This window comes from Oncorhynchus mykiss, chromosome 10, assembly GCF_013265735.2.
Source record: "Oncorhynchus mykiss isolate Arlee chromosome 10, USDA_OmykA_1.1, whole genome shotgun sequence".
Taxonomy (NCBI): Eukaryota; Metazoa; Chordata; class Actinopteri; order Salmoniformes; family Salmonidae; genus Oncorhynchus; species Oncorhynchus mykiss.
Genome location: NC_048574.1, coordinates 53,752,550 through 53,865,172, shown reverse-complemented (window position 1 = coordinate 53,865,172; position 112,623 = coordinate 53,752,550). Strand labels below are relative to the sequence as shown.

Sequence of the window (112,623 nt, the reverse complement as noted above, 5' to 3'; positions counted from 1 at the left end):
TCCAAATAGTTGATTTGTGGTTGAAATCTGGTTGAAATTAGACAAACTGTGTATGTTGCCCACTTTCTGTGAATTCAACCAAAAAATCTGTTGATGTTCAATGTCAGTTTGATGGAAAACTTACTCAACATATTTTTTACCTAGCAGACTGCGGGCTAGTCTCACATTACCATACATCCCAAATATCGTTCATTACGCGAGGAAGCCTGGAAATTAAGGTTACTTAACCAATCTGTATATTTCAGCATTCCGTCCAAATGCTGTGTGACCATTTAATTTTACAGCAAACTACCCCAGGGCTGGAACTACAACAAACCTGCGCTGCAAGAAAGTGATGCCATTACTGCATCACATGAAAGTATATTTTACAAAACATTAACATTTTTTTTTGCAGTGAAAGTCTCCCACAGTCCTTGGTTTGATTCTGCCCCAAGTTTCCAAGTAACATCTTAGATGAATAGCCACGCAGAGGTCTTAAAAATGGTATATTGTTGCAAACTCCTAAAATCAAGTGCTGGTAATTTCTGCAATTGAGGGGAACTGATTTTGAATTTGACTAGTCAACTTTGTAGGGGCTGATATTTGAATAGATATTTATATATGACTGTGTACCACAGACACAGCACCTAGATGTTGACACTGTCTTGCTCTGCTGTCAGAGAGGTGGTGGAGGTAGCTAGGTAAGTGCATGTGTGTGTATGAGTCTGGTGCATTGGGAGTTAACGAAAATAAAGAGAAAAATACAAAAAGATTGTGAACATCCTTACAGTCTACGCTCATGATTGTGTACAAGAGCCACTCGTCTAATAAAATGCACAGGAGACCATATAGCACCTGGATATGTGAAATGCGGCAACTCCCAAATTAATTTAAATCATTTTCTTTGTGTGAAAAAAGTACACTTTTTTTTTTTTTTCATTGACCTTTCCCTTCAAAATGATGACCAAAGAATCCTACAACTTGCTCCGGCTAGGAAGTGAACACCTTTAAGCAAATATGGTGCCAGTTGATATTCAGTACAATCACTAAACTTACTGTGGCTAGTTGTCCGTGAAACTGAGACAGTCAGAATATGTTATGTGACTTGTTAAAGCATAGTGCACCCACATTACATATTAGTTTCCTTACGCTGTCAGCAGTCTATGGACAAGGTATGACAGCAACCCATGCTTTGGTTTTATTTACCTGGCCACTGTTTCCAAATGTAAACATTTTAATTAGGCCAAGATTCAAACAGATCAAGCGCAAGCGTTAACCGACGATAGCCGACACCCGCACAGCTGATGTTTTGGCGGTGTCAGAAGTGTTGGAGCTGTCAAATCGTTGAGCAGCTGCTCTTGTGATCATTATAACAAAGCCACACCCGCCCCACTCGCATTAGAAGTTCAGAACGAGAAAGTGTAGGCAATATAGAAATAAAGAAGCTCAAATTGAAAATAATTTTTCAAAATAATGATTTCTATAAGCCTAATCGAGGTGTAGATTACAAGAAACATCAATAGGCCTTCTAGGAAAGTACATCGTTGGACCTAAATGCAACATTAACATTAATAGGTTAAACATGTTCACTTCATATCTGTACTATTCTAGGACTTACCTCTATTTTTTGTAACATATTCTATGAATGGGAATTCTTAACATACACTATATATATAAAAGTATGTGGACACCCCTTCAAATTAGTGGATTCGGCTATTTCAGCCACACCCGTTGCTAACAAGTGTATAAAATCGAGCACACAGCCATTCAATCTCCATAGTCAAACATTGTCAGTAAACGCCTTACTGAAGAGCTCATCGACTTTCAACGTGGCACCGTCAATGGATGCCACCTTTCCAACAAGTCAGTTCGTCAAATTTCTGCCCTGCTAGAGCTGCCCCGGTCAACTGTAAGTGCTGTCATTGTGAAGTGGAAAGATTTAGGAGCAACAATGGCTCAGCCGCGAGGTGGTAGGCCACACAAGTTCACAGAACGGGACCGCGAGTGCTGAAGCGGTAGTGAGTTGCAACACTCACTACCGAGTTCCAAACTACCTCTGGAAGCAAAGTCAATAACTGTTCGTCGGGAGCTTCATAAAATGGGTTTTCATGGCTGAGTAGCCGCATACAAGCCTATGATCACCATGTGCAATGCCAAGCATCAGCTGGAGTGGTGTAAAGCTCGCCGCCATTGGATTCTGGAGCAGTCTCTGTAGTGATTAATCACGCCTCCCCATCTGGCTGTCAGACGGACTAATCTGGGTTTGGTGGATGCCAGGAGAACGCTACCTGCCCCAATGTATAGTGCCAACTGTAAAGTTTGGTGGATGAGGAATAATGGTCTGGTGCTTTTTTTCATGGTTAGTAGTGTATGGGCTGTAAAAAAAAAATTTGTGCAATTCGTATATGTTACGAATTCCAATTCATGCAATATGTTATGAATTTGTAAGTGCTTAAGATCCTGTAAAATGTATTTAAGCACTTAAAAATTGATAATAAAAACATGTTGTTGCAGGATTTAACATATCATACAAAGTGGATAACATTGTACATAATTGTGCCCACCTTTCGTGCACCCGCTTACGCTCGTCAACGTTACTTTCAAAACTGCATACTGAAATTACACAAAACATTTATAACGCATCTTTAAGATCCTGTTCAATCTCTTTAACTAGCTGCTGCTAACCAAAAACTATGGAAGTCAATGACAGGGACAAGATCTTCAAGTTAAAAATTAATTAATCAATTACTCACCCCATCCCTGGTCATAACAACACAAATACCATGTCATCCCAACAAAGCTGTGTCAACCATCAGGATTGCCACTTCATGAGTTGTTTTTTATATAAATTGCATAGGTTTCAGAGCATTTCATATTTAGAATGACATGTTATGTTTTGTATGGTATATTTGTGGATGTCCATCATCCATTCCGTATGATATGTTACGAATAACAATTTGTATGATATGTTACGAATTGCAATTCGGACAATATGTTATGAATTCCAATTTGTTGTGGCTAATGTTAGCCACCTATTTAACGTTAGCTACCTAGCTAACGTTAGCTAGGCTAGGGGTTAGGTTAAAGGGTTAAGGTTCCCTAACCTTAACCGTTTAATCTAAGTAGTTGGAAAGTAGTTGCAAAATTGCTAATTAGCTAAAATTGTCAATGATGAGATTCGATCACTCAACCTTTGGGTTGTTAGACATTCGCACCCCAGCCAACCACACTCCTTTCATTTTTGCCTTAAGTACCCTTCTGTCTTATGTAACCCTACCAAATGTAACATACTGTTTCATACGAGTGTCTCGGATTTACCGTTTACTATGTAACGTCTAGTCTATGAGAGCAGGCTGCACCAACACACTTTTCAAGCATTATCCAATCATTGGACACAGGACCCCACCTGTTCTTTATTGTAATTCGAGCAGCAATAGCTGCACAGTTGACACAGTGGGGAATATGCCCCTAAAATGCATTCAAAGCACTGAATGCAAGCATAACTTTAGATTGGAGAATGAATAATCCATACGCGGTAGTGGGAGGTTTTATTGAAATGTATTTTACAAAGTTCGATATTGATGTCGTTATATAGGGTCACTCGATACAAGTCCATTACTTTGTACTGAAACATTGGCGAGGAGATTAAAACCTGTACCTTGTGTGTCCTCATAAACAAATAAACAAACATCACAGTAGAAGTGCAGTAGATGATGACCCGCACTGCAATGTCTGAAAGCAGAATTCCTCTTTGTCCCATTATAATCATCATCATCATCACACTAGCCAATATGCACATTTAGATACATACTGCCATGTCTTCTGCAGTTGTATAATGTTTGTGCCAATTATTCACAAGGGTGTTTTTATTAAGGCAGCTTACTTCAATGCAAGGGGAAAAACAACACAAAAAATGTAGTCAGTTGTATGATGTTTAGTCTGTACAGTAAAATAAGTAGTTGACGTTAACAATATCATTTCCATATAATGTTTTCATTGGAGGAAGTGTTGCATTCCTATTTTGTCTACTACAACATTATAGTTTAGTGACAGTGCACAAAAGTCCAGGTCTACAAATGGAGACGGTAAAGCAGAGGAGCACTAAACTTGTTTATTTATCACTGATGAAGGATTAGGTCACACTGCAGAAGAATGTTTGACCATAATAATGTAGTAGCTACATTATAGCTGGATTAACAAATGGTCCACTAACTATGAAAAAATTACTGTTGTAAGTGGTTTCAGTGTAATTAAATGCATTTGATTTCCCAATTTACTCATGTAAATGAGCTCTCGTGTAACAAGCCTACCATGTAGCCTAACTCCTTTGTCCCTCTTTCTACCTTCAACTCTACTGTTGAGTAAGTAAAGGTTCATTACAATTCACTTTTTATATGAATACAACGGCGCCGTCAGTGAGTTGTTGTCGGTCAATATTATACATTTTCCAGGAGGGTTGCCTTTAAATGTGCTTTAAAGTGCTATGTGGTTTAAATTTAACTTAAGCCTCTTCTTACAACATTAAAATAATGTGGGAATCTGGATCCAGTCATCCTCTTTCTCCCATGACTTTCCTTTAGCAGATACTTTATAAGCTTTGCTTGCCAGACATACAGTATACAGTTGTAGCCAAAAGTTGAGAATGACACAAATATTAATTTTCACAAAGTCTGCTGCCTCAGTTTGTATAATGGCAATTTGCATATACTCCAGAATGTTATGAAGAGTGATCAGATTAATTGCAATTAATTGCAAAGTCCCTCTTTGCCATGCAAATGAACTGAATCCCAAAAAGCATTTCCACTGTATTTCAGCCCTGCCACAAAAGGACCAGCTGACATGTCAGTGATTCTCTTGTTAAACAGGTGTGAGTGTTGACGAGGACAAGGCTGGAGATCAATCTGTCATGCTGATTGAGTTAGAATAACAGACTGGAAACTTCAAAAGGAGGGTGGTGCTTGGAATCATTGTTCTTCCTCTCTCAATCATGGTTACCTGCAAGGAAACACGTGCCGTCATCATTGCTTTGCACAAAAAGGGCTTCACAGGCAAGGATATTGCTGATAGAGAGATTGCACCTAAATCAACCATTTATCGGATCATCAAGAACTTCAAGGAGAGCGGTTCAATTGTTGTGAAGAAGGCTTCAGGGCGCCAAAGAAAGTCCAGCAAGCACCAGGACCGTCTCCTAAAGTTGATTCAGCTGTGGGATCGGGGCACCTCCAGTACAGAGCTTGCTCAGGAATGGCAGCAGGCAGGTGTGAGTGCATCTGCACACACAGTGAGGCGAAGGACTTTTGGAGGATGGCCCGGTGTCAAGAAGGGCAGCAAAGAAGCTACTTCTCTCCAGGAAAAACATCAGGGACACACTGATATTCTGCAAAAGGTACAGGGATTGGTAGGACTGGGGTAAAGTCATTTTCTCTGATGAATCCCCTTTTCGATTGTTTGGGGCATCTGGAACAAAGCTTGTCCGGAGAAGACAAGGTGAGCGCTACCATCAGTCCTGTGTCATGCCAACAGTAAAGCATCCTGAGACCATTCATGTGTGGGGTTGCTTCTCAGCCAAGGGAGTGGGCTCACTCATAATTTTGCCTAAGAACACAGCCATGAATAAAGAATGGTACCAACACATTCTCCGAGAGCAACTTCCCCCAACCATCCAGGAACAGTTTGGTGACAAACAATGCCTTTCTAGTATGATGGAATAGGGCAAAAGTGCCAACTAAGTGGCTCGGGGAACAAAACATATATAGAACAAAACATATATTTTGGGTCCATGGCCAGGAAACTCCCCTGACCTTAATCTCATTGAGAATTTGTGGTCAATCCTCAAGGAGGCGGGTGGACAAACAAAAACCCACAAATTCTGACAAATTCCAAGCATTGATTATGCAAGAATGGGCTGCCATCAGCCATGTGGCCCAGAAGTTAATTGACAGCATGCCAGGGCGGATTGCAGAGGTCTTGAAAAATAAGTGTCAACACTGCAAATATTGACTCTTTGCATCAACTTCATGTAATTGTCAATAAAAGCCTTTGACACTTATGAAATGCTAGTAATTATACTTCAGCATTCCATAGTAACACCTGACAAAGATATCTAAAGACACTGAAGCAGCAAACTTTGTGGAAATTAATATTTGTGTCATTCTCAAAACTTTTGGCCATGACTGTAGCTCTCTAATATTCCTTGGCCAAAAACATAGTTTACCCCAAAATGGAGTATAGTAACATTTCCCGGAACCTTTGTCAATTGACTATAGTCAAATCACTCGAGGCACACATTCACTGAAAGAAATAACCCAATAATCATGAGGTCCAGGTTCTTCAAACCTAGGTTTAAAATCATTTCAAATACCTTAGTTGTGCTTGATTGAGTTTGCCTGTTGCAAAAGTCCCAAAAGTGCAAACGGCACCCTCCTGGTACACCAGGCAGGCTAACACAAAACCTCAAAGTATTTGAGAGATTTCAAATGGTATTTGAACTCAGATCTGGTTCTTACTGACTTCAAAGATTTTCAACAATCCAAAAGTATCACTTGTAGATGTTCTCTAGTATAGGCTATTGTAAATGTATTTTCATTGCTAAAATGTCTAACTTTGAACGTGGCATTGCATTCCCTTCTTTAAAAATAATTTAAATAAAAAGACATACAGTATATTTCATGGACTTTGGCTAGTATAGCTTATTAGCCATGAAATAAATATCTTTAAACACGTTACCAGCAGTTACACCTTAATGTTTTAATTAGATAAGATGCCCACTAGACCTTCAGGGCTAATCATCCTAAACTATGTCGGTAACGTTTAAACACTGTGGATTTTCTGATGATTGTTGCTCCCCTCACAACATTTATCTGTAAGCAGTTAGAAACAACTTTTACAAACAACCCTCATTATCTATAACTTTCTAAATGTTGCATCCGGCCTTTGGTGAGCAAGACTATCAATAAATGAGTATAGACTAAGGAAGACTCCTGCCAATCAAATAGGCTACCAAAAGGCCAGAAATTATTCCAGCACCATCTCTGATAGCAGACATCATGCTAAAGACACGTTAGGAAAACAAAACGAACTAACTACGGCCTCAGCAACTGGCTTGAATAGCAAGCTAGTTTTGTATGGAGGCTGCAAACAAAATCTATGCTTATATTGATTAATCTACATTATCCATTTTTTAATATTTCCCTTTGTCTCCACTCCGTCTCACTGTTACTAACTTGATAATAATCTAGGATTTCACAGAATATTTTATCAAGTGTGATCATGATCATCCATTGGCCTATAGTTACCAGACATTGATTAAGTGATTGACATAGCCTTTGTGATATATGACATTCACGAGCATGTTGATATGTCACTTGTTTTATAATGAACACCACTGTTTTGTGTCATGACAAAAATGGAATCTTCTTGCCTTACAATCATCCCAGCGGGCAAAACCGGTTGTAGTGCCGTCAGGTTCACATTTTGTGATGTCATGGTCATATTTTGTTAGGTCATTAGCTAATGACTGTAAAATAATGTTTTTATATTTTTTTAACTACCATAAAAAGACACCTTTACCTCGTTGTATTCAGGTTATGCAGTCTTTCCCAGGCATCTTGATGTTGTTATGAAAAAGGTATCTTTAACTGGTTGTAGTCAGGTTATATGACATAACTTTAATCACATTTCAACCAACATTTTTGCCCACTGGGAGGAGACTGTTGATAACTTTTTTTTAAAGAGTTTCAAAGTAGAAGTGAATACAATTGTACAATTGGATGTGTAGTTCATTAATTGATCACTATCATGCAAGATTGATAAACTTACTGTGTTTTATGGGCATCATAAATATATCAATTCCTTCCATAATGCACATTGCAATTCTGCATGTGGGAGGTCATTAACTTAACCCCTAATGTAGCTTTGATGTATGGACTTGTTTCTGGACAATTTACAATAAAGTAAAGTCCTTTCAAAACATTGCCTTTAATTGTCAGTCACGCTATAAAGCAGATCTTCAGCGTTACGGATTGAATAGAGCGTTTCATTATAGAAATCTTAGCACCTGTACAAGATAAACAAATTTCCAATACACGATACTTACAGTATTGTGATACAAACAATATTGTGAATAAAGAGGCAAGACTGCAATAACTCTTCACTATTCTCTTGCAAGGTAGCCATCACTAGTCCGCATGCTCTAATATTTGGAGAGATTTTGCAATTTGCAAAACAATTTAGGAGCTGAACAATTTCATAAAACACTTCATTTCAGATAAACACCGCAGACATAAGTTGTATAAATGCCTTGATGGCTCTGGCAATGATAGTGATAAACATGTTAAGGGAAACAAGGTGTTTGTCTGTCCTATACCCCTGGGATATATAGTTACAATTTGCACCCGCTGCAACCATTTATTTTATGGTCTATCTATGCATACTCTGGCAAACATGTTGTGAAAAGGCAAACACATCTGAAACAAACATAAAAGTAAAGTCCTGTCAAACCAATTACAACACTCAGCAAGCCACTAATTAGCGAGGCCAACTCCTCACACACCTCCAACAAGATTACAGACAGAGTGTGTGTGCGTGTGTTCAAGAAAATATTCTTATGACCTGAGATTATATGTTGGATAAAGATATATTTTTTTTAATTTAGTCATAAATACCACAGAAAAGGCACATTAGTGCTTCAGGATGGAAACTTAATAATTCAACTAACAATGTAAAACAACTGTTTTCCCTTACTAAATTGTCAATATTCGTTTTAACGATTTCATTTTGGTCATTTAAATATAAAAAAAAGATTTGAGTATACATTATTGTACTTATGAATAAATTATACTGTATGGATAGAACTACAATAGCCTATTTTGCTTTGCGCTACACAAATCGGAACCTCTGACATTTTGCCTTTCCACCTTCTCATCTCTTCTTTCATTATTTTTAATACTGTGCATCAACATACAAATATGATAATTCTCCTGATAAATTATTTCTAATTCTTGATAGAAAACATTTCATTGGACATGGATTGGAAATAACATGTAAAAGTATAGATTTTCCCAAATGTGACTCCAATCCTAAATGTATCAACATTTCTCTAATACCAACACTGAGGAATCTGGAAATCCCCCCCAAAAAATCAAAGTTGATATAATCCAAATCAAGATAATTCCTGATCAGCTCTCTTGCAATGGGAGACAAAATTAATCTGGTCAGGATAGTTTTTGTTATTTCATGGTTGTCATTTTGTTTGTTTGTTTGTTTTTTTGCAGTGAAGTTTTTGAAGCTGTGGGAACAGTCTCTGGAAGCCATGCCTGTGAGGTTAACAGTCCCAGTAGTAGTTGGATTTTCTGGGGGTTGGGTGAGGGAGGGTGGACATGTGTGTGTGGATGGGTGAGGAGAAGGTGGGGGCACAATGTGACCCAACTTCTGCCTTCTCCACCCCCCTGCCCATTACCCCCAACGGTCCCTACCATAACCTTAATAATCCACCTCCTCCATCTCAGGCCTTAATGTCTGTCTGTCTGTATATCAGGTCAGACGCTGGTGATGGACGCCAGGCAGGTTGAAGACTTCTGCAGTTTCTCAGGCTGTGCGGTACGGGGGGGTTCAGGAATGGCGCGAAAGCTGAACGGCGGACCGTTGCTGGTGGTGCCCATGTGGCCCGGACTCAATGCTGGATTCTGTCGTCTATTGCTCTCCATGATGCTCGACGTGTTGGAAGCCAGACTTTCACGTGTCCTGCCACGACAGTAATAGGGAGACACGTCCGTGTAGTAAAGAGAAGGAGAGGAGAGAAAGAAAATTAGAGGATGGGGACAACGGAGATTTGCAATAAGTGGGAAGCAAACTAGCCACTGCCACCAACAGCTTCATTTTCTAACCAAAAATGGGATTGTGTAGCTCTATGACTTAGTTGAAAGTTACTTTGGGAGGATTTGGGCATGCAATTTACACCATACTAACTTGGGGACATTGTGTTTTGGTTAGAATAATATTAGCGGTTGGGTGCAAAGGCTAGTTTAAATAAACCAACGCATGGATTGCAGTCTCTCCTTGTCCAAAGACTTCTTTCAAGGTAATGTGTAAAATTGTAATTTGGCTATCCCAAACCCCATGTGTCAAACACAAGGACCGCGGGCCGGATCCGGCCTGTGACACATTTCTATCTGGCCTGGGCAATGATTTGGGTTGTCAAATCATTTTGCCGTGAAGCATGCACAGTCAACATGCTGTGCTCCAAGGGCAGTGCATTGCCACACATTTCTCTTCCTAGACACACACACACAGCTCCTCCCAGACCCACAGACACCCACGAGCCAGCCAGTGCACTGTATCATATCATTACTAAACATTTGCAGCATCCCCAATTGTTCTCCTTAATGGCACTGATTGTGTTGTTGAAACTACATTATTGCTGTACTACAGAAAGTGTTGTCAAAAAGTTGCATACATGAGTATAAATCAGGACACACGCAAGTATGATGACTCAACCGTTTATGTCAACAGAAATTACAACCTGATACGCTCCCAAATTGTGCTGGTTACAGTTGAAATCTGAAGTTTACATACACTTAGGTTGGATTCATTAAAACTAATTTTTCAACCACTCCACAAATTTCTTGTCAACAAACTATCATTTTGGCAAGTTGGTTAGGACATCTACTTTGTGCATGACAAATCATTTTTCCAACAATAAACAAAATATTATTTCACTTATCACAATTCCAGTCTGAAGTTTACATACACTAGGTTCACTGTGCCTTTAAAAAGCTTGGAAAATTCCAGAAAATGATGTCATGAATGTAGAAGCTTCTGATGGGATAATTGACATAATTTGAGCCAATTGGAGGTGTACCTGTGGATGTATTTCAAGGCCTACCTTCAAACTCAGTGCTTCTTTGCTTGACATCATAGGAAAATCAAAAGAAATCAGACAAAAACTTGTAGACCTCCACAAGTCTGGTTCATCCTTGGGAGCAATTCCCAAACGTCTGAAGGTACCACGATCATCTGTACAATCAATAGTACGCACGTACAAATAACCATGGGACCACGCAGCCGTCATACTGCTCAGGAAGGAGACACGTTCTGTCTCCTAGAGATGAACATACTTGTGCGAAAAGTGCAAATCAATTCCAGAACAATAGCAAAGGACCTTGTGAAGATGCTGGAGGAAACAGGTACAAAAATATCTATATCCACAGTAAAATGAGTACTATATCGACATAACCTGACAGGCCGCTCAGCAAGGAAGAAGCCACTGCTCCAAAACCGCCATAAAAAAAGCCAGACTACAGTTTGCAACTGCACATGGGGACAAAGATCGTAATTTTTTAGGAAATGTTCTCTGGTCCGATGAAACAAAAATAGAACTGTTTAGTAATGATATGATACAGTGCACTGGCTGGCTCGTGGGTGTCTGTGGGTCTGGGAGGAGCTGTGTGTGTGTGTCTAGGAAGAGAAATGTGTGGCAATGCACTGCCCTTGGAGCACAGCATGTTGGCTGTGTATGCTTCACGGCAAAATGATTTGACAACCCAAATCATTGCCCAGGCCAGATAGAAATGTGTCACATGCCGGATCCGGCCCGCGGTCCTTGTGTTTGACACATGGGGTTTGGGATAGCCAAATTACAATTTTACACATTACCTTGAAAGAAGTCTTTGGACAAGGAGAGACTGCAATCCATCGTTATGTTTGGAGGAAAAAGGGGGAGGCTTGCAAGCCAAAGAACACCATCCCAACCGTGCTTCACGGTTGGGATGGTGAAGCACGGGACTGGTGCACTTCACAAAATGAAGGAGGAAAATTATTAGGACATCAGTCAGGAAGTTAAAGCTTGATCACAAATGGGTCTTCCAAATGGACAATGACCCCAAGAATACTTCCAAAGTTGTGGCAAAATGGCTTAACTTCTCTTGGGATAGGGGGCGGTATTTTTACATCCAGATGAAGAGCGTTCCCAAAGTAAACTGCCTGCTACTCAGGCCCAGAAGCTAGGATATGCATATAATTGGTAGATGTGGATAGAAAACACTCTAAAGTTTCTAAAACTGTTAAAATAATGTCTGTGAGTATAACAGAACTGAAATGGCAGGCAAAACCCAGAGGACAAACCATCCCCTCCCAAAAAAATGTCATCCTACCACTGATTTCAATGGCTGGCACTTTTATAATAGGGCAAAATCGTGCACGATTGCAGTTCCTAGGGCTTCCATTAGATGTCAACAGTCTTTAGAAAGAGTGTCAGACTGGTTTTTGTAAAATGGCCCAGAAATTGTAGTTTTTCTAGGTGGCTCCCATTTTGGCTGTAGTGGGTCCAAGCGCATGAATGAGAGCGCGTTCTTTGGTATTTTTCTCCAGTAAAGACAACAACGATTCTCCGTCTTAAATTTGATTGTTTATTTGCGTATTAGGGTACCTAAAGTTTGATTATAAACGTTGATTGACTTGTTTGGAATTTATTGGTAACGTTTGGGATTCATTTTGTATGCATGATGAAGGAGGGAAAACGAGTGGATTATTGACTGAAGTGCGCCAGCTAAACTTTTATGGATATAAAGGAGTTTATCAAACAAAAGGACCATTTGTAATGTAACTGGGACCTTTTGGAGTGCCAACAGAAGAAAATCTTCAAAAGGTAAGGCATATATTATATCGCTATTTCTGACTTTTGTGTCGCAACTCCCTGGTTGAAAATGATTTGTTATGCATTTGTGTACTGGGCGCTGTCCTCAGATAATCGTATGGTTTGCTTTCACCGTGAAGGCTTTTTGAAATCTGACACGGTGGCTGGATTAACAACAAGTTAAGCTTTATTTTGATGTATTGCACTTGTGATTTCATAAACGTTTAATAATTATCATAATTTAATTTGAATTGGCGCTCTGCAATTTCACCGGATGTTGTCAAGGTGGGACGGTAAACTGATCCGCAAGAAGTTAAGGACAACAAAGTCTAGGTATTGGAGTGGCCATCACAAATCCCTGACCTCAATCCCATAGAACATTTGTGGGCAGAACTGAAAAAGCGTGTGCGAGCAAGGAGGCATACAAACCTGACTCAGTTACACCAGCTCTGTTAGGAGGAATGGGCCAAAATTCACCCAATTTATGGTGGGAAGCTTGTGGAAGGCTACCTGAAACATTTGACCCAAGTTAAACAATTTAAAGGCAATGCTACCAAATACTATTTGAGTGTATGTAAACTTCTGCCCGACTGGGAATGTTATGAAAGAAATAAAAAAGTTTAAATTAATCCTTCACTCTATTATTGTTCTGACATTTCACATTCTTAAAATAAAGTGGTGATCTTAACTGACCTAAAACAGGGACATTTTACTAGGATTAAATGTCAGGAATTGTGAAAACTTAATTGAAATGTATTTGGCTAAGCTGTATGTAAATTTCCGACTTCAACTGTAAGTGTTTCCCATTTATAGAGTGCAGCGGAGGAAACGTGCACAGACACATGCCACATCCTAGTCTACTAAAATGTTGCAGTCTGGCTTCGGTTTTTAAAGCTTGACAATGAATAACCAAAAAACTAAACCTGAAACAAAACACCATACAAAGGGGTAAATGTAGGCCTATTAAGGCAACATTTGAGCAGTAGCCTAGGCTGGCTACTCAACTACAATACATTTCCAGGGCACCATACAGCAGTGTGAAGTACTTAAGTAAAAATCCTTTAAAGTCCTACTTAAGTATTTTTGGGGGGGTATCTGCACATTACTTTACTATTTACATTTATGGCAACTTTTACTTTTACTTCACTACATTCCTAAAAAAAATAATGTAATTTTTAGTCCATAGATTTTCCCTGACACCCAAAAGTACTCGTTACATTTAGACAGAATTTTATTCCTTTGCTTCTATTGGTATGTAATTGACATTTAGTGGTAGTTGCAGGTGGAAATGCAATAACCAAGAGTAAAACGTACTTTTTAAAATGCTGCTCAAGACTGCTAGTTAGCATTTGTACCGCTAATTAGCATGGTCACCGCAACTAAAAGGTTCGGCTTAATTACGATTAGTTTGTGTTCACAAGGTTGACAACAATAGCAAAAAAAAAATCTAAACATCCTTGCAACTGATGTTTTTGGGTTTATGACAAAGTAAGAAACACTACTAAGCCAATTATGCGTCTTTCAAAAAAACATTACTAAATCGAATATAGCTCAAAGTGACATATACAGTGGGGCAAAAAAAGTATTTAGTCAGCCACCAATTGTGCAAGTTCTCCCACTTAAAAAGATGAGAGGCCTGTAATTTTCATCATAGGTACACTTCAACTATGACAGACAAAATTAGAAGGAAAAAAATCCAGAAAATCACATTGTAGGATTTTTTATGAATTTATTTGCAAATAAGTATTTGGTCACCTACAAACAAGCAATATTTCTGGCTCTCACAGACCTGTAACTTCTTCTTTAAGAGGCTCCTCTGTCCTCCACTCGTTACCTGTATTAATGGCATCTGTTTGAACTTGTTATCAGTATAAAAGACACCTGTCCACAACCTCAAACAGTCACACTCCAAACTCCACTATGGCCAAGACCAAAGAGATGTCAAAGGACACCATAAACAAAATTGTAGACCTGCACCAGGCTGGGAAGACTGAATCTGCAATAGGTAAGCAGCTTGGTTTGAAGAAATCAACAATTATTAGGAAATGGAAGATATACAAGACCACTGATAATCTCCCTCGATCTGGGGCTCCACGCAAGAGCTCACCCCGTGGGGTCAAAATGATCACAAGAACGGTGAGCAAAAATCCCAGAACCACACGAGGGGACCTAGTGAATGACCTGCAGAGAGCTGGGACCATCAGTAACACACTACGCCGCCAGGGACTCAAATCCTGCGGTGCCAGACGTGTACCCCTGCTTAAGCCAGTACATGTCCAGGCCCGTCTGAAGTTTGCTAGAGAGCATTTGGGAGAATTGGGAGAATGTCATATGTACAGATGAAACCAAAATATAACTTTTTGGTAAAAACTCAACTCGTCATTTTTGGAGGACAAAGAATGCTGAGTTGCATCCAAAGAACACCATACCTACTGTGAAGCATGGGGGTGGAAACATCATGCTTTGGGGCTGTTTTTCTGCAAAGGGACCAGGACGACTGATCCGTCCGTGTAAAGGAAAGAATGAATGGGGACATGTATCGTGAGATTTTGAATGAAAACCTCCTTCCATCAGCAAGGGCATGGAAGATGAAACGTGGCTGGGTCTTTCAGCATGACAATGATCCCAAACACACCGCCCGGGCAACGAAGGAGTGGCTTCGTAAGAAGCATTTCAAGGTTCTGGAGTGGCCTAGCCAGTCTCCAGATCTCAACCCCATAGAAAAATCTTTGGAGGGAGTTGAAAGTCCGTGTTGCCCAGCAAGTCTTACAGAAAACGTTTGACTTCTGTCATTGCCAACAAAGCGTATATAACAAAGTATTGAGATTGACTTGTTATTGACCAAATACTTATTTTCCACCATAATTTGCTAATAAATTCATTAAAAATCCTACAATGTGATTTTCTGGATTTTTTTTCTCATTTTGTCTGTCATAGTTGAAGTGTACCTATGATGAAAATTACAGGCCTCTCTCATATTTTTACGTGGGAGAACTTGCACAATTGGTGGCTGACTAAATACTTTTTTGCCCCACTGTACAGTGCTATCATAAAGTATTAACACCCCTTGACTTTGTCCACATTTTGTTGTGTTACAAAGTGGGATTAAAATGGATTTAATTGTCATTTTTTGTCAACGATCTATACCAAATACTCTAATGTCAAAGTGAAAGAAAAATTCTGACATTTGTAAAAGATTCATTAAAGATACAACAGTAACATACATGTTAGAATCACCTTTGGCAGCAATTACAGTTGTGAGTCATTCTGGGTTAGTCTCTACAAACTTTGAATACCTGGATTAAGCAAGCATTTGGCCACTATTACTTTCAAAATTCTTCAAACTCTGTCAAATTGATCAGTACTATTCAACCATTTTTAGGTCTTGCCATAGATTCTCAAGCAGATCTAAGTCAAAACTGTAACTCGGCCACTCAGGAACATTCACTGTCTTCTTGGTAAGAAACTCCAGTGGAAATTTGGCCCTGTATTTTAGGTTATTGTCCTGCTGAAAGGTGAATTAATCTCCCAGTGTCTGGTGGAAAGCAGACTGAGCTAGGTTTTTCTCTAGGATTTTGAATGTGATTAGTGGCATTCCGTTTCTTTTTTATCCTGAAAAACTCCCCAGTCCTTAACAATTACAAGCATACCCATAACATGATGCCACCACTATGCTTGAAAATATGGAGAGTGGAACTCAGTAATGTGTTGTATTGGATTTCCCCCAAACATAACACTTTGTATTCAGGACAAAAATGTAATTGCTTTGCCACATTGTTTGCAATATAACTTTAGTGACTTATTGCAAACAGTGGATGCATATATTGGAATGTTTTTTTATTCTGTACAGGCTTCCTTCTTTTGACTCTGTCAATTAGGTTAGTATTGTGGAGTAACTACAATATTGTTGTTCCATCTTCAGTTTCTCTTATCACAGCCATTAAACTTTAACTGTTTTAAAGTCACCATTGGCCTCATGATGAAATATCTGAGCGGTTTCCTTCCTTCCTCTCAAAGATACAGGTCACCTGTATCTTTGTAGTGACTGGGTGTATTGATAAACCATCCAAAATGTAAGGGATATTCAATGTCTTATTTTATTTACCCATCTACCAGGTGCCCTTTTTTGCGAGGCATTGGCAGACCTCCCTGGTCTTTCTGGTTCAATCCGTGTTTGAAATTCAGGGATCTTACAGATAATTGTATGTGTGGGGTACATACTGTAGATGAGGTAGTCATTCAAAAATCACAACTTATTTTGTGACTTAAGTTAATTTTTACTCCTGAACCTCCAGTCATTATGCTAACGCTAGTTAGCTTACTTCATACTGGACTTACAGACATAAACATGGTATCCACGAGTTCATCTGACTCCAGGGAAGTAGATAAAGGACCTCATTGGAAAAATCTTGAAGTATCACTTTAATACCATTCTAAACACAGCTGCTCTGAGCAAGTGTGTGTGGTAACATGATGCATGGATAGGATGGCCAAGCCACTGGCATGCTACTACTGTGTACATTGCTTAGAATGGGTCTGTTCTACTAATGCTAATACGCTTGGAAAGCGGACACATCACAAACATCAAAATAAAACCTTAGTGGAACCACCTTATCCCTTTGGGAGGCAACATTACGTTTGCTAGAAAATAGAGGTACACTACCTGGCTAACTAAGTAAGTGAAATGTTTTCCCCCACAGTTAGCGAGTTCTTTACAGTTAGTTAGCAACTGATCCTACACTGTTTTGCTAGATAGGCAAAAGGCCATCATTGTAAATATTAATTTATTCTTAACTGACTTGCCTTAAAGGTTAAATAAAAAAAAATTGTAAGATATCGTAACAATGTTGTGCCAAAAACATACGTATTTATTTGGACAGTGATGCTAAAACTTTTAATTTGTCTCTATCCTCCAGCATTTTGGATTTGAGATCAACAAACTGCAAATGCATCCAATACGTTTGTAGAGTTGCAAGCTTAATGTAGTCATTGCATGCTAGGAATATGGGACCAAATACTAAACTTTTGACTAAATTGAATATAAATGAATGACACCTTCAAATGGAGGGACTAGTTACATAAATTGCATTCATTATCTAAACAGTAAAACAGCATGAAAATACCCTCAGATAAAAGGTGACATTTTGTACTGTCGCCACATATAAAATATTTGATCTCAAATCCAAAATGCTGGTGTAAAGAGCCAAATTCAAATATTTAGTGTCACTGTGCAAATAAATACGTAGTGGAGTGTACAAAACATACCTCCAAAAGTTGTCTCCAGTTGTGTTTACATTTTACAGATTTTGATTGATATCCACTTTCTATATGTATTCTTTGGTCATAAACCTCTGGTTGCTGTAGTGGACAGACTAGGTTCAGCTTACCTTGGGGAGTTGAATCCACTGTCCACAGTCACGCTGCTGCTGTCCATACTATCCAGACGTGCTGAATGCGCTGACTTCTGGCTGCTACTGTTTTCTGTCTCCTTGGGGCTGAGCAGCGTGAGGTTAGTCTCAAACTTGCGCTGCAGATCATGCTCTTTCTCCCGCTCCAGAAGCCACTGCATGGTTCCAACTCCACCCCCACCCTCCCCATGCCCTTTGCCCTCTGCCACCACTAACTCTTTCCGCGCGGTGTCCTCCGCCATCACCTCCTCGTCATCATCCGACACATTGTAGTAGTCAAAGGCAGCCTCGGAGGCTGACGGGACCACTGGCTCGGAGCCCTGGGAGACCAGGGCGGAAGCGGGGGAAGCTGCTGAATTCGAAGGCTGCTGGGCCTCTAGATTGTCAAGGACCTCGGCTGATTTGATGTGTGGGGTCTTTCGCAGGGTGCCCGACTTGGTGTAGGTGCCCTCCACGTAGCCTGCAGTCAATGTGTTGTGTGGAGGCTTGAACAAAGTGTCCTTGCTGAAGATCTCCTTCCTCTTGTCTGCCACGCCACCACCGCCTCCCCCTCCAGGGTCTACGTTGTGTTGGTGTTGTGTCAAACGTCCGTTAGTCATGGGCTCTGGGGTCTGGCTTGGTGTTGATCGGTTTGAGCCATTTTGCCCCTTTGCCAAAGAGTCCTCTTTGTATTCCATCGTGAGGGGAGAGGTAAGGTGAGGGGTGTGGCGATCGGCTGGAGTGCCCTTCCGGATTCCCTCAGACGAGGTTAACGTGTCGTGGTCTGCTTTTGACAGAGGTGAAGGGGCGGTAAGGATTGTTTCGTTTGACGTATTGCACTGGAAGTAGTCGTCCGCCGAGGACTTGGGCGAGAGTCCCTTCAGATCACTGTAGGCCGGCAAGCTGTCTCTGCTCTTATTCCTTTCCAGTGGGCTTCGGATCCTAGACTCGTCCAAGCTCCCCTTCCCTAGGCTCCCCTTCCCTAGGCTCCCCTTCCCTAGGCTCCCCTTCCCCACATCAGGCACACACATTTCAGAATTGAACTTAGCAGCCGAGAACATGATCCTTGAGTAGTGGGGAGACTTCTGGGAGGCCCGCAAAGTCCCATCGTCTGTGTAGTAACGACTTCGTTCATCGGGACTACGCTCATAGTCCTCTGACATCCCCAAAGAGGAGGGGCCCATTCCGTCCAGAGGGCTCAAAGCGTTATCCATGGAGCGGGACCTTTCCTTAGCCTGGTCGGTCAGCTCGTCACGTGACTTCCTTCCTTCTTGAGTGTGACTGTGGCTTCGGTGCACTCTCCCGCTAGACGTCCCGCGCGAGGGCTCGGGGAAAGGCATCTCTGTCCTCCTTTTCGCCAACTCCCCGGACACGTCCCACTCCGGGGTGATGGGGAAGTGGGACTCTGTGATGTTGGGGTTGCTGTGGACTACATAAGTCCCACCACTTCTTTTGCGCTCCAAGGTGTACATGGCCTCACGCGGGGAGCGCACCAGCGAGTGGCTGAAGAAGCGGCTGTAATCCCTGTCTACCATGGCCATGTCCAGGTTGGAACTATCGGAAGGGTTGCCCCGGGAGGCGCGCGTCTTGCTGTGTGAACGGGACTTGCCGTGCGGCACCCGACGGTGACCACGACTCCTCCGGCTGCGTGCACTGTGCTCAGCCGAGCTGCCTGCTTTTCTCCTCTGGGCACGCTCCTCCTCCAGTCTCTTCATCACGGCCGTGTGGCGCGCCACATTCTCCACCGTCAGGTCCGGGTTGATCCGCCGGATGATCTCCATCTCCACAGTGCGGGGGATGGTGATGGCAGGCGCATCTTCATCGCGGAGGGGCCATTCCTCGGGAGGGAACTGGGCCGAGAACGTGGCCAGCTGCCTCAGCTTGTCCTTCTTGAAGCTCAACCTGAACAGCTTCAGCCCAAACTTCTTTGACTGCTTCTCGGCACTGCTGCCGCCACCACCCTCCTTTTTTTTGGTCAGTGTGTCGGTCTTGTAGGGGAAGGGGGCATTACTCTTGCTCTTGTCCGTCAAAGGATCTTGCAACTGTGACGTCGGCATCTGAATGGGAGCCGGAGGGGGCTGAGGGTAGGAGGGGGGGTCTCCCCGAGGCTCCTTGGGAGACTTCCTCTGGTAAGTGGGGGCTTGAGGGATGGGCGTATCATCGCGGTACGTGTTGTATGAGTCCCCATGGTTCTTCTGGTTGGGCCTCTCCCTCACGCAGCCCGGGGTGGAGGGCGTGATGGTGCCCGACTGTGGGGAGGTACACTGCTGCTGCTGTTGCTGCTGCCAGTCGTCCAGGTGGTACCACTTGCTGTTGGATCGGATGAGGTTGGGGGTGATAAAGTAGGTCTGGGGAGTAACAATGAAGTATCCCTCAGGTGTTGGGTAGATTTTCCTCTCTCGCACCAGCATGTTTAGGGTGTGTCGCAGAATCTCCGAGCTCGGTGTTGGAACACCTGAGAGAAACACAGACGGGGGAAAGACAAGTTTTACATTTACATATTTCACCCGATCACTTCTTATTGCAGTTTTCAAACACAACAATTGTAGTTTAGACACTGATCACAACCATACAACTATTGACCACAACCACACAACTATTGCCCACAGCTACTGACCACTACTGACCACAACTACTGACCACAACCAACTACTACCCACAACCACAACATACCACTACACACCACACAACACAGCTACAGACCACGACTAATGCCCACAACCACTGATCTCAACTACTGACCACACAACTACTTAACCACACAACTACTGACCACACAACTACTGAACCAAACAATGACTGACCACAACCACAAAACGACGGACCACAACCACAAAACTACTGACCACAACCACTGACCACAACCACGGACAATAACTACTGATCACAACCACACAACTAATTAACACAAACTAATTACCACAACTAATGCCCACAACTACTGACCACAACACAACTACAGACCATAACTCCTGACCACAACCACTGAACCAAATAACTACTGACCAGAACCGCACAACTACTGACCCCAACACAGCTACAGACCATAACTCAGGAGTTATGACCACAACTACTGACCACACAACTATTGACCACAACTAGAAAACTACTGACCAAAACTGCTGACCAAAACTACTGACCACAACCACACAACTACTTACCACAACTACAGACTATAACTCCTGACCACACAACTACTGAACCACACAACTACTGACCACAACCAAAAAACTACTGACCACACCACAAAACTTCTTACCAAACCACAACTACTGACCACAACCACTGACCTAAATTAATGACCACAACCACACAATTACTGAACCACAACCACTGACCACAACTACTGGCACAACCACACAACTACTGAATAAACAACTACTTACTAAACAACTACTTACTAAACCACTGACCAAAACTACTGACCACAACCCCACAACTACTGACCTAAACTAATGACCAAAACCACACAACTACTGACCTAAACTACTGACCACAACCACACGACTACTGAATATACAGCTACTTACCAAACTACTGATCAAAACTACTGACCACAACCACTGATCACAAAACAACTGAACCACACAACTGCTGACCACAACCACACAACTGCTGACCACAACCACACAACTGCTGACCACATATAGACCACAAGTACTGACCACATCTATACTGTAGGGCCCAATGATCCTGCAACACAACTACTGACCACAACTACAGACCTACTGACCACAACTACCAGTCTGGTCTGCACTTCCTCTGACCCCAGCTCTGGTCCTGGGCATAGCTAGCTAGCTCTGGTTCTCACTAACTCTGGTCTAGCAATGGGCTCCACTATAAATTATAACTACTTGAAGGAGAATACATTAGCATATAATACAATTATTGTTGTTGGGTAACTCTTGAACCGTTCAAGCTAGAGACACAAACCCAATGTTCAGTGCTAGAGGCATCACTACAGACCCTGGTTAAATTTCAGGCTGTATCACAACCGGCCCTGATTGGGAGTGCCATAGGCCGGCGCACAATTGGCCCAGAGTCGTCTGGGTTAGGGTTTGGCCGGTGTAGGCCGTCATTGTAAATAAGTATTTGTTCTTAATATCTGACTTTCCTAGTTAAATAAAATGTACAAATATTAAAAAAACACCATTACTATTGCAGATACTACCACCATCTTTCACATGTTCAGGCTATCCAAATTTCAAATTATTTGAAAGATTTATCAACTATAACTATATACATTTGCATTTATTTCAATAAAATTATTCTTGAACCGTTCGAGCTAGATAAACCAAACCAACATTCATATATTCAGGCTATTCTATCTTTTCATCTACCTACTTTTTCCAACTATAATCAGTCACCATCATTACTACTGCAGACACTACCACTACTATAACATATTTCAAAACCATACATACTTTAAACTTCTTATGGCTGCAATCCCGTTAGCGGGATCGATATGACAACAGCCAGTGAAAGTGCAGGGCACCAAATTCAAAACAACAGAAATCTCATAATTAAAATTCCTCAAACACACATGCATCTTATACCGTTTTAAGGTAATCTTGTTGTTAATCCCACCACAGTGTCCGATTTCAAATAGGCTTTACAGCGAAAGCACCACAAACGATTATGTTAGGTCACCACCAAGCCACAGAAAAACACAGCCATTTTTCCAGCTAAAGAGAGGAGTCACAAAAGCACAAATATAGATAAAATTAATCACTAACCTTTGATGATCTTCATCAGATGACACTCATAGGACTTCATGTTACACAATACATGTATGTTTGATAAAGTTCATATTTATATGAAAAAATCAGAGTTTACATTGGCGCGTTACGTTCACTAGTTCCAAAAACATCCAGTGATTTTGCATAGCCACATCGATTCAACAGAAATACTCATCATAAATGTAGATGATAATACAAGTTATACACATGGAATTATAGATATACCTCTCCTTAATACAACCGCTGTGTCAGATTTTTTTTAAACTTTAAGGAAAAAGCAAACCATGCAATAATTTGAGAAGGTGCTCAGAAAATAAATAAAACAATCCGCCATGTTGGAGTCAACAGAAACCAGAAATCACATTATAAATATTCCCTTACCTTTGATGATCTTCATCAGAATGCACTCCCAGGAATCCTAGTTCCACAATAAATGCTTGATTTGTTCGATAATGTCCATTATTTATATCCAAGTAGCTACTTTTGTTAGGGCGTTAGGTACACATATCCAAACGCTCATGCAGGTCCAGCATAACTTTGGACAACAACTTCAAAACGTTGTATTACAGGTCGAAGAAACATTTCAAACTAAGTATATAATCAATCTTTAGGGTGTTGTTATCATAAATGTTCAATAAAGTTCCAACCGGAGAATTCCTTTGTGTCCAGAGAAGTCATGGAACACAGGTAGATATCATGTGAAATGTCCGTGACCAGGAAATGGCTCTCTGCCAGGAACCTGACTCATTCAGGTCTTATTCAGCCCCACAACACAGTAGAAGCCTCATTCAAGTTTCCAAAGATGGTTGACATCTAGTGGAAGCCATAGGAACTGCATCCATATCCCACTGTGAATTCAATAGGGCCTGGGTTGAAAATCGACCAACCTCAGATTTCTCACTTCCTGTTTGGATTTCTCAGGTGCCTGTTATACTCACAGAAATCATTCAAACAGTTTTAAAAACTTCGGAGTGTTTTCTATCCAATACTAATAATAAATATGCCTGTTTACTCTGGGCACCTCTCATCCAAGCTACTCAATACTGCCCCTGCAACCATAAGAAGTTAAAACAAACATTTTCTTCAGGAAATGTACTTTTAGCCTAAAGCTAGCTATCAGTAGGTCTACATACAGTTAATTCAGAAAGTTTTCAAACCCCTAGACTTTTTCCACATTCTTTTACTTTATAGCCTTATTCTAAAATTTATTAAATATTTTATCATCAATCGACATATATCCCATAATTAAAGCAAAAACAGGTTGACATTTTTGCAAATGTACAATGTAGAAAACATACCTAATTTACATAAGTATTCAGACTCTTTGCTATGAGACTTGAAATTGAGCTCATGTGCACCCTGTTTCCATTGATCATCCTTGAGATGTTTCTAGAACTTGATTGGAGTCCATCTGTGGTAAATGCAATTGATTGGACATGATTTGGAAAGGCACACACCTCATGTGTGTAGGTCCCACAGTTGACAGAGCACAAACCAAGCCATGAGGTTGAAGGAATCATCCGTAGAGCCCCACGAAACCGGATTGTGCCGAGGAACAGATCTGAGAAAGTGTCCCAAAAAATGTCTGCATCATTGAAGGTCCCCAAGAAGACAGTGGCCTCCATCATTCCTAAATGGAAGAAGTTTGGAACCACCAAGACTCGTCCTAGAGCTGGCTGCCCCAAAAAAAACTGAGCAATCGGGGAGAAGGGCCTTGGTCAGGGAGGTGACCAAGAACCCGATGGTCACTCTGACAGCGCTCCAGTGTTCCTCTGTGGAGATGGGAGAACCTTCCAGAAGGACAACCATCTCTGCAGCACTCCACCAAATCAGGCCTTTGTGGTAGAGTGGCCAGACGGAAGCCACTCCCCAGTAAAAGGCACATGACAGCCTGCTTGGAGTTTTCCAAAAGGCACCTAAAGGACTCGCAGACTATGAGAATCAAGATTCTCTGGTCTCATGAAACTCCTTGGCCTGAATGCAAAGCATCACACCTGGAGGAAACCTGGCATCAGACGGTGGCAGCATCATGCTGTTGGGATGATTTTCAGCGGCAGGGACGGGATCGGGGGAAAGATGAACAGAGCAAAGTAGAGAGAGAACCTTGATGAAAACCTGCTCGAGAGCGTTCAGGACCTCAGACTGGGGACAACGATCCGAAGCACACAGTCAAGACAATGCAGGAGTGGCTTTGGGACAAGTCTCAATGTCCTTGAGTGGCCCATCCAGCGCCTGGACATGAACCCGATCAAACATCTCTGGAGAGACCTGAAAATAGCTGTGCAGCGACCCTCCCCATCCAACCTGACAGAGCTTGAGAGGATCTGCAAAGAAGAATTGTAGAAACTCCCCGAATACAGGTGTTCCAAGCTTGTAGCATCATACCTGCAATCACTGCCAAAGGTGCTTCAACAAAGTACTGAGTAAAAGGTCTGAATACTTATCTAAATGTGACATTTCAGTTTTTTTACAATGGCAAACATTTCTGAAAACCTGTTTTTGCTTTTTCAATATGGGTTATTGTGTGTAGATTGAAGAGGTGAAATAACAATCGAATCCATTTTAGAATAAGTCAAGAGGTCTGAAAACTTTCCAAATGCACTGTATTCTACATAATTCCTAAAATATTTTAAAAGAGCTATCATCACTAGAGCTGTCATTTTTCTCTACCCAAATAATAGCCAACAACCTTCTAATCATTACATCATCATTCAACTCAAATCAAACTCAAATCATTCACACTGAAAGTTTTACTAATGTAAATCGTGTATCTAATTTACCTGAAACCTACAGCATGATCGAGTCAGAGTTGCTTTGCTTTTCTAAGATGATCCTGCTTTTTATTCCCATCTTCTGACAGAAGATTGTCCTATGTCTTTCTTATTTTACCATACTGGTCATCTATGAACATTTGAACATCTTGAAGAACAATCTGGCCTTAATGGCCATGTACTCTTATAATCTCCATCCGGCACAGCCAGAAGAGCACTGGCCACCCCTCAGAGCCTGGTTCCTCACTAGGTTTCTTCATAGGTTCCTGCCTTTCTTCTACATCTGAATTGCTTGTTTAGGGTTTTAGGCTGGGTTTCTGTATAAGCACTGTGAAATCTGCTGACATAAAAAGGGCAATATAAATAAATGTGATTGACTTATTCTTTTAGTTTTCACATGCAACAACTGTAGTTTTGACATTTTGCGGCGGCAGCGTAGCCTAGTGATTAGAGCGTTGGACTAGTAACCCGAAAGGTTGCAAGATCGATTCCCCAAGCTGACAAGGTACAAATCTGTTGTTCTTGCCCCTGAACAAGGCAGTTAACCCACTGTTCCTAAGCCGTCATTGAAAATAAGAATTTGTTCTTAACTGACTTGCCTAGTAAAATAAAATAAAACATTGTGATCTAAATGCCCCACAAATTAATATGGTTGATATAAACTCAGCAAAAAAAGTCCCCTTTTCAGGACCCTGTCTTTCAAAGATAATTTGTAAAAATCCAAATAACTTCACAGATCTTCATTGTAAAGGGTTTAAACACTGTTTCCCATGCTTGTTCAATGAACCATAAACAATTAATGAACATGCACCACACTAACATCTTACAGACGGTAGGCAATTAAGGTCTTAAAAACTTAGGACAACTTAGGACACTAAAGAGGCCTTTCTACTGACTCTGGAAAACATCAAAAGAAAGATGTCCAGGGTCCCTGCTTATCTGCGTGAAAGTGCCTTAGGCATGCTGCAAGGAGGCATGAGGACTGCAGATGTGGCCAGGGCAATAAATTGCCATGTCCGTACTGTGAGACACCTAAGTCAGCACTACAGGGAGACAGGACGGACAGCTGATCATCCTCGCAGTGGCAGACCACGTATAACAACACGGTACATCCGAACCTCACACCTGCGGGAACGGTACAGAATGGCAAAAACAACTGCACGAGTTACACCAGGAAGGCACAATCCCTCCATCAGTGCTCAGACTGTCCGCAATAGGCGTGCAATAGGCTGTGCAACAGGCTGTGCCTGTTAGTGAGCATTTCTCCTCTGCCAAGATAATCCATCCACCTGACAGCATGATCATTACACAGATGCACCTTGTGCTGGGGACAATGAAAGGCCACTCTAAAATGTGCAGTTTTGTCACACAACACAACGCCACAGCTGTCTCAAGCTTTGAGACTTCCTGCCTCAAGCTTCTCTTCTTCCATGCCGTCCCTAGGAGGGGTGCGTCACTTGAGTGGGTTGAGTCGCTGACGTGGTCTTCCTGTCTGGGTTGGCGCCCCCTTTTGGGTTGTGCCGTGGTGGAGATCTTTGTGGGCTATACTCGGCCTCGTCTCAAGATGGTAAGATTGAAGATATCCCTCTAGTGGTGTGGGGGCTGTGCTTTGGCAAAGTGGGTGGGATTATATCCTGCATGTTTGGCCCTGTCCATGGGTATCATTGGATGGGGCCACAGTGTCTCCTGACCCCTCCTGTCTCAGCCTCCAGTATCTATGCTGCAGTAGTTTATGTGTCGGGGGGCTAGGGTCAGTTTGTTATATCTGGAGTATTTCACCTGTCTTATCCGGTGTCCTGTGTGAATTTAAGTATGCTCTCTCTAACGCTTTCTCTCTTTCTTTATTCCTCTCTCTCGGAGGACCTGAGCCCTAGGACCATGCCTCAGGACTGCGGCTATGGAATCCTGACCTGTTCACCGGACGTGCTACCTTGTCCCAGACCTGCTGTTTTCAACTCTCTAGAGACAGCAGGAGCGGTAGAGATACTCTCAATGATCGGCTATGAAAAGCCAATAAACATTTCTCATAAGAAACTAGCTCCCTGGTATACAGAAAATACCCGAGCACTGAAGCAAGCTTCCAGAAAATTGGAATGGAAATGGCGCCACACCAAACTGGAAGTCTTCCGACTAGCTTGGAAAGACAGTACCGTGCAGTATCGAAGAGCCCTTACTGCTGCTCGATCATCCTATTTTTTCAACTTAATTGAGGAAAATAAGAACAATCCGAAATTCATTTTTTAAATTTTTTTTGTTCAACATATAAAACATGCTGCTGCAGTGTGGTATTATGGTCTGTTTTCAGAACCCTGGAATGAGTGAAAGGGGACAGGGATTTTGAATGCGTTAAACAAACTGCCTCTATACAACCATCAATTGGTCATGAATGCATACATTACCATAAGGACATTGTGTGTGTGTGTGTGTTTGGGGGGTAACAGGGGTTGTGTTAATTAGGGCACGCAACAGGAAGTGTTTAAAAATGTTTCACAATGGAAAATGAAAAAGAATGTTTCTTATTGGAGAAGGCAAGGTAGTTCCTCCTTATTTCAGTCTGTTTCTTTAATTTTTAGTGCCTAATGAACACAGTCTTGAGGTGTATTATAGGCCAACTGTATAGGGTGAAGAAGTTGCCCTTAGACATTGTTCTTGGGTTAGTTTTGCATTTCTTCCACTGACTGCAGATACTAGCAGATACCCACAGTCATTGAGCTAATGCTAGAAATTTCACCCTGTAGCTACTGTACCTGGGAAGCATGTGGCGAGGTGTTCCATCAGGGCCTCCTGGTTGACGGGCTTGCGAGCAGAGTTCATGGCTGAGATAGCCAGACACAGGATCTCCCCCAGTGGGATGAACTGGGACTGGCTGATAGGAGACATGCTGATGGGAGACACATCACCTACAGCAGGGAGAAATAGACAACAGTCAGCGAATGAACTGTAGGAGAGAAGAGTAGAACCTGGGCCCATATCTATCAAGAGTCTCAGCGTAGGAGTGCTGATCTAGAAATCAGGTCCCTCCTGCCGATAATAATCTTATAATTACTATGATCTAAAAGGCTAAACTGATCCTAGATCAGCACTCCTACATAATACAGCCCCGGGACTCAGTAACTGATCAAATCTGAATGGTAGCAAAGCTCAGCTGATGCTGTGGGTGGTCTGTCCCGTTCCACCAGTTGGCTGTCACCTGATGACTGAGTCTCCTCCCAGAACTAATACTGCTCCATATGGTCATTTTCAAGTCATGTCAATTAAGTGTTTTATTTCTATTTTGGGGGGGCTCATCAACCTCCATAAACATTGCTTAAAAATATTTGTATGTACATGTACATTCTACATACATGACACTTTTTTTTACAGAAGCAACAATACAGTAATTGGATATTTTGACATATAATAGTTATGACTAGATGTAATGTATAAAATTAGCTTTTAAATCCACCCCACTCTCAGTCCCATCCCACCCATCTCTGTAAACCGCCCTTTAATGATTTCCATGTGCCATTTCACATCAATTCTGAACCTGTCTAATCACATAGTATTTACAGATTGTAAGTTAAAGATGAATATTCTAAAAAAAATATTATTATATTGTTGATTGACTATGGTTTTCCAAATCTCCCAACAGTGCTATTTGTATGGTTCATTTAAGGTAAATGTTGTGATTTTTCAGCCATTCCTGTACCTGTGACCGGAAACAAGCTACATAGGGGCAATAACAGATGAATCAAATTATTAAATGATTCTGTCTCTTAGTAGCAAAATCTGCAGAGCTGAGATGGTTGTATGACCCATTTACATAACATTCTGTTTGTGGCAAGAATTTTCAATAATATTTTAAATAGAAAAACAACATTTTTTGAACCAATCGTTGTATTGCGTATCAGTTCATAAACCATGTGCCACATAAACAGCACATCAAAGAAGAAAAAAAACTATTTTGCAACCTCTATGGCGCCATGTTCAACATTTTGGTCCTCAAGTAAAACTTATATTTTTTCTTATTTATTACATTTTTTGATGTTGCCATTTTTGGTCTTTAATAAAGGGTAAACAAACAAGTTCCCTACCTTCTTCCCCTTCCACTTGCCACCTACATTTTTGTGGTAATGCTGCAATCAGTTTGTGGTAATTTTGGATAGAGCAAACATTTCCATATATGTTTGTAACTGCACTTGTGGGGCAAAAAAGTATTTAGTCAGCCACCAATTGTGCAAGTTCTCCCACCTAAAAAGATGAGAGAGGCCTGTCATTTTCATCATAGCTACACTTCAACTATGACAGAAAGATTTTTAATTAATGTATTTACAAATTATGGTGGACAATAAGTATTTGGTCACCTACAAACAAGCAAGATTTCTGGCTCTCACAGACCTGTAACTTCTTCTTTAAGAGGCTCCTCTGTCCTCCACTCGTTACCTGTATTAATGGCAGCTGTTTGAACTTGTTATCAGTATAAAAGACACCTGTCCACAACCTCAAACAGTCACACTCCAAACTCCACTATGGCCAAGACCAAAGAGCTGTCAAAGGATACCAGAAACACAATTGTAGACCTGCACCAGGCTGGGAAGACTGAATCTGCAATAGGTAAGCAGCTTGGTTTGAAGAAATCAACTGTGGGAGCAATTATTAGGAAATGGAAGACATACAAGACCACTGATAATCTCCCTCGATCTGGGGCTCCACGTAAGATCTCACCCCGTGGGGTCAAAATTATCACAAGAACGGTGAGCAAAAATCCCAGAACCACACGGGGGGACCTAGTGAATGACCTGCAGAGAGCTGGGACCAAAGTAACAAAGCCTACCATCAGTAAAACACTACGCCGCCAGGGACTCAAATCCTGCAGTGCCAGATGTGTCCCCCTGCTTAAGCCAGTACATGTCCAGGCCCGTCTGATGTTTGCTAGAGAGAATTTGGATGATCCAGAAGAAGATTGGGAGAATGTCATATGGTCAGATGAAACCAAAATATAACTTTTTGGTAAAAACTCAACTCGTTGTGTTTGGAGGACAAAGAATGCTGAGTTGCATCCAAAGAACACCATACTTACTGTGAAGCATGGGGGTGGAGACATCATGCTTTGGGGCTGTTTTTCTGCAAAGGGACCAGGACAACTGATCCGTGTAAAGGAAAGAATGAAATGGGGCCATGTATCGTGAGATTTTGAGTAAAAACCTCCTTGCATCAGCAAGGGCAATGAAGATGAAACGTGGCTGGGTCTTTCAGCATGACAATGATCCCAAACACACCGCCCGGGCAAGGAAGTGAAGGAGTGGCTTCGTAAGAAGCATTTCAAGGTTCTGGAGTGGCCTAGCCAGTCTCCAGATCTCAACCCCATAGAAAAATCTTTGGAGGGAGTTGAAAGTCTGTGTTGCCCAGCAACAGACCCAAAACATCACTGCTCTAGAGGATATCTGCATGGAGGAATGGGCCAAAATACCAGCAACAGTGTGTGAAAACCTTGTGAAGACTTACAGAAAACGTTTGACCTCTGTCATTGCCAACAAAGGGTATATAACAAAGTATTGAGATAAACTTTTGTTATTGACCAAATACTTATTTTCCATCATAATTTGCAAATAAATTCATTAAAAATCCTACAATGTGATTTTCTGGATTTTTTTTTCTCATTTTGTCTGTCATAGTTGAAATGTACCTACAGTGCCTTGCGAAAGTATTCGGCCCCCTTGAACTTTGCAACCTTTTGCCACATTTCAAGCTTCAAACATAAAGATATAAAACTGTATTTTTTTGTGAAGAATCAACAACAAGTGGGACACAATCATGAAGTGGAACGACATTTATTGGATATTTCAAACTTTTTTAACAAATCAAAAACTGGAAATTTTGGCGTGCAAAATTATTCAGCCCCTTTACTTTCAGTGCAGCAAACTCTCTCCAGAAGTTCAGTGAGGATCTCTGAATGATCCAATGTTGACCTAAATGACTAATGATGATAAATACAATCCACCTGTGTGTAATCAAGTCTCCGTATAAATGCACCTGCACTGTGATAGTCTCAGAGGTCCGTTAAAAGCGCAGAGAGCATCATGAAGAACAAGGAACACACCAGGCAGGTCCGAGATACTGTTGTGAAGAAGTTTAAAGCCGGATTTGGATACAAAAAGATTTCCCAAGCTTTAAACATCCCAAGGAGCACTGTGCAAGCGATAATATTGAAATGGAAGGAGTATCAGACCACTGCAAATCTACCAAGACCTGGCCGTCCCTCTAAACTTTCAGCTCATACAAGGAGAAGACTGATCAGAGATGCAGCCAAGAGGCCCATGATCACTCTGGATGAACTGCAGAGATCTACAGCTGAGGTGGGAGACTCTGTCCATAGGGCAACAATCAGTCGTATATTGCACAAATCTGGCCTTTATGGAAGAGTGGCAAGAAGAAAGCCATTTCTTAAAGATATCCATAAAAAGTGTCGTTTAAAGTTTGCCACAAGCCACCTGGGAGACACACCAAACATGTGGAAGAAGGTGCTCTGGTCATATGAAACCAAAATTGAACTTTTTGGCAACAATGCAAAACGTTATGTTTGGCGTAAAAGCAACACAGCTGAACACACCATCCCCACTGTCAAACATGGTGGTGGCAGCATCATGGTTTGGGCCTGCTTTTCTTCAGCAGGGACAGGGAAGATGGTTAAAATTGATGGGAAGATGGATGGAGCCAAATACAGGACCATTCTGGAAGACCTGATGGACCTGATGGAGTCTGCAAAAGATCTGAGACTGGGACGGAGATTTGTCTTCCAACAAGACAATGATCCAAAACATAAAGCAAAATCTACAATGGAATGGTTCAAAAATAAACATATCCAGGTGTTAGAATGGCCAAATCAAAGTCCAGACCTGAATCCAATCGAGAATCTGTGGAAATAACTTTTTAATATATAAATATAGCATTATTTAAATTAGCATTATTTGAATTTAGAAAGATTATTTGTTGTAATATTTGTTCAGTCTTTTTTGGAGGATGAAACTGGAATTAGAACCGGCTGTGCATGGCTTGTTTTTAGAAAGGGCAGTATTTTGAAAAAGGTTCCATTTTCAAATAATCTGTAATCTGGATAAAGGTAAAAAGGGGTGAGTCATTCTTACTAACCTACTGGATAACTAGTTAAGGTTTAAGTATAACTTTTGTATGACTGATGATTATAGTGGGAGGTTTAATTAATGCTTTAATATACAGTCCCCGTTAAAAGTTTGGACACACCTTCTCATTCAAGGGTTTTTCTTCATTTTTACTATTTTCTACATTGTAGAATAATAGTGAAGACATTAAAACTATGAAATAAAACATATGGAATCATATAGTAACCAAAAAAAGTGTAGAAAAATCTAAATATATTTTAGATTTCAGATTCTTCAAAGTAACCACCCACCCACGCCTTGATGACAGCTTTGCACACTCTTGGCATTCTCTCAACCAGCTTCTTGAGGAATGCTTTTCAAATGTCTTGAAGGAGTTCACACATGTGCTGAGCACTTGTTGGCTGCTTTTCCTTCACTCTGCTGTCCAACTCATCCCAAACCATCTCAATTGGATTGAGGTCGGTTGATTGTGGAGGCCAGGTCATCTGATGCAGCACTCCATCACTCTCCTTCTTGGTCAAATAGCCCTTACACAGAAAGGAGGTGTGTTGGATCACTGTCCTGTTGAAAAACAAATTATATTCCCACTAAGTGCAAACCAGATGGGATGGCGTATCGCTGCAGAATGCTGTGGTAGCCACGCTGGTAAAGTGTGCCTTGAATTCTAAATGAATCACTGACAGTGTCACCAGCAAAGCACCCCCACACCACCTCCTCCATGCTTCACAGTGGGAACCAGACATGCAGAGGTCATCCATTCACCTACTCTGCGTCTCGTGTTTATTGGCCCAAGCAAGTCTCTTCTTCTTACTGGTGTCCTTTAGTAGTGGTTTATTTGCAGCAATTCGACCATGAAAGCCTGATTCACGCAGTCTCCTCTGAACAGTTGATGTTGAGATGTGTCTGTTACTTGAACTCTGTGAAGCATTTATTTGAGCTGCAATTTCTGAGGCTGGTAACTCTAATGAACTTATCCTCTGCAGCAGAGGTAACTCTGGGTCTTCTTTTTCTATGGCGGTCCTCATGAGAGCCAGTTTCGTCATAGCGCTTTTTCTTTTTTGACTGCACTTGAAGAAACTTTCCGGATTGAGTGACCTTTATGACTTAAAGTAATGGTGGACTGTTGTTTCTCTTTGCTTATTTTAGATGTTCTTGCCATAATATGGACTTGGTCTTTTCCCAAATAGGAATATGTTCTGTATACCATCCCTGCCATGTCACAACACAACTGATTGGCTCAAACTCATTAAGGAAAGAAATTCCACAACTTAACTGTTAACAAGGCACACCTTGTTAATTTAAATGCATTCCAGGTGACTACCTCATGAAGCTGGTTGAGAGGATGCAAAAAATGTGCAAAGCTGTCATCAAGGCAAAGGGTGGCTACTTTAAAGTATATCAAATATATTTGGATTTGTTTAACATGTTACTACATGATTCCATTCCAGTTATTCATAGTTTTGATGTCTTCACTATTATTCTACATTGTAGAAAATAGTTTTAAAAAATGAAGAAAAACCCTTGAATGAGTAGGTGTGTCCAAACTTTTGACTGGTACTGTATATATTTTTTTAAATGCCCCCCTGAACACATAAGTAAATAGGTCAACTGGGATATGACTAAATAATTACTCATGGTGATTTTTCCTCAAACAGACCTTGGTAGAAATATATTGTTTTGCCAACTTTTAGTTCAAATTTGTTGTAGTAAGTTCCTTTATTTCTTTAGGGATATGAATACCGGGTATGTCCACTTCACCATCAGACAATTTTATTGGTAAACTACATGGTAAAGTTGTATTTTTTAGCAATCCAATACGTAAAATGGTACAATTATCATAGTTCAGTTGTAATCCAGAGATGTTAGAAAAATGATCTAGATCCTCTATGAGGCTGTGCAGGGATCCAGATTGCAGATAAAAGAGGAAATTTCAGTTGTTAAGCTCTGGATTTCCAGCCCCTTGATTTTATTGTTTGATTTTAATAGTTAACATTTCGATGGCCATGATACATAGATACACCGACAGCGGACAACCTTGTTTTACTCCTCTTGACAGTTTAATAATTTGAGAAGTAGACATTATTTGTTATTTTACACCTGGGGTAACTATACATAACTTTAACCCAGAGATTTGCCAAAATTAAAATAGTCCAGACATGTATATATAAATTCTAGTCAAACTTTATCAAAAGCCTTGGTTTTTGGTTTCTTGGTTTCCTAGATTTTTCATAGTGTTCTATTGTTTTAATGAATCGTCTTACATTATCTCCAATGTATCATCCATGTAAAAAAGCTGGGATGATCAGGATGACTAACATCCGACAACACCTTTTTAATTCTATGTGCTATGCATTTGGCTAGGATTTCTGAATCACAACACCAGTCTAAGGGGCCTCCAGTTTTTTAAATGAACAGGATCTTTATACTTACTACCTGGGTCCTGTTTCAGTAATAGTGAAATCAAACCTTCTTGCTGCGTACCTGATAGTTTACCATTTAGGAGTGGTTAAACATTTGAGTAGATAGAAAAAAGGTTTCATATACCTCAACTGGTATGCCATTCAGCCCTGGAGTTTTCCCTGGTCTAAAGACTTTAATTGCATCAAGAAGTTCTGCAATTTGGCCCTCACACAAGTCTTTCTGTACAGCTGTTCATTTTACACTATTATTATGATAAAATTCCTTACAGTTAACTTCAGTTAGTGGAAGTGGAGGAGACTGAAAAGAGAAGTACTTTGCTTACGCTTTCAAAATATATAATTTAGTGAATCATAGATAATTTGTTTCTGTAAATTATTTTTGGTAGCATTTCTATGTTGAACATTCTAAAATAATTTGGTGATATTTTAGTTATTTTCCATCCAATTCACTTTATTTTTTATAATACATTATACTTGATTGTCCCGGAATAAGATCCTCCATTTTTTTTTGTTTTTCCTCCAATTAATTCTGTGCCTTTATGGTACCGTTTTTATTGCTATCCATCTGTACTGTTATTTATTCTATTTCCTTTGTTAATATGAACTACTTTGACCTAAATTGTTTTTGTTTTAAAGATGAGTATTGAATTGTGTGACCTCTAAAGGCACATTTAAAAGTGTCCCATGCAATAAATGTTACCCAATTGCCTTCCTCTGAATGTATCCATATAAATGAGGAGGCACAAAGGTGATCATCTATAGGGGAGAATGGGTAAATTGAGCTCTACTCTCCCCTTATATAATATCCCTGCCTTCACTCACCACACATTTAGCCAGATCCCACCATATTATAAAGCAGAAGCCTTCAGAAACCCAAGCGTGAATACTCTGAGCCCGGTTCTAAGTTAACTAGTCCTCGCAAAGACAAGGGAGGTGTAACCAATCACAATCAAGTTCGGCATTCACAAGTTTACAAAGTTCCCCACCAGTAATGCACACACATTCTCTCAAGCAGTTGATGTGACAATGCATCCCAATTGAGCTCTTTTGCTTTGGTTGCTTTTTGGGCATTGCCATAATCTCAGATTAAATGTGTCTGACGTCAATTGAGGTTTGCTGTAGTGTAAACAAATACTTGTCTATTGTGGTTCTACTCATTTCATTCAGATATTAAGAAGATTATTTATTTTCGGTCATTGATATCAATCACATTAATTGCATCAACTGCCATTTTTCTGAAGATCTCTAGGGTAAATTGTGTTAATTGATAACAATAGAATATTTTAAAATGCTCATCTGACACTTTGAATGTGGTCAATCCAAAATCAGACTTGATTTGAAAAAGCAACAACATTAAAAAAGACAAAACAAAAAGGACAGAATTGAGAAATAAAAGAGGGGAAACCAAAGTGAAAAGAGAATAACAAGACAAAATAAGAAAAAAAGTGACATTATAGACCTTCTTATACAAAGAGTGTGATGTTCATTCTGGGTTTTTGTAACTCTTTGTAACATGCCAGTTTCAAAAGTGGTGTATCACAGATCCATGCACTTGAACGACATGTGGATGAAATATAGATCAATCTTTGAATGCTGCATGAGCTATGGAAGTTCTGATAGCTAACTCTTCAGGACTCAACCTGGGTGATTATCAGGGAAGGGACTCGCAACAGTTGAGTTCTGTGTGACTCAGCTGGGGCTCAGTTGGTAGAGCATGGTGCTTGCAATGCCAGGATAGTGGGTTCAATTCCTGCTGGCGCCACCCATTCGATGTAAGCACGCATGGATGTGAGTCACTTAGGATAAAAGTGTCTAGTTAATGGCATATTATTATTATTTATACACACCAGTGGAGGTTCCTCAGGGGAGAAAAATGTAAAGAGTTAAACATTAAAAAAATGTATCCTTTTTAGATAAAACTACACCAAATCATTTATTAAAAACACACTATTTTGCAATGAAGGTCTACAGTAGCCTCAACAGCACTCTGTAGGGTAGCACCATGGTGTAGCCGAAGGACAGCTAGTTTCCGTCCTCCACTTTTACTTACTTAGCTAGCAAATGCAGCTAGCTAGTTTAGCCTACTCAAACGTCCGGTTCAAACCAAGAAGGATGCTATGTTACCTAGCTGACTATTCAACACTGGAACTCTTCCAAGTTAAGGTAACCTTTTGGTTGGATTAATTTATTGCCAACGAGGCCCGCAGGTGTAACTGCTTGCTAACTGTACACTGTACTGCATGATTGTAGCGGGTTTACTAAGGCATTCGTTTTATTCAAATTTCTCTCGACCTGTGCACCTACCTTGTAAACTTTCATTCATAGGCTAGGTTGTATCAAACTCATGATGGTTATAGGGAAAATTTGAGTATCATTGTAGTAGCCTAAACCTATCAATGTTACATTGAGCTGGGTGAATGGAATATGAATGTCATCCAATGTGCTGTAATAGAAATAAGGCCATGCTCATAACAATTTTTTATCGTCCTCCGTCATCTTAAACGGCACCGACCGCCACTGATACACACTGAGCGTAACCAACTTCATATAGCCACACAGAAGAAAGACACAGACACCCACACTTCAGATTGACTTTTTATCTGTAGTAAAATATATCAAACAGTGATGACAGGGATTGACAGTACGGTCACAGCCACATGCTCACTGCTCTCAGAATATCTCTATCAGACTGAATGCACAAAGTGATTGCATAGTATAAATGCGTTGTGTTTAGAAAATAACAAAAATACAGTAAGACATAACTGCAGTAAAAGATATCAAACAGTGATGACAGGCTGGTCACAGCCACATGTTCACTGGTTAGGTAGGACACAATATATATTTTAGATAGGAGCAACAGTAATGATACAAGCCCTAAATATGAAGTGAAATAAATCCATAAATACAGAACACAAGTACAACCCTTTTTATATAAAATCTTTTAAGGTAGTAAGAAAATAAACATTCACTTAATATTTCAATAAAGAAGTACTTTAATTACCAATAAATCACCTGCTAGCAATAGCATTACAGTTCACTGACTGACGGTGCTAGTTAGCTCGTCATTAACATGGCTAGCACCTGAGTGGCGCAGCAGTCCCAAGTTTGCTCCCGAGTGGCGCAGCGGTCTACGGCACTGCATCTCAGTGGTTCGATTCCAGGCTGTATCACAACCGGCTGTGATTGAGAGTCTCATTGGGCGGTGCAAAAATGGCCCAGCGTCGTTAGGGTTTGGCCAGGGTAGGCCGTCATTGTAAATAAGAACTGACTTGCCTAGTTAAATAAAGGTAAAATATATATACAGTGCCTTGCGAAACTATTCGGCCCCCTTGAACTTTGCAACCTTTTGCCACATTTCAGGCTTCAAACAAAGATATAAAACTGTATTTTTTTGTGAAGAATCAACAACAAGTGGGACACAATCATGAAGTGGAACGACATTTATTGGATATTTCAAACTTTTTTAACAAATCAAAAACTGAAAAATTGGGCGTGCAAAATTATTCAGCCCCCTTAAGTTAATACTTTGTAGCGCCACCTTTTGCTGCGATTACAGCTGTAAGTCGCTTGGGGTATGTCTCTATCAGTTTTGCACATCGAGAGACTGAAATTTTTTCCCATTCCTCCTTGCAAAACAGCTCGAGCTCAGTGAGGTTGGATGGAGAGCATTTGTGAACAGCAGTTTTCAGTTCTTTCAACAGATTCTCGATTGGATTCAGGTCTGGACTTTGATTTGGCCATTCTAACACCTGGATATGTTTATTTTTGAACCATTCCATTGTAGATTTTGCTTTATGTTTTGGATCATTGTCTTGTTGGAAGACAAATCTCCGTCCCAGTCTCAGGTCTTTTGCAGACTCCATCAGGTTTTCTTCCAGAATGGTCCTGTATTTGGCTCCATCAATTTTAACCATCTTCCCTGTCCCTGCGGAAGACAAGCAGGCCCAAACCATGATGCTGCCACCACCATGTTTGACAGTGGGGATGGTGTGTTCAGGGTGATGAGATGTGTTGCTTTTACACCAAACATAACGTTTTGCATTGTTCCCAAAAAGTTCAATTTTGGTTTCATCTGACCAGAGCACCTTCTTCCACATGTTTGGTGTGTCTCCCAGGTGGCTTGTGGCAAACTTTAAACAACACTTTTTATGGATATCTTTAAGAAATGGCTTTCTTCTTGCCACTCTTCCATAAAGGCCAGATTTGTGCAATATATGACTGATTGTTGTCCTATGGACAGAGTCTCCCACCTCAGCTGTAGATCTCTGCAGTTCATCCAGAGTGATCATGTGCCTCTTGGCTGCATCTCTGATCAGTCTTCTCCTTGTATGAGCTGAAAGTTTAGAGGGACGGCCAGGTCTTGGTAGATTTGCAATGGTCTGATACTCCTTCCATTTCAATATTATCGCTTGCAGTGTGCTCCTTGGGATGTTTAAAGCTTGGGAAATCTTTTTGTATCCAAATCCGGCTTTAAACTTCTTCACAACAGTATCTCGGACCTGCCTGGTGTGTTCCTTGTTCTTCATGATGCTCTCTGCACTTTTAACGGACCTCTGAGACTATCACAGTGCAGGTGCATTTATACGGAGACTTGATTACACACAGGTGGATTGTATTTATCATCATTAGTCATTTAGGTCAACATTGGATCATTCAGAGATCCTCACTGAATTCCTGGAGAGAGTTTGCTGCACTGAAAGTAAAGGGGCTGAATAATTTTGCACGCCCAATTTTTCAGTTTTTGATTTGTTAAAAAAGTGAATATCCAATAAATGTCATTCCACTTCATGATTGTGTCCCACTTGTTGTTGATTCTTCACAAAAAAATACAGTTTTATATCTTTATGTTTGAAGCCTGAAATGTGTCAAAAGGTCGCAAAGTTCAAGGGGGTCGAATACTTTCGCAAGGCACTGTATATTGCTAAGCCAGCAAACACGTGGTTAACTTGCCAAAATAGGCTTTAAATACATTAACAGCAACATAAATATATGCATAGGCAGGTTCGCTATTGACCTTGGGATATATGAACCAGTTTTCAAAAGACACTATTTATTGTGTTATATAGTTTTAAACAGTTTTTATGTAGAGGGAGACACAAACCTGCTCTCAGAATATATCTCTATCAGACTGAAGAGCAGGCAGACCAACTTTTCAAATAGGGGAGAAGCACTCAAAACCCACTCTAGCTGTTCTTTCAAGGAAAATAATACAAAAAAGTCTGAAGACCCCTCGTGTTGCCCACCTTACTACAGTGGCAGTAAATATTTCTATGAATTCGACAGCACATAATAAAAAGGAAACTTGATGAAGATCACACATTTTTATGAAGTGAATGGTTTCACCCACTACTCTGCCGCGAACGGTGGTGTTCTTTAATATTTAGTCTATGATCCATTATTGATGTAATTTATTAAATCCACTTCAGTCAGTGTAGATGAAGGGTAGGAGACAGGTTAAAGAAGGATTGATAAGCCTAGCGACAATTGAGACACAGATTGTGTGTGTGCCATTCAGAGGGTGAATGGACAAAACAAAATATTTAAGTACCTTTGAACGGGGTATGGAAGTAGCGGTTTGTGTCGAACTGCAACGCTCTGGGTTTTTCACGCTCAACAGTTTCCCGTGTGTATCAAGAATGGTCCACCACCAAAAGGACATCCAGACAACTACTAGCACACATCATAGACCCCACAAGATATGTCACCAGAGGTCGGTCTCTTCACATTCCAAGTCCAGAACAGACTATGGGAGGCGCACAGTACTACATAGAGGCAGGACTACATGGAACTAACTCTATTCCACATCAAGTAACTGATGCAAGAAGTAGAATCCAATTTAAAAACAGATAAAAATACACATTACGGAACAGCAGGTATTGTGAAGAGACACACACACACACACACACACACACACATACACACACACACACAGGCGTACACTCACAAATGCTAGCACATGCACTCTACACACACGTACATTGTAATATTGTTATATGGTGGTATTATACATTAGGTATTGTAGATATGTAGTGGTGTAATAATGTTTTATTATCTACTGTTTTATATTGTATTTCATGTGTAAGTGCCTTAATGTGTTTGGACCCCAGGAAGAATACAAATAAATACAACTGTGGGAAGCATTGAAGTCAAAATGAGTCAGCATCCCTGTGGAACGGTTTTGACAACTTGTAGAGTCCATGATCCGACGAATTGAGCCTGTTCGGATGGCAAAAGGGAAGGATGCAACTCAATATTAGGAAGGTGTTCCTAATGTTTGGTGTACTACATGTATATATAGTAGAGGTTGACCGATTAATCGGAATGGCCGATTTCAAGTTTTCATAACAATCGGAAATCGGTAATTTTGGACGGCGATTTTTTAAATATATTTTTTTACACCTTTATTTAATCTTTATTTAACTAGGCAAGTCAGTTAGGAACACATTCTTATTTTCAATGACGGCCGAGGGACAGTGCCTAACTGCCTTGTTCAGGGGCAGAACGACAGATTTTTACCTTGTCAGCTCAGGGATTCAATCTTGCAACCTTACGGTTAACTAGTCGCTCTAACCACCTGCCTCACGAAGATAAGGTAAGTTGCTAGCTAGCATTAAACTTAATCAATCATAATCACTAGTTATAACTACACATGGTTGATGATATTACTACTTTATCTAGCATGTCCTGCGTTGCATATAAATCGGTGCAGTGCGCATTTGCGAAAAAGGACTGTCGTTGCTCCAACGTGTACCTAACCATAAACATCAATGCCTTTCTTAAAATCAATACACAGAAGTGTATATTTTTAAACCTGCATATTTAGCTAAAAGAAATCCAGGTTAGCAGGCCATGTATTAACCACGTGAAATTGTGTCACTTCTCTTGCGTTCATTGCACGCAGAGTCTATGCAACAGTTTGGGCCGCCTGGCTCATTGCGAACTAATTTGCCAGAATTTTACGTAATTATGACATAACATTGAAGGTTGAGCAATGTAACAGGAATATTTAGACCCATTAAGATAAAATACGGAACCCTCCCTAACACGGACGACGCTATGCAAATTGTGCGTCGCCCCATGGACCTCCCGGTCACGGCTGGTTACGACAGAGCCTGGGCACGAACCCAGGGTCTCTGGTGGCACAGCTGGCGCTGCAATACAGCGCCCTTAACCACTGCACCACCTGGGAGGCCCCTTCCTACCTGGGAATATTGAAGACTCATGTTAAAAGGAACCACCAGCTTTTTCATATGTTCTCATGTTCTGAGCAAGGAACTTAAACGTTAGCTTTCTTACATGGCACATATTGCACTTTTACTTTCTTGTCCAACACTTTGTTTTTGCATTATTTAAACCAAATTGAACATATTTCATTATTTATTTGAGGCTAAATTGATTTTATTGATGTATTATATTAAGTTAAAATAAGTGTTAATTCAGTGTGTTCGTTCAGTGAGTGCAAGTGCCAAGACCAGGGTGGGCAAATTTGACATTTATCGCAAGGCTTTTTGTGGCAAAACCATTGACAGAATAAAACAAAGAAATTATGTTTTTTATTTGATCAATTAAACGTTATAGGACAAAGTATATAAGTCATTACACACAGCTTGCTATTCGCAACAAGGCAGTTTGATGGAAACCCACCACTGCTGGTAAATGCACATATCTTTTTTTGGATGGAAACGTAGCTAGTGATGAAAACAGGTGGAACAAAAATATCTTAGCTAAAAAAATATTAGCTACACTTCCATTCACGTACCAAAAAGACCCCATCATGTCGAACGAACAAATTCTGTCAACATTTATAAATTGTACCGGCATTTCCTGCTGTTTCCATCAGCCCATCGTTACTTTTTTCACATGTCAGGTAATTGGAAACCTGGTTATTGAGGCTATCACAGGTCCAATGACGAAAACAGGGCAGTTAAGCTTTGCATTCATTCATTTATTCTTGCCTGACAGGACACCAGTGTTACTATTATTATTCGTCACATTTGACCAAATTTCCTTCATTTTTCTGATGCCATCTAGAATTTACAGCTTCTCGTAAAAGCAAAATAACTTAATTTGTACAGTAACAACTGGATTTTTGCATTGTCATTAATAAGAACATCAACAATGACAACTCTGCTGCCTGTGTACAGTCCATGTTTGAAGAATGCAGAGAAGTGAGAGCTATTAGTGCTTCCATCTCTCAAGCTCCTCTCTGCTACCCTTAATACAATCATCCTGAGGAAATCCTACAGAGGTTAGTCAGTGATGTCAGCATCTGGGATGGCCAGAATGAGGGTGATTCTTTTTTATCCTCGTTCAGTATATGAATGTGGAGCGAGACAACGAGATGAGTAGCTCAAACTGTCACACAAATCCTTCATTGATATACTGTATACTGAATATTTGAATGAACGTTCGAGTTGCACGTAACTGTAATTAGGATTTGGCCCGAAGTGAGTAACAGAGAGAGAGAGAGATACAGTACCAGTTCCAGAGGCTTAAGAGGCGTCATCTTAGTGGCTGACTGATTTTCTACAACTCAAACAGCTGACTGGAGGCAGGGAACAAGGGCTTACTCATGCGCAGCCTCCTCCCTCTCCTCTATACGTATTACTACATAGAGGGCTGGCTAACACCGCAGCACTACCGTGGCCTGATTTCTCTACCCACGCCTCAACTGCAGCTGGGGCCCAGGTCCACATGGTCCTAGCCAAGAATTGAGCCAGAAATAACATTTAGCCTTCAGATGCTTTTGGGAAAACAGGCCCAGCTCTACTTCATAAAGACAAACAAATTTTAGAATCTGTTTGCTAGATTTCAAGCACATCTGCTTCTGCCAGTGCATTCAGAAAATATGCATACCCCTTGACTTAGTCAAAATGTAATTGTGTTACAGCCTGAATTCAAAATTGATTAAATACACTTTAGAAATGTTTGCATATGTATGAAAAAAATGTATACAGAAACATCTCATTTACATGTTAAGATTCAATACATGTTAGATTCACCTTTGACAGCGATTACAGCTGTGAGTCTTTCTGGGTAAGTCTAAGAGCTTTGCACACCTGGATTGTACAATATTTGCAGATTATAATTTACAGAATTCTACAAGATGTGTTAACTTGGTTATTGATCATTGCTAGACAGCCATTTTCAAGTCTTGCCATTTAAGTCAAAACTGTAACTAGGCCACTCATGAGCATTCAATGTCGTCGTCTTGGTAAGCAACTTAAGTGTATATTTGTACTTGTGTTTTAGGTTATTGTCCTGCTGAAAGGTGAATTTGTTCTTCCAGTGTGTGTTGGAAAGCAGAATGAACCAGGTTTTCCTTTAGGATTTTGCCTGTGCTTAGCTCTATTACATTTATTTTTTATCCTAAAGAACTACCCTAATCCCTGCCAATGACAAGCATACCCATAACATGATGCAGCCACCACCATGCTTGAAAAATAAAGAGGTAATCAGTGATGTGTTATGTTAGATTTGCCCCAAACATAATGCTTTGTATTCAGAACATAAAGTTCCTTTCTTAGCAATTGTTTTAGCCGTTTAACTTTAATGCCTTATTGCAAACACAATGCATGTTCTTTTCACTCTGTCATTTAGGTTAGTATTGTGGAGTAACTACAATGTTGTTGATCCATCCTCAGTTTTCTCCATTACACTCTAACTGTTCTAAGGTCACCATTAGCCTCATTGTGAAATCCCTGAATGGTTTCCTTCCTCTCTGGCAACTGAGTGACTGGGTGTATATTGATACACCATCCAAAGTGTAATTAATAACTTCACTGTGCTCAAAGGGATATTCAATGTCTGTTTTTTTACCCATCTACCAACCAACAAGTGCCCTTCTTTGTGAGGCATTGGAAAAGCTTCATGGTCTTTGTGGTTGAATCTGTGTTCGAAATTCACTGGTTGACCTTACATATAATTAATTGTATGTGTAGGGTACAGATATGAGGTAGTCATTCAAAAAAATCTTGTCAAACACTATTATTGCACACAGAGTAAGTTCATGCAACTTAATGTGTGACATGTTGACACAGGGCCCCCCCAGGGGAGTGTCCTCAGCCCTCTGCTGTACTCCCTGTTCACCCACAACTGCGTGGCTTTGCACGACACCAACTCCATCATCAAGTTTGCTGTTGCAGGCCTGATAACCAACAACCACAAGTCAGCCTATAAGGAAGTGGTAAGTGAACTGGCATTGTGGTGCCAGGACAACAACCTCTCCCTCAACATCATAAAAAAAGGAGTTGATTGTTGACCTCAGGAAGCAGGAAGCAGGGACCATGGTCCGATCCCCATCAACGAGACTGCAGTAGATAGAGTCATCAGTTTTAAGTTCCTCTGTGTCCACATCACAGAGGACTTGACATGGACCAACACCACCACCACTCTTGTCAAGAGGGCGCAACAGCGCCTCTACTTCCTAAGGGGGCTGAATAAATTTGGCATGCCACTCCCGGTTCTCTCCAAATACTACCACTGCACCATCGAGAGCATCCTGAACGGTTGCATCATGTTCTGGTACGGGAATTGCTTTGTCTACCACTGCAAGGCCCTCCAGCAGGTGGTGAAGACGTCCAAGTACATCAGTGGAACCATGCTTCCACCCATCCAGGACATCTAATCGAAGCAGTGCCTGAGAAAGTCCTGCAGCATCAAGGACCCCACACACTCCAGCTATGAGCTGTTCACTCCCTTACCGTCGGGTAAATGGTATCGGAGCATGACGTCTGACACCAACAAGCTCAGAGACAGTTTCTATCTACAAGCCATCAGACTGCTGAACACTTTAACTGACCACATGCACTAACTCGCCGCACCTTAGCACACACGCACTCACCCACCCACCCACACAGACACATTCCAGCTATACACACACACATCACAACTGCTGCTACCAGACTCGTATTATTATTGCTAAATACTGCAAACTTTTAGCACTTGTCCCCCAATCCCCAAAACCCGTGTAAATATTGTGCTATAAATTGTGTCTTCCTGTACTATACTTCTGCTAAAATGTTTTCCATTCTACTGAGCCATTTACTTTACGTTTGTAATCTTATCTTTTATTATTGTTTTTGCATTGACGAGAAAGAACCTGCTAGTAAGCATTTCGTTGGACGGTGTATACCATGCGCATCCTGTACATAAGACTAATAGAGTGGGTGAAAATTATGGGATCAATATCAAGCCAAATGTATTCGCAAATGTGAATCACCAATCCAAATAATAAATAACTTTCCACAAATGTAAATCACTTTGATCCCATAGAAAATGGGACAAGTAAATTTCTTATTTCCTCTATGATTTTGTGTACTTTTCAAATTCTGAATCAGCTAACAATCAGTTGACGGGTGGAGAAACCCTGTCAAAGTTATGATTCTCTAAAAATGTAAGTCTTACGGAATTTCTGTGAGTAAAGGCTGATTATCATATGTCACTTATTCAAATTCATCCTGTTACATGTCATTAATTATTCAAATACTATCCAATGAGATTCAAAGTTGATCCCTAAAAATGACTTATTTTCACCAACCTAATTGCTGGTTTGGCTGTCGTTTTCTACAGATCACCCATCTACACCCATCAAGTGAGTACAGACTGACGCAGGACGTCCATGTAAATTGATAAATGGTTGAAATTAAGCTGGTCCACCCTGGCCTTTATTGGGCCATTGATTTTTGGGCTGGCCTTGATTTGGACCAAAAATAGTTATCAATGCTTGGTCCACTTAGTCCCAAATGGACTGGCCTTGATTTGACCCATTGAACATGATTACTGCCAGCTCAGAAGCTTTTAAAATGCTAACAGAAGTGCAATAATACATTTTCCATACTTTATTCTATCTAAAGTTGAATGTATTTCAAGGTCTACCATCAAACTCAGTGCCTCTACGCTTGACATCATGGGAAAATCAAAAGAAACCAGCCAAGACCTCAGAAAAAAATGGTAGACCTTCACAAGTTTGGTTCATCCTTGGGAGCAATTTCCAAACGCCTGAAGGTACCACATTCATCTGTACAAACAATAGTATAAACACCATGGGACCACGCATGGGGACAAATATCGTACTTTTTGGAGAAATGTCCTCTGGTCTGATGAAACAAAAATATAACTATTTGGCCATAATGACCATTGTTATGTTTGGAGGAAAAAGGGAGAGGCTTGCAAGCTGAAGAACACCATCCCAACCGTGAAGCACGGGGGTGGCAGCATCATGTTATGGGGTGCTTTGCTGCAGGAGGGACTGGTGCACTTCACAAAACAGATGCCATCATGAGGAGGAAAATTATGTGAATATATTGAAGCAACATCTCAAGACATCAGTCACGAAGTTAAAGCTTGGTCACAAATGGGTCTTCCAAATGGGACAATGACCCCAAGCATACTTCCAAAGTTGTGGCAAAATGGCTTAAGGACAACAACGTCAAGGTATTAGAGTGGCCATCAGAAAGCCCTGACCTCAATCCTATAGAAAATTTGTGGGCAGAACAGAAACAGCGTGTGTGAGCAAGGAGGCCTACAAACCTGACTCAAGTTACACCAGCTCTGTCAGGAGGAATGGGCCAAAATTCACCCACCTTATTGTGTGAAGTCTACCTGAAACGTTTGACCCAAGTTAAACAATTTAAAGACAATGCTACCAAATACTAAATGAGTGTATGTAAACTTCTTACCAACTGGGAATGTGATGAAAGAAATCAAATATAAAATAAATCATTCTCTACTATTATTCTGATATTTCACATTCTTAAAATAAAAGTGGTGATGCTAACTGACCTAAGACAGGGAATTTTTACTAGGATTAAATGTCAGGAATTGTGAAAAACTGAGTTTACATGAATTTGGCTAAGGTGTATGTAAACTTCCGACTTTATTTTAAACAATTTCACATAGAACTGAAAATGAACGTTGCTTAAATGTCAGACAAGGATGCCTTTTTATTGTATTGTCAATTATATTTTGCTTAGTGGACAGGAACCACCAGGAACTTCTTTCAATACTTTAGAAATGCATCCTTCCTTCCTTGTTTTCTGGAGGTACACACACATGTAGCTAGCTGTAAGCAAGGTACCATCCTATTACTTTCACAGATCCAACCAATTCACGTCTGTGATTACTTCAAGGAAGGTAAGAACGAAGTATTCATATAGGGTACAGTTGTAATCGATCCAGAGCATCCCAAATGTGCTCAATGGGTGACATGTCTGGTGAGTATACTGTACAGACCATGGAAGAAGTGGGAGATTTTCAGCTTCCAGGAATTGTGTACAGATCCTTGCAACATGGTGCCGTAAATTATCATGCTGAAACATGAGGTGATGGCGGCGGATGAATGGCACGACAATGGGCTTCATGATCTCGTTACGGTATCTCTGTGCATTCAACTTGACATCGATAAAATGCTATTGTATTCATTGTTTATAGTTTATGCCTGCCAATACCATAATCCCACAGCAACTCAGGGCACTCTGTCCGCAACGCTGACATCAGCGAACTTCTCGCCCACACGATGCCATACATGCTGTCTGCCATCTCCCCAGTACAGTTGAAACCGGGATTCATCCGTGAAGAACACACTTCTCCAGCATGCCAGTGGCCATCGAAGGAGAGCATTTTCCCACTGAAGTCAATTACAACGCCAAACTGCAGTCAGGTCACGACCCTGGTGAGGATGATGAGCATGCAGATGAGCTTCCCTGCAGAAATTATTTGGTTGTCCAAACCCACAGTTTCATCAGTTGTCCAGGTGGCTGGTCTCAGACAATCCTGCAGATGAAGAAGCCGGATGTGGAGTTCTTGGGCTGGCATGGTTACATGTGGTCTGCGGTTGTGGGGCTGGTTGGACATACTGCCAAATTCTCTTAAACAACCTTGGATTCAGCTTATGGTAGAGAAATTTGCATTCAGTTCTCTGGCAAAAGCTCTGGTGGACATTCATGCACTCAGCATGCTTCCTCAAAACTTGAGACATCTGTGGCATTGTGTTGTGTGACAAAACTGCACATTTATTGTCCCCCGCACAAGGTTCACCTGTGTAACGATCATGCTGTTTAATCAGCTTCTTGATATTCCAAACCTGTCAGGTGGATGGATTATCTTGGCAAAGGAGAAATGGTCACTAACAGGGATGTAAACACATTTGTGCACAACATATGAAAGAAATAAGCTTTTTGGAACATTTCTGTGATCTTTTACTTCAGCTCATGAAACATGGGAGCAACACTTTACATGTTGCGTTTATATTTTTGTTCAGTATAGGTTGCTGATGTTGGCTAATAAATTAGCTAGCTTGTCAAGCAGTCAAGCAAGGAGATCATGTAGCTAGTTAGTCTGATGAAACATCACAATTTAAACAAGTCACGCCAATGAAAGTCAAACTCCAAGGTTAGAATGTTTTTATATTTCATGCCAAAAACATCTATATAATGAATTGTATTGCACAACAATGATTTGGTTTTAAATTATTTTGAGATGACTTCTACATTAAATTGAAAATATGCTAAACGGGAGAGATTATTTTCATCCGAAAATGTTTTGTTTTTTAGATTGGCTGTTTAAACAAAAGCAATGTGAAATATCCCTTTAAAACGTACCATGGTGTCATTAAAAACATAGACCATGAACTACATTATTGATTATACCCCATTTCACAGTCCTATCTGACACTTCACACAACAGTACCAGATGGACAAGCATCTCACAGAAATGTGCATGCTATATGGATATGCAGATCACTCACACCTCAACCCATGATTCAAGGGGAAAGAAAAATCTGTGATGGGAGGGTTTCAAAGCTGTAGCTCCAACAACATCCCATTGCTTACCATTTTAGCCCTTGGTTGTACTAAAATCCTAATATTACCATTTTAATTAATAAATAACCAAACCGCCGTGATGCAATATCCTTGCCTGGGACCATTCAATTCCAATATTGTCTTTACCCTTTTACTATGTCACTTAAACTTTTTTATTTTTTATTTCACAAGCATTACAGAACACAGACACTCACAAACTCAACCCTTTGTCATCACATATTCCATATCCATAGAAACCCAATAGTAGCCTTGGAAAAAATGTGATCTTGGAAGAAACCAAGACCTTACTAACCCTCATGTACAACTTCACACATGCTTGCCAACATCTGACAAGATGGTGAATTAGGGATGGTAGTGGTTGTGGTGGGGGGTGCTGTCAGACTCACCTGGCATTTGGTAGCCCCGGGGGGGACCTGGTGAGATGTGGGGTGGAGGAGGGGGAGTGTGGTGGTGTTTCTGCTGGAGACGGAAGTCCTTCTCGCTCCGGGAGCGGGTGCGCTCCGGCAGCCGCTCGGACAGGTCCGAACTGGGCCAGGCCCGCCGCAAATTAGTGCTGCGGGTCTTTTTCATAGCGACCCCTGGGGCAAGCGGCTTGCCACGGGGCTACTACTGTGTTCGGGGGGAGGCCGACCAGAGGCTTAGTGCCTCCCCCACACCAGGCTGCATCACATCCGGCCGTGATTGGGAGTCCCATAGGGCGACGCACAATTGGCCCAGCGTCGCCCGGATTTGGCCGGGGTAGGCCGTCATTGTAAATAAGAATTTGTTCTTAACGGACTTGCCTAGTTAAATAAACCTTAAATTAAAAATAAATTAAAACATCATCAGGGATGCCCGGTGCAAGGGATCAGGCGAGAGACATGACGGAGGACCAGCGTGCACGCTTGCATACACACACACGCACGTTTTCTCATTCACAGGCAAACTACTACAGCCGCCCCTCAATCCAGACTGCGGTGGATTGGCATCTGCTGCGTTTTCCCAGGCTGATCCATTGCGGCGGAGGCGGTGCTGGTTGCGCGAGGCATCACCCTTTTTTTATGTCAGCGATCAGTCCAAACCACCATTTGTAGCATCCCTGTTCGCATGCGTCGGGAGGCACATTACGTAGCCGCTATGCTGCGGGAGGGGAGGGGTGGCAGGGGTAAGGATGAAGGAAATGGGGCATGGGAGGCAAGGAGAGAGGATGGCGATGAGAGATGGAGGTGTGGGAAAGGAAGGTTGGAGGGGGGTTGATTCAGGTGAATCGAGTTTTTTTTGTGGAGGAGGGGGAAGAGAGGGGTAGAGAATCGGCAGTTTAGCTGTCGAGGCTCTTCTCCACAATAGCTCAATTCACCATGGGAACTATAGGGCTCGCTCCGCCGAGCCCCGGAAAACAAAAGAGCCCCCCCCTTTGAGGAAAAAAGGAGAAAGAATAGCGCCCTTTACCCCGACCTCCACAGAAAAACTCTATAGATTGCAGAGTGTAGCGGAGGCCAAATCCACCGCGCAAGACCCGCTCGTCCTCGACGACACCACACCGAGAAAGGGTGGGGAGAAAAAAAAAGATGGAGCGCATAGAAATAAAACAAATCCCAGAATAGATATCCTCCTCCTCTCTCGTGAAAATCCAATACGAGAATCCAATCCTAAGAGGCTCGTTGGAGCATCCATTCATTCAACCGACAGGGCTACGGCTAACTCCAGTCAACGGCCAATGTCTTTCAACGGTAACCACCGCAGCTGCCACTGCTCCCAGAACCTCAAGAAAGGGTGTGTGTGTGCGTGCCTGCCCACTGTGCGAGATTCTGCGTGAGCATGCGTGTGTCTGTGTCTGGGTGACTGAGACAAGGGGAGGGGTAGGGAGAGAAAGAGAGAGACCGAGGACACAAGTATAGTGGAGAAGAAAGAAAATAACATCCACACACACACAAATGCAGCAGCCACATGTGTCCTGCAAGCAATTTATTAAGGTACTAATGATGAGAGCCTCTGGCTGAGTGTTTCTTTTTAACCACCCCCCTCACTCTTGCTCTCCATCCCTCTCTAACTCTCTCTCTATCAGCTGTGCAGTGCCACTGCAGGAAAGGGGGCAGGATAAGCATGAGACCATCTCCCTCGCTACCCTCTTGAGACATGTCCCATGCTAATTGAGGAACTGTCCTGCATTACATGCAACTGAACAACCCCCAAAGCTTGGCTCCGCCCCCAGCTTTTGGCCCAGCCTATGAAAGCTCTGCTGTTAGATGAAATTGTTAAAATGATTAGCCCCTCTATATAACCACTGTATAACAATGAATGGTATTAAATAATACAACAGAAACACCATCAAGGATTTGCTTCATCAATATTATTTTAATTTAACTAGGCAAGTCAGTTAAGAACAAATTCTTATTTTACAATGACAGCCTACCCCAGCTAAACCCAGACTACACTGGGCCAATTGTACACCACCGTATGGGACTCTCAATCACATCTGGTTGTGATACAGCCTGGAATCAAACCAGGGTCTATAGTGATGCCTCTATCACTGAGATGCAGTGCCTTAGACCACTGCGCCACTCAGGAGTCCCTACTGAAATTGATTTCACATTTCTTATTTCTATTCAAAACCGCATATAGTTTTACTTGGCTTACAATTTTTAAATGGGCTCCTTAGTGATGCAGTGGTCTAAGACACAGCATCTCAATGCAAGAGGAGTCACTGGTTCAAATCCAGGCTACATCACATCTGGCTGTGATTGGGAGTCCCATAGGGTGGTGCACAATTGGCCCAGTGTCTTTGGGGTAGGCCATTATTGTAAATAATAATTTGTTCTTTACTGGCTTTCCTAGTTAAATATATTTTAAACAACAGGGATTCTTCCTTGAAATGTCATGCTTTGGACTTCTTTCCCTTATTCCCACTTGTGAGTGATACCCCTAAAGACAACTCATAGAGTAAGACCCCATCTACATTTATTAGCCTACAGAAGCCAATTTTTGTATTTAATAAATGTTGTATTTCACAACAATGTTTGGTAGACCAGTCAGTCCTTAGCTCTGAGGTTTGTATCTTTGAGATTCTACTGTAGATTAAATCATCATAGACCAAAAGGCAAGGATTTAAAGTGTTACTTAAAGTCAGGAGTTCCCCTGAAGTCTACATGAGTTTTCCAGATGTAATAACATTTCAGGGAAGATGAGAGGGACCCCATACACACTCAGGTTGAACAGCTGATGTACAACTTACTTGATGCAAAGGTTTTGATACAACTGATATTGTTGTGATACAATGGAGAGTTTGTCTGCACACAAAATGTTTACACAACAATTGTGCAGTGTCTCCACAACACTTGTGTAATTAGTTTTATGCAGACAAACTCTGTTGTATCACAACAGTTGTGCCAGATGTGTTGTACATCAGTTGTACAACTTGAGTATGTACAGAGCCAAAGGTGTTTAATCCTTTTCCCCTCAAAATTGACATTTTTTTTGTAATTCAAGGACGTTAACAATTATTACAGGCCATGGCAGAGACAAATTAATGAGATCAGAGAGGCTTCTACACACACACCTAATTAGATTAAACTTTTTGGGGGGCGAATTCAATGAAACTTTGCTATTATCAGGCATCATCCTCCATGAGTCATGGCGTGATGTCACGAGCGTCGTAAATACATTCGGACCAAAGTGCAGCATGAAATCGGTTTGACATCTTTTTATTAAAGTGAACCGAACAAAAAACAATAACGAATACCAGTGAAGTTCATGCAGTGCTCGCTCACAGAAACAAGATCCCACAAAACACAGTGTGGAAATGGCTGCCTAAATATGATCCCCAATCAGAGACAACGATAAACAGCTGCCTCTGATTGGGAAACATACCAGGAGGCCAACATAGAAAAAACAACCTAGATTACCCACCCTAGTCACACCCCGACCCAACATAGAGAATAAAAAGGCTCTCTATGGTCAGGGCGTGACACGTAAACTCTTGGCTATTCTTGACTACTTCTGCACCATGAAGTACATTTAATCACAGTTGAAAAACCAATATTATGTTATTTATGCAACAAACAAAAAAATATATATACTCAAAATTACATGCATGAATTTGGTTGTAACTGTCTAAATGTCAGGGTCACATAAGGCATTCAGACGTTTTTATCTCAATATCAAATCATTTCTGGGTAACAATTAAGTTCCTTACAGTAATATTTTTCCATTACAATGGTAAAAAAATAAACAAAAAAACACAATTTCTCAGGCCATAACTCCACCCATGCAAAGTCTGTTGTAGATTGTATTTTCAACCAGTAACTATCAGGAAATAACACTGATCAAATGTTCCACACTTGTGTAGTGTTAGTTTCAGGAAATCAGAATTTTGACTACATTGGGCCTTTAATGTAGATTCAGCAAGATGACATAACTTTTCCTTTCTACTATGTTAAATCCCATCCAGGGGCCGATGGGACTTAAATTAGTGCACGTTAAAGCATGATGGTGCAATGCATCTGAATGTTAATGATTCAATGTGTTCATGTTTTAATTGTATCTGTCCCTTAACCAAAATATATTGTTATTATTATAAACAACAAGACCATATCTGTCCGAAACAGATATCAACAGTAACCAAATCTGCCAAGCTTTCTGTATTTGTCTCTTGCCAATTTGCATCCTCCCGCATATCCACAGCATAGGATACCCTCAATGGAAAAAAGCTGAATCTTTAGCAACTATGCTTATTCTGTGGGTAAGTAAACTAAACCATATTTAGGCTAGTTATACAGTACATAAAAGGCACACTATATATTATATTTATCTTGTGCCCCCAAATATAAACACACTTTTGGATATCAAATACATTTTTATTTGTCACATGCGCCAAATACAACAGATGTAGTAGTCCTTACAGAAAAATGCTTACTTACAAGCCCTTAACCATAAATGCAGTTAAGAAAAATACCTTAAAAATGTAAGAAATAAAAGTAACAAATAATTAAAGAGCAGCAGTAAAATAACAATAGCGAGGATATATACAGGGGGTACTGGTACAGAGTCAATGTGTGGGGACTCCGGTTAGTCGAGGTAATATGTACATGTAGGTAGAATTATTAACGTGACTATGCATAGATAATAACAAAGAGTAGCAGCAGCATATAAAGAGGGGGGGCAATGCAAATATTCTGGGGTAGCCATTTGATAAGCTGTTCAGGAGTCTTATGGCTTGGGGGTAGAAGCTGTTTGGAAGCCTCTTGGACCTAGACTCGGCTCTCCGGTACCGCTTGCCATTCGGGAGCAGAGAGAACAGTCTATGACTAGGGTGGCTGGAGACTTTGACAATTTTTAGGGCCTTCCTCTGACACCGCCTGGTATAGAGGTCCTGGATGGCAGGAAACTTGGCCCCAGTGATGTACTGGGCAGTACACACAACCCTCTGTAGTGCCTTGTGGTCGGAGGCCGAGCAGTTGCCATACCAGGCAGTGAAGCAACCCATCAGGATGCTCTCGATAGTGCAGCTTTGAGGATCTGAGGACCCATGCCAAAACTTTTTAGTCTCCTGAGAGGGAATAGGCGTTGTCGTGCCCTCTTCACCACTGTCTTGGTGTGCTCGGACCATGTTGGTTTGTTGGTGATGCGGACGCCAAGGAACTTGAAGCTCTCAATCTGCTCCACTACATCCCGTCGATGAGAATAGGGGTGTACTCGGCCCTCTTTTTCCTGTAGTCCACAATCGTCTCCTTTGTCTTGATCACGTTGAGGGAGAGGTTGTTGTCCTTGCACCACACAGCCAGGTCTTTGACCTCTTCCCTATAGGCTGTCTCGTCATTGTCGGTGATCAGACCTACCAGTGTTGTGTCATCGGCAAACTTTATGAGGGTGTTAGAGTCGTGCCTGGCCGTGCAGTCATGAGTGAGCAGGGAGTACAGGAGGGGACTGAGCACGCTCCCCTGAGGGGCCCTGTATTGAATATCAGCGTGATGGTTGTGTTGTTACCTACCCTTACCACCTGGGGGCGGCCCGACAGGAAGACCAGGATACAATTGTAGCGGGAGGTGTTAGTGATGAGCTTTGAGCGCACTATGGTGTTGAAAACTGAGCTGTAGTCAATGAATAGCATTCTCACATAGGTGTTCATTTTGTCCAGGTAGCAGTGTGGAGTGCAATAGAGATTGCATCATCTGTGGATCTGTTGGTATTACAGACTCAGTCAGGGACAGGTTGAAAATGTCAGTGAAGACACTTTCCAGTTGGTCAGCGCATGCTCGGAGTACACGTCCTGATAATCCATCCTGCGGCCTGGTGAATGTTGACCCGTTTAAAGGTCTTACTCACATCGGCTGCGGAGAGCGTGATCACACAGTCATCCAGAACAGCTGGTGCTCTCACATGCATGTTTCAGTGTTACTTGCCTCGAAGCGAGCATAGAAGTAATTTAGCTCATCTGGTAGGCTTGTGTCACTGGGCAGCTCGTGGCTGTGCTTCCCTTTGTAGTCTGTATTAGTTTGCAAGCCCTGCCACATCCGACGAGTGTCGGAGCCGGTGTAGTACGATTCGATCTTAGTCCTGTATTGACGCTTTGCCCATTTGATGGTTCGTCGGAGGGCATAGCGGGATTTCTTATAAGCATCCGGGTTAGAGTCCCGCTCCTTGAAAGTGGCAGCTCTACCCTCCTTGAAAGTGGCAGCTCAGTGCAGCTATTGCCTGTAATCCATGGCTTCTGTTTGGGGTATGTACGATGTCATCAATGCACTTATTGATGAAGCCAGTGACTGATGTGGTGTACTCCTCAATGCCATCAGAACATATTCCAGTCTGTGCTAGCAAAACAGTCATGTAGCTTAGCATCTGCTTCATCTGACCAGTTCTTTATTGACCGAGTCACTGGTGCTTCCTGCTTTAGTTTTTGCTTTTAAGCAGGAATCAGGAGGATATAATTATGGTCAGATTTACCAAATGGAGGGTGAGGGAGAGCATTGTACGCATCTCTGTGTGTGGAGTAACGGTAGTCGCAAGTTTTTTTTCCTCTGGTTGCACATTTAACATGCTGATAGAAATGAGGTAAAACGGATTTAAGTTACACTGCATTAAAGTCCCCAGCCACTAGGAACGTTGCCTCTGGATGAGCGTTTTCCTGTTTTCTTATGGCGGTATACAGCTCATTGAGTGTGGTCTTAGTGCCAGCATCAGTCTGTGGTGGTACGTAAGACAGCTAAGAAAAATACATATGAAAACTCACTAGGTAGATAGTGTGGTCTACAGCTTATAATGAGATACTGTACCTCAGGCGAGCAAAACCTCGAGACTCCCTTGCCCTCCATTACATTATTTTTTACTTAACTTATTTTTCTTAAAACTGCATTGTTGGTTATGGGCTTGTAAGAAAGCATTACACCTGTTGTATTCGGCACGTGACAAATACAATTTGATATTTTCTGTTTTCTGCTAACAAAGCCTGCAGTACCGCGGTCGGCCTTGAACTCCGTGGCTTCAATGAGTGCGGGCAGTAGTTCTCTCATGGTATGGCCACACTGAGATGCTGTGCCTGCAAATTCTGATTAAACCAATGTTTTTTGAATGTGAGTCATCTATTGCCAGAAGAATATCAACATAGATGATTGTCCATAAAATAGTTGCACAATATGGTTGCCTTAAAGTATACAACTGGTCCCCAAAAAATAGAGATGGGCTGATAGACAAAAACGGACAACAATATACGACATATACAATTTCATCTGTGTTCATGCATCTCAATGTGGTCGTACCTGTAGGCCATCGGCACACTGAGACTTTGTGTCTGACAGTCCGTTGCCAAATAGTTGACTTGAGTTGTACTTTTGACGAACAAAAACGGACAATGATGTACGTCAAATACAATTTTATCTGTGTTCATGCGTTTGAGTGTGGTCATAGCCTCCTCTCAGTAGCTTAATGTACCCTACTTTGCCCTCTAATGGTAGTACATGACCTTACGTGGTTCCTGCCATCACAGCAGATGTCAACAACAACAAAACCTATGACTGACTGTACAGTATGCCTAAAAGGCACAGCTATTGACACTTTTGTCACACTTTCAAATGTGTTTTGGATTAGACAAATTGATCAGTCACAGCTTAGCCTTCCACCTACAGTACCAATCAAAAGTTTGGATGCACCTACTCATTCAAGGATTCTTCTTTATTTTTACTAATTTCTACATTGTAGAATAATAGTGAAGACATCAAACTATGAAATAACACACATGGAATCATGCAGTAACCAAAAAAGTGTTAAATCAAAATATATTTTAGATTCTTCAAAGCAGCCACCCTTTGCCTTGATGACAGCTTTGCACACTCTTGGAATTCTCTCCACCAGCTTCACCAAGAATGCTTTTCCAACAGTCTTGAAGGAGTTATTGTTGACTGCTTTTCCTTCACTCTGCGGTCTAACTCATAACAAACCATCTCAATTGGGTTGAGGTTGGGTGATTGTGGAGGCCAAGTCATCTGATGCATCACTTTTAAAAAAACTTTTGTTTAACTAGGCAAGTCAATTAAGAACAAATTCTTATTTACAATGACAGCCTACTCTGGCAAACCCCGACAACGCTGGGCCAATTGTACGCCGCCTCCCAATCACGGCCAGACATGATACAGCCTGGATTCAAACCAGGTACTATAGTGAAGCCTCTTGCACTGAGATGCAGTGCCCTAGACCGCTGCGCCACTCGGGAGCCCATCACTCTCCTTCTTGGTCAAATAGCCCAGCCTGGAGGTGTGTTGGGTCATTGTCCTGTTGAAAAACAAATGATAGTCCCACTATGCGCAAACCAGATGGGATTGCATATCGCTGCAGAATGCTGTGGTAGCCATGGTGGTTAAATGTGTCTTCAATTCAAAATAAATAACAGACCATGTCACCAGCAAAGCACCCCTACACCATCACACCTCCATGCTTCACAGTGGGAACCGCACATGCAAAGATAATCCGTTCACCTACACTGCGTCTCACAAAGACACTGCTTTTTGAACCAAAAATCTCATTTCTTATAGAATCTCAATCTTTATTGGACCAAGCAAGTCTCTTCTTCTTATTGGTGTCCTTTAGTAGTGGTTTCTTTGAAGCAACTCGACCATGAAGGCCTGATTCACGCAGTCTCCTCTGAACAGTTGATGTTGAGATGTGTCTGTTACTTGAACTCTGTGAAGCATTTATTTGGGCTGCAATTTCTGAGGATGGTAACTCTAATGAACTTATCCTCTGCAGCAGGTCTTACTTTCCTGTGGCGGTCCTCATGAGAGACAGTTTCATCATAGCGCTTGATGGTTTTTGTGACTGCACTTGAAGAAACTTTCCAGATTGAGTGACCTTTATGTCTTAAAGTAATGGTGGACTGTTGTTTCTCTTTGCTTATTTTAGATGTTCTTGCCATAATATGGACTTGGTCTTTTACCAAATAGGGCTGCTATCTTCTATATACCACCCCTAACTTGACACAACACAACTGATCGGCTCAAACACATTAAGAAGGAAGGAAATTTGACAAATGAACTTTTAACAAGGCACCCCTGTTATTGAAATGCATTCCATGGTGACTACCTCATGAAGCTGGTTGAGGGAATGCCAAGAGTGTGCAAAACTGTCATGTTACTACATGATTCCATGTGTGTTATTTCATAGTTTTGATGTCTTCACTATTATTCTACAATGTAGAATATAGTAAAACAAATATTTAAAAAAAACCTTGAATGAGTAGGTGTGTCCAAACCTTTGACTGGTACTGTATACTTATTCACACCCAGTTCTTGTAGGAAATGCAAACTTGTAGTATATTTGAGTTTTTAAAAGGTTTTTAAAGTTTTTAATTTCCACTTTGTGACATTTCAGACTTGATATGCCATAAAGAACAATGTATAAACCCCTACAATAATCCACACAATAATTCACATTTCCTGTTGCTTCAGGATTATTTTCCTGCTGTAGCAAACAGTCTCAAAGTAAAATACTACATATGTACGGCCCGCAACAATAAGTTTCCACAGACTGACACTGCGACTGTGCATTGGCCAGAAAGAACTTGGCCAACCACTCCAGAAACTGAGCCTACCTTAATTAAAGCATGTTTGTTTTTGTTGAAGACCCTCAAAGGGCTCTTTTGAGTGTGAACGCAGCCCCCAGCGCACAATGGAGCCCCCAGTCATTGTCTCTCTAGCGTGGCGGCCATTGCTTGCTGCAGAGCCTGCTGACTCATAAGTATAGATGGAGGGAGAAATGAGGGAGGGATGAAAGAGGAGATGAGGGAGGGAGGGGGATGGAGGGGACAGTGTCAAATTTGCTGAAGTTCATTCATACCAAAGAGAAAATAGGAGAGGAAGAGAAGAGGAGGAGGGAGACGCAACACACCAGCCATCTTATTTCTCAATCGCGCTTTAACAGCGCTCGTAGCCATGACAACCCAGTCCGATGATCTCATAGCTGCTCCTGAGTGCCATCCCTTAAAAGAGCCAAGAGTTGTTGTTGGAGCTATAGACACAGAACAGACTACCGACAAACAGACAGAGCCAGGCACAGGCAGACAGCAGACGCAAGAAAAAGCAATACAAAAGACTGACATTTTGAAGCTGCTGTATGAGAAAAAGGCATAGAGTACAACAATGTTCAAATGTATTTATAAAGCCACTTTTCCATCAGCCGATGTCACAAAGTGCTGTACATAAACCCAGCCTAAAACCCCAAACAGCAAGCAATGCAGATGTCAAAGGTTTGGCCAGGGTAGGCCATAATTGTAAAATAAGAATTTGTTCTTAACTGACTTGCCTGGTTAAAAAAAACGAATATCATTAATTGAGCACAGATCAGGCACTATTTGCAAGTGAAAATGTAGTGTGACGCATTTGCAATGTTTACATTTTGATTGGTGGTAAAGGCCCACTCTTTAATAGTTGGTCCACCTTACAAGGTGTACCTTTAGTATTTGCTCTTAAATGTGCATCTGGTCATGCAGAACTCAAAAGATGGGCCAATGGTCATATGCAACCAGGTGTTGTGCCCCCTGGTGGCTGCTATCCCCTTAGATGAGTCATCCGCTTAGCTGGCCAACAAGAAGTACAGTGTTAGAAGAGGTCTTAGAAGAAACATTGTGCACTGGGCCTTTATTCCTTGCCTTTCTTTCTCTACAGCAATGGAGACCAAAAGCCCACAGCAAGAGGCATGTTAATTAGAAATAAAATCTAAAAATTCACTAACGAGACATGATTCTCCTTGGTTAATAAACCAAGTGGACAGACGGTTAAAGATACATGCATGAATAATTATATTATATGCCTAATTACAAATCAGTTCCTAATACTGCTAAACCAATTATGTATAATAAATAGTAACAAGACAAGTAAACTTGCCATTCGGCTGGGGTAATTCATCAATAATCATCTTCAGGTTTTAAGCAAGGTGAATGCAGCGACAAAATGCAATACTAGCAATCTCACCCTGCTAAATGAAAAGCTAAATGAAAAGCCTATGCGGTTTCCCAGACAGAGATTCTCCATTCAGAATGCTTTTTAGTCCTGGACTAAACTTAATCTGTCCAGTTGACGAGACACAGATTAAGCCTTGTCCTGGACTAAGAAGCATGTTCAAAGGAGAATTTCTATGGAACCGGTGTATAGGAAACATGCACTATAGGTCAAAATATGGTCAGTATTAGGCTAGGGACCAACTTCCCGTTTGGGCCGAAATTGAAAAGAGTAAGTACGTGTGTGAGAGAAAACAAAATACTATTTATTATGCTTAATTCAATGTGCAACCACATCTGCAGAGGTACTGATACTTGATTTTGGCCAATGAGGTCAGTGTAGCTGCAGTATCAACTTCCCTCTATGGCTTTGTTAATGTAGGCTACCTGGGCAGACAACAATTACAATTCAACACATTTTGGTGCCACACCAAGTGCAGAAACTTTTGCCAAAGTTTATATTCCAAACAAACATCCACACAAAAAAAAAACGCTTTAAACATGTACTAAAAAACATTTCCAAATGCAGTACTTTTAGTTTTCAGAGTATCCCAATTTGCTGGCATAATCATAGTGAAGGAAGTGTTCTAATGAGGGTAAATACAGAACACTTTCCATCACACATCAGAGACATCCAGGATGTGGACTATTATTTACAGGTCTGTAATTTTGTATTTAAAATCTAGTGAACGTTCAAGTTGAAACAGGTTAGGGGTTTGAGAAAGCCTTACGAATTAAAAGTGTAATTCCAACACCTTTATTTAAAAAATAATTCTCACAGTTTCCACATTGACCTAGGGGGCAAGCCGACATGTCTTGAAGCATAAGGTACTACATCTCTGAGAAACTAAGCCTGCTCTAAGATGTCACACATCACTACTGTATAGATCGCTATAGATTTGGTGTGGGCAATTCTGTGGGTGCAGTTTTTTGGTCTCCCCTGCAGTAACACACCTGATTCTACGAATCATCCAATGAATCACTGAATTCCATGAAGGCTCATCGTCTTCCATTAAAACTTAGATTAGTAGAATCAGGTGCTATTGCTTGGCTGGAGCAAAAGCCCGCCCCCACATCGGCCCCTCACAGGGTAAGATTGCCCACACTTTCTTCAAACCTTGTGTTTATTTTCACGTTGTTGTGTCTCAATAGGGCACTAGGCTCTAAACAGGAGTTGAGTGCAAGTGTTGGGTCACTCTGAGGACATCAGCTTGACATCGAAATGTCAGTCACCTGGAACCTGCTCATCATAACAATGGATTAAAGCTGAGAAAAAATGTATTCATCGCTGTCTTTTTTGTTGAGTACTTTCTCCAGATCCTTTAGAAACCCATTGTCAACCCAACTGTTCAATTGACTTTAAATGCCTGTTTTAAAACACAATTTGTTGATATTATTTAAAGAAATTCCATGCACAAATAATTTCAAAGTAACTTCAAATTAAGTTATGTGGTTATGAGTGCTGCCCTTGTGAGGTAACTAAGGGACCTGTGAGTGATGTCTACTGTATTTACCACCATGAAAGCCATGATGCATACTCCACAAGACATGCCACCAGAGGTCTCTTCACAATCCCTAAGTCCAGAACAGACTATGGGAGGTGCACAGTACTACATAGAGCCATGACTACATTGAACTCTATTCCACATCAGGTAACTGATGCAAGCAGTAGAATCAGATATAAATACTAGTGGTGTAAAGTACTTAAGTAAAAATACTTTAAAGTACTACTTAAGTCGTTTTTGGGGGTATGTGTACTATTTATATTTTTGACTACTTTTACTTCACTACATTCCATACATTTTCCCTGATGCCCAAAAGTACTCATTACATTTTGAATGTTTAGCAGGACAGGAAAAGGGTCCAATTCACACAATGATCAAGAGAACATCCCTGGTCATCTCTAGTGCCTCTGATCTGGAGGACACACTAAACACAAATGCTTAATTTGTAAATTATGTCTGAGAGTTGGAGTGTGCCACTGGCTTTCCATAAATAAATAAAAAACAAGAAAATGGCGCCATCTGGTTTGCTTAATATAAGGAATTTGAAGTGACTTGAACATTTACTTTTACTTTTGATACTTAAGTATATTTTAGCAATTACATTTACTTTTGATACTTAAGTATAATTAAAACCAAATACTTGTAGACTTTTACTCAAGAAGTATTTTACTGGGTGACTTTCACTTTTACTTGAGTCCTTTTCTATTAAGGTAACTTTATTTTTACTCAAATATGACAATTGCTTACTTTTTCCACCACTGAAAAATAGACCTTATATGGAACAGCGGGAACTGTGAAGAGACACACACAAAGATAAAGACACACGCATACATTGTAATATTGTTGTATGGTGGTATTATACATTTTGTACTGTAGATATGTATGTAGTGGTGTAATAATGTTACTGTTTTATCTCTTTTTTTATATGTAATGTAAGTGCTTTAATGTGTTCGCAGCACCTAATGGGGATCCCTAATAAATATGAATACAAATGATAGAGTAATGAGCAGCAGGCGACAAAAAGCTCGGCATTGTGTGACCCATCCAAAGGTTTTGTTATATTATTGTGACCCACCAAGTAAACACAAATATGTAGAAAAAGACAGTGCTAAATAAAGTATACTACTTAAAATATATATTTCAAACGTTTTTTCCTCCATCACGACCGCCAAGTAATTAAACATGTTTCTGGCCGATACCCAGTCTTAAGTTGCAACCCTAGAGAGGAATTACTCTCAACGCATCAGTGGGGCCCCAACCCACCACTTGGGAAACACTGTCAGAGTTATTCCTGTCACCCTTTTGGAAATACTGCCAGAGTCATTCCTGTTACCACCTGGGACATACTGCCAGAATCATTTCTGTGACGTCTATCGTTTCCCCCAATTCTCTCTTCCAGGCCCCTCCTCTTCCTTCCATCGGGGAGAGTGCTTCAGTGTTTAGCATGGTTCCTTTCCTGAACAGACCCTCTACTTTCCTTCCTGCATGGGACACTTCTCGTAGCCCTTTGTTAGAAACCCGCAAATGGAAACAAAGGGCTTTCATTCAATTAAACTTGTAACCAGGTTTCTGGGACAAGTAAAAAAAACAGGCTTTTCCGCACAGCGAGAAAAAGCATGTTTCAATCCAATTGCAATAGTTTTATTTTGGCTTCAATGCGAAAACATTGTTTCGTTGAGTACAGGAATGCACATTTTGTTTTGGATGTTGTTTTTTGACTTAACCGGTTAGAGTTTAATCGAATTCAATTCAACCCCACAGTCACAGCTGCTATGGGCTTTCCTGCTGAGGTGGGATGCGCCTTTCCTTCCTCAATTCAAGGGTGTGTGTGGGTTTTAACCTTGAGAAAACCAAGGACAACATTCTTCCACTACCTCTGTCAAATTGGGCCAGATAAATAGTCAGTGAATGAAGGGTACCTACCCACTGGGCACACACTGGTTGAATCAACATGGTTTCCAAGTCGTTTCAATGAAATAACGTTGAACCAACGTGGAATTGACATCTGTGCCCAGTGGGTATGCACATGGAGCAGCTGCCTCCACTACCCCCCTTGTTACTCAGTGACTACCACAATGACATGATGGGGAAGAAGGGGCTACTGTCAACGGATGCACACATCTAATAGCAAAAAACATTTGCTGCCGGATGCTGCAATTCACAAATCAGATTACATGCAAGAGCTTTGATATTCAAAGAAACACAACATCCCCTTGGGTGGTATTTAGTTGTTCAGTAATCAGTAGCTTACCAATTCCGGACATTGTTCAGGACTGAAGACATCCCAACCCTACAGCAATTTATAATCAGCCAAATACCATATGACAAACACAATTGACAATTGGCATCAAATATACATTTAAAGTTTTGTCTGGTTAAAGCGAAAATGTAAAAACAATAATTTATGTGATTTTCTATCTTCTACAAATGGCAAAGCCCACCCCACATGGCTTGATCAACCTGAGCTCTTTGGTCTTCAGACCTTCAAATGTCGAGTGCATGAACATCTAGCCACATCGCCGGTAGGACAATTTATCCTTGATCTGCAGTGAATTATTAATGGCCTATTAGATTTATTTGATGTCTGACATGACTATTGTTCACAATTGCACCTAACAAAAACCGACAAAAACAAAAACAGACTCTGGCAAGTGAGAAAACCCTCATTTTAAAGGGATATTTCAGGATTTTGGCAATGATAAAAATGATCTACTTCCCAAGAGTCTTGTGGATACCATTTTTAAATCTCTGTGTCCAGTATGAAGAAAGTTAGAGGTAGTTTTGCGAGCCAATGCTAACTAGCGTTAGCGCAGTGACTGGAAGTCTGTGGGTATCTACTAGCATGCTGTATGTGTTCAGAATGAAAAGGAACAAGCAGACCTTAGATATACATGTATCCCAAGTAAACAGAAACAACTTTCCTAGACTTCTAGCTAGTCTAAGTAACCATGGCCATCCCACACATCTATGGGAGAGGTTTATGCAGAAGAAAGTACTGACTGTGATACGGATTGCGGGCTGAAGTACAGCCCACCCACACAACACTACCAGAAAATGTCCAACAGAGCCACATACAGAATAGAATGGCCTAACATTGGAATTAGAAATATGTGGAAAATTCTGGAATCTGCCAGTGATTCTAAGCCCCACCTTAGTTTCTCTAGACATGGGAGTAGCAGACCAGCTAACTCCAACCAAACAAACTTATTAGGTTAGACCAACTTGTGACTCTGAACTTTGCTATCCAGAGCCAACCATTGTTTTCAATTTCAAAAGCTCTATTTCCTCACCTTTTAAGCCAAGTCAATGTGCATGTGATTATTAACTGTTGTGAATATGAATTCAACTTCCAGCACTCAGTAAGACATGAATCTGATACAGTATGACTGTGTTTTGTCAGATGAAAGATGGGTCAGCAGACAGAGTTTTCCACATCTGTAGTATGTTCAGCACTGCGCTGGCCAAGCAAGACAAGTAGCACTAGCAGCTTGCATGAGCATTAATATAGAGCCCTCATTAGATTAGAGACTGTATTCATCTGTGGTTATTTATTAGCTATCAGGGAAACATTCCAAAGCTTATCAGTGCTGGCTGCTTTGGTGGTAGGGTCAGGGAGGGCATGGTACCCCCCTCCATGGACAAATAAGCACAGAATCTCCCCTTGTTTGAAACTTTTTCTCAATCAATATTTGACTGTTTTGCAACTTTCCCATCCTTTTGAAATTGTTGATGTGGCAGAAAGAGAGAGAGATAGAGAGATGTTTACATGGTCCTGAACTTGGTCTCTTCACAAAGCAATGGTGTTTCTCAATAGGTATTTGATTTCTTGCTTACAGTACATAAAGAAAAACACAAATAGCCTACTCTCTCTAAAAGCAGATTTTGTTCAGACTTTCAAAGCATTTATGAGTGACCGACCCTGAAGTTTTCCGCACTAGACAACCACCTCGGTTCATCTTCACATGTCCCCAAACTTCATGGTATACACATACACACACACACACACACACACACACCACTCGCTCTAACCACACATGCATCTCTACTGCTCTGATTGTTTACCTGAAATACAAGCAGATCCCACTAATTTCAAGAGAAACTCCAAAGTCCCACACATATTTCCCTTACTAGCAGAACAATGGTGAGGAAAGTGAGAATTAAGGAAACCACAGGTAGGGCTATAAATTAACATGTATTTTTACTCTTCTGCTGGCCTCAGGGTTCTCCCATTACTCCTCCTGGGTACCATGAGTCTCACACATTCCATTTGATCACAACCCAATGCGCACAGATGTCAATTCGACGCCTATTATACGTTGGTTCAATGTGTACATTGAAATTACGTGAAAACAACGTTGATTCAACCAGTGTCTGCCCAGTGGGAAAGGCCTACTGTTATTCATTAAAGTTGAGGCACAACATCCTATTGTGCAGAGTGGACCACCACAGTGTTCAGATGACCTGAAACGTACTTTAGGCTACTCAATAAACAAAACAAACAAGTGACAACAACCTGCCTGGATGTCATTATGATGATAATCACAGATAGCCTATAGGATTGATTGAGTACAGTCTTACCGATGCACTTGATCTCGAAACCTCCGGGCGGTTTGAGGGCCCGCCTCGTCCATCCCGCTCTGAGCACCTCGAGGTGGTGTTCCTTCCCTTGGATCAGCAGGACATCCTCGTCAATCCAGCCTAGGAAAAAAGTCTCCGATATCGCATCGGTCACTTTCTTATTCCAGAAGTGCTGCATGTTGACAGCTTTGAAGTCGGCAAATATCTCGTAGCCCGTGTGATGTTGCTGGAGCTTGTCGGTTACCGCGGGCGACTCTTCGGCGCCAACCCGAGACAGCACTATGGCCAGGGAGTGAGGCGCGATCTGCAGAAACTTATCCATGTCTCAGTGCTTCGCTCTCCGCGACACTATGAATGATACCAACTTCCAATTTCTCAGAGCAGCATGTTTTACAGTATGTTTTATTCCGTACTTTGATATATTTCCAAAACGAGCACATCTTCTTGATATTTCAATCTTGATTTAGGCCTATTGAAAACTGTAGGCTACCACACAATAAACCTGACAGCACACATTTGATCTGCATCACGCAAAATGGAAATGTAGGCTATAGCCTATTCTTACAATAAATGTTCCCGCTATCTGTATCCAAAAACGAATCTTAACTTGTCAAACGTTTTTATCAGGCGACAGTAGTATACCAATTTAACAGACAAATGAACTCTTAAAACCAAGCTTTCACATATAGCCTTTAGAAGAAAATAGGTGAACCGATTATTCCATGAACCACTTCCCAAGGAAGGCTATCCGTATTACTTTCGCAAACGGTGAGAACCCCTCAGCTGTGTATGTACGTCGATCAGTGCATAGGGAATATATAAACTGCAAGTGCAGGCGATGACATCATCGTTCTGCCGTTCATGACTTCATTTGGTGTGCAAAAGGCAGCCTCCCTTTCAATGAGGGCGCACCGCGTCTCCGCATTCATCCAAAAATGAAGAAATAATCCAAACTGGTTTACATTTTCTTTTGTTCTGTGTACAACGCCTGACACATAGCCTACTGTATACCATTCACAGTCAAACCCTCAGTTCTTTGAGAAGATAGAAGCCTAATCGAAGAGGATCAGGACCACCCAATATTTGACCGTAACTCCACCTACAGCCAACCCTCTGAACATCACGAGCTCCATACCGGGGTATTGCAACAGGTGAAAATAAAAATATTTGACAGTCAAATGACAGGCGATAGAACTATAGACTACCTGTCTAGGCAGACTGGTCTCAGTCTAGACGTAACATAGTAAATGTAAATCCAGGACACTCAAATTAGTATGATATGTTACGTTTGGTATGGTTACATAAAATAGTTTTATAACTAACCCAAGATAGACCAGAGCCAGTCGTTTTCAAATGGGAGTAAATTAATCATAGTGGGCAGAACAAGCAAGAAGGTGAGTACAACCAAAAACGAGCTAGTGAGCCCCTATTAATGCATTCTAGCCTTTATTTGCATATTTCTGTTAGGAAACTCCTACTCTGTGAAGTGTGCAATAACACAATTCGCCCTTGCACTCCTAAACAATGCCTTTAGAAACTTTGTCAAAGGGTAAAGTCTACAAAACCAAAACGCAGTCCACTCTGTTACATATTCTAGTTTTGGAAACATTAAATTGTATGGAGATTAAATGTTTCAGCTGTAAAAAAAAATAATAATAATAAATTAGCAGAATGTCAGCCAAAATCCATTTTGCTTCATCTTCTCCCACTGGTTTTCCTCTCATCACCACATTTGGTAGTGAGTGAAAACGCCAACTGGATGCTTCACATTTGTACATCTGGTGAAATATCTGTTGGTCTGATGAAGGCATAACTGCCGAAATGCATTAGCCTGTCCAGCTGAAAATAAAAAGATGAAAAGGAGGGGACATCTGTCTTTTTTGTGTGACTTCTTGGAGTTTCCAATGTTTCTTGAACTTGGGGTTTCATTGCATGGTTATTGTCATATGGCAGAGCACCCAGCTATTAAAGCGAGAGAGCGCACCTGTTACCCACTCCTAATGTTAGCCACAGCAAATTGGAATTCATAACATATACGTTTTACTAACTCATAACATACTGTACTAACTGCAATTCGTAACATATCACATGAAATGGATGGACATCCACAAATTAATACATATGAAACGTAAGATATTATACAAAATGGAGTGTCTCGGATTTCCATACAGAATAATATGAAATGCTATGAAACTGTAATGGATACTCAGAGAGAAAGAGGTATAGATTCACGCGCAGAGCGTGGCAGCTGTTTATTTTGCCTTCGCGGAAGGCAGGAAATGTGGTCATAGGCAGGTAGGCAAACAGGCAGGTGAATCAAAACTAGGACTGACGGCTATAACAGGTTCTCACAAACGAGCTAGGAAAAGGCTTAGTAGAGTCAAAACGAACAATACCACCCAAAAGGCACAAACAGAATGAACTAAACTAAAGGACCAGGTGAGTAACTAACACAGGTTAAATAAATGAACAAAAATGAAAGACAGGGCTACGTTCAAGAACACAAAGAAATAGAACAAGGTTGACTAAGAAAATAAACAGAACCTTTCAGTATCCCCCACTCCCCAAGGTAGGCGGCTCCTGACGACCCAACGGCACCAGAGGGTGGAGCGGGCGGGGGAGCATAGGCGGCCGCCTACCTCGGAGGCGAGGTCCGCCAGATTGGTTTGACGAGGTTGTGGACTGACCCGACATTCTGCGTCGAGGCTGATGTCCAGGGGGTCTGTTCGGGGAGGGAGGGGGGGGGGTTTACAGTGGAATGCCTGGATCATCTCTGGGTTGAGGATGTCCTGGTCGAGGATGCCCATAACCTTCCCAGTCCACTAGATAGTGGATGCGGCCCCTCAGGCGTTTGGAATTAAGGATGGCCTGAATGGCGTAGGCAGGTTCCCCTCCGACGTCCAACGGTGGGGGCACACTGCGGGTTGAGACTGGAGAATGAAGAGGACTGTAGGTGACCGGTTTAAACAGAGACACATGGAAGGACGAGGAGATTTCATACTGACGGGTTAACTGGAGGCGGTACATGACAGGGTTGATGCGATGGGTTATGTTGAAGGGACCAATGAAGCGAGAACAGAACTTTTTGCAGGGGAGGCGGATGTCTCTGGTAGAGAGAGTGTATGGCAGAGTGAACCTCCCACTGTACCGATTCCATAACGCAAGAGGAAGGAAGAATGGGTGTAGGGTCTGAGTTACTGGTCGGAAGGTCAGACTGACGGGAGAGAGCATCAGCTTTTACGTTTTTCTTTCCAGGGATGTACTGTAAGTAACATGAAAATGGAAGCGTGTGGAGAGCCCAGCGGGCTTGACTGGAGGTTAACCTCTTGGCCCCTCTGATATATTCCAGGTTATGATGATCTGTTAGGATTAGAAAGGGATGTTGTGCCCCCTCCAACCAGTAGCTCCACTCCTCGAGGGCCAGCTTGATGACGAGGAGTTCTGTTCCCCACATCGTAGTTCTTCTCAGAGGAAAGCTTCCTGGAGAAGAAGGCACAGGGATGTGATTTGAGAGGTGTTCCCATCCGCTGAGAGAGTATGGCTCCTACTTCGGAGGCATCCACCGCCAGGTATTCGTAGTGCCCTCGTGCGGTGATAAAGGCCGTCTTCCATTCGTCGCCTTCACATATAACAAGGTTATATGCACTTTGCAGGTCGAGTTTTGTATAGATGTTGGCACGGCCCCCTTGTTCAAGGGTTGCTTGTTGTTCAAGGGAAACGGCTCTTGACCGTGACGTCATTCAGGGAACGGTAATCAATACATGGATGAAGACCACCGTCTTTTTTTTTCCAAAGGAGAAGCTGGACGCAACCAGGGAAGAAGGACAAATAAAACCGTTTGAGTGTTTCATCAATGTAGTTCCAGGTCACCTCTACAGGCTAGCTCCGCCTGAAGTTCCCTGTTGAGCCCTCTTCAGTAGACGGTAAGTATAAAGCAGCCTCACTCCTTCCACTCCCTGCAGCCATAGTGCAGAACTCAAGGGCATACTCGGCAGAGCAGGTGTTTATTTTGCCTTCACAGAAGGCAGGAAACGTGGTCATAGGCAGGCAATGGTCATACACAGGTAGGCAAACAGGCAGGTGAATCAAAACTGGGACTGAAGGCTATAACAGGTCCTCACAAACAAGCTAGGCAAAGGCTTTGCGGGGTCAGAACGAACAATAGCTCACAAAGTTACAAACATAATGAACTGACCTAAATAAGGAGCTGATGAGACCAGGTGAGTAACTAACACAGGTGAAATCAATGAACAAAAGTGAAAGACAGGACGACGTTCAAGAACACAACGAAACAGAACACAAGGTTGACTAAGAAAATAAATACAGAACCTTTCAGAAACCAGGTTGGTGTAGTCTATGTAGGCTAGTAATGATGTTTACTTAGTAGATTAGGCTACTGTAGGCTTATTGCTTGCATAGTTGAGCAGTTTTGTAGGGCTACACAAGTGAACTAAGGAATAGTAGGCACATTCCTCTTGTGGAATTACAAAACACACAACTCCATTATGCAATTAAAAACAATCACTCAACTGAGCAAATTGATCAATATTAGTAGTATAATTAATTAATAGCAATTCCATCTACCTGGTCTAAAGCAAAAAAGGTACATCTAAAATGCTGAAATATGTGCAGCACTACAGAAATAATGTCTTTATATTTGAAGGAATTTACTTCCTTGAGAGGAAATATTGAAAAATGGAACATGTTCAAAAATTGTGTTTGAAACTATAGTTACTTTTTTACTGTCAGAGTGCCAGGCCAACCCATACACTCTCCATTCAAGCAACTGCTTATTCCTGGTTCACTATTGGTTATTATCCCAGAAATTCTAAACAATATAACAATATTTGACATCATGACCAAAGTTAGAAAGAAGTACTTGCTACAGGCATTCAGGTAGAAAGCATTCAAAAAGTATTCAAGGGGTAGAATTATTTCAAAGGTTGAGAGTATTTTAATACAGTATTTTACAGACATATTTAAAGAGGGAGAGTCTGTCTGTAATAAATACAATAGCAATATACTGTATAATAATGTTTATTTATTTAGGTGAAACTCATAGATGATACAATTGGATTGCATTGCATTTATATAGCACTTTTCACTACGTCCCAAAGCTTTTATCATTGTAAGAGAAGGACTCATAGTGTAGTGGTCTAACGGTGGTCTAACGGTCTAAGCAACTGCATCCAGAACACATATACCACCGCTATTTGAGCACACTCTCTCCTCTCTATATCTATCTTTCCAATAAACAAAACAAAGATGTGAGGAGTGGGACTGCCACTACCAAAAAAAAAAAAAAAAAGAAGGGAACTCTCATTCAAAGCAGGAATGCCATTGTGTCCTCAACAGGAAATAGAGAATGTCCGTTTTTCAGTGTTTTGTTTGCTTATACCAGTTGAGGGGAACCTGATCATGTTCCTTTTTAGAGTGCTCCTTTTCTGGGGCCACAACAAAAATATGTACTGTTGGGAAACACTGCGTATACTACTTCCTTTGTTGTTGTTTTTTACGTCGATGGTCAGTAGGTTTGCACCAGATTTTATGTTTAAATCAGACATACTGTAACTAAACATTCATAACTGTTGTTATTATCTGATCTAACATAATTAATCTAACAATTGGAAATATGTGCTGTTTTGAAACAAGATTTGAGGAGGGAATAATGATATACACTTAGTGAACATTAGGATCAAGTTATTTTATTTATTTTTTTATTTTTTTTATTTCACCTTTATTTAACCAGGTAGGCTAGTTGAGAACAAGTTCTCATTTGCAACTGCGACCTGGCCAAGATAAGGCATAACAGTGTGAACAGACAACACAGAGTTACACATGGAGTAAACAATTAACAAGTCAATAACACAGTAGAAAAAAGGGGAGTCTATATATACATTGTGTGCAAAAGGCATGAGAAGGTAGGCAAATAATTACAATTATGCAGATTAACACTGGAGTGATAAATGATCAGATGGTTATGATCAGTTATGATCAGTTACCTCTGAATAAAGCTGTGGAATGTTTCTCCCTTGACGGACATTTGTTTGACATGCATGAGGAGGCATTGTGAGACACACACACACACACACACACCTATAGCTAGGTGAGGTCTTGAGTTAGGTATTCTGATCATGCCTAACACACACACACACACACACACACACACACACACACACACACACACACACACACACACACACACACGCACACACGCATGCACACACATACACACATACACCTACCTACCTATAGCTAGGTGATGTCTTGGGTTAGGTATTCTGGTCCTGCCTAACACACACACACAGACACACCTATAGCTAGGTGAGGTCTTGGGTTAGGTATTCTGGTCCTGACTGACTAGGCGCTGTCTATGGCCCTGACCAGTTAGGTGCTGACTATGGGTCTCTGGTCAGGTGGTCTTCATGGTCCTGATAGTCTTGTTTGGCTTTCTGGTCGTGCTGCATGAATCGCTTGGCTTTCCACGCCATGACCTATGTCTTTTGCCATATCCAACAAAGGTTACCATACATTACACTGATACTCTGCATGGAACTGGGAAGCTATTCTGACGATGCTGACTTGATAATAAACTCAAACACTATTGCTCATTCATTGTCATATACATCCTTTCCTTTCTCCATAAGACCTTTCAGTTCTTTTGAAGTGGTACATCTCATACAAATTACATTATACAACATCTTCCTCTAGTGGCCCTTGCATTAGATACACTTTGAAGAAGGAAATACATGTACGGCTATATCCCTTGCAGCAAAAACATTTAGGGGGAGAGAAAAAATTCAGAACTCTACAGATTATGCCTTGGCTCACTCCATCAGACTACAGTCAGATATCAGCCAATCACTCATGACACGATACATAGCAGGAAGAACAATAAACAGTGTTAGTTGGCTCTATTGCACAAATATGAATTGTAATATATTCTGTCTTGGTCCCTACCATCTGATACAGAGAGAGAAGAGGGGAGAGAGAGTGACAGAGTAGATTGGGAAACAACACAAACGTGGCAAGACACTGATTTAGAGGGATTGGGTTAAATGTCCGCATGAGTTTATCTATGACAATGACTTTGACATGATCTGCCTCACTGAAACATGGCACAGAGAAGGTTACTTTTTTACCATGTTAATGAAGCAGCTGCGCTTGGATACAAATGCATTTTTAAAAAAGCTGTGCAGCCATGGTCACAGTGTAGGCCTTCTTGTTTTACAAAAAGACTGCATTATTTTAAACCCAATGGCTGTTGCTGATTTTCAGTCTTTTGAGTGCCTTGCTTTTAAATGTAAACAACCAAATCCCTGAAGACTTTTATCTCTGAGTTTTTCTAAACTAACAACCTCTGTATGCCCCACCCTCTCTAACATTGTAATTTTTGGAGACTTTAACATCCATGTTGACTCACCCAAGTTTCCTATGGCTGCTGACTTCCTTAACTTACTGGACTGTCTAAACCTGCTGATGAGTATTTCTATTTCTGTCTGTAATAAAGCCCTTTTGTGGTGAAAAAATCATTCTGATTGGCTGGGCCTGGCTCCACAGTGGCTGCAATCCTGCCCAGTCGTGTGAAATCCATTGATTAGGGCCTAATGAATTTATTTCAATTGACTGATTTCCTTATATGAACTGTAGCTCAGTAAAATCTTTGAAATTGATGTGTTTACATGTTGTGTTTATATTTTTGTTCTGTATAGTTATTTTGACCTTCAATGTTGAAACCGGATAAGAAATTAGACTTCTTGCCATCAACAAAGTCTAGAGCCAGAGATTATTATACTTTTTTTTATTCCTGCATTGCATACCTGCTTTGAACACCTGCATTGAAGTCATTCACCTAATATCCCCTGGAAGACTACAAAGAACAACATTGTACAGGAATGGGGGACACACATCTTCCTTCGTAGTTTCAAGAGGATTAAACAAAACATGAGTCAGGAGCTCATGAAGGGTCTTTATCAATTTAGAATACTACTGAAAAATTCTCAACCTCGAGGAAGGCCAGGCATTAGGAAATCCACTAATAAGCCAACAGAGTCCATACAGAACTGTACACTGAGTGTACAAAACATTAAGAACACCTTCCTATCATTGAGTTGCACCCCCCCTTTTCCCTTTGAACCGCCTTAATTTGTCAGTGCACAAGGTGTCAAAAGCGTTCCCCAGGGATGCTGGCCCATGTTGACTCTAATGCTTCCCACAGTTGTGTCAAGTTGGCTGGATGTCCTTTGGGCGGTGAACCATTCTTGATACACACGGGAAACTGTTGAGCATAAAAAACCCAGCAGCGTTGCAGTTCTTGACATAAACCAGTGCGCCTGACACCTACTACCATACCCCGTTCAAAGGTACTTAAATATTTTGTCTTGCCCATTCAACTTCTGAATGGCACACGTACACAATCCATACAGATCTTCAAGTGCTAAAGATGGCAGTAATGACTCAACTGTCGCTGTCCAGTGTATCGCCATAGATGTGGGTGCCATACCAGCTGAGTTCTCCCACGCTGATCTACTCCCTGGTTCAAGCACTCTTCCCAAGATGTCCCAGCGAGATTGGGCTATCTTTTGGTCTTTTTTTCATTACTGTTGACACAGTCCCAAAATGTTTTGCATGTCAGCAGTCAAGTTTTCAAGATATTGGACTTTAAAGAAGCAAAGTGTCACTGGCCACATCATCACAATGATGCAAAATGCTCCACTGAGTTAGGTAGGTACGTACTGTAGATCTGGAAGGTCTGTGTTTAGTTATTTTGCATCTTACTTGTGGAATGATCTCCAGAACTCTCTAAAGTTGGTTGTTTTGGTGCTGCTAGGGCCGTTCAGATGGCTGGTTGATGGCTTTTTTACTGAGGAATGTTTGTTTTTCATGATCATGTTTTGTAAGTTACTTTTCTTAAATTGCTTCTAAATATTGTATGTTTTTATTGTGTTGGAACTGTAAATACTGTGAATTTGTAGGATTGTGTGCAGGACTCCCTTGTAAAAGAGGCCTTGGTCTAAATTGGGATTTCCCTGTTTGAATACATTTAAATAAACATCCAGGAGGTTGGCATGACACTCAATGAAAAATGCACCTTCGCACAATCAGAGGTCCTGTTCTTGGGACGCAAAATCAGCACAGCTAGTATAGAGCCGGACCCAGAGAAGATCAGCGCCATCACAAACATGGGCCTTAGGGGGCCTGGCCCCATACCTTCTTGCTCGTCCAAATAAAATATTTAAATGTTGATAATTTATTTGACCGAAACGCATGCCGACATAAAGACATATCGATCTTACATAAAGCATCCGAGCAAGCGAAACAGCGCCCCTCTGTCTTAGTATGTGTAGCCCATGTATCTGATGCTGTCTGGACAAAAAGATAATGGCATGTCATACTCTTTTTGGCCAGACAGCATCAGATACATAGGCTCCATATAGTAAGATAGAGGAGAGCTGTTTTGCTTGATTGGATGCTTTCTCCGGTGAGATAACATTTGCGAATTTAACAGAGATGTAGCCTAGTTCTGCCGTAGCCTGGGGGAGCAGCGCAGAATACATGGAGCTAGTGGTGTAAAAAGTACCCAATTGTCATACTTAAGTAAAAGGAACGATACCTTAATAGAAAATAACTCAAGTGAAAGTGAAAGTCACCCAGTAAAATACTACTTGAGTAAAAGTATTTGGTTTTAAATATACAGCACGGCTGGCCCTTGGATGTACACAGAGAGCTAATATTAATAATATGCATGTCAATCTCTCCTGGCTGAAGGAGGAGGAGAGATTGACTTCATCAATACTTTTATTTATGAGAGGTTTCAATTTGACATGATTGACCTTGACATTGACATGTTGAATGCACCGAGCTGTCTGTCTAATCTACTGGCACACAGCTCGGACACCCATGCATACCCCACAAGACATGCTACAAGAGGTCTCTTCACAGTCCCCAAGTCCAGAACAGACTATGGGAGGCACACAGTATTACATAGAGCCATGACTACATGGAACTCTATTCCACGATAAGTAACTGACGCAAGCAGTAGAATTAGATTTTAAAAACAGATTAAAAAAACACTTTATGGAACAGGACTGTGAAGCAACACAGACAATGGCACAGACATATGCACACACACACACACACACACACACACACACACACACACACACACACACACACACACACACACACACACACACACACACACACACACACACACACACACACACACACACACACACACACACACACACACACACACACTATACATACACATGGATTTAGTACTGTAAATATGTGGTAGTAGTGGAGTAGGGGTCTGAGAGCACACAGTGTGTTGTGAAATCTGTGAATGTATTGTAATGTTTTAAAATTGTGTAAACTGCTTTAATTTTGCTGGACCCCAGGAGGAGTAACTGCTGCTTTGGCAAATACAAATTCAAAATGTATTAAATATCATTTTTCTCTCACCCATCTAAACACAATACCCCATAATGACAAAGTGAAAACATGTTTTTAGGAAATGTTGCTAATTTATTGAAAATGAAATACAGAAATATCTAATTTAATGAACTATTCACACCCCTAAGTCACTTTGTAGAATCACCTTTGACAGCAATTACAGCTGTGAGTCTTTCTAGGTAAGTCTCTAAGAGCTTTCCACACCTGGACTGTGCAACATTTTCCCATTATTCTTTTCAAAATTGGTTGTTGATCATTGCTAGATTTTCAGGTCTTGCCATTGATTTTAAAGTACATTTAAGCCAAACCACTCAGGAACATTCACAGTCTTCTTGGTAAGCAACTCCAGTGTTGTGTTTTAAGTTATTGTCCTGCTGAAAAGTGAATTCATCTCCCATAGTGTGGTGGATAGCAGACTCGTTTTTGCCTGTGCTTAGCTCCATTACGTTTATTTTTTATTCTGAAATACTCCCCAGTCTTTAACTATTACAAGCACACCCATAATGTGATGCAGCCATGACTATGCTATGGAGAGTGGTACTCAGTAATGTGTTGTATTGGATTTGCCCCAAACATAAACACTTTGTATTCAGGACAAAAAGTGAATTGCTTTGCCACATTTCTGGCAGTATACCTCTAGTGCCTTGTTGCAAACAGGATGCATTTTTATTCTGTACAAGCTAGCCTTCTTTTCATTCTGTCAACTAGGTTGGTATTGTTAATGCTGTTGATCCATCCTCAGTTTTCTCCTATCACAGCCATTCAACTCCGTAGCTGTTTTAAAGTCACCATTAGCTTTTAGAATATGTGGACAACTACACATACCTAGGTGTCTGGTTAGACTGCAAACTCTCCTTCCAGACTTACATTAAGCATCTCCAATCTAAAATTAAATGTAGAATCGGCTTCCTATTTCGCAACAAAGCATCCTTCACTCATGCTGCCAAACATACCCTCGTAAAACTGACTATCCTACCGATCCTTGATTTTGGAGATGTCATTTACAAAATAGCCTCCAACACTCTACTCAGAAAATTGGATGCAGTCTATCAGAGTGCCATCCGTTTTGTCACCAAAGCCCCATATACCACCCACCACTTCGACCTGTATGTTCTCGTAGGCTGGCCCTCGCTTCATATTTGTCGCCAAACTCACTGGCTTCAGGTCATCTATAAGTCTTTGCTAGGTAAAGCCCCGCCTTATCTCAGCTCACCATAGCAGCACCTACCCATAGCACGCGCTCCAGCAGGTATATTTCACTGGCCACCCTCAAAGCCAATTCCTCCTTTGGCCGCCTTTCCTTCCAGTTCTCTGCTGCCAATGACTGGAACGAACTGAGAATAAAAAAATTACTGAAGCTGGAGACTCATATAACCCTCACTAACTTTAAGCACCAGCTGTCAGAGCTACTACCTCATCCCTATACTGTTATGTATTTTATTTATTTTGCTCCTTTGCACCCCAGTATCTTTACTTGCACACTCATCTTCTGCACATCTATCACGCCAGTGTTTAATTGCTATACTGTAATTATTCCGCCACCATGGCCTATTTATTGCCTTACCTCCCTTAATCTTACCTCATTTGCACACACTGTATATATACTTTTTCTACTGTATGTTTGTTTATTCCATGTGTAACTCTGTGTTGTTGTTTGTGTCGCACTGCTTTGCTTTATCTCGGCCATGTCACGGCCGTCAAAGGAACAGGACCAAGGCGCAGCGTGGTGAGCGTACATACTTTCATTAGTAGATGTCGCCAACAAAACAATAAACATACAGAAACGACCGTGAAGCTCAAGGCTATAGACAACTACCCACAAAGACAGGTGGAAAAATTGATAGACAACTGTCCCTGATTGAGAACCATACCCAGCCAAAACAAAGAAATACAAAACATAGAAAAATTAACATAGATTGCCCACCCCAAATCACACCCTGACCAAACCAAATAGAGACATTAAAAGGCTCTCTTACGGTCAGGGCGTGACAGGCCAGGTTGCAGTTGTAAATGAGAACTTGTTCTCAACTAGCCTACCTGGTTAAATAAAGGTGAAATATATATTTTTTAAATGGTGAAATCCCTGAGCGGTTTCCTTCCTGTACGGCAACTGAGTTAATTACAAATTGTAATTAATAAATTCACCATGTTCAAAGGGATATTCAATGTCTGCTTGAAATTGTTGTTTGCCATCTACCAATAGGTGTCGTTCTTTGCAAGGCATTGGAAGACCTCTGTGAAGGAAATGTTATGTTTATGTACCAAATCAATGGTACTTTTTTTGTGTGTTTTTTTTGTTTTGAATTTTTACCCCCTTTTTTCTCCCCAATTTCGTGATATCCAATTGTTAGTAGCTACTATCTTGTCTCATCGCTACAACTCCCGTACTGGCTTGGGAGAGACGAAGGTTGAAAGTCATGCGTCCTCCGATACACAACCCACACTGCTTCTTAACACAGCGCGCATCCAACCCGGATGCCAGCCGCACCAATGTATCGGACGACGCTATGCCAATTGTGCGTCGCCCCATATATCTTGTCTGTGTATGTATGTATAAAAGACAACTGCTGGGACCACTCCAGCAGAGTTTCTGATAGACCTGTACGGTGTGCAGAGTTTGTTGTAACCTCTCCAGCTTGCTGATAATAAAGAGTGATTCATTTCAAGAATGGTTTCAGGTGTCCCTGGTGTTGAACTTCCACCACAATCTGGCGTTCGAACTTGATCAGTGATTCTACTTTTGGAGCATCCCAGTGAAGGTCTGCGCGGGAACACCAGTGATGTATTCCATGAGAAGGCGTGCAAGGGAAATTCCTGTCTGACCGAAGACGTCAAGGACCCGCCCAGACCAGACTTTTACTGTGAGCTGCCCGGAGGACGATACCTGATCCGCTAACCTCTGAGGGACACGTCTACTGAATTTCAGTAATTCAATTTTAAATGAATTTGCATAAAAATAAAATAAAAATGATAAAACCAATAAAATTTAACAAAAATATGTAGAAGAAGGGTATCACTAGTTTTAGAATAAGGCTAGAACTAGTCTTAAGAGAAGGCTAGAGTGAGGGCAGGAGAGGCCCCACTGATAATTGTTTGTGGGCATTTATATGAGAAGTGTCTACGTGTCTGAGAACCGCTGATAATAGCAAAAAGTGTTATTTTAGGCATTTATGAAAAGTGTCTATGTGGTCGGGGAACCACTGAGAATAGCATTAGGTGCACAAGGTGCTATTCTATATATATGAGAAACAGCAAGACTATAGAGTCTATAGAGACCATAGCATTTATGACTATATAAACTATTGATACTATAGATGCTCAGGGACTATGGAAACTGTAGAGACTATGGCAACTATAGAGACTAGAGGTACCGCAGAAGATGCATATGTATGCATAGGAGGTAACGACGAGTGATACGGGAGATTACTGTGTTTGGAAATTTGTTTTGGAATGTGGGATGACGTTAAGCATAATTTTTTTTCTGAAGAGTTCAACAAAGGGTTTGAGTATGGGAAAGGGAAATAGTAAGAGTAAGATGGAGGATCAGTGCTGGGAACCAAAAGGGCCGTGTAGTGTAATGGAGAAAAAAATATTTGTAGGGGGGTACTGAACCAAACAGAGGGCTGGACAAAATGAATAGATGGTCATTTCCCTGTTGATGGGACACTGAGCACAGAAAGACTGGAGTCCGTGAGAGGCCAACTTGAAAAAACACACAAGAAGGTTAAAGTGAAGTGGGACGATTTCAGAAAGTGGGAGCGAGAAGCAGAAAATGCTAAATATAAAGCTATAAGAGGACTGATGGTAAAGCAAGTAGAACCAGAGAAGAAAGCAGGGGTTGGGCCTGTGCCACGTGGAGGAGACATGGGATTAGGAGCTGTTGAAGGTGCTGTGGTTGCTGGAGCTGAAGACAGAAAGCTAACAGCAAAAAACAAGGACCAGAGCGAACGAGCAGAGAAAAACAGAGGACAGGGAGAGTGAAGAAGAGGAGCTATAAAGACCTCAGGAAAGAACTGGAGAAATGTAAGAAAAAAAAGTAAAGTGGAGAAATAAGAAGCAAATTAAGGAGTGCAAGCAGGAGGAATGAAGAAGAAAGTAGCCAAGACGAAGATAAAAGGAGCAGCAGCGAGGACAGCAATGAAGGACAAAGCAGAAAAGACCAGCAGAATGACAGAAAGAAAACCTCCAAAAAGAAGCTTGAGAGAGTGTTTCCAATAATACGCTACCCCGACACCAATGGAGGTGGGATATTGGAAATGGAGAAAACGTGGGATGTTGACGAAATAAAAACAATAGTGGGCAATGTCAATGACCCAGCAAAAGATGCTGTGAGGTTTGAGGAAGAGGTAAAAGCAATCATCTCCATGTACAACCCCACCACCAGAGAAATAAAAGTGTATCGCCACTGCATGAAATTTAATTGGGGGGACTATAAACACATGTGGGACCGCAATGTACCAGTTGATGATCGTGGTGACCAGCTGGATGCAGTTTTTGCCGCTATAAAGGCTGCTTTACCCAAACACACAGACTGGCAGAAAATCCATTCCACCAAACAGGGAACTGATGAGAAATTGAGTGACTACATGGAATGAATGGAGACAGTCTTCCTCCAACACTCAGGTCTGATGCCTGACCAAGACTCGTACAGCAGCTTATTGTGCCATGCTGTGGTGACAGGCCTGAGACAAGATCTGAAGACAGCTGTAACTACAACTTGTATTGCATGGGAAATGAAACCACTATCTGACGTAAAGCCTTATATCACCCACAGTTGAAGGAAAATGAAACGAAGGATGGAAAGACACTGAAGAAGGCACAGCTGATGTACTACCCTGGAGGAGGAAGAGGACATTGGGACAATGGTGGCAACTGAGGAATCCAAGGAGGTAGAGGTGAGGTAGAGGTCGAGGGGTCCCCTGCTGGAGCTGGCGGGGCGAGACTGGAAGTGCTACAACGGTGGGAAGTTAGGGCATTTTTCAAGACATTGCCCTGAAGTGGGCCCTGGAGCTGACGAAGGTAGAGACTGGAGCTGCTACAACTGTGGGAAGGTAGGGCATCTTACAACACACTGCCCAGTAGGTGAAGGACAAGGAGAGTGGCCGTCCCTACCTGTGGTCATGCAGGTGAACAACCCATTTGGAAGAGGAGGTGGATGAGGGGGCTGAGGGGGCAGCGGTCTAAGTGTTGAAAATGTCTGCCGTGTCTGTCTCCCCCTCAAAAAAACTATGCACACATTGGGAGCGTCTGGAATTCCATCTGAAGAATGTTAGACTTTTCCTCTGGACGTGGGGAGAGGGCAAATGGAGACACCGATTCCTGTACTCCTCCGCCTGCCAAGTAAATTTATTAGGAAGAGATTTGATGTGTAAAATTAATTTATCTGTTGCCTGTATTGAAGAAGGATTGTCATTGGGATCTTCCCATACCTGATGAACTGTTACTATGCTTGGCACCTGAATGATCACCATGTTGAGGGACATCTGAGAAAGCAATCCCTCTCTTCCCCGTTGCGTGGTAACTGGAAAGTGTCTGAATACCTACATTGTACTGCTGCTTTTCCCTCATGCGAAGATGACACTGAATACCAACAGAGATGGTCAAAACAAAAAGAGAAAGTGGAGATAACCATGAATGGAGTATACAGAGGAGAAGACTTTGTAGCAGCTGGAGTGTTGTTGATGGATACTCAGATGAGTTTGTATGAAGTCCCTGGCTCAGTTCCCCATTGTAGCTTATCAAAAGCTCCAGAAAAACAATGGAAAGATGTGGGTATTTGGATGAAAAAGTGATGGAAGCAACTGATTGGGTGGCCTGGGAAGGGTAAGGACAGTGGTCAGCTTCTACAGCAACTTTCTATTCCCCATAATGGGCTACTGCAATGACAACACCAAGAAAATAACTAATTCCCGTTGAAACCATGCCTGTGGTATTACAATATAATTCACACATTGATTGGCTAAAAGATATCCCTGAAGAACTGTGGGCTAAATCAAAGACTGGCATTGGAGACATGAAAGGAGCTCCACCAGTTGTGGTAATTCCAAAAAGCACCCACAGACCTTACAAAGCTCAGTAACCTATTAGCAAGGAAGCCGAAAAGGGTATCATTCTAATTCATAGTGCATTAGTTGAAAGAGGCGCTCTGGTTCCCTCCCCCGAATTAGCCTTTTAAACACACCAATTTTACCTGATAGGAAACCATCTGGTGATTATCGTTTTGTGCAAGACCTTAGACTAGTAAACAATGCTGTACATGCTAGAGCACCCCTGGTGCCTAACAATGTTACCATTTTATCCCAGGTGCCTCCAGGTAGTTGTTGTTTATCAGTAATTAATTTAGCTAATGCTTTCTTTAGCGTCCCTGTGGCTGAAGAGTCACAGGACTGGATCTCGTTTACATTTCTTGGGACAAAATGGAAATGGACGGTGATGCTACAAGGCTACGTGGAATCACCGTAAATCTTTGCAAAAGAAATGTCAAATCAAATCAAAGTTTATTTGTCACGTGCGCCGAATACAACAGGTGAAATGCTTACTTACAGGTTCTAACCAATAGTGCAAAAAGGTGTTAGGTGAACAATAGTTAGGTAAAGAAATAAAAACAAGAGTAAAAAATATAGGCTATATACAGTAGCGAGGCTATAAAAGTAGCGAGGCTACATACAGACACCGGTTAGTCAGGGTCAGGTTGATTGAGGTAGTATGTACATGTAGATATGGTTAAAGTGACTATGCATATATGATGAACAGAGAGTAGCAGTAGTGTAAAAGAGGGGTTGGTGTGTGGTGGGTGGGACACAATGCAGATAGCCTGGTTAGCCAATGTGTGGGAACAGTGGTTGGTCAGCCCAATTGAGGTACTATGTACATGAGTGTATAGCTATAGTGACATTGCATATATGATAAACATATATCAGCAGCATAAATAGAGGGGTTGCGGGGGGGGGGGGGGGGGGGGGCTCATAATGCAAATAGTCCGGGTAGCCATTTGATTACCTATCCTAGACTTGGCACACTCCGGTACTGCTTGCCATGTGGTAGTAGAGAGAACAGTCTATGACCGGGGTGGCTGGGGTCTTTGACAATTTTTAGGGCCTTCCTCTGACACCGCCTGGTGTAGAGGTCCTGGATGGCAGGCAACTTTGCCCCAGTGATGTACTGGGCCGGACGCACTACGCTTTGAAGTGCCTTGCGGTCGGAGGCCGAGCAATTGCCGAACCAGGCAGTGATGCAACATGCTCTCGATGTTACAGCTGTAGAACCTTTTGAGGATCTCAGGACCCATGCCAAATCTTTTTAGTTTCCTGAGGGGGAATAGGCTTTGTCGTGCTCTCTTCACGACTGTTTTGGTGTGTTTGGACCATTCTATTTTGTTGTTGATGTGGACACCAAGGAACTTGAAGCTCTCAACCTGCTCCACTACAGCCCCATCGATGAGAATGGGGGCGTGCTCGGTCCTCCTTTTCCTGTAGTCCACAATCATCTCCTTAGTCTTGGTTATGTTAAGAGATAGGTTGTTATTCTGGCACCACCCGGCCAGGTCTCTGACCTCCTCCCTATAGGCTGTCTCTTCGTTGTAGGTGATCAGGTCTACTACACTGTTGTGTGTATTCTGCAAACTTAATGATGGTGCTGGAGTCGTGCCTGGCCATGCAGTCGTGGGTGAACAGGGAGTACAGGAGGGGACTGAGCACGCACCTCTGGGGAGCTCCAGTGTTGAGGGTCAGCGTGTAAGATGTGTTGCTACCTACCCTCACCACTTGGGGGTCCGTCAGGAAGTCCAGGATCCAGTTGCAGAGGGAGGTGTTTAGTCCCAGGATCCTTAGCTAAGTGATGAGCTTTGAGGGCACTATGGTGTTGAACGCTGAGCTGTAGTCAATGAATAGCATTCTCACATAAGTGTTCCTTTTGTCCAGGTGGGAAAGGGCAGTGTGGAGTGCAATAGAGATTGCATCATCTGTGGATCTGTTTGGGCGGTATGCAAATTGCAGTGGGTCTAGGGTTTCTGGGATAATGGTGTTGATGTGAGCCATGACCAACCTTTCAAAGCACCTCATGGCTATGGACGTGAGTGCTACGGATCTGTAGTCACTTAGGCAGGTTGCCTTTGTTTTCTTGGGCACAGGGACTATGGTGGTCTGCTTGAAATATGTTGGTCTCAAAACCTAGGGGGTTTTGTTTCTCCGGGAGGGAGTACTTTGGTTCAGTATGTTGACGATTTGTTGGTTTGCTCAAAATCAGAGGAGATATGGCATGAGGACACTAGGGCATTGTTAATTTTTTGGGCAGAAAAAGGTCATAAAGCTCCGTTAAATATTTGGGTCATGACATTACTTCTGGGGCTAGCGTCCTCTCCAAAGATAGATTAGAAGCAATTAAATATGTGCCTAAACCTGTTAGCAAGCAGCACCATGTCTTTGTTGGGTGTGGCTGGTTACTGTCGACCATGGTTGAAAGTGTCACACCCTGATCTGTTTCACCTGTCTTTGTGATTGTCTCCACCAGCCTCCAGGTGTCACCCAACTTCCCCATTATTCCCAGTGTATTTATTCCTGTGTTCTCTGTTTGTCTGTTGCCAGTTCGTCTTGTCTTGTCAAGCTAATCAGCGTGTTTTTTCCGAGCTTCTGGTCCTAGTCTGTTTTTCTAGTCCTCCCAGTTCTGACCTCTTGCTTGCCCTGACACTAAGTCCACCTGCCTGACCATTCAGCCTGCCCTGACCTCGAGCCTGCCTGCCGCCCTGTACCGTTTGGAACTCTGACATGCTTTATGAACTTTTGCCTGTCCTCAACCTGACTCTTGCCTGCCCCTTAAATATCAGAGACTCCAACCATCTGCCTCCTGTGCCGGCATCTGGGTCTCGCCCTGTGTCGTTATAGTACGACCTGGCCATGACTGACCCAGCAGACTCAAACCAGCTCCGCAAAACTGTCTCTCTGCATAGAGCCACCATTGGAAGACATAACGAGCTACTCCAGAATCTTATGGAAGGGCTCCATTCGCTGGTGGAACGCCACGACCAGGGCTTCAAGACATTACTGGAGCAATTCCGTTATCTCACAGGCAGCATACCACAACTGAGACCTGCAAGCCACTCAGTAACTCCCCTACCAGTGGTGGGTTGGTACAGCCGACCCGGCTCTCCGAGGACCCCGCTTATCTCCTCCTGAGCGATATTCTGGGGATCCTGGAACCTGCCGGGCGTTTCTTTCTCAGTGCCACCTCGTTTTTGAGCACTGAGAAACTGTCTTCGTTCCCTTCGGATCGCTCGAAGATATAGTATCTGATTACGCTAATGTCTGTAAGGGCGCTCTCCTGGGCAACGGCAGTTTGGGAGCAACAATCCGCCATTTGTCGTCATCTGAAAGTTTTCATGACGGAGGGGAGGAAGGTGTTCGATTTTCCTATACCCGGGAGAGAGGCGGCCTGAAAACTACTTGGATTACGTTAAGACTCCAGTAGTGCCTGGAATCCGGAGTCCCTATTCGATACTTTCCTTCACGGACTGTCGGAGGAGATAAAAGACGATCTCGCAGCTCGGGAGTTACCTTTGGACCTCGATCACCTCATTGCCATAACAATTAGGATTGATAGGCGTCTACGGGACCGCAGGAGTGAGAGGTCGGATCTCGGTCACACTCGTTCATCCGCTGCTGCCTGCTCACCTCCAAAGAAGTCCCCGATGTCTGCATATCCGAGAGGAGCTGAAGCCACCCGAACTCCCTCGGGAATCAATGGCGAGGGGTGACTCATTTACTCTGGAGCCTATGCAACTAGGCAGAGCTAGATTATCGCCTAAGGAACGTTCACGAAGGCTGAGCTCCAACTGTTGTCTGTATTGTGGTGCTGCGGGGCATTACATAGCCACCTGCCCAGTCGAAAGACCAGGCTCATCAGTAGGAACGAGTACGCTGGTGGACCAGACTGGGAATTTTCTAACTCCCATTACTTGTACTCCCTTTTTCTTCTGCTGTGGGGTGACCGGTCTAATTCTCTCCGGGTGCTCATCGACTCTGGGGCAGATTAAAGTTTTATGGACGCTACCCTGGTATCCAAGCTAGATATCTCCACAGAACTCCTCTCCATTCCCATAGACGCCAGAGCACTGGACGGCTGCTCCATTGGCAGGGGAACGCACAGAACAGTTCCCATTCACTTGCGGGTATCAGGAAATCACAGTGAGTCCATACAGCTTCTCCTTATCGAATCTCCCCACGTCCCAGTTGTTTTGGGATTCTCATGGCTCCAGAAGCACAACCCCGTTATTGACTGGACCACGGTTTCAATCCTGGGTTGGAGTCCGTTTTACCACTCACATTGCCTTAAGGCGGTGCAGCCTCACCTGGAACATCCTCCTCCAGGTTTAAGTACTGCCTCAGATTTCTCTGCCATTCCCTCAAGAGTACCATAACCTGGAGGTTTTCAGCAAGGCTCGTGCTACTTCTCTTCCTCCGCATCGTTCTTACGACTGCGCTATTGACCTCCTCCCGGGCTCCACACTGCCTCGAGGCTGGCTATTTTCCCTGTCTGGTCCTGAGACCAAGGCCATGGAGGAATACAATGAGGACTCTCTGGCTGCCGGGAGCATTCACTGTTCTGCCTCCCCTGCGGGTGCAGGGTTCTTCTTTGTGGAGAAGAAGGACAAGACCCTGCATCCATGTATCGAATACCGGGGACTCAATAACATCACGGTAAAGAATCGTTACCCCCTGCCACTTTCCCCCTGTTTCATTGGTCCTTTCCCCATCTCTAGAGTCCTTAGTCCCACTGCTGTTCATCTGCTGTTACCCCGTACCCTCTGTACACACCCTACTTTTCATGTGTCCAGGATTAAGCTCTTGTCTCAAAGCCCTTTGTCTTCTGTTTCCAGAATGGATGGATTTGCCGAGGCAGGAGAAACTGCATCAATACTATCCACCTTCTGCCTAAGTACAGACCACTTGTCCAGCACCAGAAGCCCAAAACCATCATGGTACAGAAATGGTCACAGGACAGCTGTGAAACTTTGAGGAGATGCTTTGAGTGTACTGAGTGGAATACATTCATTGATGCCTCTGGCGGTGACATAAACCTTCTATCCAACAGTATTGCTGACTATATCAACTTCTGTGTGGATAATGTTGTTCCACAAAAAACAAGCATTCCTGATGGGTGACATAGTCAGGGTGAAATGGATACAGAAGGAATTAAAACAATAGATCCGGGCTGGGAAGAGGGACTTCAAGTGTAAGATTGAGCAACAATTTGCTCGCAACAACATCTGGGAGGTGTGGAAGGGGATGCAGCTCATGACTGGATATGGTGGGCGTTCAGCTGAGGGAACTGAGCTGGTACCAGCTAATGAGCTCAACCAGTTCTTTGCACGCTTTGATAACTGCGATTTCTCCACAGAAAGACAGAAGGATCTATGGAGAGGTTACAGCAGCAGTCCTGCATTTACTCTTGACCAGGTAAGGAAACAGTTAAAACTGACAAATGCCAGGAAGGCTGCAGTGCCGGATGGAGTCAGACCCCATGTGCTCAAGGACTGTGCTGAATAGCTGAGCAGGGTCCTGCACTTTATCTTTATGCAGTCACTGTCTACCTCTAGTGTACCTACAGTAGCCTAAGGCACTGCATCTCAGTGCTAGAGGCATCACTACAGACCCTGGTTCGATTCCAGGCTGTATCACAACCGGCCATGATTGGGAGTCCCATAGGGTGGCGCACAATTGGCCCAGCGTCGTCCGAGTTAGGGTTTGGCTGGGGTAAATACGAATTTGTTCTTAACTGACTTGCCTAGTTAAAGAAAGGTTAAATAAAAGACTACAGAACCACTCGTTCTTAGACATGATCATCACTAACACAGGTGCCCCACAAGAGACGTTTTTGTCACCATTCCTCTTCACCCGCTACACAGCAGACTGCCTCCATGGTTTTTAAAAAGGCTCAGCAAAGGCTATTCTTTTTAAGGAAGCTCAGATCCTTTGACATCTGTTCAAAAATGGTCCAAATGTTTTTTAATTGTGTTGTGGCTTTTTTACAGTGTAATCTGCAGTGTAATGGGTTAACATCACTAGGGATGAAGCAAACAGGTTAAACAAAATCATCAAGAAGGCTGGATCTACCATCAGCACCAACCAGGACAAACTAGAGATTGTCTAAACTGCTGGATAAATGGATCCTCAAAAAGCTTAGAAGTATAGAGGCCAACACTAGCCACAGTACCTGCCTGGAACATTGCAGTGCGATGGTAGACAGATTTATTTTACCCAGGGCCAAAACAAAAAGTTTCCGCAGATCCTCCTTACCATATGCCATGAGACTTTTGAACACAAACACTTCATTTTTTTTATATCCATTTATGATGTGCTGCTTTTAATGTCTGTGTGTCCTTGTGTTTTTATGGTCTATTTACTGGTAATGTAAGTATTGACTGGTACAATCAGATTTCCCCTCTGGGGGATTAATAAAGTACAATTTTATCAGCTGCTGGATTCATCAAAGTGACTTCCACTGTAATGGACCTTCTCATGATAGTACAACGTATCGTAATCCCAGAAACTTTACAACCGGAAATGCTAGACAGAGTGCATGAGGGACACATGGCCATTGAAAAAGGTAGCGGCATATATGTTTTATTGGAAAAATGACGTATGTGCTAGTTGTAGGTTACTATTCAAGATACATTGAAATAGCAAAGACACCCATAACCACATCAGCTGGAGTTATCAATGGATTACAGTACATTTTTGCCAGTGGTCACTGAGGTCCTGGTTAAAGATAATGCTTCCCAGGTCTCCACAAGCTCCTTTTCTGCTTTTTCAGCACAACAGGACTTCACACGTGACCAATAACCAATACCACGCACAAAGCAACTGTGAGTCTGAGTGGGCTGTGAAAACAGTCAAGGGACTGTTGAAAAAGAACAAGGATCCGTACAGGGCTGTTAGCTAACAGGGTCACACCACTGCATCATGGGCCGTTGCCTGTCGAGCTCCTTATGGGCAAGAGGCTGCGTTCCCCATTGCCTGTCTCGCCAGCTCAGCTCAATCCCCAATGGCCTAACAGGAAGGCATTCCCTGAGGGACAAACAGCTGAAACAAACACAAACTGTAGACTTTAATCAGACACCGGGCTGTGAGAAGGTCAACGTGTGTGGATTACAACCTCAAAGACACCAGCAACAGTACAGCGGAATGCAGATGCACCACGCTTCAATGTGGTGGACACAGGCTCAGAGGAGGAACAAGACCTCAGAGCACTTCCAGATCCAGCCACAGACAACACACAAAGAGGGGGGTGGAGAGAGAATCCTCAGAGCCACAAGCTCCCCCAAAAATACTATATTATGTGAATAGAATATACTGTTGGGGGGACCTATACCCAGCAAAAAGAGAGACTATACAAGAGTTCAGACTGTAATTTCATGCTTTCATACAGTTTCTGGATGTGAAGTTGCATTGTTAAAGAATACTTGTTCTCAAATTGCATTGAAGTTATTTTTCAATGTTAGGAATGTTGACTTCTTGTTCATAAGAGAAAAGATGTAGTACAATGTCCCTTGTGTGCATCCATAGTTATGTATAACATGCAGACTAAACTAAGTAAACATGCCGAAGCTGGAACATCGTTGTCATGACATTTTTTATCAATTGTTTTCCATTTTAATCAATGTATGAGCTTGGGACTCAAAGGTCATTGATAAGTTCAGCAATGCAAATGTAAGGTATACTCAGGGGTGAAAGTAAGATGGTATGGTTCGGTGTCCTGACAAAATAAATTCTGGGGGTACGCCATACCAGTTAAACACAAGCCTAGCACTGTTGGCAATTGCACCATTATTTAACATTACCGCATGTCAGCTGCATGAACATGAGCAAATTGACTTCAACATGTGCAGTATACTCTCCAAATTGCATCGTGGTTCGACAAGAACACTAAAATGTTATCAAGGTGGAGATATGTGGCCCAGACAGAGAAGCGCACAAACAGCACTGGATGCATTAATTCAGGCTATAAGTGTAGTGTGCCTAATGTCAATCGCTGAACGTTATTTACACGTCTTAGTTTAACAGATGTCGCTTTCCATTCATCAAATTGCAGGTGCACCGTTTGGATGCTGGAATTTAGCGAGAGGTGAAATATGCCGCCCCGGTAGTCAACAGGAGAGCGTTTTGAAGTGATATTTTTGACAATCAGATGAAAACAAAAGTAGTTGTATTACCTTTTAATGTGGTATAAACACATGATCAAAGTTATGACAAATCTTCATGGGCCTACTTGACCCACAGAGGTCACTAAACGAATAGGGATTCTATATGTACTTCTAGGATTAGACCCATAACATGTTTTTTAGTAGTAATTCCCGTACCAGTAGACAATCAAAGACCATGAGCTATTATTCATGGTTTTATTCAAGTCGAAGCTCCTTTATTGAAGAAACAAGGACAACCTAGGCAAGTACACTTTCTCAGGGTTCACAATTTCCTAGAGGAACATAACAATATCCACATGAATTCTCATGCTTAACATGTTAATTGAATTCCTTTTCGAAAATCTCTAATCAGAATAGCCTAATATTCACCATTGAGATCAATTTCATAAATGCTTACAGTTATACACGTTGCTATTGAATGGACAGAAAAACCACAAACAAAAGTTATAAAAATCATATCTTGAATCGAGAGAAACATTAAGATTGAAGATAGGATACAACTTTTAAAGTATGAATTGTGCCAAGCTCTTTCAAGGATGTCTTCCTCTCTCCAGTCGCTGTTAATCAGTACTGGGAATACTCCTTGGTCTGGAGTTTGGCAACGATTCGCTCCAACTGCCTCTTGGCTTCACACTGTGGGAAGTTGCCCATTTCGTAGTACTGAGGAGCAACCTTCACCAGCCTGGGGAGACGAGATCAATTAAAGCAAAGTCGTAGAATATAATCAAAATATCCAATAAAAGCATTACCTGTAAATGACTAATAAGTCATAAGAGATCAATTAGTTTTGAAATGTTGACGCTTATCAAAAACCCTTGTTATTGACAGTGTATTCGCTAATCGTTTTATTTGTGTGGACATTTCCGAGTCATACTTCATGACCACAAACATACCATTCCGGTTTGATATCCGAGCAGGTGCGAATGTAGTTCTTGGTTGTGAGGACAAACTCATTGTAGAGCACCCACTCTGGCTTGTGGTCCAGGACGGTAGAGGGGTGTAGCTGGACCACCTGGTTGTCCTTGACTGTGAGATAATGGCCCGTGCGCTCCAAATGAGCCACCTAAGCAAACAAGAAAACATTTAAGAAAATGCACACAATGCGAGATAAATCGTATTTGTTCACTTTAATTCCATTTCAATTCGGAGTTAATTGAAATGGAACTTGCCCTGCTGTGCACCGACTGACCTGCATGAAAAAGCCTGTGACTAGCGCTCGGCGGATGTTGATGTAGTAGTCCCTGCTGGTGAATTCGGTGCTGCGCCGGGGCAGGTTGAAGCGGTCCATGATCCGGGACAGCTGCGAGCGCACGTTGTCGGCCGACATCAGCGAACGGTAGTTCACAAAGTTGTCGTAGCACCACTGTGTAGACTCGTGGTCTGAGAAACGACAACAAAGATCAACCTATAGGCAACGGCAAGTCAAATAAGCATCATGTTTCAAAGTAAGTTACTTAAAGGGACATTACACTTAAAAATCAGTCTTCAAAGGTTAATCTTCTGTTGAGATAAGTCCATGGCCAAGTCCGATTACCCATACTTGCATTCTACATAGTAAGCATATTAGGTATGCGAAAATAAAGTTTTATAGTAAACGTAAAAAAATTAAAGTATGCTTTAAATGCAGGATGTTTGTTATACTCATTTCGGCTTCTCTTCTAGTAGAATTTGCTACACACTTTTGAGGAAGAGAATCATCTTTCCAGACTCACTCACTGTGTTTGACAACAGCTGAATATCAGCTGATGAGATAAGGGGACACGCTGTACCCAAATGAACGAATTGCGGGAATCAACGCAAATACGCATCAGATGGTACATTCTCAGGACATTTGTTGCTTACTGCATTTGTTTTTTACTAAACAATACATTCTAAATAGTATGCAGTACAACTAAGTACACAGTATGTTGTTTTAGTAAGATTTCGGACACGGCCCATGTATCAGTCTATCAATTTATAGATCCAAATATCCCATGTTAATTCCAGATTTGTGATGCTTATCTTTAGTCTGTCATTAATTAAAGGTTGGTCTACACAACTGATGGCATAGGATGTGGACTCACTTTTGAGGTCTGAAAACATCTGATTAACGTTGATTTTGGAGTCTAATCTGTCCCTTTAATTCATTTTAACCTATCAAAATAAGATGTTTGTGGTGGCCATGTTTACTTTGTTTGAAGGCGTGGTAGACGTTGAGGAGCGTCAGGTGGTCTCCGTCGATGTGGGCGAACCGCATCTTGGACTCGTCCGCCGCCTTCTTAGCCTCGGTGGGGCGGACGAAACACTGCGGGACTAGACAAGGTTGGTATGGGCCCCAACACAGACGCCCATAGGGATGAGTCAAGCATTCACAGAACAGAGGAACAAGGCCTATTGTAGCTAGAAAACTTGACAGAGAGCATAGGTGGGCAGGGCAGGACCAAGTGGTGTGTTTATGAGGGGGGGCTCTTCCGACTGCATGATGACTGGCTACTAGCTTGTCAAGGGAGTCAACACCTAACCACATCTGCAAAACAAAGAGGTTTCACACACCTGCAGAGCGTTAAAAGAGAGCATTGAACTTGAGAACAGTGTATATATGTATAACATTCAAGAGAATCCAAGTCCATTTCACATTCAAGTCAATGGCCTTGACGTTATAAAAGGGAAATAGATGTCCTTATACGATGTCACTACTGACATACGGCTTTGTATGAAAGAAGATCAATATGTCCAAATTGGGAGTTTTTGCAACACCACCGATCATTACTTTCATGTTCCGCTGGTAAGTCTAATTTTGCTTTACTCATACATGTTTAAATTAATATTTGACATTCAAGGTAGTCATTTTACAGTCGCAGACCAACTTCAACATGAATTTCAGGAAACAAAAAATGTATGGCCTTTGTACTGAACTGGAATTTCTATGAATCTCCTGAGTTGATATTGAATTGACCACAACCGAATCACAAATGTGTACGAGTAAAACACGAGGGGAATGCCAATTTGAAATATTGTGAATAGTCCAAACACTGAACATTCTATATGATATAATCAGAACTCTATCTTGCCATATTGAACGCAAATGGTTCCCCCCACCCCCCCGGTAGTAAAACCAAAACTGGCCAAGAAAGCTTAAATATAACCTAAATCAACCACCCACATGCAGATAACAAATAATCCTTTAAAATGTGTAAAACCTCACTTAAAACAAAAATAAAGATCAGGTCTTGATGAGAAATACATTTGACGAGTAAGACCATTACAACATCTTGACGATAAAAAAAACATTGTTTGCCATGGTATCTTGTACTGCATTTGGGCCAATAATACATCAAGAGACACCATTAAAACAGCCATAGACAAACCACTAAACAAATGCAGAGGCAATGTTTTAGACCTATCTGAGAGCACTATATTGAGATGCCTGCCCTGCCCAATTGCACTGAGGATAAACACTCCCATATTTCAAGCAGCTGGAAGAAACATGGTCAACTTTTCAATTTGATACAGAATACAATTGGCTTTCAGTTTACTTTTCCATCAACCATCACCTTAAATTACTAATTGTCATTATCAATCAAGTATCTAACCAGTAAGCAATCCAAATACTTTGTGTAGACCAAAAAAAGTGTATTTTTCCACGGAGCCCTCTACAGCGGAAGTTTCCCACAATTGGCTTTTTGTTCTCACATTTTGATTTGAGGAATACTTACCAAATATTGTTAACTTGATCCCTCCATATAAATCTAATACTTTCTAGCATCTTTGCTAACTAGATCTGCAAACCCCCTTAACTGTGGGCCACCTCCTTACTTTTCCAAAATATTAATGAACTCTACCAGGAATTAACAAATAGCATTAACAAAGCACTGAGGAGACGATCAATTTAGAGATCTCCATCTTGCATTAAATTGGAACCCACAGGGTTGAGAGGGTGCCAACTGGTGCCAAGGGTGGGCACTGGGCGACTTTGGATGCCAGCCATCCCGGCCCTGGGCCATTACCTGACAGCATGGCGGTGATGGAGAGGATCTCGTTGGAGCAGTTGAACTCGCAGCTGGCGATCACCATCTTGGCCAGCTGTGGGTCCAACGGGAACTCTGCCATCATGGAGCCCAGCTCTGTCAGGTCGCCGTCGTCGTTGAGCGCCGCCAGGTAGTTGAGCAGCTCCAGCGCCCGCATCAGGGTCTCCGGGGCTTGAGAGCGCAAGGGAGGAAGCAAGAAGAGCAAGTGATCAGTACAGCATAGAACATGTTTGATCTCTTTGTCATTTTTACTTTTCTGTCTGTCAAAGGATCAATCAACAAATTATATTTTATGATAAAATGGTTGGTCAAGAGGTATATCAAGAAAAAGGGCTGCCAGTCAGTTTCAAATGAAACAGTTTCAAACTAAAGTAGCACTTCCAAAAGGCAAGTATTGCAGCAAAACCTTGGCTCCTCACCTGGTGGGTCCATGAAGTCAAAGTGCACCAGGTCATCGATACCCAGCTTCTTCAACTGCAACACGACAGAACCCAAGTTGGACCGGAGAATCTCAGGATACGTGTTGTCCTGTAGTGTGGAAAGGAAAATAGTCAGATCAGTAGAACATGAAGCCATTCTACTGTATTATATAATCCGTTGTGTAACAAGGTCGGCTAATTCTGCCAAATCATGTGTTTAACAAGAGCTGAACGTACTGGCCGAAACAGGCTTCTCTAAAATGCCCAGCACCACATGAGATAAGTTAGACTATAAACATTTCCTTAAATTAATTGTCCTCAACATTATCCATAAGATAACAATTTATTCAATATTTCATTTGACCGTATACTTTGCCCCAACATTTCTACAACCCAGGACAGTTCACCTGCATCTCGGTCTTGTAGGCTTTCTCAGTGTAGAGGCGGAAAGTCTTCCCTGGCCGTGTCCTGCCGGCACGGCCCGCCCTCTGCTGCGCCGAGGCTTTGCTGATCGCCGTTACCAGGAGAGACTCCACCCTGATACGAGGATTGTACACCTGTGGGTTACAGGTATAGACAACATTCTCACTCAAGTCTGTATTTTATTAAAAAACACAACAAAAAAAAAACGCTGGATGCTGATTCCACGTTGGTTAATGTTAACTCAAGATGACACCACGACCAGGTTCCAGTTTAACAATGTTTACTTCACCGTATGACTACAGTACATACCGGTAGGTGCCAATCACACTCAAGTCAGGTCCATCTCCAGTGAGACTACTGCACAGGCGTACTAACAGAGTGATAGCGCCGTAATAACAGAAATATAGGGATACTTAAAACATGAACTTAACAGTTAAGTCCACAGTGAATGTCATAGATTATCTCTAGAAGTGCTGTCCTAAATCATACATTCATTACTTAAACTGTACCACAGATGTACAGGTGAAAATCAATGAATACACAAATGATTGAAGATAATCACTTGTTCATCTGTAGGTACAGTTGGAGGGATTTGGATATGGGGCGAAGGGGAACCCATTACACAAGTGTTAGTCTACAACGGCAGCGAGGTGAATGAGTAATGGGAGGGTTTCTGGTTCAAATCCCAGGTAAAAAAAAACAGGTAATAAAGGGAACAAATGTTCTCAAAAAATGTACTGTCGCTAGGTTAAGCACATTTTCCCACCAGAGGGGCGTTTCTGCCAAACTGACTTGTTGAGGATAAATGGCTGTGTGTAATGACGTAGTGAACATTAAAAATGATTTTGCGGTTAAATTCCCCATGTACCGAATTAAATAATCTAAGTTAAATGGGTGTCCATTGCATTTTCAACTCCACCGATGATTTTGACCCAAAAACTGTTGCAATAATATAGCAAACTTGCCCAATATGTTTTTGGCGCATGCTCTACAGACAGTTTGCTGATAAAGTGGACAGGGTAGGTTATATGATAAAAGCCAGATCATTTTTAATTGATAATTGGCAGCCAAGCAAACCGGTCATCATGTCACCAGCATCATTCAAATGATCGCCTACCCTCGATATTTAGTGGAAATGTGCATGAAGCTCATCACAGTGCACCACCAAGTAAAGACATACGCTATAAAGTTCATCGTAACTTATTCCATCTGCCTATAAACTCTGCATGCTTTTTCGAGTCGTGGTGTTGTACAACAAAACATATCACATGACTAAGTTCACTTAGAAACTACATTGGCACAATCTCATTCCAAAATCATGGGCATTGATATGGAGTTGGTCCCCCCCTTTGCTGCTATAACAGCTTCCACTCTTCTGGGAAGGCTTTCCACTAGATGTTGGAACATTGCTGTGGGGACTTGCTTCCATTCAGCCACAAGAGCATTAGTGAGGTCGGGCACTGATGTTGGGCGATTAGGCCCGCGATTAAGTCGGCGTTCCAATTCATCCCAAAGGTGTCCAATGGGGTTGAGTTCAGGGCTCTGTGCAGGCCAGTCAAGTTCTCCCTCCCTCGATCGACAAACCATTTCTGTATGTAGCTCGCTTTGTACACGGGGCATTATGTGGAAACAGGAAAGGGCCTTCACCAAACTGTTGCCACAAAGATGGAAGAACAGAATCGTCTAGAATGTCATTGCATGCTGTAGCGTTAATATTTCCCTTCACTGGAAATAAGGGGCCTAGCCCGAACCATTAAAAATAGCCCCAGACCATTATTCCTCCTCCACCAAACTCTACAGTTGGCACTATGCAGTCGGGCAGGTAGCATTCTCCTGGCATCGGCCAAACCAAGATTTGTCCGTCGGACCGCAATTTCATGATTCATCACTACAGAGAACTCGTTTCCACTGCTACAGAGTCCAATGGCGGCGAGCTTTACACCACTCCAGCCAACGCTTGGCATTGCGCATGGTTATTTTAGGCTTGTGTGCGGCTGCTCGGCCATGGAAACCCACTTAATGAAGCTCACGACAAACAGTTCTTATGTTGACATTGCTTCCAGCGGCAGTTTGGAACTCCGTAGTAAGTGTTGCAACCAAGAACAGACCATTTTTACACACTACAGCCCTCGGCAGTGTGTGTGGCCTAAAACTTAGAGGCTGAGCCATTGTTCCTAGACTTTTCCACTTCATAATAAATAACAGCACTTACAGTTGACCGGGGCAGCTCTAGCGGGACTGACTTGTTGGAAAGGTGGCATCTTATTACGGTGCCACGTTGAAAGACAGTGAGCTCTTCAGTATGGGCCATTCTACTGCCAATGTTTGTCTATGGGACTGTGTGCTCGATTTTATACACGGGTGTGGCTGAAATAGATGAATCCATTAATTTAAAAGGGGTGTCCATATACACTTCATGGCCAAAAGTATGATGGTTTTTATATCAATATTTGCACATAAAAGCATTTCTACCACAATTGTCGCACAATCTACTTCACAGACAACAACACAAAGATCCTATCTTGTCTTTCGTATTTTTGATTTGTCGAAATTGCAAAACTTTACTGATAACATTCTGTTTCTATGAGGCCTGTCATGAGTTGTTTTATGCGTCAGGTAATTAATCCGCTTGAACTGGTTGGATGGAAACCTGGTTAATGAACTACTATTACTTTTCTATCTGCATTGTGCTCAGATTGTGGACCACAGACAGTTCAAGTGTCCCTGTTATTGAAAAAAGTACAAGTTCGTAGTTCTAGTGCCAGGTATTCCCTCTGGGTTTGAAATGACGAGACAAGGTAAAGTAAAACATTAGAGGGAGAGGAGTAGCAGCCTACCTTTTGCTTGGCAAAACCGGGATCGATCACAAACACCACTCCGTCGATGGTAAGGGATGTCTCAGCAATGTTTGTCGAAACCACAACCTAGGGAACAGGCATTGGGGGTTAGCACTAGCAGACAATTCAAGGACTTTCTATACATACTTACATCATAAGACATTGGAAATATTTGGTGATAAACAAGCACCAATGTATGAAATCTGGGTTGTATATACAGTAGGGCACCCCATAGCAAAACATTTTGAAATGGAAAATTAAAATCTGATTGTACAAGTTCAGGAAGTACCTTCCCATTTCTTCTCAGTTCCAAAATGTTTTCTTCCTACTGAACACAACCCTGTTTTTGCAGTGTTCTGCGGGTCTACCTTTCTTCCTATCGCACCGCTGGGCTTCCTGGGGGGTGCGGCCTCAAAGATTCTTTGTTGCTGCTGGGGAGGCAGTGTGGAATATAGTGGAATGACTTTGATGTCTCCGACTTCAGGTCCCAAGTCGTCGATCTCCCGTTTGATCCGTTTACAGGCCTCGTCAATTTCCTGATAGACAGTTCAGAGTCAGGCAATATTTACGTTGAGCAGTAGACAAGTATCCTGAAAGTTAAACCTCCCCAACAATTCAACTTATATTCAGGCGACAACCTTGGTGTTGACAGTATCACTCTTCAACAATGAATTTAACCATCTTGACTGCATTTGAGAAGGGGTGGAAGTATACCTCTTGTCCGGTGAGGAACAGCAGACAGTCCCCCTCCTCTTCCTCACACATGTGGATCTGAACGACCGTGCGGATGGCGGCTTCCAGGTAGTCCCGCTCCGGCTCAGGGGTGTAGAAGATCTCCACGGGGTGTGTGCGTCCGGGAATGGTCAGCAGCGGACAGCTGTCAAAGTACACTTGGAACTTCCCGGCGTCTAATGTGGCACTCATCACAATCACCTGTGGGCAAAGAACATATTCCTGCTAATGCTTTGTGGTTGTTAAGGATTGTTGCAATGCCACTTTTAGTGTACAATAGTGAAAGCCTGACTATGGGAGCCAAAGAGGGAAACATCTACGTTTGAATAGGGATCTAGAATGGGCGAGCAAATAACTAGGCTAAATTACATTGGGACTAAGGTAAGTCAAAAGCAATCCAAAAACATAACCCCTAAAGAGCGACTGCATTTAAAAAGCAAAGAAATCCCTTTGAAAATGGCCTATGTGGCATCGATATGAGTCAGAAACAGTTATTCTTGTGTTGTCTAAAACAGTTTGGATAATCAGTGCGTCACAACGGATAAATTAAGGTTGGGTTTTGATTTGACAATGTCCATTTGTCCAAATACTGCACAAACAACTTACACGTAAAATTGCGCCGCTAAAACATCTCTGCAAAAATGTCTTAATTAACATATTTCTTGAGTTACAGTATCTTAGAGTCATTCTGGGGAGTTTGCGGAAGTGAAATAGGCTTCCGTGTCTAGTGTCTCATGGGCGACAAACTAACCAAACGCAGAACCTGTCAGGAAACACACCAAGACAGAAATTAAATTTTTCTAATAAGCAACAAAAAAACACGTGCCAATTGGGGTGTTCAGTGGCTCTTTTTGCCTTTTGTAGAGGCATGGGGAATGGGCTAAGCCAGGAGTTGTTTTGGGACTTTAAAATAATTTCAACGGTAAAACAAAATTTACAATTCATATGTGATTTTCTTTCTTCATGCGACTCATTCAGTTATGGTCAATGCCATTTTAACTTCACCCAAAAACAAGCTAATTTACATTAAACTAATGAATCAAATTTATCTCCAGAATGGACCAAATGCAAAAAAAAAAGAAAAAAGAGATACCAACCCTCATTTGTCTTTCCTTGATTCCTCGCCTCTTTCTCAAAACACAAAGGAGAATATCCAGATCAAGGACATGAGGAATCGAGGAAAGACTTGAGATTCCCCCCTGGACGCGGAAGCTGTACCTTGAGGTCTGACCTCTGTCGGACCACCTCCTTCAATACTCCCATTAGGATGTCCGTGGCCAGCGTTCTCTCGTGGGCCTCATCCAGGATGATCACGCCATACCGCTCCAGCAAGGGATCGTTCATGGCTTCCCGAAGCAACATACCGTCTGTCATATACCTTAAAGGGGAAAGGACACACGGTTTAAAACATAGCAGATGCTGACCGAGTGATGGCTTGAACACCAAAATGTGTGTTCATTGATTTTACGCCTCTTCAAAATGAATAAATATAAACAACCTTTGCTCTCTTTTAGTGTGCAGCTGCAACACTATACCAAATACTTGTTGACCACAGTTGCCTAAAATAACTTAATTCTTATTCATTATTAAAGCACGTCCAACGTATTTTGACTGAAGCTGTGTATCAAATTGAATTAACTGGCTATGACCGCAAATTCTGTATTCTGGGGGTATTCAAATTACAGTACTGAAGGGCCAAAATGCTGTTTTTTTGGTTTGACCTATGTTGTGTTTAGTAGGCACAAAACAGAAGAAAACTCTTAAAAACTGAGTGAAATAGAGGTACCATCTGAACTTATCCAATAACAAATGCTCATTTTCTAATTCCGTTGCATAACATTTTGCAGCGCTTTGCTACGTGCGTGCCCTAATAATTAACGATCCTGGTAGTATGCAAGAATGAAAACCAGAAGTGTTTAGGCCTGGAATTGAATAACCCTGATGTAGCCTCTACTATCCAGACAAGAAGTTGCTTACTTCAGTATGGTCTTGGCGGAGCTGCAGTCCTCAAATCGTATGGAGTAGCCCACCTCCTGGCCCAGCATGACATCCATCTCGTCGGCCACCCTTTGGGCCACGCTCATGGCTGCCACCCTTCTGGGCTGGGTACAGGCCACCGCCTTCTTGGGGCCACCCAAGCCCTTCACCATGTCCACACACCATTGGGGGATCTGAGGAGGGAAAAGGGAGTGCATGTTATGGATGTGTCTACTTGAAACAAACATATTTCAAAGTGCATTGGTTTGGAGGTGAGGGAGAGAATTGACTGGAATGCCAAATTACAAATGGCCCTTAAACACTACCTCTTCTGTGTTTACAAATCTGCGGGAACAGAGTAGGTGTAAACAACACAGTGATGTAACCACTTGGCCTTCAATGGCATGTGTGGGGAGGGGGGTGAAAAGTATACAGTAAGCAATATCACCCATCTGATTCCATCAGAAACACAAACACAGAGGGAACGGGAGATCAAACTAAAAGTCAATCCAAACTGCTTCTTCTGTTACAAGAGTGAAGATTCACCAATGCAAAAATGCAAACGAAGCACCTCTGCAAAGTAGAGAAACAGAAGAATTTAAGCCAGAGATTAACATTAAGGGTTTCCCTATTTCCCGGGGCAAGTGACCTGAGCAGTCAGGCAAGTTGCCCCATTGGGCAGGGGAGAGTTTATTTACAGATAACCAAAATGCAAAGAAATCTAGTAGTTTGGTCTTTCTGGTTCCTCCCGTGGGTAGGTGAAAATAAGTGATCATAATCTTTCGGGCCAACCCAAAAAAAGTACTCCTGACTTGCCCAATGGGAAGAGCCGTTTAGACCTTAATGTCAATCCCTGTTTAAGGACTATTGAACAGAACTGCACCTGTGTGGTTTTCCCGGAGCCCGTCTCTCCGACAAGCACAAAGCTCTGGTGGCGTGCCAGGATGTCATTGAAGCGCTCCTTGTACTCCCACACAGGCAGCTGCAGCCTCTTCTTCAAGATCTCATAGTAGCGTGGTGTGTGGGGCAGGTTTGTGAACGGGTTGATCTGCTGCTGCATGGCTGTCTGCTTGAGAGGAAGCATGCCTCCAACGGCCATCATGGTGTTGGGGGGCACGACAGAGGGCTTCACTTCCCTATCTCGGTCCCGGTCCCGATCTCTGTCGCGGTCCCTGTCCCTCTCCCTGTCTTTAGAGCGCTCGTCACGGTCCCTGTCGCGATCTCGGTCTTTCCTGAAAAATAGAATAATATACATAAGTCAACCCACGATAGTATATTACTTGAAATAGAGTGCACTTTAATGTAGTGGGACATTTACAAAATGTGCACAGTGTGTTAATAAAAACTAAATGACAAAAACAGTTATATATTCTTATATTTGGGGTTATGTCAAAAATAATTATTACTCAATAATCAGTGTATTTGTATTATTCATTGACCATTCTACAGCAGGACATTTTTACATATGACCCATTCATGGAATCCAAATATGCAAGTTTTTCACCTGGTCCCCAAAATACTATTGTATGTAGATTAAATCAGATTATGTGCTAATGCTAATTGGATGCAATATTACAATACGCAAGTGTTTGTTATTTGGCTATCTTTCAGCTGAGAGGCTAGTTCCTGAACTTGGGAAATAGCTTGGCCAATTAATTGCCAAATAAACCCCAACTCCATGATTAAAGGATTACATTTATCGTCAATTGCCCACAAGGCCCAACCAAAACTCAACCCCTCTGAATCAGAGAAGTGCATGGGGCTGCCACATTGGGCACCTGTTTGTGGGTGATTAACTGCCTTGCTCAAAGGCAGAACGGCAGATTGTTCACCTTGTCAGCTCAGGGATTAGAACAGGCAACCTTTCGGTTACCTGCCACCCAGCTCCGGTACATAAACAGAATTGAGCGAAGGCGTGGGCGGACTGGAGCTCCGATGTCACAGAAAACGACAATGTGTCGCATAATTGCGGGCTATTTTTTGAGTGCCGTAGTTTTTAAAATAAAAACTCCATTGTATGTGACGTCGGAGCTCCAGTCCACCCAACTCCTTTGATGTAAAGACATCGTGGAATTGAGTTAACATTATGGCTAGCCAGTTTACTCTGTGTAACGTTAGCGCTAGGCCGCAGAACATCAACACGTGCCTTGTCAACATGACTACACGAGCGTCACAGGCTGAATAACACAGGAAACTCGCGGATATGTAGCTAATCGTGTATCATCTCTACAAAGTATCCAATTTATAAATGATAACTAGTAAGACGCAATATTTGCCGGTTGGTACCTAGCTAAACAAAACAATCTAGCCGTTCGCTAGCAACAACTTGCTACCCGAAAGACAGTAGCTGCATGAAACGAGAAGCTTACCCATCAGATCGCTTTTTATTGGAGTAGTCGTCGCCTAAATCTAAACGGTGTCTTTTAGACATGATGAATAAACACAGATTTAAAATAACAGCGTATATTTAGCTAGTTTCCTTTACAACCGGCAAGCTAGTGTTCCGCGCGAGGAAGCAAATTCGGGTAACCCGGAAGCAGTTTGTTTTAGCTCGCTGGTTGTGTTCGGGCAGAGGGTAAAACCACAGACTAGGACAATGAGACAGATGTTTCACTGGATAATAAATGTGAAGCATCTGCTTTGGGCAGTGGGAGGAGATGGATTTTGGCAGACATTCTGCAAATGTTCTTATCGACGAAACATGTGATCTCAATACAGTTTTCTGTTCACAAAACTATAATCTGTTATGAACATAGTGGACTAATTATTGTAGACTTTGCCCTTTGCAAACGTTTTTAAAAATCGCGTTGTTTAGAAGGTGCGCAAAAGCGAATTGAGTTCTTGCACACGCGCACTTCACAGAATAGGCGTTCCCGAACGGAAATCTGCAGATTATATTAGAACACGCCAATAGGATCTCGCTAGCTCGTGCTTGAATCTGCCCACTATTGGTAATTTGTTCCCCATTGGAAACGAGGGGCGATGGTCTATCTTGGTTTAGTTATAAAACATCTTCGGTAAAACAGTATGTCGCTCACTGCTGCCATCCTCTGTATCATTGCGCCATAACAGTTGTTACACGGTCAGACTCATATGTTTCAGCACAGTTGAATAGCGGAAGTTCTCAGTATATTTGGTGTCTTTCTATTTACAGTGTTGCCAATTTAGCGACTAGTCGCTATATTTAGCGAGTATTCAGGCCCCTCTAGCGACACATTTTCAAAAAAGCGACTAGCGACAAATTTAGCGACTTTTTCTGGTGTTATTGGAGACTTTTGGAGACTCGGACGTGAAAGCACGTATCGTTCTTACTCTTCTCAACGAGCAGCGGGTGCTGCGGTGGGTCCCAAAGCACTCACATGTGGCCCAGTCCTCGCGCAGCAGTCAGAGCAGGAGATGTTCATCCCTCCTCTTCCACACTGCAAATGAATCACGCATGCGGGAAGCCGCCGCTGGCTAATGCCACCCTGGTTTACATGAAAATTAAAATGATCCTGAATTAGGGCCAGACTAGTTACCATAATTTTCTCACATTGCCATTGTGTTTTTTCTAATGTCTCTTTTTGTTCCATTTTTAGATTGTTGATGTAGATTGTATACAAAAAATGTACAAAATATTATGGTTAAAAATGTTAATGTTTTACTGTGACTTGTTGTAGGCTCCTGAGTGGATCATAAGGTTAAAAACCAAACCAAATTAAGAACTAAACTAACTAACTAAACTAAAAAAATAAAATAAAAAACGAAGTAACTCCGCCAGTGTCTCTTTTGGGTCACTTTTGCCGGTCATAAAAAAACACAAGAATTGACAGAAGAAAGTTCATTTGTAGTTCTAAACATATTTAGGGTGTTTTTTACTCACTTTTTGTCTCTCCCACGTTATTCCTTTCTCCTACAGTGTCCATCACAATTACATGCACATTGTCAATTATGCAAATGAGGTGATGGCGTCATCCAGCTACTTATAGCGACTTTTAGGACAGCCAATGGCTACTTTCCTTACCGAGGAGTTGGCAACAGTGATTTGCTAGTGTGCACTGGGAAAATAGGCTACGTTATCGTAAGATCCGCAGGTTTTACGTTCTGTCTCTTGGACTAGGCTACTTATTTTCAGGATATTGAATATTCTTTGTGACAAGAAATTGTAGATCACATTAAGGCCTATTAGAAAAATACAAATACACTGTTAAAGCAAAGCCCCTGAACTTTCATGTATTTTCTGCACTATGCAATGATATGGGCAGTGACCATGTGACGCTTTTACAACATACAGAAGAGAGCTGGTTGTCAAGGGTCAAAGTATTGACACGTTTTTTAATTGAGAGACGAGCTTAAAGTTTTCTTCCCTGACCATCATTTTCACATGTCTGGCCACTTGTATGATGACGAATTTCCCACACGACTGGTCTATCTGGGTGATGTTTTTTCTTTCCAGGATGATCTGAAACTAGGATTACAGGGACTCTCCGCAACTATATTCAATGTGCGGGACAAAATTCAGGCTATGATTAAGAAGTTAGAGCTCTTCTCTGTCTGCATTAACAAGAACAACACACAGGTCTTTCCATCATTGTATGATTTTTTTGTGTGCAAATGAATTGAAGCTTACGGACAATGTCAAATGCGATATAGTGAAGCACCTGAGTGAGTTGGGTGAGCAATTATGCAGGTACTTTCCCAAAACGGATGACATAAACAACTGGATTCGTTATCCCATTCATGCCCTGCCTCCAGTCCGCTTACCGATATCTGAACAAGAAAGCCTCATCGAAATTGCATCAAGCGGTTCTGTGGAAATTTAATTTAATCAGAAGCCACTGCCAGATTTCTGGATTTGGGCTGCACTCAGATTATCTTGCCTTGGCAAACTGAGCTGTTAAGACCCTTTGCAACCATGTACCTATGTGAGAGTGGATTCTCGGCCCTCACTAGCATGAAAAATATATACAGGCAGAGACTGTGTGTGGAAAATGATTTAAGACTGAGACTCTCTCCAATACAACCCAACATTGCAGAGTTATGTGCATCCTTTCAAGCACACCCTTCTCATTAACCTGTGATGAGTTATTCACAATTTTCGATTAACAAATAAGGTTTTATATGTAAGATGGTTAAATAAGGAGAAAAATTATTGATTATTATTACATTATTATTTGTGCCCTGATCCTATAAGAGCTCATTGTCACTTCCCACGAGCTGGGTTGTGACAAAAACGTACACTCATTCTTATGTTTAATAAATGTATCGTATAATGTGTGTGTGTGTGGCAAAAAAACAAACATTTGAGAGTGCGCTGACCGTGGTGCTAGAGGGGGTACGCAGCTGGAGGTTGAATGTTTGAAGGGGTACGGGACTATAAAAAGTTTGGGAACCACTGCCCTACCGGAAGGGGTGAAGCAGAGAAGAAGAGGCGAAGCGAGAGATAACATCTCCCCAAAATCTGCCCAATACGTTTCTCTTGATTTATTTTGGACCTAAACTTGTTACCTACCTTTCCCGCCTTTGGGACAACGGTCGGTTGCTATACCACTAAAACGAGCCCATTGACTCCCATTGTTAGGGCATCTCCTCATTATACACAAATCTCTGGCTGAACGAACCAGAGGTTTCATTTCCGGATTTTAGAACAAACTGGCAAGCTCTATAAGCAATGGGGACACATTGGGTATTCATCAATGTGCATTATACCGTGCTCCGCACTCTCATGCTCCGAGTGTTCTCCGACCACGTTCTCTTGAGTACTTTCTTGTGAGGACGAGAGTGTGGAGAATGCATAAAACAATACATTTGAGAAGCACTCGCACCCCCCCTACTGTATTACCTCATGCTTCACCTTCCCATTAACTGAACCTTCTTCCAGCTGTCTTAAAATATAGTTCAACTTCTTTTTGCAAGGTAAGAAAATGTGATGTTTTGTTTGTAAATTTACATTTGTGAATATGACATTTGGCCAAAAGAATATTGAAATTAATTACATTAAATTGTTTAAACTTATTTCTATCATAAGTAAAGAATACAAGCAGTACATCTCTCCATAATAGTGTAAAATATTCATAAATGTGTTATAAATCAGTTATAAATCTATTGATATCCTGCCACAGATTCCTAACATGAATACAATGCCAAAAAATATGTTTCTGGGTGGTATTTTTTTTATTTTTTATCACTTCATATAGTGGTTGGCAGGGTAATATGTATTAATACTTGTTAAAGAAACTTCCTTAATTTTGTTAATAAGTAGGTACAGTTGAAGTCGGAAGTTTACATACACCTTAGCCAAGTACATTTTAACTCAGTTTTTCACAATTCCTGACATTTAATTGTAGTAAAAATTCCCTGTCTTAGGTCAGTTAGGATCACCACTTTATTTTAAGAATGTGAAGAGTCAAGAATAATAGTAGAGAGAATGATTTATTTCAGCTTTTATTTCTTTCATCGCATTTGCAGTGGCTCAGAAGTTTACATGCACTCAATTAGTATTTGGTAGCATTGCCTTTAAATTGTTTAACTTGGGTCAAACGTTTCAGGTAGCCTTCCACAAGCTTCCCACAATAAGTTGGGTGAATTTTCCTCCTCCCATTCCTCCTGACACAGCTGGTGTAACTGAGTCAGGTTTGTATGCCTCCTTGCTCACACACAATTTTTCAGTTCTGCCCACACATTTATATAGGATTGAGGTCAGGGCTTTGTGATGGCCACTTCAATACCTTAATGTTGTTGTCCTTAAGCCATTTTGCCACAACTTTGGAAGTATGCTTGGGGTCATTGTCCATTTGGAAGACTCATTTGCAACCAAGCTTTAACTTCCTGACTGATGTCTTGAGATGTTGCTTCAATATATCCACATAATTGTCCTCCTCATGATGCCATCTATTTTGTGAAGTGCACCAGTCCCTCTTGATGTAAGCACCCCCACAACATGATGCTGCCCCCCCCCCCCCCCCCCCCCCCCCCCCCTCTTTTATTTTTTCTTATTTGAGCTGATCTTGCTATAATATGGATTTGGTCTTTTACCAAATAGGGCTATCTTCTGTATACCACCCCTACCATGTCACAACACAACTGATTGGATCAAATGCATTAAGAAGGAAAGAAATTCCACAAATGAACTTTTAACAAGGCACAACTGTTAATTGAATTGCATTCCAGGTGACTACCTCATGAAGCTGGTTGAGAGAATGCCAAGAGTGTGTGCAAAGCTATCATCAAGGCAAAGTGATTTTTAAAATATATTTTGATACTACTTGATTTCATATGTGTTATTTCATAGTGTTGATGTCTCCAATGTAGAAAATAGTACAAATAAAGAAAAACCCTCGAATGAATAGGTGTTCTAAAACTTTTGACCGGTAGTGTATATATATATATATATAAAATGATAACTGTTTAAGATTTTTTTTCGATTTGTGTGTATTTTTGAGAAATTGTTAGATATTACTGCACTGTTGGAGCTAGAAACAAAAGCATTTCACTCCACTCACAATAACATCTGCTTTGATTTGATATATACTTGTGTTCCCCATGTACTTTTTGTATTGATTTGTTGTTAATAATAAAACAATTATAGAACTTGTCCAGCTATGGCAATGGCAACAATAGACGAAACAAGATATACACAAAGCAAATGTTTTGATACATAATTATCAGCTAGATATGTGAATCGTAATAATCTAGCTAGTCAGCTAGTTAAACGGCCAAACATGACCTACAACTAATGTTATGCGGGGCGGCAGGTAGCTTAGTGGTTAGAGCGTTGGGCGAGTAACTGAAAGGTTGTTAGATAGAATCCCTGAACTGACATGGTAAAACCTGCTGTTCCTTGGCCGTCATTGTAAATAAGAATTTATCTTAACTGACTTGCTTAGTTAAATAAAGGTAAAATTAAAAATATGCAAGGTAGATGTACATTTTTCATGGGTAGCCACCAATTTTTCCTGGCTAGTCAGTTAACTTACAATACCCATTTACTGAACCGTCTTCCAGCCAGGACAACAATGGCAATAGAGAATAATATATACACAAAGCAACCGTTTTACTTCATAACTAACAGCAAGCTATATGTGAATCATGATAATGTAGCTAACCAGATAGTTTAGCAGGCAAAAATGACCTAAAACAAATATTATGCAAGATAGATGTCAATTCTTCATTGATAGCTTGCTAACAATTTTTCATGGCTATCTGGCTGGCTAGCAAACAGTAGTAGTAGCTCGCCAGTTACCCCTATTGGCTTGCTATCTACGGTACATAGCCAGGTAAACATGCCAAAATTAACACAGCATGTCTTTATTAACATATCAAGATAACGTATTGCAGTCAGGTAACCATACTGTATGAGATGTGAATAGGCAACATTTCATTCTGAAGTCAGAGTGTATTTTCTCTCAAATAATGAGAGAAAGAATGTCAGCTCAAATAATGTCTGCCATTGATTTCAATACATTTTTGCGTCCATTTTTTTTTGTTGTGGTTGCGTCATATTTCTTCGCATACCTTCCATTGAAGCATCGATACATTCTTCAAAATATGTTCAAACGGAGTACGCATTCGAGAAATGCTCTCCGCGCTCCGTTTCGCATACTTTGATTTGGGCTCATTCTCCAGCCTCCTTGGTCCAATTTGCGTGCTCGGAGCATGAGCAGTTCGAGTCTTCCAATAATCACTACAATAATCATTGACTTATCAGTTGTTAGTTTAATATTACATTTTACAATTAAGGTATAGACACATATAACACCTCAAAGTAGTATGGATTTTGAGAACCACCCATTGTGCTTTCAAGACAACTGGGAACTCTGAAAAAGTTATGTCAAATCATGACGTCAGTGATCTTCAGGTCGAAAGTCAGAGCTCTAGAAAGTTTCCGAGTTGGAATTAAAATGAAATGTTATTCTTCACATGCTTCGTAAACAACAGGTGTATACTAACAGTGAAATGCTTCCTTACGGGTCCTTCCCAACAATGCAGCAAAATGAAATAGAGAAATAATAGAAAAGTAAAACACTTAATAATAAAAGTAATAATAGATACATAATGAGTAACATTAACTTGGCTATATACAAGGGGTGCCAGTACCGAGTCGATGTGCAGGGGTATGTCCGATGTCCACCAGATGCATATGCGTTTTGTTTTGCCTGATGTGTAGCTCGCTTTTCAACTAGCTAAAAACTAGCTAGTTGGAGTCTGTGTGTGTACTTCCATTTGTACCACCACATGTTAAATTAAAGCAAGAGTTTAAAATATTGAATGCATGTGGTACACAGAATGCACCGCAGCCTAGTGCGGCATCCCCAAAATTGCACTGCTGACTGCTCCATTGACAACGAATGACCTCCGCCAGAAAGCAGAGTTTGATGCATCAGGTGCAGGGGAGGCTGGTGGGAGGAGCTATAGGAAGACAGGCTCATTGTAATGGCTGGAATGCAATTAATGGAACGGTATCAAACACATCAAACATATGGAAACCACACGTTTGACTCCATTCCATTAATTCCATTCCAGCCATTACAATGAGCCAGTCCTCCTATAGCTTCTCCCACCAGCATCCACTGATCTGGTGGACATGCATCTGGTGGACATACCAAGCCTAACTACAGTAATGGATGTTACTGTTTAATCAGGGAGCCACAAAGATGAAGTAGCCTAAACAAATGTAATCTCTGAATTCACGTTGTTTGCTAATAATGCAGCCACAGAATAGAAAGAAGCTAAAACAAATGATTTTGTATTGATATTTTGCATTGTTAAAAGTTGAGATATACTGTTTCATTCACGCAAAGTAATGAGACTGGATGTGTGAGTATGCCCAATGCCTCTAAGATAAATTATGGTAAAGTTGGCCTCATGTATAGGCCCTTGAACAAATCAATAAAATCAAAGACATCCAAAATCCATCAGATTAAGAGTTTTGAATGAAGCCAGCAAGGCAAATAATTAATCTCAGTGATTGACAGTATACAGGTATTATTGCACGTTGACTAAACAATTGCAGTGAAATTAGATTAAATCTAGTCATGATCAATTTCATATATTTCATTCAGCTAAAGTAGATTGGCTTGATAGCAGCATTGACGTTGTTGGTTGGCTAGAAAGCAAACCTTTACACATCGTTAACTTTGGGGAAAACTGGTCCAGCTAGCTATTGTTAGTTCAAATAAAGCAAAAT

At 41.7% G+C, this 112,623-nt stretch overlaps 2 protein-coding genes across 5 annotated transcripts; both read right to left on the bottom strand.

Annotated features, from left to right (window-relative positions):
- Positions 1–7,937: 7,937 nt before the first annotated feature.
- LOC110534281 (storkhead-box protein 2) lies at positions 7,938–68,449 on the bottom strand. 2 transcript variants are annotated; one of them, XM_021619045.2, is made up of 4 exons: positions 67,409–68,449; positions 28,255–28,407; positions 17,998–20,452; positions 7,938–9,720 (listed from the first exon to the last, which is right to left on the bottom strand). In XM_021619045.2, exons 1-4 carry the CDS (start codon positions 67,728–67,730, stop codon positions 9,516–9,518), a joined length of 3,135 nt encoding a protein of 1,044 aa, XP_021474720.2. In that variant the 5' UTR covers positions 67,731–68,449; the 3' UTR covers positions 7,938–9,515. The 2 variants fall into 2 exon arrangements, with proteins under 2 accessions (XP_021474720.2, XP_021474721.2); XM_021619046.2 differs by lacking the exon at positions 67,409–68,449 and adding an exon at positions 50,254–51,734.
- A 23,611-nt stretch (positions 68,450–92,060) lies between these two features.
- On the bottom strand, positions 92,061–106,339 carry LOC110534280 (pre-mRNA-splicing factor ATP-dependent RNA helicase DHX15). 3 transcript variants are annotated; one of them, XM_036933375.1, is made up of 15 exons: positions 106,321–106,339; positions 105,818–105,925; positions 103,342–103,690; positions 102,459–102,652; positions 101,700–101,859; positions 100,464–100,682; positions 100,118–100,285; positions 99,750–99,836; positions 96,897–97,046; positions 96,490–96,598; positions 96,050–96,241; positions 94,233–94,355; positions 93,253–93,443; positions 92,957–93,126; positions 92,061–92,745 (listed from the first exon to the last, which is right to left on the bottom strand). In XM_036933375.1, coding segments are annotated over exons 2-15 (2,232 nt in total). In that variant the 5' UTR covers positions 105,820–105,925; positions 106,321–106,339; the 3' UTR covers positions 92,061–92,627. The 3 variants fall into 3 exon arrangements, with proteins under 3 accessions (XP_036789270.1, XP_036789271.1, XP_021474719.2); XM_036933376.1 differs by lacking the exon at positions 106,321–106,339 and having other exon boundaries at positions 105,771–105,904; XM_021619044.2 differs by lacking the exons at positions 105,818–105,925; positions 106,321–106,339 and adding an exon at positions 104,828–105,033.
- Positions 106,340–112,623: the final 6,284 nt, after the last annotated feature.

Bases quoted from the DNA above. Each gene is read 5' to 3' on its own strand.
- LOC110534281 (XM_021619045.2), bottom strand. From the start codon at position 67,730: ATGGATAAGTTTCTGCAGATCGCGCCTCACTCCCTGGCCATAGTGCTG. The intron at 28,408-67,408 runs GTAAGACTGTAC...TCCCTGCTGTAG, and splicing joins TTTCGAGATCAAGTGCATCG to GTGATGTGTCTCCCATCAGC. The intron at 9,721-17,997 runs GTAAGCTGAACC...CTGTCGTGGCAG, and splicing joins AGTGGATTCAACTCCCCAAG to GACACGTGAAAGTCTGGCTT.
- LOC110534280 (XM_021619044.2), bottom strand. From the start codon at position 104,889: ATGTCTAAAAGACACCGTTTAGATTTAGGCGACGACTACTCCAATAAA. The intron at 100,683-101,699 runs GTACAGCTTCCG...CTTTGCCCACAG, and splicing joins GACAGAGGTCAGACCTCAAG to GTGATTGTGATGAGTGCCAC. The intron at 92,746-92,956 runs GTATGTTTGTGG...TCGTCTCCCCAG, and splicing joins TCGGATATCAAACCGGAATG to GCTGGTGAAGGTTGCTCCTC.